Genomic DNA, 144,179 nt, shown 5'->3' with positions numbered 1-144,179 from the left:
GTCTCATATTCCACTAACTTGTGACAAAAAATAAAAACTTCCATGAACTCACTATGCCCATCACGAAATACCTGGGGGTGTCTTCTTTCCAAAATGGGGTCACTTGTGGGGTAGTTATACTGCCCTGGCATTTTAGGGGCCCTAATGTGTGGGAAGTAGATTGAAATCAAAATGTGTAAAAAATGCCCTGTGAAATCCTAAAGGTGCTCTTTGGAATATGGGCCCCTTTGCCCACCTAGGCTGCAAAAAAGTGTCACACATGTGGTATCGCCGTACTCAGGAGAAGTTTGGCAATGTGTTTTGGGGTGTCATTTTACATATACCCATGCTGGGTGAGATAAATATCTCGGTCAAATGCCAACTTTGTATAAAAAAATGGGAAAAGTTGTCTTTTGCCGAGATATTTCTCTCACCCAGCATGGGTATATGTAAAAAGACACCCCAAAACACATTGCCCTACTTCTTCTGAGTACGGCGATAGCAGATGTGTGACACTTTTTTGCAGCCTAGGTGGGCAAATGGGCCCACATTCCAAAGAGCACCTTTCGGATTTCACAGGGCATTTTTTACATATTTTGATTTCAAACTACTTCTCGCACATTAGGGCCCCTAAAATGCCAGGGCAGTATAACTACCCCACAAGTGACCCAATTTTGGAAAGAAGACACCCCAAGGTATTTCGTGATGGGCATAGTGAGTTCATGGAAGTTTTTTATTTTTTGTTACAAGTTAGTGGAATATGAGACTTTGTAATAAAAATAAAAATAAAAAAAATCATCATTTTCTGCTAACTTGTGACAAAAAATAAAAAATTCGAGGGACTCGCCATGCCCCTCACTTTTTCTCTAAATTTATTGTTCTACATGTCTTTGATAAAAAAAATATGTTTGAGTAAAAAAAAAAAATTGTTTGGGTAAAAGTTATAGCGTTTACAAACTATGGTACAAAAATGTGAATTTCCGCTTTTTGAAGCAGCTCTGACTTTCTGAACACCTGTCATGTTTCCTGAGGTTCTACAATGCCCAGACAGTAGAAAAACCCCACAAATAACCCCATTTCGGAAAGTAGACACCCTAAGGTATTCGCTGATGGGCATAGTGAGTTCGTAGAACTTTTTATTTTTTGTCACAAGTTAGCGGAAAATGATGATTTATTTATTTATTTTTTTCTTACAAAGTCTCATATTCCACTAACTTGTGACAAAAAATAAAAAAATTCTAGGAACTCGCCATGCCCCTCACGGAATACCTTGGGGTGTCTTCTTTCCAAAATGGGGGTCACTTGTGGGGTAGTTATACTGCCCTGGCATTTTAGGGGCCCTAATGCGTGAGAAGTAGTTTGAAATCAAAATGTGTAAAAAATGCCCTGTGAAATCCGAAAGGTGCTCTTTGGAATGTGGGCCCCTTTGCCCACCTAGGCTGCAAAAAAGTGTCACACATGTGGTATCGCCGTACTCAGAAGAAGTAGGGCAATGTGTTTTGGGGTGTCATTTTATATATACCCATGCTGGGTGAGAGAAATATCTCGGCAAAAGACAACTTTTCCCATTTTTTTTATACAAAGTTGGCATTTGGCCAAGATATTTATCTCACCCAGCATGGGTATATGTAAAATGACACCCCAAAACACATTCCCCAACTTCTCCTGAGTACGGCGATACCACATGTGTGACACTTTTTTGCAGCCTAGATGCGCAAAGGGGCCCAAATTCCTTTTAGGAGGGCATTTTTAGACATTTGGATTCCAGACTTCTTCTCACGCTTTAGGGCCCCTAAAATGCCAGGGCAGTATAAATACCCCACATGTGACCCCATTTTGGAAAGAAGACACCCCAAGGTATTCAATGAGGGGCATGGCGAGTTCATAGAAAAAAAAACATTTTTGGCACAAGTTAGCGGAAATTGATTTTTTTTTGTTTTTACTCACTAAGTATCCCTTTCCGCTAACTTGGGACAAAAATTTCAATCTTTCATGGACTCAATATGCCCCTCAGTGAATACCTTGGGGTGTCTTCTTTCCAAAATGGGGTCATTTGTGGGGTGTTTGTACTGCCCTGGCATTTGAGGGTCTCCGCAATCATTACATGTATGGCCAGCATTAGGAGTTTCTGCTATTCTCCTTATATTGAGCATACGGGAAATGAGATATTTTTTTTTTTGTTCAGCCTCTGGGCTGAAAGAAAAAATGAACGGCACAGATTTCTTCATTCGCATCGATCAATGTGGATGAAAAAATCTCTGCCAGGACATAGGAGCTCCGCCCAACATCCAAACCTACTTAGACCGTATGCCCTGGCAAACCCGATTTCTCCATTCACATCAATCGATGTGGATGAATAAATCATTGCCGGGATTATTATTATTTTTTTTTTATACAAAGTGTTTGCCAAAGCATATGAACACCGCCGCCCCCTCAGCTCATAAGCCTCGGCAAACGTATCCTTTACTGCAGAGGAGAAATCTCGTCTTGCAGCGCTGCATACACCGACTTTTTGTAATCTGACAGCAGCACAATGCTTCTGTCAGAATGCACATCAGTGCTGCAGCTAGTAAATCGGTTGGTCCACCTGGAAGGTAAAAAAAACAAAACAAAAAAGAAAAGAAAAAAACAGGCCGCAATGCAATAAATTTATTAACTTTATAATAACATTTGAACGGAACATATAAACTTTATTAAACTTTTTGAACAGAACGTTAACTTTTTTGCTTACCGGTGATTTTTTTTTCTTTATAGGACAAATCTCTCCTTCCCCATGGGACAATGTGCAAAGCACAAATCGCCCAAAGATGTGGCGAAGTACATTATGCACTTTGTCCCAGGTGAAAGGAGAGGTTTGCAGCAGCTGTGAGTGAAAGGGCCCTAATAGCCCTGTGTGCCTGTCCTGTGAGATGCAATCCCTATGCTAAGTGTACCTGTGTGTGGTACTTCCGGAAACACTCCCCTAAGCATAGGGCAGGGTGGTCAGGGCAGTCAGGACAGAAATAGCGGGTGTCACGCCTTATTCCACTCCTGCTACAGACACAACATCTTTTTCGGGGTGACGGTTGGGTTGAGGTACCAGCAACGACATTGGGGAAATGTCGCTCGTGTAGACGGCTCACTACACTGGTGGGTGGGGCCACGGAACCTCCTGGATACAGGAGGTTCTCGATGATCTCTTCCTGAAATTTGAGGAAGGATCGTGTTCTCCCAGCCTTACTGTAGAGAACAAAACTATTATACATCGCCAATTGAATCAAATATACAGACACCTTCTTATACCAGCATCTGGTGCGTCAGGAAACTAAATAAGGAGCCAACATCTGGTCATTGAAGTCCACCCCTCCCATGTGAAGGTTATAGTCGTGGACTGAGAGGGGCTTTTCAATGACACTGGTTGCCTGTTCTATTTGTATTGTCGTGTCTGCGTGAATAGAGGATAGCATGTAAACGTCACGCTTGTCTCTCCATTTCACCGCGAGCAGTTCTTCATTACACAAGGCAGCCCTCTCCCCCCTTGCAAGACGGGTGGTAACGAGCTGTTGGGGGAAGCCCCGGCGACTAGGTCACACGGTGCCACAGCAGCCAATCTGTTCTAGGAACAAATGCCTGAAGAGGGGCACACTTGTGTAAAAATTGTCCACATAAAGATGGTACCCCTTGTCAAATAAGGGTGACACCAAGTCCCAGACTGTCTTCCCACTGCTCCCCAGGTAGTCAGGGCAACCGACCGGCTCCAGGGTCTGATCTTAACCCTCATAGATCCAAAATTTGTGGGTATAGTCTGTGGCCCTTTCACAGAGCTTATACAATTTGACCCCATACCTTGCTTGGGATGTATTGTTTGAAGCCAAGGTGCCCGGTAAAATGTATAAGGGACTCGTCTACATGTTTTGCTCAGGGGTATTGTCATGCCCCACTCTGACGATGTGCGGAGGTCGGCCAGGATTGCAGCACGAGTTTAGTGTTTGTTTTGGAGCCGTGCTGGATCCGCCTCTCATCAGGTGCACTGGGTGGGGTCATTAGTTTAAAGGGCTCACCAGCCCAGTGCTCTGAGCGGATTATACAAATCATTGTGGTCTTGGAAGCTAGGAAGGAAGGTTCTCTGTCTGTTCCAGCTCAGAGAGATAAGTGTGATTTCTGGTTTAGTTATTTTGTGTCATCTTTTCCATCCAGGTTCTGATCGAGCAGGCTGCTCCTATTTCCCCTCTTCATCATCTCAGGGAAGTTAGGGTTTTGTCAGCCCAGGCACGGGGACACCTCATACCTACCTTAAAGGTCTGCAGGTGGGCTAAGCAGTGCAGGGAAAGAGGTCAGGGATTAGCTAGGAGGTGACCCTTCCCCTGTCTCTCGCCCAGAGCCTGGTTGGTAGGTTTTCTGTTATTCTGAGTGCACGCCCACCGTGACATTCAGGGATTAGCTAGGAGGTGACCCTTCCCCTGTCTCTCGCCCAGAGCCTGGTTGGTAGGTTTTCTGTTATTCTGAGTGCACGCCCGCCGTGACAGGTATACAAATCTGCAAATTTGGTGTTGAAGTGGTCTATGAGGGGCCGAATTTTGTGGAGCCAATCAAAAGCTGGGTGGCCTCTGGGACGAGAGGTGCTGTTGTCGCTAAAGTGCAGGAAACGCTGGATGGTCTCAAATCGTGTCCTGGACATAGCAGCAGAGAACATGGGCATGTGATGAATTGGGTTCGTGGACCAATATGACCGCAATTCATGCTTTTTGGTTAGAGCCATGTTGAGGAGAAGGCCCAGAAAAATTTTAATTTCGGAAACTTGGACGGGTTTACACCGGAAAGACTAAGCATAAAAGCTTCCCGGGTTGGCGGCTATAAATTCAGTGGCATACTGATTTGTTTCTGCCACGACTAAGTCCAAGAGCTCCGCAGTCAAGAACAGCTCAAAAAATCCCAGTGCCGAACCGATCTGAGCTGTCTCAACCCGAACTCCAGACTGGGCGGTGAAAGGGGGAACTATTGGTGCGGCTAAAATTGGAAGCTGCCAATCAGGGTTTGCCAGCACCTCAGGGACTCTAGGGGCTCTACGGGCCTGTCTGTGCGGTGGCTGCCACGGGGAAACTAATGCACGTACCACCATACCAGCTTCAACTGCCCTTCTGGTGCTCGCCACTTCACCATGTTGTACGGCAGTGCTGGTACTAGGTCCAGGATGGGCTGCGCTGCTGGTGTATGCCTCACCACGTAATCCGACAGCGCCAGCCCCACTCTGCTGCCCTTGAAGCGGATCCTGCGCAACCTATGGTCTAGCAACACGAGGCCGGGTACGCCTGGTGCTATCAGGGACTTCAACCTCCTCGTCCGAACTTTGGGTCAGACTGCCACTGCTTTCTACAGGTTCATATTCTGACCCGCTAGATTCGTCAGATGAGGGTTTCTATTCCTCATCCGACTGGGTCAGAATCCTGTAGGCCTCTTCAGATGAATACCCCTTGTTTGCCATTTGGTCAACTAAATTTAGGGGGTATTCCCTGAGACTACCCAAGAAAAAAAGCAAGCCTGTCTTACAAATGGGAGGCTAGCGAAGTACCGGAGGCCGCTGCGATTGATAAAAAATATCAAAACTGATTTTTTTTATCGCCGCAGCGCTTGTAAAGTGATTGTGCAGTGATCAAAAAAATATATATTTTTTGTCACTGCGGCGGGGCGGGCGTGGGTGAACGCACATGTGGGCGACCGATCAGGCCTGATCGGGCAAACACTGCGTTTTGGGTGGAGGGCGAACTAAGGTGACACTAATACTATTATAGATCTGACTGTGATCAGTTCTGATCACTTACAGATACTATAAAAGTACAAATGCTGATTAGCGATACACTAATCAGCGAATCAGTGACTGCGGTGCGGTGGGCTGGGCGCTAAACGATCGCTAACTACCTAAGCAAGGGGCCTAAACTATCCTAAAACTATCAGTCAATACCAGTGAAAAAAAAAAGTGACAGTTTACACTGATCACTTTTTTCCCTTTCACTAGGTGATTGACAGTGGCGATCAAGGGGTGATCAAGGGGTTAATTGGGGTGATGGGGGGTGATCTGGGGCTAAGTGAAGTGTTTGGTGGCTACTCACTGTGATGTGTGCTCCTCTGCTGGGACCAACCGACGAAAAGGACCAGCAGAGGAGCACAGAAGCCATTTAACACCTTATATTTATAAATATAAGGTGTTAGATGGCTTCTGATTCGATTTTTTGAAAATCGCCAGCCTGCCAGCGATGATCATTGGCTGGCAGGCTGGTGACGAAACGCTCCTTTAACTTTTGCAGGCCCGCAATGCGCATGCGCGGGTCGGCTGTGAGTGTAATCTTGCATGACTATTTGGACTACTTATACACTGCTCAAAAAAATTAATGGAACACTTAAACAACACAATGTAACTCCAAGTCAATCACACTTCTGTGAAATCAAACTGTCCACTTAGGAAGCAACACTGAGTGACAATCAATTTCACATGCTGTTGTGCAAATGGGATAGACAACAGGTGGAAATTATAGGCAATTAGCAAGACACCACCAATAAAGGAGTGGTTCTGCAGGTGGTGACCACAGACCACTTCTCAGTTCCTATGATTCCTGGCTGATGTTTTGGTCACTTTTGAACTCTGGCGGTGCTTTCACTCTAGTGGTAGCATGAGACAGAGTCTACAACCCACACAAGTGGCTCAGGTAGTGCAGCTTATCCAGGATGGCACATCAATGCGAGCTGTGGCAAGAAGGTTTGCTGTGTCTGTCAGCGTAGTGTCCAGAGCATGGAGGCGCTACCAGGAGACAGGCCAGTACATCAGGAGACGTGGAGGAGGTCGTAGGAGGGCAACAACCCAGCAGCAGGACTGCTACCTCCGCCTTTGTGCAAGGAGGAACAGGAGGAGCACTGCCAGAGCCCTGCAAAATGACCTCCAGCAGGCCACAAATGTGCATGTGTCTGCTCAAACGGTCAGAAACAGACTCCATGAGGGTGATATGAGGGCCCGACGTCCACAGGTGGGGGTTGTGCTTAAAGCCCAACACCGTGCAGGACGTTTGGCATTTGCCAGAGAACACCAAGATTGGTAGCCTGACTGCCATTAGGTACCGAGATGAGATCCTCAGACCCCTTGTGAGACCATATGCTGGTGCGGTTGGCCCTGGGTTCCTCCTAATGCAAGACAATGCTAGACCTCATGTGGCTGGAGTGTGTCAGCAGTTCCTGCAAGACGAAGGCATTGATGCTATGGACTGGCCCGCCCGTTCCCCAGACCTGAATCCAATTGAGCACATCTGGGACATCATGTCTCGCTCTATCCACCAACGTCACGTTGCACCACAGACTGTCCAGGAGTTGGCAGATGCTTTATTCCAGGTCTGGGAGGAGATCCCTTAGGAGACCGTCCGCCACCTCATCAGGAGCATGCACAGGCGTTGTAGGGAGGTCATACAGGCACGTGGAGGCCACACACACACACTACTGAGCCTCATATTGACTTGTTTTAAGGACATTACATCAAAGTTTCATCAGCCTGTAGTGTGTTTTTCCACTTTAATTTTGAGTGTGACTCCAAATCCAGACCTCCATGGGTTAAAAAATTTGATTTCCATTTTTACATTTTTGTGTGATTTTGTTGTCAGCACATTCAACTATGTAAAGAACAAAGTATTTCAGAAGAATATTTAATTAATTCAGATCTAGGATGTGTTATTTTTGTGTTCCCTTTATTTTTTTGAGCAGTGTAGTTTTTACCTAGTAAGAATTGGCCTAGTAAGCCAGCAGTTTTCCCTCAAGAAACAACCTCAGGATACAACATTTTCAGCTTACAGTGGTCTTTCCTTGGGCCATCATAAGATAATGTAATTAGACTCAACATTCAATTCTTCTGATACAGATCCATCACAGCAATGTGGCCATTTCTCTGGAAAAACATCTGTATAGGTTTTCCAGTAGCTCCTCTGCGGTACTAAGTTATCTGTTTATTTTTCTTAAATCTTTATTTTTTTCCTTATCTTGGGATGACATTTTGGGGCTTTGTAACTAATTGCTAATTTTCCTTAGGCCTTATGCACACGACCGTTTTTTGGGTCCGCATCCGAGCCACAGTTTTTGCGGCTCCGGTGCAGACCCATTCACTCCAGTGGGGCCGCAAAAGATGCGGACAGCACTCCGTGTGCTGTCCGCATCCATTGCTCCGTTCCGAGGTGCGGCCCAAAAAATATAGCATGTTCTATTCTTGTCCATTTTGCGGACACAAATAGGCATTTCTACAATGGGCCTTGGCAGATCCGCGATTTTTCGGACCGCAAAAAACGGCACGGTCGTGTGCATGAGGCCTTAGAGTTATGGTCTCAAGTTACAATGGTTTCAACATACAATGGTTTTCCCCTAACCAATTAATTCTGTAACTTAAGTAACCACTGTACTTAGCAATCACTTGAGATTTTTTTTATAATTTGTTTACTGCTTTATTATTTCTTCTTTATTCAATATGCCATATATGAATAATTCCTTTGGGTACAATCCCTGGCATCCCTAACTCATGAATGGGGTGTCCAATCCTGAAATGTTGCAGTCAGAGATAGAGAAATGCTCTTTTCCATGTATTTACAGTTACCATAATTTACTTAAAGGGATATTCCAATAACAGACCATGGAGGCATATTGCTAGGATATGCCCACATTTTCTGATAGAGACCAGCACCTATGCCGAAAATGGAGCGGGGAGAGTGGTAGCTGGAGGACCCCCGGGCTCGGCTATTTTCAGCGGCCCCGCGCCCTCCACCACCTTTCCCAGCTCAGTTCTCAGTGCAGGTGCAGGTCCCAGAGGTGAGACCCGCACCTATCAGACAATGGGGTCATACTATCCTAGCGATATGCCCCCATTGTCTCTGATGGGAAAACCCATTTAAGTTAATTAAGAGCCAGTATCAGATCTACATAGTCTAGTCATATTATTATGACCACCAGCTAATATCTACAGTAATTGCCATGTGCAGCATGGACAGCAGCTAGATTGGCTAGGAGTTACAATAAATTCCTGGTAGGTTGTCAAAGGTATCTGGAGACATGCTGACTGCAGTGCATCCCACAGCTGCTGAAGGGCACTTGGCGAAGGATCCAAAGAGCCAACATGATGATTTAGGTGGTCCCACAGATGCTCAATTGAGTTCAAGTCTGGGGAATTAGGGGGCCAGGGTAGTACTTCAAAGTCTTGGACATGATCTTCCAACCAATGTCAGACAAGTCTAGCTATGCGACATGTTGCACTGTCTTGCTAGAAGATCCCATCCACCCCAGGGAGGACAATCAGCATGTATGGGTGTACTGGACCTAAAAGGATGGATTCATACCCAAATTGGTTAAGAATGCCTTCCAGATGGATGAGTGGGCCCAGAGAATGCCACAAAAACATTTCCCAGACTATAACACTGCCACCTGCTTGTGTTCTTACAGCAATGGTTGCAGGGTGTTTGTTCTATGATGTTTTTCGCCTGACAGACCAACATCCATCCATCCGATGAAGCAGAAAGATGACTGATCAGAAAAGGCAACCCTTTGCCAATCAGCGGACGTCCAATTTGTATACTGTGGTGCAAATTGAAGCCTTTTCTGCCAATGCAACTATGTTAGTACAGGTGCACTGACCTGTAGAATTCACTGAACTGTTGTTTTAGACACATGTCAGTAGCCCCCTGGTTCATTTTGATGGGGATTTTACCCTATATACACACTGTATAGACTATACTTACCCTATATACGCACACTGTATAGACTACACTTACCATACAGACACACACACACACACACACACACACACACAGATATACACACTGTATAGACTAGACTTATAATATACACACACTATATAGACTACACTTACCCTATATACACACACACACCAGATATACACACTGTATAGACTACACTTACAATATACACACACTATATAGACTACACTTACCCTATATACACACACTATATAGACTATACTTGCCTGATATCCACACTGTATAGACTACACTTACCATATACACACACTGTATAGACCAGGCATGCTCAACCTGCGGCCCTCCAGCTGTTGTAAAACTACAACTCCCACAATGCCCTGCTGTAGGCTGATTGCTGTAAGCTGTCCATGCATGCTGGGAGTTGTAGTTTTGCAACAGCTGGAGGGCCACAGGTTGAGCATGCCTGGTATAGACTATACTTACAATATACATACACTATATAGACTACATTTACCCTATATACACACTATATAGACTACACTTACCTGATATCCACGCTGTATAGACTACACTTACCATATACACACACTGTATAGACTACACTTACCATATATACACACTGTATAGACTACACTTACCCGATATACACACTGTATAGACTACATTTACACTATACAAACACTGTATAAAATACATTTACCTTATACAGACACTGTATATACTACACTTACCTTATATACACACTGTATAGACTACACTTGCCATATATACACACTGCATAGACTACACTTACCATATATACATACTGCATAGACTACACTTACCAGATACACACACTGTATAAACTACACTTACCCCATATACACACTGTATAGACATAAAATGAAAAACCGCGGCACTCCAACTTCTCAAATCAAGTCCATGTTTATTTTTCACCCAGCGTGTGCAACGTTTCGATTCTACTGAGTCTTTATCAAGCATAGTGTGATACAATAAATGAACAGAATATATACACATCCCCTAAAATTAATTGGGTGGGCAGTCTATCCCTAGGGTGCCTCCCCCTCTCCCATTACGAGTTTACCCACATGTCCTGCAAAGGTGTCATCACCATCACATAATACTGACAAAACAATAACCTATGTTAAACATATAATTCACTAACTCAGGGCTGAAGGAGACCGTTCAGAGGCTCACTTGAGGGCAATGTATGGCCGCACTAGTCAGCGTCTCCCCTCCCGGTAGGAGTTTCCGGCAACAGTGCTAGAGAGGCTTCTGGCCAAAGCGCTGGAAGACTTCCGGTCACATGACCCGCAAAGCACACATATGCAATAATGTATTGGCAAACGGGAGATAATCTAGCAGCTGGCCTGAAGTCATAATTTCACTTCTGCATTCCATGGTACTACCACCCCACTTATCGATAAGGATATCATTAATCTAATCATGGAAAATGTAATACAGGACTCAATCATTAATGACGAACTGGTTGATACAACAAGGGAGTAATATAGCCATACCACTTTATGAAGTAAAGACAGTATTTTGAGGGGAACATATGGAATAACAATTAGCGTGACTGCACGTGGGTAGGTCAGGAGACCGCTGAGGGGCATTGGATATACTGTGACAACCATTCATTCATTTAGATTAATGGCCATGTTTTGGCCTAGTAGGGTATGGTGTCAGATTCTGCTGAGATAGTATTTAAGGCACCATTTGACGTGGTTATATCTAGATATATTTGGTAACACCCATGAACCAACTAAGGGCCGAAATACGGACCTATTATAAACAGGGGTGCGAATGGAGATGAACTTCTCCCCAGGGATGGGGATAGAGGCTACCCCAACCCACACCACCCTAGAGTGAATGGTGATTTATAGACTACATTTACCCTATACAAACACTGTATAGAATACAGTTACCCTATATACACTATATAACTAACACTATGCACTTATGCACAGTATGTTCAGTCCGTATCTGATTTGCAAACCGTGTGCTGTCCTTATTCGTAAGTCAGTTCCACGGCTCCACAAAAAAAGCTAGAACATGTCCTATTCTTTTCCTTTGTGACATTTCTACAGGAGTTAAAAAATAAATAGGGGTGTGCTCTCTGCCAGGAATCCATGTTTTGCGGATCGCAAAACACTTATAGTCGTGTGCATGAGCCCTAACCCTATGCACACACTACATAGGCAACACTTACCCTGTTCACACACCACATAGACTTTACTAACCCTATGCACACACTATATAGTTACACACATCTCACCTCACTCTATATAGATAATATGTACCACGCACACCACCATATAGATGGCACTTACCCCAGTCACACCAGTTTAGTCCTCCTCCTGTGCTCTGCTTGACTGGAAAACCTTGATCACGTGACTGTGACATCACGGAAGGTCCTGCAGCTGTGCCTAGAATGTACAGGCTTGTGGCCCCACCTCCTCTCCAGTCCTCTGCTCACTGTTGGATAGCTGGGGGAGTGGCAGTGGACTGGGCTGGTTGCCTACTTGATGGGGAGGAGAGAGGAGCTGTATAAGGAGCTCAAAACTATATGTAGTGCACAACACAGAAATCAGGCTGTCATGGTGAGGGAGCTGTTCATCTCTTACCTGACAGCCTGCTGTCTGCAGAAAGCACATGCGCTGTGGTGCCCCCTTCACACTAGGGTGGCCACTCAGGCCACCCTCAAAAGACAGACTGTAAAACACCACCCGCCGGCTCAGCTAAGCCACGTCCCAATCTGGTTAGGCCATGCCCCTTTCCAGTCCGCAGCCAACGGGGATTAAAAAAATTAAGGTAAAATTAACCGCAGGTCAGCAGCAGGGGTGGGAGGGAGGGTGACTTTCTCCCTGCAGCTCACACTCAGACAGCACAGTGCTGCTGTCTGAGCGTGACCTGTTCAAAAGGACATCCCTGTGTCCGTCCAGGCCCTGCACCGGACAGAGGACAGGGAGTCTGAAAGCCGGACTGTCCGCAGGGCCAGTGCAAGGATTTTTGTCAACGCAAGCAAATCTACATTTTGGCGCCCCCCCCCATCATTTCACATTTCTGCCCCTCATGATTCATGTCCATTTCTTGCCCCCCCCCCATCATTTCACATCTCTGCCCCTCATGATTCATGTCCATTTCTTGCCCCCCCATCATTTCAAATTTCTGCCCCTCATGATTCATGTCCATTTCTTGCCCCCCCATCATTTCACATCTCTGCCCCTCATGATTCATGTCCATTTCTTGCCCCCCCATCATTTCACATCTCTGCCCCTCATGATTCATGTCCATTTCTTGCCTCCCCCATCATTTCACATTTCTGCCCCTCATGATTCATGTCCATTTCTTGCCCCCCCATGTGCTAATATAATAGTGCCATCCTCTCCCCCTGCCCCCTAATGTGCCAGTATCAAGTGCCTCTCTCCTCCACCCTCCATGTGCCAGTATCATGGTGCCAATAGCCCCCCACCCCTCCCCCGTGGCAGTAAAGTCCGGTATTAAAAAAACAAAACACTTTTATACTTACCTCTATGTCAGCGATGCGATGCAGGCCTCTTCCGGCCTGTGTTCCCACCAGCCTCTAGTGTTGAAGATTTGGTGCTCGTGTTCTTATTTAGCCTGTCTTTCAGAAAAGTTTATGCTGGGATTCGAACCCATGACCTTCTGTATCAGAGGCAAAGCACTTACCCTCACAGCTATGAGAGCTGTATAGCCAGTTACTTAAAAAATATATATATAAGACTTCTACTGTAGGTAACTTTGATACCTAGTGTACATCCATACACATGACAGCTGCCCCAGTACACTGTGTATGGATGTAGCAGAGCTAGGTGTGTCGTATGGATGTACACTAGGTATCAAAGTTACCTACAGTAGAAGTCATATATATATACAGTACAGACCAAAAGTTTGGACACACCTTCTCATTCAAAGAGTTTTCTTTATTTTCATGACTATGAAAATTGTAGATTCACACTGAAGGCATCAAAACTATGAATTAACACATGTGGAATTATATACATAACAAACAAGTGTGAAACAACAGAAAATATGTCATATTCTAGGTTCTTCAAAATAGCCACCTTTTGCTTTGATTACTGCTTTGCACACTCTTGGCATTCTCTTGATGCGCTTCAAGAGGTAGTCCCCTGAAATGGTTTTCACTTCACAGGTGTGCCCTGTCAGGTTTAATAAGTGGGATTTCTTGCCTTATAAATGGGGTTGGGACCATCAGTTGCGTTGAGGAGAAGTCAAGTGGATACACAGCTGATAGTCCTACTGAATAGACTGTTAGAATTTGTATTATGGCAAGAAAAAAGCAGCTAAGTAAAGAAAAATGAGTGGCCATCATTACTTTAAGAAGTGAAGGTCAGTCAGTCAGCCGAAAAATTGGGAAAACTTTGAAAGTAAGGGCTATTTGACCATGAAGGAGAGTGATGGGGTGCTGCGCCAGATGACCTGGCTTCCACAGTCACCGGACCTGAACCCAATCGAGATGGTTTGGGGTGAGCTGGACCGCAGAGTGAAGACAAAAGGGCCAACAAGTGCTAAGCATCTCTGGGAACTCCTTCAAGACTGTTGGAAGACCATTTCAGGGGACTACCTCTTGAAGCTCATCAAGAGAATGCCAAGAGTGTGCAAAGCAGTAATCAAAGCAAAAGGTGGCTACTTTGAAGAAACTAGAATATAACATATTTTCAGTTGTTTCACACTTGTTTTGTTATGTATATAATTCAACATGTGTTAATTCATAGTTTTGATGCCTTCATAGTCATGAAAATAAAGAAAACTCTTTGAATGAGAAGGTGTGTCCAAACTTTTGGTCTGTACTGTATATATATATATATATATATATATATATATATATATATACACATACACTCACCTAAAGAATTATTAGGAACACCTGTTCTATTTCTCAGTAATGCAATTATATAGTCAACCAATCACATGGCAGTTGCTTTAATGCATTTAGGGGTGTGCTCCTTGTCAAGACAATCTCCTGAACTCCAAACTGAATGTCAGAATGGGAAAGAAAGGTGATTTAAGCAATTTTGAGCGTGGCATGGTTGTTGGTGCCAGACGGGCCGGTCTGAGTATTTCACAATCTGCTCAGTTACTGGGATTTTCATGCACAACCATTTCTAGGGTTTACAAAGAATGGTGTGAAAAGGGAAAAACATCCAGTATGCGGCAGTCCTGTGGGCAAAAATGCCTTGTGGATACTAGCGGTCAGAGGAGAATGGGCCGACTGATTCAAGCTGATAGAAGAGCAACGTTGACTGAAATAACCACTCGTTACAACCGAGGTATGCAGCAAAGCATTTGTGAAGCCACAACATGCGCAACCTTGAGGCGGATGGGCTACAACAGCAGAAGACCCCACCGGGTACCACTCATCTCCACTACAAATAGGAAAAAGAGGCTACAATTTGCACGAGCTCACCAAAATTGGACTGTTGAAGACTGGAAAAATGTTGCCTGGTCTGATGAGTCTCGATTTCTGTTGAGACATTCAAATGGTTGAGTCCGAATTTGGCGTAAACAGAATGAGAACATGTATCCATCCTCTGATGGCTACTTCCAGCAGGATAATGCACCATGTCACAAAGCTCGAATCATTTCAAATTGGTTTCTTGAACATGACAATGAGTTCACTGTACTAAAATGGCCCCCACAGTCACCAGATCTCAACCCAATAGAGCATCTTTGGGATGTGGTGGAACGGGAGCTTCGTGCCCTGGATGTGCATCTCTCAAATCTTCATCAACTGCAAGATGCTATCCTATCAATATGGGCCAACATTTCTAAAGAATGCTATCAGCACCTTGTTGAATCAATGCCACGTAGAATTAAGACAGTTCTGAAGGCAAAAGGGGGTTCAACACCGTATTAGTATGGTGTTCCTAATAATTCTTTAGGTGAGTGTATATTTATATATTTATTTATTTATTTATTTTTTAAAGTAACTAGCTATACAGCTCTCATAGCTGTGTGGGTAAGTACCTTGCCTCTGATGTGAAAGGTCACGAGTTTGAATTCTAGGAGAAACTTTTCTGAAAGACATGCTAAGTTTGTGTTGCTGCATCAGCCTGTCAGCTGCGTGCCGCTCGCTCTGTGACTGAGACAGTGGCGGCCGGGCTGCGTGGCACACAGGCTCAGCAGGGCAAGTGTAAGTTAGCAAGTTAATTGTTTTCCGCTCCGGCGACGCCCCCTTCCCCTTCTCTGCGCCCTCAAGCAGCCGCTTGGGCTGCCTTATGATAGAGCCGGCCCTGACTATCCGGCCTAAAACTGGACCTCTAGGCACCCTACTTCACAGCCAGGAGTGATGCGCGCTGTGCGATCTCACAGGTGGCACAGCCCTAAGGCCAGCCCTGTCTCTGAGTAGGCTTCACTTCTGGTTTTGGATCACAATAACTGATGGAAATAACTGACCAAATAACTGAAGTGTGAACTTGGCCTAATTCACAATGGTGCCATTTGTCCACTCATGATTCACTTTCATCACAACAGCACACAAATTCCAAAGAAAAGTTCAGCTCACCTCTGTTGCTTCACCCTATCTGCTAGCTGCACGGAAAACTATTCCTTTTCCACCAGGAATCCTAATCCACTGGAAAAAGTTATCAAATGAGGAGTTATAGAAACTGCAATACTAGCCATGTGATACACTTAGCTAACTGTACCACTTGTAAACTACAGTATGTGGCCCAAATAACCAGTTCATTAAAATCCCACATAAAGCGACATGTCAGATGCTTTGACTAAGAACACAAATATTTCCATGTTTTCACATAATTTCAGGGGAGTACATCAGGGTGATTTCTCCTCATTTACCTCTCAGGGCATAGAAAGGGTGTTCAGACCTTATAGAGGGGAAGATCATGTAAAAACATTTAACAGAGAAACATTTTGGATATTCATAAAAGCAGGGGTGCACAACCTTTTTTGGTCTGGGGGCCGCATTGTAACATTGCTCTATTTCAAGGGGCCGCAAATAAAAAAAATGTTGATCGGCGCTCATCTGCCTATTACACAAGCCAGTGGAAAGTGACTGGGGAGGAGTGATCGCTGCCACATTCATTCCGCCTTCATTTAGATTACACAGGGAGATGTGCTGCAGATAATCGGACATCTTTCATCCTGATAAAATATGCAAATCAGCCGACAAATGAGCAATTCCATGCTTATCGACTGATCAGCTGCACGATTATACCGGCCAGATATAAGATATGAGTGCTCCTATGAACACTTGTTCCCAGTAATTGTCCCAAATATCATGCTGCAGCATAACTCCTGAAACCAAAGAGTTATACTTACCTGCTCCCCACCGCTCCGGTCCTTCGCACTGCTCCCGCTGTTTCCACCTGGCAGTGCATGGACATGGTCATACACCACTCCAGCGCTTCTGTCTTCTCCTCGGTTTCCCCGCTCTCACTAATAGCCGGACACCCTTTTCCGCTCCTGCTACAGTGCAGGAGCAAAACCTGTGATCCATCTGCTGTGCGGCGCTCTGAGCAGAAACACAGCTGATTGCAGGATCAGCTGTGTTTCCGGCCAGCAGGGCGGGGGCCACAAACCATGGCTCTGCGGGCCGCAGGTTGTGCACCCCTGCATAAAAGGTACAACATCTCCCTGGGGTATGAACCACAGAATGGACCTAATCTGCTGTTATCAATAATCTTCAGGAGGATGCATGTCACTAATAATCCCCAGGAGGATGCATGTTACCAATAATCTGCATGAGGATGCATGTTACCAATAATCTGCATGAGGATGCATGTTACCAATAATCTGCATAAGGATGCATGTTACTAATAATCTGCATGAGGATGCATGTTACCAATAATCTGCATGAGGATGCATGTTACCAATAATCTGCATGAGGATGAATGTTACTAATAATCTGCATGAGGATGCATGTTACCAATAATCTGCATGAGGATGCATGTTACCAATAATCTGCATGAGGATGCATGTTAGTAACAATTCTCATGAGGATGCATGTTACTAATAATTCTCATGGTGATGCATGTTACGAATAATCCTTATAAGGATGCATGTTATTAATAATGTTTATGAGGATGCATGTTAATAACAATTCTCATAATAATGCATGTTACTAATAATTCTCATGGGCATGTATGTTACTAATAATCTTCATGAGAATACATGTTATTAATACTCTTCATGATTATGCAGTTTACTAGTAATCTTCAAAAGGGTATTTTTTATTAAGAAAGCCATGAGGATGCATGTTATTAAACATCATTATGAGGATGCATGTTCCTGTTTGGAAATGAATCTAAGTCCCTTTAGGGACCCTCGGGATATAATATGCAATTTACTGAACGGTCTGTTGGACCAACAATCCCTTTAGGGGTCTCTAACTAATGATAAAATTATATCTTTATTTGGTTCATTTAAAATGTACACTCAACAAGAAAACCCATTGTTAAAATTATCAGGGTGCAGTGAGATATCAAGTGGGCTATTAACTACTACTGGTTGCTAATAGCAACTAACAGGGCTCGTCCATTTCAGCCCTTATATATTCTATCAATGCCTATCAGGTGCATTACTTTGGGCAGGCTCGAATCAGTAAAATTGTGAGTGTATAATTGTATCACTCCGAGGGGCAATATTGATCGACCAATATATTTCTCTTTTATTTTATATTTTATTATTTTTGTCTTTTATTGGTTTTATTATTTTTTTTATTTTTATCTGTTGTGGAGCCCTATCACTATCACACATCCACCAAGCGTATCAGCCTATCAGAGTATTCATTGTGTCTAAATGTATCTATGCCTGGGAGATGTTCCAACTATGGCAACAATTCGATATCTCCTCAGGCACTTATGCTCTGTAAGCTGATAGATGACACAGGTGGATGCGTTGGTCTCCTACTAGTTCCTACTGGTTTTGTCCTCGGTGAGGATTGATGTTAGATCAATATGGAATATACAGATCGCTTCCCTCCTCAGTAGGTACTGCCTGTACCTGCTCATTCCGCTCCTAATGCTCCTGAATTATCTCACTGTCCTCTGTCTAAAACTAAGAAGTACTAAACTAGTACACCCCTCCCGACATGTTTCGACACGTGCGTGGCTTCGTCAGGGGAAATGGGGTATACCCATTTATGGTAAAAACTGGCTTTGTCTTGAAGGGGTTAAAACTGTCCAATGTTACTGCTGTGACCACGTCCTCAGGTAGACTATTCTACAGATTCACAGTTCTCACAGTGAAGAAATCTTGACGCTTCTGGAGACTGAACTTTCTCTTCTCCAGTCGGAGGCAGTGCCCCCTTGTCTTTTGAGGGCATTTTACATAGAAAAGCTTTTCAGCATATTTTTGTACGGTCCATTTATATATTTGTAGAGGTTAATCATATCCCCCCTTAGACGTCTCTTCTCAAGACTAAACAAATGTAATTCTTTTATTCTCTCCTTATAACTAAGACCCTCCAGCCCCTTATTAGTTTAGTCGCTCTCCTTCGTACTCGCTCCAGCTGCAGAGCGTCCTTTCTATGGACTGGTGTCCAGAACTGAACTGCATATTCCAGATGAGGCCGCACCAACGCTTTGTAAAGTGGTAATATTACATCCCTGTCCTGCGAGTCCATGCCTCACTTAATACATAACAATTTCCTGCTAGCCTTAGAAGCAGCTGATTAACATTGTATGCTGTTATTTAATCTATGACCCAAATTCTTCTCTACAAGTGACTTTCCCAGTGTTACACCCCCTAGGCCACGTGTTGCATGTAGATTATTACTACCCAGATGCATAACTTTACATTTATCCACATCGAACCTCATTTGCCAAGTTGATGCCCAGTCAACTTGTATTTTATGGACAACTTCCATAAACTGCACAGTACTACATACACATAGCTTGGTGTCATCTGCAAAAATAGAAATGGTGCTATTAATCCCATCCTCTATGTCATTAACAAATAAATTAAATAATAGGGGACCCAGCACTGAACCTTGGGGTACACCCCTTATAACCTGGGACCATTCTGAATAGGAATCATTGACCACAACTCTCTGGACATGGTCCTTCAGCCAGTTTTCAATCCAATTACAAACTATACTTCCAACTTTCTATAGACCTTACTTTACCTATTAAACGTCTATGAGGTACAGCATCAAAAGCCTTTGCAAAATCCAGAAACACTACATTCACAGCCGCCCCTCTGTCCAGGCTACTACTCGCCTCCTCATAAAAACAAATCAGGTTAGTCTGACAACTTCTGTCCTTGGTAAACCCATGTTGGCTATCACTTATAATATTATTAACAGTCACATACTCCTGTATATAATCCCTTAAGAGTTCTTCAAACATTTTTTGCACAACAGAAATTAAACGTACTGGTCTATAATTACCTGTAAAGGACCTAGAGCCCTTTTTGAATATGGGCACCACATTTGCCTTGCGCCAGTCACTTGGCACTGTACCAGTCCCTAGAGAATCTCCAAAAATTATAAACAGGGACACAGCAATGATTGAACTGAGCTCTTTAAGCACTCTTGGGTGTAATCCATCTGGACCCGGAGCCTTGTTCACATTTACATTATTTAACTTAGCTTGGACCATATCTATAGTTATACAGTTGAGTATATTACTGGATGTACTAACAGCCCTGTCACCACCAATATCTGCCCCTTTCGCTTCTTTTGTATATACAGAGCTAAAAAAAAAACATTTAGTAACTCTACCTTTTCCTTATCTTCAGTGACCACCCCCCCTTATCCGTTATTTATTAGGAGACCTACCTGCTCTGACCTTGTTTTTTTTAGAATTTATATATTTAAAGAATAGTTGGGGATTTGTTTTGTTCTCTTTTGCCACTTACTGTTAATTGCTGTTAATTTTGTATTTTTGCAGATGTTATCTCTTTTTTTACAGATTTAATTAAGCCCTTTGTAAATTTCAAAGGCTACAGCTGACCCCTCAGATTTGTATTTATATGCCCTTTTTTTTTTTTATCATGTATTGCCCATTTTACAGTAGCTATAAGTTATGAGGGGTTCATTTTAGCCATTTATACTTGCTACCTACAGGAATAAATTTATGCAGTGTAATTGTCACAAACTTCAGCAGTGAGATCTCCAGGAGAGACAGGCTGCTAAACTACACCCCCTGGTGATGGGTGTCATTAGCAACTACAGTGGGGAAAATAAGTATTTGATACACTGGCCAGTTTGCAAGTTTTCCCACCTACAAAAAAATTAAGAGTTCTGTAATTTTTATCATAGGTACACTTCAATTGTGAGAGACTATTGCATGAAATAAGTTTTTGCTCACCTACCAACCAGCAAGAATTCTGGCTCTCACAGATCTGTTAGTTTTTTTCAACTTTTCTTTTCACTTAATATTTTGTCCCACTTTGGGACTTGAACTTTTGGGGGTCTAATCCTTTACAATGCATTCCATAAGTTCTGTATTGGAATGCATTGGCTGTATGAGTAATACTGTGTGTATTACTCATACAGATGCCGGGGCCTGTGAGATCCAGGGGGCTGGATCTCACAGGCTCGTCACCGGAAGGCAGCGCGATGCCTTCCTTAGACATCGCGCTGCCTCCTATGCCATCGGGTCCCCCCCACAGCCGCATGGGGACCCGATGGCACCGCCCGCCGCCGCCGCAATAGATAAAAGCCGCAAACCGCAGGTACGCCCTGTGTCCTTAAGTACCAGGACATAAGGGCGTACCTGTACGACCTATGTCCTGAAGAGGTTAAACCCCTGCTGGCAATACACCTTTGCCAGTTATAGGTTTTCCTTGCTGTGCTTCAGTTGCTATTTTGTGTTTTGGACTGCTGCTATTAGATTTGACTTTGGCTTGACTTGGACCTCTCTCTCTCTGCTCTGTAATTTGGTACTGTATTGACCTCCTGGGTTTGACCTTTTCCTGCACGACTTTGCAGTCCTATGTAAAACCACAGATAACACTAGTGCTGATAATGTGGAAGTGTTACCTGCATTCCTATGTAAAACCACAGATAACACTAGTGTAGATTATGTGATAGTGATACCTACGTCCTTAGTGTGCCTCCCTGTGCCTATCCCAAGGGACTTCATGCTGGCGGCGCTGTCTCCTCTTCCGTTGAACACAAAACGAGTCAAACAGGTTATTCTCAATCTGTGGAAAGGTTGCAGTCAGTTTTATAGGCTTCTGCTTCCTTTTCATTATAAACAAGTGACGGTTTCTTAAATACAGTATGAACACATGTACTGAAAAAAATCTGGATGTACTTTGGGAATACTAGACATTAGAAAAGGTGCAGATCCAGCACGTCAGCTCTAAAAATAAGTTCTAGTCCAGGAAGGGACAAGAGAAAAGGACAAATTTAAACTCATCCAAAGGATAAAAGCCGTGAACCAGGCATAAAAGACCTTTGGGATATTTTAGGTGAAGGATACCCTAGCCTCCGGCAACCTCACCAAGATTCCACTGACATTGAAGTAACCCACTGCTCCAAAACCAAGAAACCTAAACAGCCTTAAAACAGTGGATTTGCAGAATTAACTCTGTACCATCTAGAGACTGCATAATTGTACTGCTGCAACCAAGAGACATCCAAAGTAAAAGTTGTGAGTTGCATCTTACCACTGTCTACCTCATTATTACTACCTATGGTTGTACCACCATTAACGGTACTGGCGTCACGACAAAAAACATCAAGGGACTCAGCCGCAACAAGCACACTAAGCACCCTTAACATCAAGGGCACCTCAACCACCATCTTGGCTGATGCTTCCTACCACAGAGCGTGCCCCGGAGGATTTCGTGCTGTCCACCTCAACACTGTGCTGCCAGCCCAGGGAGGCTATCTGCTAACCGTGAGTAAACTGATGAACTGTGTGTTATATGATTTGGCCCCTCATCGGTCCACCGTAAACCTCACGAGTGCCCCCTGCGACTGGCTGGCTGCAAACCACGTCCTCTCCCGGCAACAGGCGCTCCACCAGCATCACCACGACCGGGGCCACGTCCCTTATTTGACGCTCTCCTCATATTTCTCAAATGTATGGTCTTGCCCAAAATGGGTATTTTTTTAATAACAGAATAAAACAACAGTATCTAACGCGTGTATCTCACAATGACAGATGCAGCAAAGGCTGCAAAATTAAGATTTTTGCCCAAAATGGGTGTTTTTTTTAATACCAGAATAGCACAGCAGTATGTAAAGGGTGTATCTTACAATGACAGATGCAGACAAGGCCGCAATTTTGCCCTAAATGGGTGTTTTTTAAAACCCAGAAAATTATAGAAGTATTTCAAGCTTGTTTTTAACAATCACAGATGCAGGAAAGGCTGCAATATTAAGTACTTTGCCCCAAAAATGGGTGTTTTTTTTAAAAACAGAATATGACAGCAGTATATAACGCTTGAATTTCACATGTACAGATGCAGCAAGGGCTGTAAAATTCAGTATTTTGCCCAAAAAGGGTGTTTTTTAAAACCCAGAAAATTATTGCTGTATTTATAGCTTAAATTGCACACTGACAAATGCTGCACAGGCACCAGATGTAGGATATTGCCAAAAATGGGTGTTTTTTAAACCCAGATTATTATTGCAGTATTTCAAGCTTGGATTTGAATGTCACAAAAGCAAATATGCTGTGCTGGTGCACTGAGCTTGCATAAAATGGCCGCCGCCGCCCACCTAACTAACAGACTGATAAAAGTTCTTTTTCTCTGTCACAGGGCTCAGAGCAGGGTAAAAAGATTGTGCACTGCACCCTCAAAACTAAATCTATGTAGATCGCTGAGTTAAAGATTAAAGATTCTTTCCTATTCTCTCCCTCACAGCAGCAGCATCCTATCCCTACACTAAGCACAGCAGAGTGACGTGCAGCACTACGTGACTCCAGCTTATATAGAGACTGGGTCACATGCTGCACTGGCCAATCACAGCCATTAGTAGGCATGGCTGTGATGGATTCTAAGGGCACAGAGTTAAACGCTTGTTAATTGACTGCTCTGCAGCCTTTCAAAAAGTACCAATAAATCGCCGAACACCGAACCCAAACTTTTACTAAAATGTTTTGGTTCGGGTCCGGGGTCCAAAAATCCTAAAGTTCGGTACGAACCCGAACTTTACAGTTCGGGTTCGCTCAACCCTACTTGTGATATGTTGCTGCACGCTGTACCCAATATGTGTCTGACAGCAGGTTTTAAACAGCTTTTACAAGAGGTCCCCATAGTTTGCAACCACTGATCCAGCATTTGTTCTGTTGATAATTATGTTTTACTCACATGCCTTACTAAGAAAATGTCCGTATTCTAACTGCCTTCTCCCAATACAATGTTATGGGACACAGTTTTAAATGACGGTTTAAAAGGTGCTTTAAGTAGAACAATGAAAGGTGCTTTAACCTTCTCAGGACCGCCGTACGCAGGATTGCGTCTTTGCGGCGGCCCTGCTCTTCTGGGTGGACGCGCCGGCGCGTCCTCTCGCGAGACGCGAGATTTCCTGTGAACGCGCGCACACAGGCGCGCGCGCTCACAGGAACGGAAGGTAAGAGAGTGGATCTCCAGCCTGCCAGCGGCGATCGTTCGCTGGCAGGCTGGAGATGTGATTTTTTTAACCCCTAACAGGTATATTAGACGCTGTTTTGATAACAGCGTCTAATATACCTGCTACCTGGTCCTCTGGTGGTCCCCTTTGTTTGGATCGACCACCAGAGGACACAGGTAGCTCAGTAATATGTTGCACCAAGCACCACTACACTACACCCCCCCCTGTCACTTATTAACCCCTTGATCACCCTTGATCACCCCTGATCACCCCTGATCACCCGATATAGACTCCCTGATCACCCCCCTGTCATTGATTACCCCCCTGTCATTGATCACACCCCTGTAAAGCTCCATTTAGACGTCCGCATGATTTTTACGGATCCACTGATAGATGGATCGGATCCGCAAAACGCATACGGACGTCTGAATGGAGCCTTACAGGGGCGTGATCAATGACTGTGGTGATCACCCCATATAGACTCCCTCATCACCCCCCTGTCATTGATTACCCCCCTGTCATTGATCACACCCCTGTAAAGCTCCATTTAGACGTCCGCATGATTTTTACGGATCCACTGATAGATGGATCGGATCCGCAAAACGCATACGGACGTCTGAATGGAGCCTTACAGGGGCGTGATCAATGACTGTGGTGATCACCCCATATAGACTCCCTCATCACCCCCTGTCATTGATTACCCCCCTGTCATTGATCACACCCCTGTAAAGCTCCATTCAGATGTCCGCATGATTTTTACGGATCCACTGATAGATGGATCGGATCCGCAAAATGCATACGGACGTCTGAATGGAGCCTTACAGGGGCGTGATCAATTACTGTGGTGATCACCCCATATAGACTCCCTCATCACCCCCCTGTCATTGATTACCCCCCTGTCATTGATCACACCCCTGTAAAGCTCCATTCAGACATCCGCATGATCTTTACGGATCCACTGATAGATGGATCGGATCCGCAAAACGCATACGGACGTCTGAATGGAGCCTTACAGGGGCGTGATCAATGACTGTGGTGATCACCCCATATAGACTCCCTCATCACCCCCCTGTCATTGATCACACCCCTGTAAAGCTCCATTCAGATGTCCGCATGATTTTTACGGATCCACTGATAGATGGATCGGATCCGCAAAACGCATACGGACGTCTGAATGGAGCCTTACAGGGGCGTGATCAATGACTGTGGTGATCACCCCATATAGACTCCCTCATCACCCCCCTGTCATTGATTACCCCCCTGTCATTGATCACACCCCTGTAAAGCTCCATTCAGATGTCCGCATGATTTTTACGGATCCACTGATAGATGGATCGGATCCGCAAAACACATACAGGCGTCTCCCTGGAGCCTTCCAGGGGGGGTGATTACCCCATATAGACTCCCTGATCACCCCCCTGTCATTGATCACCCCCCCTGTCATTGATCACCCCCCCTGTCATTGATCACCCCCCCTGTCAGGCTGCATTCAAATGTCCGTATGATTTTTACGGATCCACGGATACATGGATCGGATCCGCAAAACACATACGGACATCTGAATGGAGCCTTACAGGGGGGTGATCAATGACAGGGGGGTGATCACCCCATATAGACTCCCTGGTCACCCCCCTGTCATTGATCACCCCCCTGTCATTGATCACCCCTCTGTAAGGCTCCATTCAGACATTTTTTTGGCCCAAGTTAGCGGAAATTATATATTTTTTTCTTACAAAGTCTCATATTCCACTAACTTGTGTCAAAAAATAAAATCTCACATGAACTTTTCCCATTTTTTTATACAAAGTTGGCATTTGACCAAGATAGTTCTCTCACCCAGCATGGGTATATGTAAAATGACACCCCAAAACACATTCCCCAACTTCTCCTGAATACAGAGATACCACATGTGTGACTTTTTTGCAGCCTAGGTGGGCAAAGGGGCCCACATTCCAAAGAGCACCTTTCGGATTTCACCGTCCATTTATTACAGAATTTGATTTCAAACTCCTTACCACACATTTGGGCCCCTAGAATGCCAGGGCAGTATAACTACCCCACAAGTGACCCCATTTTGGAAAGAAGACACCCCAAGGTATTTGCTTATGGGCATAGTGAGTTCATGGAAGTTTTTATTTTTTGTCACAAGTTAGTGGAATATGAGACTTTGTAAGAAAAAAATAAATAAATCATCATTTTCCGCTAACTTGTGACAAAAAATAAAAAGTTCTATAAACTCACTATGCCCATCAGCGAATACCTTAGGGTGTCTACTTTCCGAAATGGGGTCATTTGTGGGGTGTTTGTACTGTCTGGGCATTGTAGAACCTCAGGAAACATGACAGGTGCTCAGAAAGTCAGAGCTGCTTCAAAAAGCGGAAATTCACATTTTTGTACCATAGTTTGTAAACGCTATAACTTTTACCCAAACCATTTTTTTTTACCCAAACATTTTTTTTTTATCAAAGACATGTAGAACAATAAATTTAGAGCAAAATTTATATATGGATCTCGGTTTTTTTGCAAAATTTTACAACTGAAAGTGAAAAATGTAATTTTTTGGCAAAAAAATCTTTAAATTTCGATTAATAACAAAAAAAGTAAAAATGTCAGCAGCAATGAAATACCACCAAATGAAAGCTCTATTAGTGAGAAGAAAAGGAGGTAAAATTCATTTGGGTGGTAAGTTGCATGACCGAGCAATAAACGGTGAAAGTAGTGTAGGTCAGAAGTGTAAAAAGTGGCCTGGTCTTTCAGGGTGTTTAAGCCATGGGGGCTGAGGTGGTTAAAATATCTTTAAAATTACATTAAAATCTTCAAAAGTATATATCATGCTAACTATTGAGATTTGTAAAGAGAGATAAATAGTATTGATGGATAGGATGTCTGCTAGAAGACATCCTATTATAAAGTATTCAATGATAAAATTGGACAATACGTCTATGGTGTAATATTGACCTAATGTGTATATATATATATATTTATATATATATATATATATATATATGTTTTCTATCCAATGAATATAGTTTATTGTTATAAATGTCTGAATCTAATAAATTCAATATAATGTATAGAATTGCCAACTCTATATCCATTTCCTATCTCTTTTCTTAGAACCAACAATCTATTTCTATATGTAGAATATCACTAGAATTTTAATAGGTGCTGAAGGAATAATAGCATTTGAAATATATAGGGAGAACAAAATAATAGCAAAGACAGGTGCACTCTGCGGTCTTACTAAACCCTCAAACTGATTTTAAAATTTGGAGATTAGCCAACATGTCCTACGGTGTAGGACATGTCTGAGCCTCGCAGACTCCTCCCTCCTCCCTTTGCTAGCATGGTTACATGCTGAGGTAACTGGTGAGTTTTTTGTGAGTCGGTCTCATGCTCCTGCAATTTGCCCACTGGCTCCTGGTATTGCCCACATAGGCACAGGTAGGTGAGTGTTAGGTCCCGAGCTACTTGAGAAACCTTGGCGCGGTGCTAGGGCTCAGACATGTCCTACACCGTAGGACATGTTGGCTAATCTCTCAATTTTAAAATCAGTTTGAGGGTTTAGTAAGACCGCAGAGTGCACCTGTCTTTGCTATTATTTTGTTATATTGTTATTTTGATTATCACATCCACATAATTGCTATCTTGTGTAGGATGTCTATTGTGGTACTTGTGGTTCGCTGCGGTCATCCTCCACTGTATGCATTTTTGCTGGGGATCGTCATTAGCAACAGGCCACAAGTGCAGGATTTGCTCCCCTATATATATGCACAACTGCATGTGGGTTTGAGCACTTCCTGCTTGTTTAATACCACGCCATTTTTTTCAGTTTGTATATATAGAGATCCCTGGAGGTGTATAAACTCCAATTTAAATGTTCCTGCTTTCCATCTACAGGCTACATTTAGGTGCACCTATGAGGCCTGGGCCTTATCAGCCAGTCTTGAGTGGGACTTGCAGACTCCTCCCTCCTCCCATTGCTAGCATGGTTACATGCTGGAGGTAACTGGTGAGTTGTTTGTGAGTCAGCCTCATGCTCCTGTAATTTGCCCACTGGATCCTGGTATTGCCCACATAGGCACAGGTAGGTGAGTGCTAGGTCCCGAGCTACTTGAGAAACCTTGGCGCGGTGCTCGGGCTCAGACATGTCCCAAACCGTAGGACATGTTGGCTAATCTCTTAATTTTAAAATCAGTTTGAGGGTTTAGTAAGACCGCAGAGTGCACCTGTCTTTGCTATTATTTTGTTATATTGTTATATTGATTATCACATCCACATAATTGCTATCTTGTGTAGGATGTCTATTGTGGTACTTGTGGTTCGCTGCGGTCATCCTCCACTGTATGCATTTTTGCTGGGGATCGTCATTAGCAACGGGCCACAAGTGCAGGAATTGCTCCCCTATATATATATGCACAACTGCATGTGGGTTTGAGCACTTCCTGCTTGTTTAATACCACGCCATTCTTTTCAGTTTGTTAATATATAGGGAGAAAGTATTGTATAGATGATGTATTCTTCTCGTTATGTATCAGGATAAGTGAATCCCTTTTTTAGAATTATATATTTTTGCGATTGAGGTAGGGTGTCCTCAAGTTTAGCTAGTAGCACCTCACCATAATCAATTGGAAGTGAACCACTCCTATAATTACTGCTTACCTCATTCTATCTCCCACTGGTTTAGTGAGCTCCCCCAGTTTGAAGTATGGATCTATGGCATCATATAGAAAATAAAAAACTTAAAGCGGAATCATATAAATTAATCAATAATGAATATTTACCATCAGAGGGAGAGAAATCCATGTCAATTAGCTTCAAAGAATTAGAAGGATTACTACAAAAGCAACTACGGCAATATTGGGAAATCAGATCCCTACAACACTATATAGAACATGGTAAAATACCAAAGAGATTACAAATTAGTAAAATCTCAGCACAAGATCTCCTAAATGACAATTTTGAAAGCGAATGGAATACCCTATTATTTACTCAATCCACCGCTCTAATGAATTTAATAATTAAAAGGAGAACCGAAATGCTAGAAGAACTAAACAGAAAAATAGAAAAAAATAAAAGAACAGCTAGAAAAATTTCCTAAAAATGATGAATATTCAATGTGGCAAGAGAGAATTTGTAAAGGGTTAGATAAAACAGAGACAGATATTATTAAATAAAAAAAAAGAGAAAACATATAGATATTCAGAATATCAAACATCGAGAGAAATCTCAAAAATCCCCAAATAACAGAGAAAGTGCACAAAATAGTGATAATATCACAAATAATAGAGAGATAGGGAATACGGGAAACCTATATTCAATACCAGTAAATAATAGATATGACCAATTATCGGAACAACATTTTTTAGACCACACCCCGGCACATTTCAGAACACGGACAAGACACAGGGAACAAACATCGAGTTACCATCGATAACGATCACCGACCCATCACTACAACTTGAGACAGAAGAATCCCCCATATCAACCTCCCAGAGAGGGGAACTCATATCACACTCCCCAAACCAGGAACCGATATGCACGTCCCAACACCGATCACGGGAATACTTACAGACACCAACATCACAACCACTCAGAAGAAAGAGAAAAACGAGGAGAAGCAAAAGGAAGAGAAACACAATACAGGAAACATCACTAACTGCCGATAATGATTCAGTTATAAATCTTAGCTCTACTATTCTCACTGATTCACAGATATCATTATTAAAGGCCTCAAATATGCCCCAACTATAAAAATTTATAAGTTCTCCACATATATAGGTATACAAAAATTTATTAGAAATATATGTTTAAAGAAATATTTTATCAAAAATCAATCCACGGGCCATTTTCAACATACAACACTTAGAAATAAATCTACAGTCGTGGCCAAAAGTTTTGAGAATGACACAAATATTAGTTTTCACAAAGTTTGCTGCTAAACTGCTTTTAGATCTTTGTTTCAGTTGTTTCTGTGATGTAGTGAAATATAATTACACGCACTTTATACGTTTCAAAGGCTTTTATCGACAATTACATGACATTTATGCAAAGAGTCAGTATTTGCAGTGTTGGCCCCTCTTTTTCAGGACCTCTGCAATTTGACTGGGCATGCTCTCAATCAACTTCTGGCCAATTCCTGACTGATAGCAACCCATTCTTTCATAATCACTTCTTGGAGTTTGTCAGAATTAGTGGGTTTTTGTTTGTCCACTCGCCTCTTGAGGATTGACCACAAGTTCTCAATGGGATTAAGATCTGGGGAGTTTCCAGGCCATGGACCCAAAATGTCAAAGTTTTGGTCCCCGAGCCACTTAGTTATCACTTTTGCCTTATGGCACGGTGCTCCATCGTGCTGGAAAATGCATTGTTCTTCACCAAACTGTTGTTGGATTGTTGGAAGAAGTTGCTGTTGGAGGGTGTTTTGGTACCATTCTTTATTCATGGCTGTGTTTTTGGGCAAAATTGTGAGTGAGCCCACTCCCTTGGATGAGAAGCAACCCCACACATGAATGGTCTCAGGATGCTTTACTGTTGGCATGACACAGGACTGATGGTAGCGCTCACCTTTTCTTCTCCGGACAAGCCTTTTTCCAGATGCCCCAAACAATCAGAAAGAGGCTTCATCAGAGAATATGACTTTGCCCCAGTCCTCAGCAGTCCATTCACCAAACTTTCTGCAGAAGATCAATCTGTCCCTGATGTTTTTTTTGGAGAGAAGTGGCTTTTTTGCTGCCCTTCTTGACACCAGGCCATCTTCCAAAAGTCTTCGCCTCACTGTGCGTGCAGATGCGCTCACACCTGCCTTCTGCCATTCCTGAGCAAGCTCTGCACTGGTGGCACTCCGATCCCGCAGCTGAATCCTCTTTAGGAGACGATCCTGGCGTTTGCTGGACTTTCTTGGACGCCCTGAAGCCTTCTTAACAAGAATTGAACCTCTTTCCTTGAAGTTCTTGATGATCCTATAAATTGTTGATTGAGGTGCAATCTTAGTAGCCACAATATCCTTGCCTGTGGAGCCATTTTTATGCAACGCAATGATGGCTGCACGTGTTTCTTTGCCGGTCACCATGGTTAACAATGGAAGAACAATGATTTCAAGCATCACCCTCCTTTTAACATGTCAAGTCTGCCATTTTAACCCAATCAGCCTGACATAATGATCTCCAGCCTTGTGCTCGTCAACATTCTCACCTGAGTTAACAAGACGATTACTGAAATGATCTCAGCAGGTCCTTTAATGACAGCAATGAAATGCAGTGGAAATGTTTTTTTGGGATTAAGTTAATTTTCATGGCAAAGAAGGACTATGCAATTCATCTGATCACTCTTCATAACATTCTGGAGTATATGCAAATTGCTATTATAAAAATTTAAGCAACAACTTTTCCAATTTCCAATATTTATGTAATTCTCAAAACTTTTGGCCACGACTGTACAATGTTCCCTACGAATGAGATAAGTAAAGAAATGGCTACCTTTCAAAAATGTGTAGATGGAGATTTGAGGAAAATGAAAGATAGATCTACAACTAACAATTTGACTAAAAAAGAAACTATAACTATTAAAGAATTACAAAAATCTAAAGAAATTACTATACGCCCAGCGGCTGTGTGTGGGCTTAATTTTTTGTGGGATGACTTATAGTTTTCATTGGTATTATTTTGGGGTACATAACACTTTTTGATCACTTTTTTCCCCACAAAGCAGGAATTCTTTTTTTGTTTTTGTTTATTGCGTTCACCATACAGAATCAAGTACCAAATATGTGGAGATTGTATTTTTGCAATGCAATGGAAAAAAAGGTTTTGGGAATTTTTTAAATTTAAATACATTTTATAAATTTTTCTTTTACCATTTACAGTTGCAAGAAAAAGTATGTGAACCCTTTGGAATGATATGGATTTCTGCACAAATTGATCATAAAATGTGATCTGATCTTCATCTAAGTCACAACAATAGACAATCACAGTCTGCTTAAACTAATAACACACAAAGAATTAAATGTTTTTATTGAACACACCATGTAAGCATTCACAGTGCAGGTGGAAAAAGTATGTGAACCCTTGGATTTAATAACTGGTTGAACCTCCTTTGGCTGCAATAACTTCAACCAAACGTTGTTTTGCTTTAGTTGCAGATCAGATGTGCGCAACGATCAGGGGTAATTCTTGACCATTCCTCTTTACAGAACTGTTTCAGTTCAGCAATATTCTTGGGATGTCTGGCGTGAATCGCTTTCTTGAGGTCATGCCACAGCATCTCAATCGGGTTGAGGTCAGGACTCTGACTGGGCCACTCCAGAAGGCGTATTTTCTTCTGTTTAAGCCACTGTTGTTGATTTACTTCTATGCTTTGGGTCGTTGTCCTGTTGCAACACCCATCTTCTGTTGAGCTTCAGCTGGTGGACAGATGGCCTTAAGTTCTCCTGCAAAATGTCTTGATAAACTTGGGAATTCATTTTTCCTTTGATGATAGCAATCCGTCCAGGCCCTGATGCAGCAAAGCAGCCCCAAACCATGATGCCCCCACCACCATACTTCACAGTCGGGATGAGATTTTCATGTTGGTGTGCTGTGCCTCTTTTTATCCACACATAGTGTTGTGTGTTTCTTCCAAACAACTCAACTTTGGTTTCATCTGTCCACAGAATATTTTGCCAGTACTGCCGTGGAACATCCAGATGCTCTTGTGCAAACTGTAAAATTGCAGCATTGTTTTTTTTGGACAGCAGTGGCTTCCTCTGTGGTATACTCCCATGAAATCCATTCTTGTTTAGTGTTTTACGTATCGTAGATTCCCTAACAGGGATGTTAGCATATGCCAGAGACTTTTGTAAGTCTTTAGCTGACACTCTAGGATTCTTCTTCACCTTATTGAGCAGTCTGTGCTGTGCTTTTGCAGTGATCTTTACAGGACGGCCACTCCTTGGGGGAGTAGCAGCAGTGCTGAACTTTATCCATTTATAGACAATTTGTCTTACCGTGAACTGATGAACAGCAAGCCTTTAAGAGATACTTTTATAACCCTTTCCAGCTTTATGCAAGTCAACAATTCTTAATCGTAGGTCTTCTGAGAACTCTTTTGTTCGAGGCATGATTCACATCAGGCAATTCTTCTTGCGAAAAGAAAACCCAGAACTGGTGTGTTTTTTTTTATAGGGCAGGGCAGCTGTAACCAACACCTCCAATCTCATCTCATTGATTGGACTCCAGTTGGCTGACACCTCACTCCAATTAGCTCTTGGAGATGTCATTAGTCTAGGGGTTCACATACTTTTTCCACTTGCACTGTGAATGTTTACATGGTGTGTTCAATAAAAACATGGTAACATTTAATTGTTTGTTTTTTTATTAGTTTAAGCAGACTGTGATTGTCTATTGTTGTGACTTAGTTGAAGATCAGATCACATTTTATGACCAATTTGTGCAGAAATCCATATCATTCCAAAGGGTTCACATACTTTTTCTTGCAACTGTAATAGTCCAAAAAGGGGACTATAATAGGCAATCTTTTGATTGCTTCTTAAATACATTGCATTATTCCTGTAGTGCAATGTATTTTAATGTCATTAACCAGCAGTCTGTGCCAGAGAGGTGCAGCCTGCTGGGACACGCTAGATGCAGACCTGGGGTCTTTACTAGGCCATGGCCTGCCTGCACTGACATAGGCACACTGCAATCTCATTTGTGAGGTGCTGATGGAAGATAGAGGGAGTCAGCTCCATCTGTTTACATGCCACCAGTGCTATTGTCCGGGCTGTTAGAGAAGAAGTGTGGCTCTAATGTTACAGCGTAGGGTTGCCAACCAGAATTTTTATTTTTTCTGGATATTTTATCCAGAAATCACAGACAGCCGACACTTGTTACACACAGACCCGAAGGACATAATTAATGCTAAAGATTATAAGCAATACAGGTCTATAGCTCAATATACTGAATACACCTCATTACCAGCATATACTGAGAGCTGTAAAATAATGATAATTACCACCAAAATAATCTAGTCAAGTACTAAAAAAACACTGGAAAAAAGTCACCTATTTTCACAGACTGTCCAGAAATTTCTGGACCGTTGGCAACCCTGTTACAGCCTTGCCCCCTCTCTCCGCTGCACGAGAGACCATGCAACACTTAGACCAATGCAGCACCTTTTTACGGTGACCCAGCCTAAGTCCCCTTAGTGACCGCCTTAAAAAGGCATATTGGTGGTCTTTAAGGGGTTAAGGGTAACTTAGTTCTAGTTTTGAGGGCTAACCACACAATATATAGCTGATGTTTCCTGAGTTTCAAGAGGAAACAAGTGTTACATGAAACTATGCCTATTCACAAAACATCAAAGTGCAGCTGCTATCAGTTACAAATGCTGGTTTCTCAAAAAACAGAAATGGTGTGAAAAACAAGAAAGTGTAATGTAACAGAAGGGTGAAAAATAGACTTTGCTCTATTTTATAGTGGACCCTTTACACACATATTAGTAAATGTTAACCAATTTTATTATTAAGCATTAACCACCAACTAAAAGTGGAAATCAACACTGCAAAGTTAGGAATATATAATATATTTTATTTGTATAAGTAATGTGCATATTATTTTTTAAATGCTGTTTATTTTTTTTATTTCTTATTTTAATTATTTTTACTGTAATTGGTTAGGTCTAAACCAGTGGAAGAAGGTTCTATAAGGAATTTTGCAAACTTCACTAAAAAGTCCCTTACTGGGATATAAACTTAGGGAGTCCCCACGTCTCATACCATTAATATTCTCAGATTGCAGCTTTTGATGACTTTTTTTTTAAGCAAGGTATCAGAATTAATAAACAGAAGTGGGTCATAGAAATCTGAGGATAACACTGGAAGAATATAGACAACAAAATAAAACAGATAGGGGTCAGGGCAGGCATCGAGCCCAGGAAAAACTATAAAATAGCAAAACAGAAGCTTTCAGAGGGCTGCTTTAGCTTTAGTGCAATTGGTGGACCTTCGCTGGGGACCCCTGACTATAGATGAGCGAATTTTTCAAAAATTGAATTCGGACGCTTGGCCGAATTTCAAAGAAAGTTGCTTCATTCTGAATTAATTCATCTCGAAGCATGTTTAATCAGTTATATCCCTGCCTGCAGGGTTAGTGTATTTCAGTGTACATCACTATGCAGTGCAGCAACATGCATAGCTAGTCCTTTCTGGTAGTGAAACAGTAAGGCTACATTCACACGTCCGTGGTGTGTTGCGGACCCGCAAATTGCTGGTCCGCAACACACCAGCCCGTCACCCCCATAGAAATGCCTATTCTTGTCCGCAAGCTGCGGACAAGAATAGGACATGCTCTATCTTTTTGCGGAGCTGCGGACCCAAAATCAGGGCCGCGCTCCGCAATTGCGGCTGCAGACAGCATACTGTGTGCTGTCCGCATCTATTCCGTCCCCATAGAGAATGAATGGGTCCGCACCCATTCCGCAAAATTGCGGAAAGGATGCGGACCCATTTTGCGGACGTGTGAATGGAGCCTTACTGTGCGTCAGTATGAAAGGGAGGTCTCATACAATATGAGGACGTACGCATCATTGTGCAGGCCATCAACAGTCCTGGCTCATCTCTAGAGATCAGCGGCAGGGGCAATATTCAAATTCGCAATATTTCATTAATATTTGGGTGAATAATCGTCATAAAATCACGAATTCGAGAATTCGCCATTATTTTCTTGATTGCAAAAATCGGCAATGTAATATGCGCTTATTGCGCGTGCAATACAGGCGTGGGTCAGTTTTGCTACATTTTTCAAGCTGCTAGCTTTAAATGCAGATAGAGTGCTCCAATATATTCCCGATTGCGCAAATCGGCAATTAATGATGCGCATATTTTAGCGCAATACGTGCAACTTCACATTTTAGCAGGTCTGACTGCATATTACTGATTGGTGCACTAGGTATTGTTGTGAACTTCTGACATCACAGCACTATGTCTGTAGCATGTATGTATGGACAGCAGAACCTATCACCTACACTATATCACGATCTAACCTACACTGACTATCTCCCACTAACTATCTGTAAATATATATATATATATATATATATATATATATATGCTAACTAACTAGAGAAGAAAAGAAAAAAAGCAGCACACATTAAACGCGGGTGCAAGTCCTTATAGGGGCCTGTGACCAAGGTCCCAAGTACATATAGAAGAAAAAAGGCAGCACTCCAGATTAGTGAAAAAAAGGGGATGGTTTATTCACCCATCTAGCAGCAATGTTTCAGCTCTCTCATTGGAGCCTTTGTCTAGCTGAATAACATGTGCATAATGGCATACATAAATAGTGCAAACAATTTCATAAACACAGATCAATGATTAAGTATCAAAGTGCAAGTGCATCAAGAATATAGCAATATTAAAAGTACAATTCATCTATCATCATGAATATATCTAAATTGATTGTGAACATCGTCATATAAAGTGCATAACGTGATCCGTACAGTGGAAAAATCAATAAACATTCAGTACAGACCAAAAGTTTGGACACACCTCATTCAAAGAGTTTTCTTTATTTTCATGACTATGAAGGCATCAAAACTATGAATTAACACATGAGGAATTATATACATAACAAACAAGTGTGAAACAACTGAAAATATGTCATATTCTAGGTTCTTCAAAGTAGCCACCTTTTGCTTTGATTACTGCTTTGCACACTCTTGGCATTCTCTTGATGAGCTTCAAGAGGTAGTCCCCTGAAATGGTCTTCCAACAGTCTTGAAGGAGTTCCCAGAGATGCTTAGCACTTGTTGGCCCTTTTGCCTTCACTCTGCGGTCCAGCTCAACCCAAACCATCTCGATTGGGTTCAGGTCCGGTGACTGTGGAGGCCAGGTCATCTGGCGCAGCACCCCATCACTCTCCTTCATGGTCAAATAGCCCTTACTTTCAAAGTTTTCCCAATTTTTCGGCTGACTGACTGACCTTAATTTCTTAAAGTAATGATGGCCACTTGTTTTCCTTTACTTAGCTGCTTTTTTCTTGCCATAATACAAATTCTAACAGTCTATTCAGTAGGACTATCAGCTGTGTATCCACCTGACTTCTCCTCAATGCAACTGATGGTCCCAACCCCATTTATAAGGCAAGAAATCCCACTTATTAAACCTGACAGGGCACACCTGTGAAGTGAAAACCATTTCAGGGGACTACCTCTTGAAGCTCATCAAGAGAATGCCAAGGGTGTAAAAAGCAGTAATCAAAGCAAAAGGTGGCTACTTTGAAGAACCTAGAATATGACATATTTTCAGTTGTTTCACACTTGTTTGTTATGTATATAATTCCACATGTGTTAATTCATAGTTTTGATGCCTTCAGTGTGAATCTACAATTTTCATAGTCATGAAAATAAAGAAAACTCTTTGAATGAGAAGGTGTGTCCAAACTTTTGGTCTGTACTGTACATGATTACCAATCAACGTATAAAGTGTACACAATGCATAACAATCACAAGTTGATTAAATCCTTAAAAAACTTTGGATGAGTCACGTTAAGTCATGGAGACATAGTGGAGCCTGCTGGCGTCCGGAAGGGCAGTCTGCGCATGCGCCGCTCCATGTGCTCTCGCGAGACACGTAGTAATATAGAAGAACATGGGAACCACAACAAAGATGGCCGCTATCTAACTTTCTAGCAGGGCGCATGCTCATGCCCATACAGGCCGGCAAGTTCCCTATACAGAATTGCAAAGACACACTCAACATCTCCAAAGCTCCGCAGTTTTCAGTAGACAAAAGTTGATCCGCAAACGAAAGATCGGCGGGTAACCACCAGTCTCCGTACCAGAATGTCTGTGTCAGGGGGGCATCACGGAGTGTCAGACCGTATACACCTCACTGTCCAGACCTGTCAGCATGTCCGCTCCATGTCAAAATCCCACCGCACTAGGGATGGGCATCAGGGTATCACAGTGATGTAATCCCGATTCCCTCCCTGAGCGGGGGGAGTCACGGATAGATTGCATCGGAGCATTACATGATATAATAGAGTGTATAACTAATGGACAAACCAACCCGTCAGGAGTCAGTGTCACTCAAGTCCCATTGGGGGACTAACTAACTATCTAATGTAATGAGTGGAAAGCACAGAGCACAGCAATGACACTGCTGTCTCTCTCAGAACTGCAAAAAATTTCAGAAAGTGGCTGCTGGGGAAGTTCTTATATAGTAAGGGGTAGGCAACTTTCCTATTGGTTGCTAGGGATGTTGCTAACCTCAGACAAAGACATTGCAGCCTTCTCATTGGCCCACAAGCAAGAAGCAGAGAGGGATCATTGACGAAAGAAAATCTAGAATATTCGCAAATACGAATTGTGGAGATTCGCTCTGGTAGGCAGATTAGCGGACGCAGTACAGAGGCAAAAACAAAGTCTTTGACTTAAACAGTGAAGTGTTTATTCGCACATAAACAAAAATGACAGTTCGTCGTCTTGGTGTTCATTCACACCATGGCAAATTCACAGAACAAAAAGCATTCACACCTTGTCACCGGTTTTGGCAGTAGTAGTCCCCAACAGGTTTTAGGGCCTGCTTCCCAGCAATACGGCTCTCAGACCTTTAGTACGGCACACAATATGCAGATCCCAAACCACAGAGACTCCACAGATATTCACTGTGAAATGGAGGATAATCCACACCCAGCTGAGACTGCTAGCTGGGTTTTATATGCCTAGTCAAAACCCAGCCTGGAACATGGGGAACAGCCACCCACCCTGCACTTTGGCTGCTCCCAGTAAGAGCCGGCCCAGATCGGCTTTACAGCCACACTAAATAACCAATAGTGTCAGTCAGCAGTAGCTGCCACTGACACTTAAAATTACCGGCTCTTACCTCACCGAGGCCAGGAACCTCGGTGACACATATCTTCCGTCAATGACGGCCCCTTGCGCTTTCCTACAGAATATATAGCACTATATTCTAAATCTTTGCGAATTCTCAGTGGCGATATTCGCAATTAAAATTTGCGATTCAAATATTCGCGCACAACACTATTAATCTCTAGCTAAATCAAAAGAAAAGCATACAGCAGCCTTTCGTAAAGGAAAAAAAAACACTGTGTGCCCCTGCAGGAGCTGCGTCCCATGACTCTTTAGGATATGGAGACAGTGCCAATAAAGTAGTGGAGAAAAAAAAAAGGTTCTTTTAATCCATATAGTGGTAATGCAAACACATGCTTTTGAATCACTTCTGTTACCTGTAGAATGGCTGTGCGTCACTATTAGGCTCAGTTCACACTTTACTTAGTGTGGTCAGGTACGGGTCAAATACACAGAACAGGTGCAGATATTATCATGATACCTTATCTGAGAGTAGGATTGGCTCCTGATTTTGGCTCACCATATAACTGCTAGAATTAACTGACCAAATTACTGAAGTGTGAGCCTTACAAGTCAATGTTAGCAGCAGGTATAATGTACTTAACTGTGAGGTGACCAAGATTCTACTATAGAGGAACAGAGCTGTAACATTTCGCTGTTTGTGGGGTGTCCACATTGATTGATAACCTGTTTTGTTAGCCACTGATTCTACTACAATGGGAAAGAGCGGTCTCATTTACCATCTTCTGCTGTTTCCACATAGATTTATAGATAACATCAGTGGCGTAACTAGAAATGACTGGGCCCCACAGCAATTTTTGAATACCCCCCTTCCAGCAACTTCTTCTCAACCTCCTCCTCCCATGCAACATACACTAACGTGGCTAGTCAGGATCGCTCTCTCAGATGAGGCCCGGAAGCTGCTCTATCCATTTCCTACAGTGTCACTGTATATAATGTCATGGTATAATACTGTTGAAGGGTTCCTGACAATAAAATCTTTTACTACTCCTCCTAGGTGGGCCACTTCTGAGTTTGGGCCCCAAAGCAGCTGCTTCCCTTTCTTCCCATATTGATACACCCCTCAATATCCTATTTTGTTAGCCACTGATACAAGTAGTGGCCCAATGACAGAGTGGGGAGGGTGTAGGTATCCAGAAAAAAAAAAAAATGGAGACAGCACGTCCAAAAGGTGCAGAAAGTGGAATTTATTTCAGATGCAACGTTTCGGCTGTGTGTTAGCCTTTTTCAAACAGAGTGGGGAGGGTGTCAGCAGTAAGTTTGTGTTGATGTCACTGTTTATTTTTCCCTTCTTCTGATCCCTCAGAAGAACAACGCCCCCAAAAAAGGTGATACTCTCTTTTGAGCATCCACCTTCACACGGTCAGTATTTGGGTCAGTAATTGATCAGTATTTGTAAGGCAAAAACAGGAGTGGGTCCAAAACAGAGATGACATGTGATGGAAATATTTGCATGTCTTCTGTGTTTTGGATCCACTTGTCACAAATCAGCCGGTGTGAACCCACTGTGCCACGTGTCCTACTTCTTTTAAGGGCTTCGTCTAAGTGAACCCCTCGATTCTTCACAGTACCCCTGATGGTGGGGATAGACTTTGCCAAGGGGAACACCAGGTCGCTACCTCTTGAGGAGCATAGGCACACGAGGCAGCTGGTTCAGGCGGACAAGGAAGTACCAGGGAAAGGTACTAGAAGTACAGGCGTAGTCAGGCAGGCAGAGTCATTACCAGGAGCAACAGTGCAGGACCGAAGGATGAGGCAGAGGCGTAATCAAACAGGCAAAAGGTCAGGTCAGGCGGCACAGGTACAGGTCAGGCAATCCGGGTCGGCAACAGGAGAGTCAAAGCTAGCAGACAGGAATCAGATGGGTAGCAGAATCCAATAACACAAATACAAGTCAGGAACACAGGAACACAAGTGGTTATCAGGAGCCTTAGCAGAGCACAAGGACCTTGACTCTGAGGCATCTGGAAAGGGGACTGAGACACTTATATATGCACAGGAGGGATAGGATAGGTCAGCGAGGTCACATGACCTAAGCCACAAAGCCCAGGAAGCGATGCATGCCGGGCCCTTAAGGAAGTGCAGCAGGAACTAACAGCAAGCATGCTGTGGCCAGGGCTGAGAGAAAACTGTGGAGCGGATCCAGAACAACAGCACCCACACAGACAGAGCCCAGGACTGCAGCGGTGAAAAGGGTGGCAACAGCATGAGGAGTCAACATAGTGCCATAGTCACAGAGTGGTGAGGGTGGCAACAGCATGAGGAGTTAACATAGTGGCCCATTCACAGAGTGGTGAGGATGGCACAGCATGAGGAGTCAACATACTGGCCCAGTCACAGAGTGGGTAGGTGGGGCACAAAAGCAGTTGCAGTAACAGCGCATGATGGTGGCAGTAGGAGAAGATGGCAGCAGAGGCAGCAGGTGTGTGGCATCAGGCAGGTGGCAGCATCAGAATAGTGGCTGAAGCACGTGGCCAGAAGTAATGGGCTATATTTCACAATATTCTGCTGTGGCAGCAAACTGCAGTCAGAATAATCTAGTCTAATGCATTAAACACCGATGTGTGGAAATCCTGGCTGATCCATGCTTGATTCATCTTTATAAAGGTTAATCTCTCAACAATTTGTGTTGAAAGGCGAGTTCTCTTTGGGGGAACTATGCTCCCTGCCGCACTAAACACCCGCTCTGATGCCACACTACTAGGTGGGCAGGAAAGTTTGCCCTGTGAAAACTTGGCCAGTTGCGGCCACAATTCTAGTTTGGCCGTCCAATAGTTCAAGGGATCTTGGATCTGGGGTGACAGAAGTATGCCACCACCTCCTGGTTCAGGTTCTGCTCAATGTCCTGCTGCTGCTAGCTGGTTTGTTCTGTTGGCAGGTGAAGAAACATGTTCATCAGAGACTCCAGATTCAAGGTACTGCTGACAGAGCTACTGCTGTTCCTGCCCTCCACCTCCATTCCCCCTCCTCCAGCAGCCATGGCAGTGGAACATAAGCTCAGAGGGTCCCCCCGGTCAGATCTTCGTGAGGATAGACGATGGCGCACATAGGCAGTGGCCACCCAACTACATAGGATGTCTCCAGTTGAGAAGGATAGTTTATCATCCCTCTCAGCAGGTGTAAAAAAGGCCCCCATTTTGGCCCAGTAGCGAGGGTCTAACATCGTGGACAGCCAGTAGTCATCCCTCTGCCAAGTGCTTATAATGCGGCTGTCATTACGCAAGGAACTCAGCATGCATCTGGCCATTTGCACAAGGGAACTGGAGGGACTCCCTGCCTCCATCTCCACTGCATACTGCCATGGTCTGTCGTCGTCATCTGCCTGGTCTTCCTCATCACCCTCCAGCTCATCATGCTCCTCCTGCTCCTCTTCTGTCACTTGGGTAAATAAACTACCTATTTCTGTATACAATTCCTGGGCGTTAATGTCCTCCTCCTCCTCCTGTGCCAGTTCAGCCCCCACAGGGCTCAGGTGGCCATGAGATATAGGTGCCACTTCTCCTGTCCCCTGTCCCCTGGCCAGTCAGATTTATCAGCATCTATTCCAGGACATGAAGGAGTGTAATGACATCATTCATTCCGTAGTCCTGGTGACTGACTAAAAAAGTGGCCTCCTCAAAGGGCCTGAGCAACCGGCAGGTGTCACGCATGAGCTGCCACTGGCTAATGTCGAAGTTACACAGTGCTCCTGTCATACAGTATAGTCAGTCCAACATGTGGAGGGTGGAGTTCCAATGTGTGGAAACATCACATATGAGAGGATGTTGGGGAATACCATTCTGCCTTTGCAGGTCAAGGAGGGCGTGTTTTTCATAGTAAGAATGGCTGAAAGGCAGGCACAGTTCTCTGGCCATTTTCAAGACATCTTGCAGTTGGGTGGAAGACTTCAGGAACTGGGTTACAAACAGATTAACCCCTTAGAGACCAAGCATATTTTTAAAAAAATTGCATTCCAAGAGCTATAACTTATTTTTTTTCATCAATGTACTTGTATGAGGTCTTATTTTTTGCAGGACAAGTTATAGTTTTTAATGCACCATTTTAAGTACATGTAATGATTGATTAAAGCAAGCTGTTTAGCTAAAACCCCTTCGTTTACGTCAGTAAAAAGTCGTATTAGTGGTCACTAAGGTTTTCAAAGACGAGCACCATGCAGAGCTCATGGGTCCGCCCTCCTTGATGCACTGCCAACAGAATGTTCTTCCCGTTATTGGTGACCATAGTTCATATCTTCAGTTCGCAAGAAGACAACCAGGTTTAGATTTTTTGATGAAGGTCACAGAGCTGTTCCTCACCGGTGTGACTCCATTCGCCCAGACTGGCCAGGTGCAGAATAGCGTGACACCGTCATTGTAACGGGGTGCCGAAGGCGCACTCGGTCTCCCATCAGTCGCAGACCTGCTGCTTAGCTTCGGGAGCGAGAATCTGTGTTTGACCTTGTTCCCAGGGCAGCTTTGCTATCTGGGAGGCTCCCTGCTCCTAGGTCTGCCTTGAGCGCCAAGCTGATCGCTCGGTGCTCGACTGGTCGGTCTGTCGGTCATGTGATGCTGGCCACGTCACATGACCCTCACTCCCCACTATAAATACAGGCAGCCTGATGGCCACAGGTTGCCTGTTAATTTTAGGTATCTGGTGATTGTTTTGTTCCTGCATACTTACCTGATCCTGTGTTCCCTGACAATTCTCTGCCTGCTCCTCCTGTACTGCGCATCTCTCCTGGTATCCTGACCCCGGCTTCCACCTGACGATTCTTTGCGGACTCCTGTTGTACTTTGTTTCTCTCCTGGTATTTGACCTCGGCTTTTCCTGACTATTCTCTGCTCATTCCTTAGTACTGCGTAGCTCTCTAGGTATTGACCCGGTCCGTTCACGTTCCGTTATTTGTCTTGTCTGTCTTCCCAGCACGTATCCTAAGTTAGGGACTGCCGTCTAGTTGTCCCCTGTCATTAGGACTTGCGAGGCAAGTAGGCAGGGCTAGGGGTGAGGGTGGAGCGCAGTGGTCACTATCTCCCCCCTGTGTGTAGTGTACGTTACTGTCACAGTCATGCTCTGCATAGGTTGTCAGAACTATTGGATATAAAAAGAGTCCATAGTATAAGGCCTATACAGATATATGGAAATGAACATTAGGAGAAGCCATCTGATTTTGTCAAAAGGGCAATATGAGTTCAAACCCTTTGGACTGAGAATCCCTAACTCCGAGATAAAGGATTTGTGCAGAAATGTTTGTATAAGTATTCTCTTGAGAGGAGGGTGTTTAACACATATCATAAAAGTCTTTATGCCTTTGCAGAGACGTATCATAAAATGCTGTCTATAGTTACACAGATAGTTAACCAAAAAGGGAATATGCTGAATTTTGAGTTATTCCCAGTGAGTAAAAAGAATATAATTTAGTATTCATTGTAATGTTTATATTAATCCTCATATGAATGGATTTTGGGTTTTTATGATATGGGCTGGCGCCACCCATAAGCAAGGTAGGCCACCGTGTAAAGGCGCACTCTTGCTGGGGGCGCCGCTCTGGCCGCAATAGAAGTCACAGCGCTCTCCGCTCTGACTCTTCTGCGCTATTCTACACCGCCCCGCCGCTCACAGGAGTATACATTTATAAACTGTAATCCGTATCCTGCAGTAACTTTAAGTTTAAATGTTGTCTTCGCTTATGAAAGAATAAAGCCTTGAAGTTTTATTAGCAACTTGGTGAGTGCCGCATTTATCCTTTCTCTTATCACTGCCTGTATTCTTACCGGTTGTCCTGGTATGCTGTGCACCACAGAAGATGTTGCTTGAATGCTGAATGATCAGGGTCTTACAGTCTATTGGGGTTGTCTCAGCTAATCGAAGTAGTGCCGCCGTTTTCCACTGTGCTCTTTATTCATTGATTCATTGTAATGTTTATATTAATCCTCATATGAATGGATATGTTATAAAATTGGGTGTTTTTTATAACTAGAAGTTTGATAAAGCGATATTTATTTAATGTTAGAATTGGTGGAAATTCCAATGTAGTTTCAGAGTGCTATGTCAGAGAGTGAAACTGGTGTGAAGTTAATTATCTGTTTCTCAGAAGATCTCGGGAAGGGGGGATTGTAAATACAGATTTCCATAAGCAAACAATGTCTTCATCAAGACAAAGGACAAAGTATCACTTGAATCCTGTTTTATCACAATGGGGGGGGGGGGGCATTTTGGGTGTAGAATTTGCTTTGGAATAAGGCTAGTTTGTGACTGCAGTATCATTCTAATTTTTTCCAATACAGGGAGATTTATACATACTGTTGAAAATTATTCCTATATCACGGTATCATCTCCAAGGAACTGAGTTCGGTTCTATGCATGTATGGTTGTAGGGTTTTATCACAATAAGGAATTGTAAATTATATAAAACACCCAATTTTATAACATATCATATACAGGACTGGTGCAAGGATCTTTGCCACCCTAGGCGAAAGCTAATTTTGCCGCCCACGCCTTTTGACCCGCCCCTTTTTCCAGCCACCTATTTAATAATTATTGCTTGCAACATTTGACTTGACCAGCTAATTTTAGATATTCTAGATATTCTTGGTGGTCATCTGTGCCATTTTGGCCTTAAAACATTACATGACCCCCTACACTACATTGCATTATTGACAACTGTAAGTTTTTACCTGGTGGTGGCCTAGGTGTGTTTATCAGCAGGTCTGCTCCAGTCACTGTTATGGGGGATCTGTGGATGGCACTGTTATGGGGGATCTGTGGATGGCACTGTTATGGGAGATCTGTGGATGGCACTGTTATGGGGGATCTGTGGATGGCACTTATGGGGGATCTGTGAATGACACTTATGGGGGATCTGTGGATGACACTTATGGGGGATCTGTGGATGACACTTATGGGGGATCTGTGGATGACACTTATGGGGGATCTGTGGATGACACTTATGGGGGATCTGTGGATGGCACTGTTATGGGGGATCTGTGGATGGCACTGTTATGGGGGATCTGTGGATGGCACTGTTATGGGGATCTGTGGATGGCACTGTTATGGGGGATCTGTGGATGGCACTGTTATGGGGGATCTGTGGATGGCACTGTTATGGGGGATCTGTGGATGGCACTGTTATGGGGGATCTGTGGATGACGTTATGGAGGGGGATCTGTGGATGACACTGTTATGGAGGGGGATCTGTGGATGACACTGTTATGGAGGGGGATCTGTGGATGACACTGTTATGGAGGGGGATCTGTGGATGACACTTATGGGGGGATCTGTGGAGGACACATACCGTATATAGCATCTTATGCTTTATGTGTCATCCACAGATCCACCCCATGACAGTGTCATCCACAGATCGCCCTCCCTATAACAGTGTCATCCACAGATCCCCCTCCCCATAACAGTGCCATCCACAGATCCTCCTCCCCGCCGCTCACAGGAGTATACATTTATAAACTGTAATCCGTATGCTGCAGTAACTTTAAATCAACACTCATCTCTTTACTATCTTACACTTAGCTCCAGTAACAGGCAGTGCGGACGGCAATGCTCACTCAATGACGTCACGCGCCTGCGCCGCCTAGTTGGAGGAGCAGGCGCGTGACATCAGTGAGTGAGCGCCGCCCGCACTGCCTGTTACCGGAGCAGAGTGTAAGGTAGTAAAGAGATAAGCGCTGATTTAAAGTTAAAGTTACTGCAGGATACGGATTAGAGTTTATAAATGTATACTCCTGTGAGCGGCGGGGCGGTGTAGAGTAGCGCAGAAGAGTCAGAGCGGAGAGCGCTGTGACTTCTATTGTGGCCTCTCAAGAGAATACTTATACAAACATTTCTGCACAAATCCTTTATCTCAGAGTTAGGGATTCTAAGTCCAAAGGGTTTGAACTCATATTGCCCTTTTGACAAAATCAGACAAGATGGCTTCTCCTAATGTTCATTTCCATATGTCTGTATAGGCCTTATACCATGGACTCTTTTTATATCCAATAGTTCTGACAAGGTGGTATGCTGGAGGACCACTCTGAACTGTGCCTACAGTGGAGGCTGAGGACAAGGTGGAGGATGAAGAGGCAGAGGAGGACATGGGTGTAGGAATCAAAGCATGAGAACGCAGAGGTGACATTGCCATCACCTGGTCAAGTTGTTGGTGTGCCTGGGCAGGAACCACATTTACCCAGTGGGCCGTAAAGGACATGTATTGTCCGTGATCATAGTTACAGCTCCACACGTTGGCACTGCCATGAACTGTTCCAGACACCAACAGGCTCAAGATGGACACCGACAGGCTCAAGGACTGGCCCACCTTTTGCTGTACGTACATATGCAGGGCTCTTTTTTAGAGAAGTAGCTATGGCTTCAGAATCTCCATCAGCTCAAGCCATAAGTTCTCTGAAATGTGCAGAGTCAACCACATGAAAAGGGAGGAACTGTACTAACAGCATCTTGGCAAGCAGCATGTTCAGCTTCTGCACCGTTGGATGAGTACACACATACTGTTGTTTCTTTGCAATCGCTTTGGTGATCAATTGCTGGTGAAATGTGTGACGAGGAGCAGGAGGGGTAGCATCAGGACCAGTAGACAATGGGAAGGAAACAGCTCCGTTCTGCTGAGGTGGTAGAGTCTTGACTACTGAAGTAGGGGTGTGGGTCGCTGGGAGATATGTCAGGCTGTACCATTACATTAGTGCCACGGTTTTCCCAGGCCACTTCATGGTGATGCTCCATGTGTTGACACAGGTCCGTGATGCCAACATTGGAACCCTGGCCTCGCTTCACCTTCTGCCCACAGATCCTACATACGGCCACGCTGACGTCCTCCAGTGACTTGATGAAAAATTTCCACACTGACGAGTATGGCATTTTAGCCCCACCACTGCCTCTATGAACTCGTTATTATAACCAAAACAATCATCAAAAAGATGAGGGATTATGTGTGAGCAAATACTCAATATACCCAACAGACAAGAGCACACATATATATTAATAATACATTTTTATTAGATATCATCATAAAAGACAACAAAATAGACAATAGTTAATGTATTATAAATAGCAGTAATGCAGTAGCGCTGAGAATCAGCGGCACACCAAGTATACACCGGATAAATGTTCCCCCTTCATACACCCCTCCTAATGGCTTGACAATACTGTTAATGCGGAGATAAAAAATCTCCTCAGCAGGCCAGAGGAGAGCGTGTATTTATAATAATAATACATGTGATATCTTACAAAGCGAGTTACAGTACAACAGTTATTGAAAATGATAATATATCAGTATAAATATATAAAAACACCTACATACACTAATCCATCTGGAGCCCATGTAACAACAACCCGCATGTAACCACCAGTTAAACATGTAATGGGGAACAAACCTTAGAGCCCTGGTGAGCGCACCCCTTGGTGTGCCGCTGATTCGCAGCGCTACTGCATTACTGCTATTTATACTACATTAACTATTGTCTATTTTGTTGTCTTTTATGATGATATCTAATAAAAATGTATTATTAATATATATGTGTGTTCTTGTCTGTTGGCTCTATGAACTCGTGCACCGCTAGTTGTTTCCGGACAGGTAGGCTCCTGAGCATTTTTGGCTCCAGATCTCACACTGCTGCCACCTTTCTGGCTCACGGCTACGCTTGCACCCTGCTGGCTCATCAGCACGCTGCCATCCTGCCTCTGTCTCATGGGCAAGCTGCCACCCTCACCCCCTGATGATGATGAGGAGGCCCCCTCTTCACCCAACTCCCACGTGCGATCGGCTGCACCGTCATCCACTACTGTCTGCCCGTCACTTATGCCACCAGTGACATGGCCACATCCCTGACCACTCGCAACACCTGCTGCCATGCAACTGTTATCATGGCAACTTGCAGGCATACAGGAGAAAGCAGCAGCCCTCTCCTCCAAATCTGGGCTGGCCAGTAGACTGTTCTCAATAATCTCATCCTCGCTGAAGAGCGGGGCAGAGTCAGTGGCATACATTATTTGCCTGGCAGAAGGAGCAGCAAAGGATAGGGGAAGGTTCAGGATAGATGAGGGCACAAGCTTGTTCCTGGGCCATGCCAACTAAGTGTAGTGTCAGAGCAACATAAGGGGGCATTTTTGTACTGGTGCTCATTTTAAGGGGGCATTTTTCTACTGGAGAATTATTGTTTATTACACCATAATTACTGGGGGCATTATGATAGACTTTATTACTGCTGGGGAACTAGGGGAAACATGATTACTAGTATGGGCACTATGGGAGCATTATTACTTCTGTGGCACAGTGGGGACATGTTGGGGGCCCTGTAGGAGCACTATTACTACCAAGTGCGCTCTGGCTCTGGAGCACCATAACTGTAGGGGCAACCTGGCACAGTATCAGCTTAGCACAGTTATTTTTGGGGGACATTATGTTTACAACACTGTTAGCGTCAGGGACACTATTTTCTGGGCGCAGGTGTTTTAGGACACTGCATGCCAATAATTATTGAAGGGCACTATCAGCATGGTACTAGTATTATCAGGGGGTTTATCTTTTTCTGCAGTATAATATTGGGGAGCACAGCAGGCACAGTATTAGAGGTGGACGGATAATTTATCCAGAAGGTGGGAGGATGATGAAAAAAGTAGGAAACTAAGATGTCTGTTTGTCAAACTGCAGAGATGGGAGATGGGTGAAAAATCATCATGGTTTTCTGGTGGAGTGGAGAAGATGGAGAGACAGAAAGTCTACATCAGACGAGACATAGAAACATAGAATGTGTCGGCAGATAAGAACCATTTGGCCCATCTAGTCTGCCCAATATATCTGAATCCTATTAATAGTCCCTGGCCCTATCTTATATGAAGGATAGCCTTATGCCTATCCCATGCATGCTTAAAATCCTTCACTGTGTTTGCAGCTACCACTTCTGCAGGAAGGCTATTCCATGCATCCACTACTCTCTCAGTAAAGTAATACTTCCTTATATTACTTTTAAACCTTTGCCCCTCTAATTTAAAACTGTGTCCTCTTGTGGTAGTTTTTCTTCTTTTAAATATGCTCTCCTCCTTTACCGATTTGATTCCCTTTATGTATTTAAAAGTTTCTATCATATCCCCTCTGTCTCTTCTTTCTTCCAAGCTATGCATATTAAGGTCCTTTAACCTTTCCTGGTAAGTTTTATCCTGCAATCCATGTACTAGTTTAGTAGCTCTTCTCTGAACTCTCTCTAGAGTATCTATATCCTTCTGGAGATATGGCCTCCAGTACTGCGCACAATACTCAAAGTGAGGTCTCAACAGTGTTCTGTACAGCGGCATAAGCACTTCACTCTTTCTACTGCTTATACCTCTCCCTATACATCCAAGCATTCTGCTGGCATTTCGTGCTGCCCTATTACACTGTCTTCCCACCTTTAAGTCTTCTGAAATAATTACTCCTAAATCCCTTTCCTCAGATACTGAGGTCAGGACTGTGTCAAATATTCTATATTCTGCCCTTGGGTTTTTACGCCCCAGGTGCATTATCTTGCACTTATCCACATTAAATTTCAGCTGCCAGAGTTCTGACCATTCTTCTAGTTTTCCTAAATCATTTTCCATTTGGCGTTTCCCTCGAGGAACATCAACCCTGTTACATATCTTTGTGTCATCAGCAAAAAGACAAACCTTACCTTCGAGGCCTTTTGCAATATCACTTATGAAGATATTAAACAAAATTGGTCCCAGTACAGATCCCTGTGGAACCTCACTGGTAACATGACCTTGTTTTGAATGTTCTCCATTGACTACAACCCTCTGCTGTCTGTCACTCAGCCACTGCCTAATCCACTCAACAATATGGGAGTCCATGCTCAATGACTGCAGTTTATTGATAAGTCTTCTATGTGGGACAGTGTCAAAAGCCTTACTAAAATCTAGATATGCGATGTCTACTGCACCTCCACCGTCTATTATTTTAGTCACCCAGTCAAAAAAATCTATAAGATTTGTTTGACATGATCTCCCTGAAGTAAACCCATGTTGTTTTTCATCTTGCAATCCATGGATTTTAGATGTTCCACAATCCTATCCTTTAATAGGGTTTCCATTAATTTGCCTACTATTGATGTCAGACTCACTGGTCTATAGTTGCTCGATTCCTCCCTACTACCTTTCTTGTGAATGGGCACGACATTTGCCAATTTCCAATCTTCCGCGACGACTCCTGTTACTAATGATTTGTTAAATAAATCTGTTAACGGTTTTGCCAGCTCACCACTAAGCTCTTTTAATAATTTTGGGTGTATCTCATCAGGCCCCTGTGACTTATTTGTCTTCACTTTAGACAGCAAACTTAGAACATCTTCCTCTGAATGTAAGAGGCATGGGGCACTGTATTACTCTATGTTTTGTAGTGATATTTGTAATGTTAGGAGAGAAGGGGTTAGGTAAAGAATTTGGTATAGGGATTGGGGGAGCAGGGGGCGCTGTTTCAATTTTTGCCTCAGGCAGCTGAATGTGAAAAAGTGCAATATAGTGTTCAGCTTCTGACCTGGAAGGACTGTGTCTGACAGTTTCTGCCAAAAAAAGATTATAGACGCAAGCCACTAATGTAGTGTGATAGGGACACTATAAAGAAAGATAGAGAAATATAATTGTGTAGGAGAATTTGAATTTAGAGAATTTGGTCAGGGAACATTTTGAGGGAGTGATGGGCTGGTCATACTGTGCTTAATACAGATCTTTGCTGCAGCAGAAGCTCAGCCTGCCAGTTCTGCATTACAAACCATAGCTATATATGTTAGTGTTGGATTTGCTATTGCTATCATTGTGTTCAAGAAGGGAAGAAACAGCAAACATTCACAAAAATTAACAGAGACAAGATCTTTTCATAAAAAATCCTAGGAGACATCAGAGTGTCATATGCCAATTTTCAGGCCAGTTGGAGCAACATTGATTTATGTAGAATCGGTTCAGACCAAATCAAATTTGTTTAAAATAATTTGCTGAATCATGCACAAAATTTTTTCAAGAAGTTCGCTCATCTTTCAGCTATATTACAAGTTAGATTCCTAAATAATAAAATGACAACACCAAGAAGTACAAGCTGTAAGTTATGCAAGTCAAGGAAGTAGTAGGTGTCACTAAGATATACATATGATCACATTTTTAACCACCTAGCGCTAATCTGTGGCTTATGGGAGGGGCATGAATGCCAGATTAAAAGCAAAGTTTTTAGCCACAGGCAACCTCAAAAATTGAATCAAGTCATATGGGATAATTGTGTGATGCCTGGTGTTCGCCGACTTGCCAGTTATCAACACTTGTTGCAAACTGAGAGGGACAGTATCCATGAACTGAGAGACTTTGTTTAATCACTCCGGCAGATTGCTATGCACCAGGGCCGAGATGTCAGCACTGTTCAACTTTGCGTGTCCTGGTGGTTGGGTGGTTGGTGGTTGGGAACACAGCGACAAACTGGAATGACAGCAAGAGGTGAACAGAGGGGAACCTCTGCACAGAAAGACCGTTTGATTAGAAAAATGGCGCATAGTGATCCATTCTGTACTGTAAGTGAAATTGGATGTCACATCCCAAGCCTAGAGGGGCAAACAGTGTCTACACACTGGTGTTTGCACAAGATTTGGCTATGAGCCACGCCCAGATACTTGTGTTCCATTGATCTCACGCCACCACTTTCAAAAGCTAATATGGTGCACAGCAAAATGGAAATGGAGGCTGGAATGGAGGTCTCAGCTCTTCAGCAATCAGTCCCGCTTTTGTCTTAGGTGCAATGATAACTGGAGATTGGTCTAGAGACCACATAGTCAATGCCATGAAGAGGCCTTTACAAGAGTATGAACAATAGTGGTAAAGGCAGCTCTCACCTCGTCCTCTGCTAGACGAGCAAGGATACCGCACCTGGTTGCAGTTGAACAAATATTGGAAGAAAAATCCAGCTCCACGTCTAAGCAGGAAACATTTTTATTGATGCAGTTAAAATCTTTATACAGGACAGTTTCGTCAACGCGTTTCAGACCATATGACAATTTTGGTCCTTCCTCATGACATGTGAAACTTGCAATGGATTGTGCCTTATGTGCTCCCCAAGCACCTGGCCATGCAATCAGCAGGTCACATGGCCCAGAGAGAACACACCTGGCACAATCACTGTTAACACTTAAAAAGCCAAACTCAGTATAATAGATTAATACAAATGGATACAAAATCATGCACAGAAAATTGTGATATCTAGAAAAAATAAATAGACATATAGCCACATGGCCCTACTATCCAACAATACAAAAATAAGAATAAAAGTAAATACATACACAAGAAGAAAAAAAAAAAATAATAATAATAATTCTCTCCATACTGCAAAATGAGATCGTGCCTTTTATTTAAACCTCTTGGTTGCCATGAATCTAATTGAAAGATCCAAAATGCTTCTCTGTTTAGTCATTTTCTTTTGTGGTCCCCCCCTCTCACCGGAAAACCAACCCTTTCAATCCCCTGTACTACTAAGTGAGATGTATCGCCTCCATGTACTATTGCAAAGTGTAGACTCGCCGCTGAAATGTTGCGGCTTTTGTAATGGGGAATATCAGATATATGTCTGCGAACTCTGGTCTTTATTTCATTACTGGTACATCCCACATATTGTAGATTACAAAGGTTGCAAGTGATCAAATATATCGCAAATTTAGTATTGCAATTTAAATACGATTTTATATCATATTCCTTGTTATTTGCAGTAGATCTGAACCTTTTGCTGACCCTGGTATGTTCACAGCAAATGCACCTATGGTAGCCACACCTATAGCTGCCCTTGTCCACAAGCCATGTCTGAGGTGCGTTTTTTTTTGCTTTTATTTTGAAAAAGACTAGGACTGATGATATTGCCCAAGGAGGATGCCCTGCGAGCTGTACATCTAACGCCATTAGCCATTATATTCGTCCATTGTTTGTCAGAAGCCAGTAACGGTAAATATTTCTTAATAATCCGGCAAATTTCTGAATATTCCTGGCTGTATTGAGTGACAAAAACCGTCGCTCGATTACGGGAAACAGATGGACAGGCACAATGGTCAGGCAATTTTTTCTGGGGAAAAACTAATGACTGTCTGTCCATAGCCATCACGGAATTCCTAGCAGTACATATATACTTTTTTGGATAAGATCTGGACAGCAGTCTATCAGTTACATTGTTGGCCTCCTGGGAGAACTTTTTTAAATCAGAACAATTTCGGCGCGCCCCAAGTAGTTCTCCCTTAGAAATATTGAATAAGGTGTGTGGGGGATGACATGAAGTAGCATGTAAAATGGTATTGCCGGCTTATTCCTTTCTGAAGGTAGAGGTATCCACTCTGGAAGTTTTGGAATTCCCACTAAGGCACAAGTCTAAATAATTGACTATGCAGATTTCATGTTGGAGACTGAATGATAAATATTTTTATGGCATGGTGGGAGGGACACTTTCTCCTCATCGACACTCACCCTTTTTATGATCGGATACAGTGGTACGGTCGTTACATCGACGACCTGCTTATGGTTTGGTCTGGCGATGTGGCGGCCATACCACTGTTTGCCGATTATTTTAATTCATGTTTGGAGGCTATATCATTCAGTCTCCAACATGAAACCTGCATAGTCAATTATTTAGACTTGTGCCTTAGTGGGAATTCCTCAGTGGATACCTCTTCCATTTTTTTCATTTTTCCTTTTTTTCCTTTTGTGTATGTATTTACTTTTATTCTTATTTTTGTATTGTTGTTTAGTAGGAACATGTGCCTATATGTCTATTTTTTTTTTTCTAGATATAATTTTCTGTGCATATTTTTGTATCCATTTGTATTAATCTATTACACTGAGTTTGGCTTTTTAAGTGTTAACAGTGATTGTGCCGGGTGTATTCTCTCTGGGCCATGTGACCTGCTGATTGCATGGCCAGGTGCTTGGGGAGCACATAAGGCACAATCCATTGCAAGTTTAACATGTCATGAGGGTGGACCAAAATTGTCATATGGTCTGAAACGTGTTGACGATACTGTCCTGTATGAAGATTTTAACCGGATCAATTTTAAGTATTTCCTGCTTAGACGTGGAGCTGGATTTTTCTTCCAATATTTACAAGAGAATGTCACATCTGTCCTACTCCCAGGATTATGTGGGGAGTCAAAATAAAGTCAAACCAGTTTCATAAATCAAGACCTGTTTGCAATTTCTTTTATCATTTACATATTATTAACATGTCTATGGATACTGGAGATGGGATGTTGATCTATTTGGTTTGGCATACAGTGTCTGAATTAGGAAGACATTTTTACTCTAATATGGAGCAATTGGTGACCGCATCATAGGGGTTTTTGCCTTACCATGGATCAACAGAGTAGTATTATAGATTGGACTAGATGTACCTGTGTCTTTTTCTCAGCCTTCTAAACTATGTAACTAAGTACTTATTCTTAAAAATATGAACTACTGCAAAACCCTGAGTAGCCTGAGCAAGTCATTGCATTTGATCTCAACACTGCAATTCTGTCTGTGGCTGCAGAGAATGCATGATTTTCTTAAGGGCCCTTTTACATGGGCTGATGATCTGGACCAAACAATGCTTTTTCCAGATCTTTGACCCAACACTCATCACCCAACAAACAAGCAATTGCTCATTTGTCGGGTGACTGCATCTAATACATCATTGTTGGCAGCACATTGCCTCGTGTAAACAGATAATGTGTCACAACTCAGGCTCAAAGTGAGCCAACTGATAGGTGGTCTTAAAAGGGTTGTCCAAGTTATTTTTTGATCTTTGTATGCTTCTAACTAATCAAATGTAACAGCTTTACCATGCACTTACTGCATCTACAGTTGCTGCTTTCTCAGATATCACTGAGGGTCACCTGATCTGTGATGTCAGCCTCTCTCCCTTCTCTGATGATGTTTCGTGCACAAGCCTGAGAGAGCAGATATGTGTCTGTACACAAGACGTCACTGTGCTGGCCACGCCCCCCTGCACTGCCATCTGCTGCTCTCTCCCTGGATTCTTCAGAAAAAACTTTAACCCCTTCAGTAGCACAGACTCAGGGCTGAAGGCTTTACTGAGTAGCTGTAGGCAGTGAGGAGACAAATGCTGGGCACAGGAGCTCACAGACTAGAGGAGTTCTGCACAAGAACAGGTAAGTGGAAGATCCTGTGTGTATCAGCAGTGTCATTGTACAGCTGTGACTTGTAGTCCTACACATACAACATGCTGCTGAGTCTCCCAGCAGGCAGACATGGGGCTTATACTTTGAGGGTTCCGTTACCGCTGTACACTTTGGTTTGTGGAATAAACACAGTCAAGCAAGAAATACAATGTGCTAGATTTTCTTTTCCTTCAAGTTCATTTGTTTGGGTCTCATCCCATCCGTGCACTTTTGAAACTGCTGATGCAGGTGAGCTGGACTTTTACTATTATTCACTCAGGGCAGACTTATTCACTCCCTTTGCAGAGCAGGGTGAGGGGCAGAGATTGTTGTTGTGTGTAGTTCAACTTCAGTAACTCAATGGAACAGAGGTAGTGGGGTGTGTTGGACCCCCACTGATCAGATAGTGATGGCTTATCCTGAGGATAGGCAATCACTTGTAAAAAACAATTAACAATCCTTTTATATTTGTACACACTGATATTATACCATCCACTTTGGTACTGATCAGGGGTTAGGAGATGCATAGTATTGTAGCCAGTACATATGGTCACAAATCAAGACTCATATACAGTCAGGTCCATAAATATTGGGACATCAACACAATGCTAAGATTTTTGGCTCTATACACCAGGGCCGGTACAAGGCAGGGGCCGAAGGAGCGGGTGCCCTGGGCGCTACCATTTGCGGACAGGAGGGGGGCGCAGGTGAAGTGCCAGCAGTGTACAGCTTCACTGTCATAGGCGTGCGCACGGGGTGTGCCGGGTGTGCCTGGGCACACCCTAATCACACCCCTGTGCTCCGCCTCCTGCACTGCCGCCCTGCACTAGTGTCCGTCCGACCGCACAGCTTCATGTCATGTATGAGAGTGACATACATACATACTGCGTGCTGGTCTGTAGTTTAATCCAGACTCCACCCCCACTGCTCCGCTGTGCTGCTTGTCTCAGTCTCCTGGCAGGCGTAACGTCACTCACTCCGACGTCACGTGCCGGCTCCGCCTGCTTCATTAATAAAGTGGGAGGAGCATGCGCGTGCGGCGTGACGGAGTGAGTGACGTCACGTTACGCTGCCGCCGGCTGCCAGTGCCTATTTTGAATGTTTGAAGAGCGGGAGCCTGCCTGCCCGCGCCCAGTGTGCCTAACTGCCCCAGTGAATGGATTCTGATCTTGTCCCAGTAAGTTAGTGAAGTGATAGATAAGGATTATTAGATAGTAGTAATACTAGTACATACTTTGCACAAGTTTATTATTTACAACTTAAGCTCACATAGTGTCAGGGACACTGTTATGGGGGGGGGGTAGATATCTGTGGATGATCATGACACATATAGCACAAGATGCTGGCGCTGCTATATATGTGTGTCATCCACAGATCCCCCCGGCCCCCCATAACAGTGTCATCCACAGACCCCCCCCCCCCCGCATCTGTGTCAGATTCCACACAAATGATCATGCCCTCATAACAGTGCCATCCACAGATATCCCCTTAACAGTCTATTAAGGGGATATCTGTGGATCACTGTTATGGGGGGATCTGTGGATGACGCACTGTTAATAACAATGCATCATCCACAGATGCCCCCATAACCGTGTGTCATCCACTGATGCCCATAACCGTGTGTCATCCACTGATGCCCATAACAGTGTGTCATCCACTGATGCCCATAACAGTGCGTCATCACAGATGCCCCCATAACAGTGCGTCATCCACAGATGCCCCCATAACAGTTCGTCATCCACAGATGCCCCCTAACAGTTCGTCATCCACAGATGCCCATAACAGTTCGTCATCCACAGATGCCCCATAATAGTGTCATCCACAGATGCCCCCATAACAGTGCGTCATCCATAGATGCCCCCATAATAGTGTCATCCACAGATGCCCATAACAGTGCATCATCCACAGATGCCCCCATAATAGTGTCATCCACAGATGCCCATAACAGTGCATCATCCACAGATGCCCCCATAATAGTGTCATCCACAGATGCCCCATAATAGTGTCATCCACAGATGCCCATAACAGTGCATCATCCACAGATGCCCCCATAATAGTGTCATCCACTGATGCCCATAACAGTGCGTCATCCACAGATGCCCCCATAATAGTGTCATCCACTGATGCCCATAACAGTGCGTAATCCACAGATGCCCATATGTCACGCCCTGCCCTGTGGGTGTTCTGAGACGATCTGTCAGAGTTGCTGACTCGATCTGACTGTTTTGGGTTTGAACAGAATCCCACCTCCCATCAGGTGTGGTTCGTTTGGTAATTGGTGAGGCAATTTATTCCTCCCGCTCCCTGTAGCCTTTGCGGGTTATAGTGCTGGCGGTTTTGGTGGAGTGTCTGTGCCAGCTCATCTAAAGATAAGTCCTTTTTCCTTTTGTGTCTGTTTTTACTAGGCCCCCAGAGTGATGCTAGCTCCTTTGGTTGAAGGAGCTGGTAGTCTTTTTCCCTTTTCCCTACTGAGGGTTTGGTCCAGTGTGTTTCAGCTTAGGTATGTGGGCATGTACAGTATATGTGTATATATACATATATATATAAATCAAGGAATGTGGGCAGCACCACTGTCTGAAGGGTACAGACGGAGTGCCAGCGGCTGAGTCGGCGATCCACCTCCAAATAATATAAAATAAATTAAATCCGCAGCACATCCAGGTAGTGAACAAGTGAAAGAAGCTTTAATCACCAAGCATGCGACGTTTCAATCCTCTCAATGGGATTTTTCTCAAGCAGTGACACTGCTTGAGAAAAATCCCATTGAGAGGATTGAAACGTCGCATGCTTGGTGATTAAAGCTTCTTTCACTTGTTCACTACCTGGATGTGCTGCGGATTTAATTTATTTTACATACATATATATATATATTTATTTACACACGCGTGGCGTGTGTTAGTGCTTTAGGGTGCACACCCTAATGCAATAGGCTGTGCACGCCTATGTTCACTGTACCACATTAGCCAAGCGCCACTTGCTGTGCTTGCTGTGCTGAGTGCGCTCCTGCACCCGCCTACACCGTCCACACCAGCCATGTCAGCGCTGCTCCTTCTCTCCCCCTATGAATTTTGTGCCGACTGCGCTCCTGGCTCGGGCTCCCTTTCCTCCTCTGCGTTTCCTCGCCCCCCCTGCCATGGTGGATTCATTTGGTTGATACCACCGGCGTGCGCCGTGTGACGTCACGCGGCTCACGCCGGAGGCGAGGTGTGAGGTGAGAGAGGGAGGACTCGCGCAGCCTACAGGGAGCTGTGTCGGCGCGTGAAGAACAAGCCACGAGGAGCCTGCCTTCACTAGCTGCTACTCACACACAGACTGTAAAAAGTAAGAAAATAATGTAATACAAATAACAAACTAATTTTTCTAAGTCCCACAGTCCTTTGTTCTATTGCTTTAAGTATATTCTTGTTTTGAAACAACATTGATTCTTTCTTAAAAACAGGGGGGGGGGGGCGCAGTTTGCCATCTTCGCCCTGGGCACCAAATGGCCTTGTCCCAGCCCTGCTATACACCACCACAATGGATTTGAAATGAAACGAATAATTTGAAGGTATTTACATCCAAATCAGGTGAACGGTGTAGGAATTACAACAGTTTGCATATGTGCCTCTCACTTGTTAAGGAACCAAAAGTAATGGGACAGAATAATCATAAATTACATTTTCACTTTTTAATACTTGGTTGCAAATCCTTTGCAGTCAAATACAGCCTGAAGTCTGGAACGCATAGACATCACCAGACGCTGGGTTTCATCCCTGGTGATGCTCTGCCAGGCCTCTACTGCAACTGTCTTAGAATTGTGTCGATGTTCCAATATTTATGGGCCTGACTGTAGCCCTATATAGCTAGGGTTAAGAACAACTGATTTGGGACTATTACCCTAATTTAACCCTGAAGTGCCCCAAACGTTAGAGTCAGTAAGAGCTAGACGGTGGAGAGTCATTAACATCTAGATTGTTAATTTTTTGGGGCTGTTAGAGTTGGCTGCTGGATTAATATATGAATGACCAAATATACCACATTTTACACTGCAATAGGATTGTTTTCAAAGTTGAAGTAAAAAACATAGAAAATTCTCTAATCCTTTACTCCTAAGAAGCAGTGTTGCAATCGTCATAGATGTGTCCAATTTCACAATTATTTCTCCTCCCCCAAGTAATACTTCCTTTTCCTGGCTTCACACAAACAGGTGTAACCAGGTTACAGAATGTGAAGAGGACGGAGAATGTTGGGTGAGGCATATGACACAGGAAGCTTTAGCTATTCACGTTCTCAGATGTAAATGAAACAGAACAATTCCAGTGAAAAGAGAGGACATTACGGCTGGGAATATACATGTTCCACATACAAGTGGCATGGTCTTCTGAATCTGAGGGCTGAAACAAGTTACTCACATGGGGCGAAGTATAAGTTCTTCAACCTACCTGAATGCCACCTGAATTCTGCGCCAGAACCATGCATATGACATGCGGCCAATTACAGTAGCAGAATGCTGCTTCGTCTTTTGCTCCTTTTACTACTACCACAGAAGAATAATTCAGGTAATCACTGAGATCAGGAGTAAACTGTGAGAACTACCTGAATGCCTACTGCAACTCCTATGGTGACTACTGTCTTTAATATTGTGTGACTTGAAACAGGTTCAGCTTTAGACTGGGTGTTAAGCAAAAAACAAGTCTGCAAAGACTTTCTAAACATAGGGCATATGTGAGTGAAAATGGGCATTTACTATAGAAGTCTAAGCCGATTGTCTACAAGAGGCTGTAGTGTAAATTGTTAAAAAAAAAAATGCAAATATTGACTGTTGAAAGCTGGATTTTTATAAATGATTGTCAGTTTAAAAAATTCTATGAGAATTAGCCAGACATGTCCCTCATTATCTACATATGCAACTACTTTTGAACATAAATTAATTGCATTGTATTTCAATGTTACTTATTTATTGCTTGTAGGCAATTGCTTATATTTTTTATCTTAAGGCACAATCTGTCTGCCCACATACCATTAATGTCAGAGCAGAACAGCAGTGGAGTCACTTGGTAACGCTGCCTCCACTACTGTAAAAGCATGGTACATAACCAGGACATCATAAACACATGGACATGAGCCCTGATTTGCATGGTAGACACCATAAATTGTGAGGGAAAGTCTGACATAGAATTGCCAATCTTTATGAAATTCTATCAAGACCTGGACTGTGGTTTTAGGAAGAGGGGACTTTGCTAGCTCCGAAGTACATTATGTACATCTAACAAAAATATTGTATAAAAATATTTTGAAACTTACATATGTCATTTTGACAGCACTTTATAGTCTGATAGCTTACAGTTCCATACATGCTTACATGGGTTAAATAAAGACACATGCCCATCAAGTTCAACCTTTCACAGACCTTTGTAAGCCAAAGGATTGCAATATAAAACTAAATAATGTACCATAGTCCATTGCATAGTTCTTGGAATGAATCATTAATGTAAGTGTCACAGTGTGGTTCACTGTGACACGGGTTGCCGTGTTTGCACACATTGGTTTCTCTGGCGTACTGACTACAGTGGATGCCACGTAGGCTGGTTGCCATGGGTGGTGTCACTGTGTGGTTCACTGTGACACGGGTTGCTGTGTTTGCTCACATTGGTTTCTCTGGCGTACTGACTACAGTGGATGCCACGTAGGCTGGTTGCCATGGGTGGTGTCACTGTGTGGTTCACTGTGACACGGGTTGCCGTGTTTGCTCACATTGGTTTCTCTGGCGTACTGACTACAGAGGATGCCACGTAAGCTGGTTGCCATGGGTGGTGTCACAGTGTGGTTCACTGTGACACCGGTTGCCGTGTTTGCTCACATTGGTTTCTCTGGCGTACTGACTACAGTGGATGCCACGTAGGCTGGTTGCCATGGGTGGTGTCACTGTGTGGTTCACTGTGACACGGGTGTCACGAGGGTGTCGAGGACCACGCCTGACTCCGTTATACCCGGGGTCAGGAAGTCGCAGCGGTTGGCTGCACGCTCTATTTAAGATAGGGCTGTTTTCCTTTTGGTAGCTTTCTGGGTTTGCTTAGCAAACCCTTTTGGCTCACTCAGGGATCCGTAGCTCCTTCTCCTCAGCTGTTCCTTGTCCAGCACTCCCAGACCTCCTTATATTTCTCTCTCACACTTCTCTGGTTGCCAGAGATAGAGCTTCCTGCCTGGACATCTATTCTGACCTTCTGGAGCTGTGTTGCTGCGTTCGCTGGTAGTTGGTCCAGTACGCTACCCTCCAGATCCCTGTTGGACCTTTTTGGTTTATTGTGGTCGCCCACCTGGGTGTATGTGTTTGTATGTTTTGTCTGTCCTCTCCCTGGTGTTTCCCTCTTAGTGATAGTGGTGTGGACTAGCGATCCCACCGGCCTGTTCACTATCCAGGGCTCATATTAGGGAAAGCCAGGGTTTAGGCACGCGATCGCCGCACGGGTGAGGAACCCGTCTAGGGACGTCAGGGCAGTCAGGTGCCAGCCGCAAGGTGAGTTAGGGGTCACCACCTTTCCCTCTCCCTTGGGCAGGGCTTTCCCTGTTTTCCTCCCTGTGCGTGTCGTCGATCATTACAACGGGTTGCCGTGTTTGCTCACATTGGTTTCTCTGGCGTACTGACTACAGTGGATGCCACGTAGGCTGGTTGCCATGGGTGGTGTCACTGTGTGGTTCACTGTGACATGGGTTGCCGTGTTTGCTCACATTGGTTTCTCTGGCGTACTGACTACAGTGGATGCCACGTAGGCTGGTTGCCATGGGTGGTGTCACTGTGTGGTTCACTGTGACACCGGTTGCCGTGTTTGCTCACATTGGTTTCTCTGGCGTACTGACTACAGTGGATGCCACGTAGGCTGGTTGCCATGGGTGGTGTCACTGTGTGGTTCACTGTGACATGGGTTGCCGTGTTTGCTCACATTGGTTTCTCTGGCGTACTGACTACAGTGGATGCCACGTAGACTGGTTGCCATGGGTGGTGTCACTGTGTGGTTCACTGTGACACGGGTTGCCGTGTTTGCTCACATTGGTTTCTCTGGCGTACTGACTACAGTGGATGCCACGTAGGCTGGTTGCCATGGGTGGTGTCACTGTGTGGTTCACTGTGACACGGGTTGTCCTGTTTGCTCACATTCGTTGTTCTGGCGTACTGGCTACGGTGGATGCCGTGTAGGCTGGTTGCCATGGGCAATGGTTAATTTCGGCAGCCTGTGTGTGTGTACTGTTCTTCTTGTATGTTCTTTCTCCCCTCCCTGTTGTCTGGTTCTTGTGGGGTTAATGTCTTGGTCTGGGTGTGGTTACTAGGTGCTATATATTCCTGTTAGGCCCAGTTCACACTTCAGTTAGGCCTCTTTCACACGAACGTAACGGATTGGCTCAGTATGCGTTCAGGGTGCGTTCAGTGAAACAAGCTCCATTTTGCAAGCAAGTTCAGTTGTTCAGTTTTTTCCACGCGAGTGCAATGTGTTTTGATGCGTTTTTTTACGCGCGTGATAAAAAACTGGTTTACAAACAACATCTCCTAGCAATCATCAGTGAAAAACCCATTGCATCCGCACTTGCTTCCTGGTGCAATGTGTTTTTGCCTGAAGCCCCATTCACTTCTATGGGACCAGGGCTGCGTGAAAAACGCAGAATATAGAACATGGTAAGGCCCCTTTCACACGAGCGAGTTTTCCGCGCGGGTTCAATGCGTGACGTGAACGCATTGCACCCGCACTGAATCCGGACCCATTCATTTCTATGGGGCTGTGCACACGAGCGGTGATTTTCACGCATCACTTGTGCATTGCGTAAAAATCGCAGCATGTTCTATATTCAGCGTTTTTCACGCAACGCCGGCCCCATAGAAGTGAATGGGGCTGCGTGAAAGTCGCAAGCATCCGCAAGCAAGTGCGGAAGCGGTGCGATTTTCACGCACGGTTGCTAGGAGACGATCGGGATGGGGACCCGATCTTTATTATTTTCCCTTATAACATGGTTATAAGGAAAAATAATAGCATTCTTAATACAGAATGCTTAGTACAATAGGGGTGGAGGGGTTAAAAAAAATAAAAAAATAATATAACTCACCTTAATCCACTTGATCGCGCAGCCCGGCTTCTCTTCTGTCTTCTTCTTTGCTGTGCACAGGAATAGGACCTTTGATGACGTCACTGCGCTCATCACATGGTCCGTCACATGATCCATCACCATGGTAAAAGATCATGTGACGGACCATGTGATGAGCGCAGTGACGTCATCAAAGGTCCTATTCCTCAAAGAAAAAGACAGAAGAGATGCCGGCTGCACGAACAAGTGGATTAAGGTGAGTTAAATTATTATTATATTTTTTTTAACTCATCCAGCCCTATTGTACTATGCATTCTGTATTCAGAATGCTATTATTTTCCCTTATAACCATGTTATAAGGGGAAATAATACAATCTACACAACCTTGAACTCAAACCTGAACTTCTGTGGAGAAGTTCGGGTCTGAGTACCACATTCAGTTTTTTAACACACGTGTGCAAAACACATTGCACCCGTGCGATAAAAACGGAACGCAATCGCAGTCAAAACTGACTGCAATAGGGTACCTACTCGCGCGGGTTTGCCGCAACGCTCCAGGACCTTATCCGGACAGGCTCGTCTGCAAGGGGCCTAAGTCTTTCATGCAACGCAGAACTGATACGTGAAAAAAACGCTCATGTACACAGACCCATTGAAATGAATGGGTCAGGATTCAGTGCGGGTGCTATGCGTTCATTTCACGCATTGCACCCGTGCTGAAAACTCGCTCGTGTGAAAGGGTCCTTATTTGGCCAGTTATTTCCATCAGTTATTGAGAGGCAAAACTAGTAGTGAAACCTACACAGGCATTGGGTGTAATGGAACAATCTGCACCTTTTCCGTGTTTTTGAACCGCACCTGGTTTTGTCTCATAATAACTGATGGAAATAACTGATCACATAACTGAAGTGTGAACTAGGCCTTATCTGTGGGCCTGGAGGTCAGTCTGTCTCCAGCCTTGCTGGGTGCAGGTTCTATGCACCTGACCTGGGATTATTCCATCTGCCCTCTCTGTGTGGTCACCTAGTGAGACAAACTGTCAAGTTCCAGCAAGAGAACTACCGACCCCTAGAACATATCTCAGGCAAGCAACACAAGACAAGCAATAAGACATAGCAGGGACCAAAACTAATGCTTTATTTACAGAGATACATACATGGCAGGAAACTGGACCAGCAGGTAAGGGACTAGTGGCAAGTAATACCACTGGGCCAAGTGCACCGGTTTGACTTGGAGCCAAACCCGGAGGGCGGAAATTCAGTGAGCCCCATTCTTCACAGAGCCCCTGATGGTGGGGATGAACTTAGCCGAGGGCTCACTGGTTGCACCTCTAGGATGGTCCCGGTGCTCTTGGCCACTTACCTGCGGAGACAGATGTTGGTACAGGCACCAGCGGTCCAGACAGACAAGGGACGAGCTGGAACCCAGGCATACAAACAGGAACCCAAACAAACTCAGGAGACTGTTCAGTCAGGACATAACGGGAACCAGAAAACAAGACAGATGCCTGGACCCCATGTGGAATGGATGCAGGGTGTATCTCTCATGAGAACAAAAGACTGAATATGTTGAAATCAGGCATGTTGAAAACCATTCCTTACGCCATAGTACCCACATGTATATCTTCCCCCAAACTATAGTGCCCACAGGGCCCAAATTAACAATCTGCTCTACTCTTCAGATATCTGGTAGGACACTCATCTAGGTCACACAGTAGTTTGCTCGATGCATGTTTAATATGTTTTTAATACTGCAGTATATTATTATTTCTAAATAATGCATATCCAGTCCAACAAATATGATTTACTGGTCCTCACTTGTAGGTCCTTTCAACTGTAGTGCTAAGGTGAAGAGGGCACAGAAGCAAGGAGAAATCATTGACAAATTGGCTGAAAAATCAAGTGTACTGTACATCTATCCCTGACAATTTATTTACAGTATGTGTTTCTCTGTTCCATTTGTTTTTCCCTCTTGTGTTCATTAGATGGTTTACATATTAAAGGGAGTGGAAAGGGATGTGGCAAAGTAAAGCATAATTTGCTGCAGCACACATTGCACACTACTATTTTACTGCAATGCGGGGGTGTGATATTGTGTATAGGCTGGTGTAGTGCTAGGGCTGCTTTCTGGTCTAAGTCCATTCCTGGTGCCCACATACAGTATATACTGCAAACTATGCTCACAAATAATAGTACTTTAGCCATGGTTTAGATCAGGCATGCTCAACCTGCGGCCCTCCAGCTGTTGCAAAACTACAACTCCCAGCATGCCCGAACAGCCTGCAGCTATCAGCCTACAGCAGGGCATTGTGGGAGTTGTAGTTTTACAACAGCTGGAGGGCTGCAGGTTAAGCATGCCTGGTTTAGATTCTAGAAGATTTTGTACATTGCTGGACTTTATTCTACAACTCTAATCTACACATTGACCATGTATTGCTATGTACAGCAGTTGTGTTTTTTTTTATTTCACTAGATATCTAATGACCACACAAGTTAAATGGGTTTTTGATATGTGTAGTACAGACATCCCAACCTGCAAAAACTCATTTCAGGGAGGTGTACTTCTCATTTCAGGGAGGTTTTCATTTTTTTTTCTTTCACAAACTTTTTATTACATTTTCCAAACATATGCAGTATCTGCACACTTTGCTCTATGGTGTGGAGGACGGGGCTCATTACCCTGCCCCAAATTATCATATTTATGTATATGATTAAAGGGATTCTGTCACCCCCTATAAGCCCTGTGAGCTAAACATCTGCTCATGTCCAGGGTGGCATTCTGATTTCTAAGGTGGCCTTATAAAAGCTATTTGTGGCTTTATTCTGCGGAAAAACGGTTTTACTAACCTGTCAATCATTGAATTAAGGTGCCCAAGCAGGGGAGGTCTGCGGATGCATGGTGCCCGGCTGCACGCATCGCCGTTCGTGCCCAGCGCCGCCTTCTACTCCTCAGTTCTCCTTCTCCCTCCCTCCTCCCGCTTTGAGATCCCGCGCGTGCGCACAGGTTCAGCCTGATGCGCCGTTGCGGACTGCTGGCATCGGCTTCTTCTTGCACTGTGCGCACGCGCCGAAAACGGGACACTGCTACAGGTTGCCGGAAAGGTTTACTGCGAGTAAACTAGAGATGGGAAGTTCGGATCTTTCACATGAATCGGTTCATTCGCTGAGCTGACAAGAAACAAGTGAACCGAAGCTTAGGTTGCGCAATGCGCATGCGCTGATGCTTGGATTCACTTGCTGACTCGCTGAGTCGGCTCTTGGTCTGAGTCAGGAAGTTTATTCTTTAAAACCCTGTGTGTAATTATCTACCCCACTGTAGGGAAAAAATCAAGCATCCAGGGGGGGGTGAATTTAACACTGAGGTAAATAATATAATAAAAATGGAGGGTTAAATGTGTAAATGTATTTAAAAAAAATACTCTCAATAGTTATATAGCTACTGAATGAGACAGAAGAAGGGATGCCTTTAACATATATATCTCCTTGAGAAGCCAATTTGACCCTAAAGGGTTAATTCAACCTGTAATCTAAACTCTGTGTCCTGTCACTTCTCTTATCTCTCTGCTCTGCTATCAGTAAACCTTTCCGGGATATATTGTCTCACATGGGGGCGTCAGGGAGCCGCTATCTAATAGCGGGAGACTCCCTGAACGTCCGGGAGACTTGAGATCCCTGTGTAGTATAAGGTATCAGTAGTAATGTAGTGTCTGTAGCTGAGTCTCTGTATCCCAGTCTCATATGCACATGACCATGCTCCTAAATATCACACATTACATGCCTCTTGTCTTCACTGGTCCCCAGCCCCTCCCCTGTATCTGGAGTCAGTGGGTATGTGTCACTGTATTTGCTGGGTACCAGATTGTGCTGTGCAGGGGCATTGTTAGGTCAAAACATTCGGGGCTGGAGGCCCAGATGTTTTGTCCAGTCCCCTGAATGCAGGGCCGGCGGGGGCCCGCGGCGCCGCCTCCTAGCTAATTTATTCACTTCACTTCCTCTGTCATCCACAGATCCCCTCCCCGCCCTGCGCCGCCTCCTAGCTAATTTATTCACTTCACTTGCCTCTGTGTAATCTCGCACAGGCGCACTGGCAGAGGCATCGTCTAGCAAAGTGCGCATGCGCTGTCTTCCAGCGCACCTCGTTCGACGATGCCTCTGCCAGTGCGCCTGTGCGAGATTAGAGGCAAGTGAAGTGAATAAATTACCTAGGAGGCGGCGCTGGGTCGGGGAGGGGATCTGTGGATGACACTTATGGGGGATCTGTGGATGCCCTGGCAGCATTAAACCAAAGGTGAAGCAAAGAGCTAGGCAACATAATAATAAAAATGAGAAAAAAATACAGTTTAAACTATTGTGGCATCACTTGGTGAGCATTCAGACACATATGCACTGTTTTATATATTTATAAGCTCAGAAAACCTCATTAAATCACTGAGGATGCTGTATAAAGTAGGTAGGCTATAACAGAGCTAAAATGCACTGGTGTCAGAAGACACAATAAAACCAATGTTTCCTTTGGCCGCACCTGGATTTCACATTAGTACCTTTGCTCTAACTGATACCTTTAGTCATGAAAACCCTGAGGGAAAATTGAACTTTCAAAGCCATATTTTCCAAGTAATGATTAGACAAGTGTTTACTGTAGCACCTCAAGGTGGATCAAGTAATGCAGTTTTCAGTACTAAACGAGACACTGGCAGAAGCAGTTTTTTGCATTAGATTAGTAACTGATATGTTATATATGAAAAAAATGTCTATGACTAGCCAATCACACGGCACCTAAAATGTAAATCAAATCTCTCAAAATTAATGCTTAACTCCAATTGCTCTATAAAGCATACAATAATGTGTGTTCTATTCTTGCCAGGAAAAATATCAGAAATAGCCTAAGTCAGTGGTCTGCATGATGATTCATTGGGTGATTCGGTTAATGTCATGGTTCCATTATGAACAAAAATTGATCTCGCTGGCAGAAGAAGACTACATTTGTTGTCAGGCTACAGCTGGTTATTTGTCCTATTGTTGCCCTCATGTCTAATGCAGATGCATGTGCAGAAGTAGGTTACTGGAGCACAGTACAGCAGTGAGGCACATGGCTATGTGCACCATTTTTTTTCCTTATTGCTCCTTTGTTTATAGTCTACTCTGTAACCATGGAGAGACATAGATCTGCATAGGTGCTGTAGACACAAAATGGGATATATTTAATCACCATTTTTGCAAAAGCTCATTCATTTTATTATCTAAAGTTATATCCTCATTAAAGTCATTAATGGCTGAGATTGGAATGCAGTGGCCAGAGATTGCATTAAAGTGCAAAGGTACTTTCAAAAAGCTTTCATCTATCATACCGATATGCCAAATATTTTGATTGGTGGGGGTCTGAGTGCTGAGACCCGTGTCAATTGCTAAAAAACAAGGCGCTAGAAGTGCTGTCCTTGCTCACTGCTGAAGTTGGAGTCCGTCTCCAGTCTGTCTTCAGTAGTGAGGAGAGACAGTGCTCTATGAAAAGCGTTGAAAGTACTGTTACACCTTAGGCCTCTTTCAGACGGGTGTTGCGGGTAAATGTGCGGGTGCGTTGCGGGAACACGCGCGATTTTTCCGCGCGAGTGCAAAACATTGTATTGCGTTTTGCACGCACGTGAGAAAAATCGCGCATGTTTGGTACCCAAACCCGAACTTCTTCACAGAAGTTCGGACTTGGGATAGGTGTTCTGTAGATTGTATTATTTTCCCTTATAACATGGTTATAAGGGAAAATAATAGCATTCTGAATACAGAATGCATAGTAAAATAGCGCTGGAGGGGTTAAAAAAATAAAAAATAATTTAACTCACCTTAATCCACTTGATCGTGCTGCCGGCATCTTCTTCTGTCTTCATTTTAGCTCTGTGGAGCAACAGGACCTGTGGTGACGTCACTCCGGTCATCACATGATCAATCACATGATGCATCACCATGGTAAAAGATCATGTGATGGATCATGTGATGACCGGAGTGATGTCACCACAGGTCCTGTTGCTCCACACAGCTAAGATGAAGACAGGAGGAGATGCCGGGAAGCGCGATCAAGTGGATTAAGGTGAGTTAAATTATTATTTATTTATTTTTAACCCCTCCAGCACTATTTTAGTATGCATTCTGTATTCAGAATGCTATTATTTTCCCTTATAACCATGTTATAAGGGAAAATAATAATGATCGGGTCTCCATCCCGATAGTCTCCTAGCAACCGTGCGTGAAAGTCGCACCGCATCCGCACTTGCTTGCGGATGCTTGCGATTTTCACGCAACCCCATTCATTTCTATGGGGCCTGCGTTACGTGAAAAACTTACAAAATAGAGCATGCTGCGATTTTCACGCAATGCACAAGTGATGCGTGAAAATCACCGCTCATGTTAATAGCCCCATAGAAATGAATGAGTCGGTATTCAGTGCGGGTGCAATGCATTCAACTCACACATCGTATCCGTGCGGAATACTCGCCCGTGTGAAAGGGGCCTTAAGGATCTATTGACACAAATGTATCTTTTTTGCGGTCTGCAAAATGTAAATCCGCAAAACAAGGATACCGGCCGCTTGCATTCCACATTTGGCAGTCTCGCACATTCTGCGCTATATTAGATGTGCCAATTCTTGCCCACAAAATGAAGAATAGGACAACCAAGAATAGGACATGTTTTGTCTTTTTTGCTAAGCTCTGGAACAGACATACAGATGTGGACAGCATGTGGTTGTGAATGGGTCTGATCCACAAAAATGAATGGATCCTAGAAAACAGTCATGTTTCCATAGCTCCCATTTACTTATACAGCAGTAACGGAAACAGTACAACAGCGTACTGGGGTGTTTTCAAATGCCTGGCCGCTGCAGATCACATATATAAATGGCTGAGATGGGAATACCCCTTTAAGGCCTCTTTCACACTACAGTATGTCCATTTCAGTGTTTTGCGTTCCGTTTTTCACGGATCCGTTTTTCAGTTTTTTTGTTTCCGTTGTGTTTCGGTTCCGTTTTTCCGTTCCGTTTTTCCGTATGGCATATACAGTATACAGTAATTACATAGAAAAAATTGGGCTGGCCATAACATTTCCAATAGATGGTTCAGAAAAAAACGGAACGGAAACATTGACTTGAATGGAGCCACGGACCGTGATTTGCGGGCAATAATAGGACATGTTCTATCTTTCCACGGAACGGAAAAACGGAAATACGGAAACGGAATGCATACGGAACACATTCCATTTTTTTTGCGGAACCATTGAAATGAATGGTTCCGTATACGGACCGTATACGGAACGCAAAAAACGGACAGCAAAACGGAAAAAAAAAACGGTACTGTGAAAGAGGCCTAAGATGCATTGGAGCAATATGAAAAACTGATTGCAGAGGAAACTTTCCCTTTAAATTACTTATGGAGAAGGGAAACCTTACCATTGTTAATGAGGACTAGAAGTGATATACTGTACACAACAATAAGCCAAAAGTGATATACCATGTATACTGACTACATGATTTTTGTGAATAGAGCTGGATTAGGACTAGGCAAACTGAAGATCTTTGCCTAAGGGCTCATGTGCACTACCATTCTTGGTCCAGGAACCACGGCCCACATCATCCACATGCTGCATAGTAAATCTGTTTGGAATCTGCTTGGAAGTTGACATGCAGTGAGGATTTTAAATCGGCAGCAGGCTAACATATTTAGCAGATTTCTACTCCATATGTCACTCTTAGCAATGCGTAGGATCAAATCCACAGCAAAATCCACTGCAAATTTTCTGTAGCAAAAAAAAGTCCTATGTGGATATACCGTAACTATTAAGTTGAATGCATTGGTCACGCAGAGCTCCATACCCCGTCCCGTTTCCGTTATGCAGGAGAGAACTCCCCTGCATAACGGAAACGGGATGGATCCGTTTTTCAGCCCATAGACTTCTATTATGATGGAATGAATAACAGAATGCCTCTAAGGGCATTCCGTTATGCATTCTGTCATAGAATTGCGTTAGTCCGTGGTAATTGAATCCATAACGCAATTCACCTTTTACCACCAAACGAATTGTGAACGAATTTCAAAATATGAAATTCGCTTATCTTTAGTTGTGAGATATGCAACCTCGCACTCGTGTTCTCCAAAATCAGAGAATGTAAGCAAACAGGTAGACATATAATCACACAATGCGCGAGACATATAATCATACAATGTCTGCAGCGTTTTGCTGTCTGCCTGACGAAGCGGAGCCAAACGGATCCATCCTGGAACACAATGTAAGTCAATGGGGACCAATCCATTTTCTCTGACACAATCTGGCACAATAGAAAATGGATCCGTCTCCCGTTGACTTTCAATGGTGTTCAAGACGGATCCGTCATGGCTCTAGAAGACATAATACAACCGGATCCATTCATGAAGGATGCATGCAGTTGTAATATTGTAATGGAAGCGTTTTTGCAGATCCATGACGGATCCGCAAAAAACTAGTGTAAAAGTAGCATTATAAACCCTTGAGATGTTCCACAAGAATCAAAGGAAAATGAAGGTGAAATTTCAAAATTTCACTTTTTTTGTAGATTTTTTTTCTTAATCAATTTTTCCTTGCAACACAGCAAGGGTTAACAGCAAAACAAACCTCAATATACATTACTCTGATTCAGCAGTTTACAGAAATACCCCATATGTGGTAGTAAACTGCTCTATGGGTACGTGGCAGTGGTCGGAAGGAAAGGAGCGCCTTATGGATTTTGGAGGCAGATTTTGTTAGAATGGTTTTTACGCACCATTATGTATTTGAAGAGACCCTGACGTACCCCTACAGTGGAAACCCTCAAAAAGTGACCCCATTTTGCAAACTACACCCCTTAAAGAATATATTAAGGGGGGTACTAAGCACTTTGACCCCCTAAGCATTTTACGGAATTTGGAAACACTTGGCTGTGAGAATGAAAATTTTCCAATAAAATGTTGCTTTACCCCCAAATTTTTCATTTTCACAAGGGGTAACAGGAGAAAAAGCACGTCATAATTTGTTACCCATTTTCTCCTGAATAAGACAACACCCCATATGTGGTGGTAAACTGCTGTGGGGACACATGGCAGGATTCAGAACCAAAGGAGCACAATATGACTTTTACAGAGCATATTTTGATGGATTGGTTTGCGGGTGCCATTGGTTCTTATTCTTTGAGTGATTGTCTTATCTGGGAGCTCATTTTTTGCGGGAGGAAGTGACATTTTCATTGCTACCATTTTGGGGTACATAAGACTTTGGTATTACACATTCTGTGAGGCAAGGTGAAAAAAAAGGCTGTTTTGGCATAGTTTTTTTATTATTTTTTTACAGCATTCACCTGAGGGGGCTCTCGTGTGTTATTTATATAGAACAGGTTGTTACGGATGCGGCGATACCCAATGTGTGTATTTATATTTTTGTTAAGTTTTACACAGTAAAAGCATTTTGGAATTTTTAATTTTGAACTTTTTTTTATTTTTTGGGCGATTGTCTTAGGTAGGGTCTCATTTTTTGTGGGATGAGATGACGGTTTGATTGGTACCATTTTGGGGTACATAAGACTTTTTGATCGCTTGGTCTTACACTTTTTGTGAAGTAAGGTGACAAAAAATTGATGTTTTGGCATATTTTTTTTTTTTACAACATTTACCTGAGGGTGCATCTCATGTGATATTTTTATAGAGCAGGTTGTTATCAGTGAGTGACGGACCCTTGCAGCTGATTGGGCAGGCGCAGCTCCTGTGCCCGCCTGATCAGCGCACTGTAGCTGTACGGCACTGGGATTTCAGACACACTGCCCAGCGCCGTACATATATGGCGCTGGTATACTACGGGTTAAATTATGTGTCTACCTGTTTGCTTACATGCTCTGATTTTGGGGAACAGTGAGTGAGAGGTTGCATATCTAACAAACCCCAGTGTTTTTGGCTATACACGGTGTTTGGTGTTCATACGATTTTTTGCCTAGTACCTACACTTGTGTGTTTGGTATCTCATCTGCTGCTGGGGAGAGCAGGATGTGCTACATTCATTGGGGGAATGGGGCTAGGTGAGGATTCCTTTTTTTAATTTTATTAATTTATTAATACTATAAGGGCAGTGCTACTGTAAGGGGGCACTAATTGGGCAGCGTTATTGTAGAGGGCAGCACTACTATATGGGAGTTACTAAGAGGGCAGCACTACTGTAAGAAGGGCACTAAGGGGCCAGCACTTCTGTGTGGGCATATTAGTCAGGCATAATTACTATGTGGGGGCACAAGGGGAGCTGGACAGGATTGGGCATGTATAGACAGGCTTGGGCAGAGTTAGGGCTAATGCACACAAACTTATTTTCTTTCCATGTCCATTCAGGTTTTTTGTGGACCATATGCAGAACCATTCACTTCAATGGGTCCGCAAAAAATCTGAAGTTACTTTGTGTGCATTCCATTTCCGTATGTCCGTATTTCCAATCCACCAAAAAATTGAATATGTCCTATTATTATCCGCATTACGGACAAGGATAGTACTATTCTATTAGGGAAGAAAACATATAAAAATAAAATAATGTGGTTGCATAAGTGTGCACACCCTCTTATAACTGGGGATGTAGCTGTGTTCAGAATTAAATTCAAAATCATGTTAAATAGGAGTCAGCATACACCTGCCATCATTTAAAGTGCCTCTGATTAACCCCAATTTAATTTGACTCCTATTTAACATGATTTTGAATGTGATTGCTTAATTCTGAACACAGCTACATCCCCAGTTATAAGAGGGTGTGCACACTTATGCAACCACATTATTTTATTTTTATATTTTTTCTTCCCTCCACCTAAAAGATTTCAGTTTGTTTTTCAATTGAGTGGTACAGTTTATAGGTCACATTAAAGGTGGAAAAAGTTCTGAAATGATTTATCTTTGTCTCATATTTTTACATCACAGAAACCTGACATTTTAACAGGGGCGTGTAGACTTTTTATATCCACTGTATGTAATAAAAGCAGCCCGTAAATCAAACATTTAAAAAAGCTACAAGCAGAAAACAAGTAGTAAGTGGTTCTTCTGTCCCACCTAATACAGAATTCATCTTTGCTTTGTCAGAAGATGGACATGAAGTAGGCTTAAAGCCCTTGTTGGGTCATATATTTTTAATAATTTAAGAGTTTGACATATATTTTATGGATGCAATTTGTTAGAAATATTTTAGTATCTTGGGAGTGAACATTAAGAAACTCATTGCTTTATACATCCCATTTTAAAGGATATATCAACCTTTTCAACCATTTTTTTCTCCATTGCATCTTAAAAGGATTGTTTGGGCTACAGATATTTATAACCTATCCTTAGAATAGGTCATTAATATCAGCTAATCAGCTGTTTTGGGCAGCCAAGGCGCCAGTAACTATACAGTGTGCAGGGTGGAAACGTAAAGCTCCATACACTGTGTAGTTGCTGATGCTGATGTACTGCAGTTCCCATTCACTTGAATGGGAGCTGAGCTGCAGTAGGCCAGCACAACCACCACACCATGTACAGTCTGGGTTGTAAACAATAAACAAGGAGATTTTAAACTTATTTTTTTATTCAAGATGCATTGAAAGAATAAAACAGATTGCAAGGGTGGATATAGCCGTTAATGTTAATGGAACTTTGAGATTAAGGTCTGTATGCATTTAGTAACCCTCACATAAAATGCAATGTACAAATAATATCACATCATACGGTATTTAATGATTCAATCTCCTTGATCTTGCTAGCAGGGCCCTTTTCTCTAGCATTTGAATTGTGTTTCAGTGTGCAACTTTGTGGTGTCTAATTAGTTTTTTACATGCACTTTTTACATGACGAGCACTGTGCCAATTTCTGGATCCCTGCTAATCACCCAGTAGTTGCCTATCCTGAGGATAGGCCATCAGATAGAAAAGGCTGGACAACCCCTTTTTTTATATATATATATATATATATATATATATATATATTTTTTTATTTTTTATTTTTTTTATTTTCCAAAAGATAGAAATCTACAATCTTCCATTTCAATATCACAGAACAATAGTAACATCATCTCATCTTATACTAAGTTTCCCTCTTATTTATTAACCCCCCCATCCCTCCCTCCCCCTTTTTTCCGCGGAGCTGCCGTATCTACACCAAATGTCATTGTTTCCAGTTGCCCCAAATCCGCAACCAGGCTGCCTTTTTCCCCGCTGTTTGAGCAAGAATGTATTCATACTGGACAACCCCTTTAATTTTATGACCCTCGTACATGCTTCGTGTTTCCTTGCAGCAAATGATTCCTGTGACTTAAAAGTTGAATTCTCATCCAAGAACTTTAAAAATATCCTAACCTGGACAACAAATAAAAAAGAAGGAATTCGCTACAATGTAATGTACAAAAAGTAAGTTATACCTTATCTTCATTTAATAGTACTTAAATTAGTGATGCAGGGCAGGGCGACTCTACTTATCTTGCTTCTTGTCTGTTGGAGATGGGTATCTATGACATACTCTATGAGCCTGCTTGACACAACAAGGATGTTTCACATGAGCACTCTACTAGCATATACTGCATTCTCTTAAGGAGCTACATAAGTGCTAAGATGGATGACATATCTGATATCTGAAAAAATACTGCTTCTCCTCAATCAAGGAAGTGTAAACAAAACAAAGTGCTCATCTCATGGAGAGTGCAACCTCTGGTGCTGCAGAATCCATTACACACATAGGAGCTGCTGCAATTCTAACCTTTATTTAACTTTCAATTACAATAGTGTTCTGTCAATTAATAAGCCAAAAGATTCACCTTGCGTATGGCTCAGCTCTAAATGAATTACCTGCCAGCCAGACTCTTTTGGCAGTGGCTTCTCTAGTCTAAGAGTAATAGGATTGAGCATGTTGAAATTCCACAGCTTGATCCTTCTTTCCAACATATGCCATTAGGGAAAAATTGGGACACCCTCTTACATATTAGATGGTTCGCAATTCCCACTGAAAATAACTATGTATTACCAGCTTAAAGGAGTTGGACAGCAGAATAAAAGGGTCTTAACTGCTGCTATTTAAACATTAACTACCCACCACTTCTGTACCGATACTGCCCAGTTCCCCAGTCACTTTCTCCTTCCTGGTCCAGCGATGACTTTCTGAGACAAGAGCATGTGACCACAGCCACCAATCCCTGGCTGCAGAGGTGACCTGTTACACTTGGTGATTGACTGCAGCGGTCACATACCTCTGTATCAGAAAGTGATCAATGGATCAGGAAGTAGGGAGTGGCGGAGGACCAGGCAGCATTGGTATGAGAGTGCTGGTGAATCTGTAAGGTGAGTATTGCTTTTTAAATGTTTGAAAAACACCCACAACTGTTAAGATCATATTTTTTATGACAGAAAACCCCTTTAAATGACAGGAATGTTACTTGAATATTTTTGGAACTCTGCAGATTTCTTTTCATCAACATGATTTTTTATTTTTTTTGCTTTGGTGTTTTCATATTTTATTTCCTTGATTCATAGATATGGGAAAGACCTCTGGTGGAAGAAAGCAGAATGCACAAATATCACTCAGAACTGGTGTGACCTAACAAAAGAAACAAGCCATCTTACATCTAAATATTATGGCATGGTAGTTATCAGTGACCAAAACTGTAGCATACAAACAGATCGATTTAAACCATTATTTGACAGTGAGTATGCACATCTTATCTATGTAACCTGTGACAGGAGTGAACGCAGACAATAGGAGCACCTGTGGAAGCACAATATAGCGGCCCCTTGGTTTCCATCTAAATTGTGTGGGATTCTGGTTATGGGCAACATTCTTCTTGGTTCTCCAAGAAATCCCTCACTAGTATAGTAGTTCAACAAATTTTGTAGGCCATTGGGGGAATCATGCCTGCAACCTCTTATTGTAGTTATGTGATTCCTTTTGTGTTGGCTGGATAGATTACAGATGCCAACTTTCAAGGCAGTTTAGGTCTCTTCTGCAATAACTGAAGATGAGACCTAAGCTGTTTTGAAAACTTGTTTGTGTACAGTCGTGGCCAAAAGTTTTGAGAATTACATAAATATTGGACATTGGAAAAGTTGCTGCTTAAGTTTTTATAATAGCAATTTGCATATACTCCAGAATGTTATGAAGAGTGATCAGATGAATTGCATAGTCCTTCTTTGCCATGAAAATTAACTTAATCCCCAAAAAACCTTTCCACTGCATTTCATTGCTGTCATTAAAGGACCTGCTGAGATCATTTCAGTAATCGTCTTGTTAACTCAGATGAGAATGTTGACGAGCACAAGGCTGGAGATCATTATGTCAGGCTGATTGGGTTAAAATGGCAGACTTGACATGTTAAAAGGAGGGTGATGCTTGAAGTCATTGTTCTTCCATTGTTAACCATGGTGACCTGCAAAGAAACGCGTGCAGCCATCATTGCGTTGCATAAAAATGGCTTCACAGGCAAGGATATTGTGGCTACTAAGATTGCACCTCAATCAACAATTTATAGGATCATCAAGAACTTCAAGGAAAGAGGTTAAATTCTTGTTAAGAAGGCTTCAGGGCGTCCAAGAAAGTCCAGCAAGCGCCAGGATCGTCTCCTAAAGAGGATTCAGCTGTGGGATCGGAGTGCCACCAGTGCAGAGCTTGCTCAGGAATGGCAGCAGGCAGGTGTGAGCGCATCTGCACGCACAGTGAGGCGAAGACTTTTGGAAGATGGCCTGGTGTCAAGAAGGGCAGCAAAGAAGCCACTTCTCTCCAAAAAAACATCAGGGACAGATTTATCTTCTGCAGAAAGTATGGCGAATGGACTGCTGAGGACTGGGGCAAAGTCATATTCTCCGATGAAGCCTCTTTCCGATTGTTTGGGGCATCTGGAAAAAGGCTTGTCTGGAGAAGAAAAGGTGAGCGCTACCATCAGTCCTGTGTCATGCCAACAGTAAAGCATCCTGAGACCATTCATGTGTGGGGTTGCTTCTCATTCAAGGGAGTGGGCTCACTCACAATTTTGCCCAAAAACACAGCCATGAATAAAGAATGGTACCAAAACACCCTCCAACAGCAACTTCTTCCAACAATCCAACAACAGTTTGGTGAAGAACAATGCATTTTCCAGCACGATGGAGCACCGTGCCATAAGGCAAAAGTGATAACTAAGTGGCTCGGAGACCAAAACGTTGACATTTTGGGTCCATGGCCTGGAAACTCCCCAGATCTTAATCCCATTGAGAACTTTTGGTCAATCTTCAAGAGGCGGGTGGACAAACAAAAACCCACTAATTCTGACAAACTCCAAGAAGTGATTATGAAAGAATGGGTTGCTATCTGTCAGGAATTGGCCCAGAAGTTGATTGAGAGCATGCCCAGTCGAATTGCAGAGGTCCTGAAAAAGAAGGGCCAACACTGCAAATACTGACTCTTTGCATAAATGTCATGTAATTGTCGATAAAAGCCTTTGAAACGTATGAAGTGCGTGTAATTATATTTCACTACATCACAGAAACAAACGGATACAAAGATCTAAAAGCAGTTTAGCAGCAAACTTTGTGAAAACTAATATTTGTGTCATTCTCAAAACTTTTGGCCACGACTGTATACCACTTAGCCAATAAAAAAGGTGTAATAGGACTGCACTTATTGCCTTTATGGATGGCTAACACTGTATAAAACTGTACTACTGCAGTTTCTTATGTTCATTATATGAGTAAATAGACTGCTCTATTATTTTTAAGACTGGATTCACACAGAGCACATTGGTGGTGTATATCTTGGGGGCAGTTTTCAAAGACAAAACAGAGATGTTTGTCTATATGGAATGTATCTCTCTGCACATATAGTAGCAGATTCTAATCCTATAGATGGTGTAAACTTACAGATAGAGTTGAGCGGACACCTGGATGTTCGGGTTCGGCCGAACTTGACCCCCGAACCCAAACCCCATTGAAGTCAATGGGGACCCGAACTTTTGGGCACTAAAATGGCTCTAAAATAGTCCTGGAAAGGGCTAGAGGGCTGCAAAAGGCATACAAATGTGCTTAAGAGCATGACAACTGTTCTGCAAACAAATGTGGATGGGGAAATGACTTAAAATAACATAAAATACAGAAAAAATAAAAATAGTCTGGATCTGACTAGGAGTAGGAGGTTGAGGAGGCGGTGGATGGGTGGATGTGGCGGTGTAGGTGGAAGCGGCGGTGAAGGAGGAATAGGTAGCCAACACTGATTTGTGTTATTTTTAAATTGAGGTATCCCCCAAAATATTGGGACATATAACAAAATAAAACAGAGAATAAGTGCACTTGAGTACAAGAATGGATGGTTGAGGCTGGTATAAATGTATATTCTGCACAAGGTACGGACAAGTCCTGTGGGATCCATGCCTGGTTCATTTTAATAAACGTAAGCTTGTCCACATTGGCTGCGGCCTGTGATAATGCTCTCTGCCGTGCTAAACACACGTTCACACTATACACTGGCTGCAGGGCAGGTCAGCACCTCCAAGGCTGACAAAGCTTTTCCACATTTTGGCCATGCTAACCCTGCCTTCTCAGGTGCTGGTGGTGCCCCAGCTGCGTTGGCGACCTCTTCCTCCTCCTCTGCCTTCTCCTTGTGCTTCCACTGTGCCCCCGCTGTCAGGTGGGAATGCCATCATCACCGTGCGCTTGTAGTCACGCATCTTCCGATCAGTAACAGACGATTTTGAAAGATTTAGGCCCCTGTCACCCAGGCACAGCAGGGGTTCATTCACGGTAAAAGGGGGTTCATGTCACCCAGCAATAGAACAGAGGATTTTGAGAGATTTAGGCCCCTGTCACCCAGGCACAGCAGGGGTTCATTCACGGCAAAAGGGGGTTCTTGTCACCCAGCAATACAACAGTGGATTTTGAGAGATTTAGGCCCCTGTCACCCAGGCACAGCAGGGGTTCATTCACAGCAAAAGGGGGTTCATGTCACCCAGCAATAGAACAGAGGATTTCGAGAGATTTAGGCACCTGTCACCCAGCACAGCAGGGGTTTGTATACGCAAAAAATGGTAAAATGGCACCCGACAATTAAAAATAAGAATTTTTTCAATTTAGGGCACTAAAATTGGCACTTAAAATAGTCCTTGAAAAGGCTAGAGGGATGTAAAAGGCAGCAAAATGTGCTTAAGAGCATGGCAACTGCTCTGCAAACAAATGTGGATAGGGAAATAACTTAAAATGAAATAAAATAACAAAAAATTACAAATTATTAACCTACAACTCAGATAAGGAGGTGGATATTGAGTCGGAGGTTGAGGAGGCGGTGAATGTGGTGTTGTAGAGGAGGTAGCCAACAATGTTTTTTTATTTTTATTATTGGGTAGGTAGCCCCCAAAATATTGGGACAAATTAAAAAAAAAGAAAACAAAGAATCATTGCACTTGACTTGAGTACAAGAATGTATGTTTGATGGTGGTATAAATGTCTATTCTGCACAAGGTACAGACAAGTCTTGTGAGATCCAAGCCAGGTTCATTTTAATGAACGTGAGCTTGTCCACGTTGGCTGTGGACAGGCGGCTGCATCTGTCTGTAATGACGCCTCCTGCTGTGCTAAATACACGTTCAGAGTACACTGGCTGCAGGGCAGGCCAGCACCTCCAAGGCATACAGGGCAAGCTCTGGCCATGTGGACAATTTGGAGACCCAGAAGTTGAATGGGGCAGAACCATCAGTCAGTACGTGTAGTCGTGTGCACAGGTACTGTTCCACCATGTTGTTCAAATGCTGCCTCCTGCTAACACGCTCCATATCCGCAGTTGGGGCTGGTTGTTGCGGCGAGGTGACAAAGGTTTTCCACATGTCGGCCGTGCTAACCCTGCCTTCTGAGGTGCTGGCGCTGACACAGCTGCGTTGGCGACCTCTTCCTCCTCCCCTGCCTTCACCTTGTGCTTCCACTTGTCCCCCGGCATCAGTCGGGAATGCTCTCAGGAGCTCGTCTACCAGCGTGCACCTGTAGTCGCGCATCTTCCGATCACGCTCCAGTAAGGGAATTAAGGACGGCACATGGTCTTTGTAACGGGGATCCAGCAGGGTGGCCACCCAGTAGTCAGCACACATTAAAATGTGGGCAACTCTGCAGTCGTTGCGCAGGCACAGCAGCATGTAGTCGCTCATGTGTGCCAGGCTGCCCAGAGGTAAGGACAAGCTGTCCTCTGTGGGAGGCGTATCGTCTGCGTCCTCCGTTTCCCCCCAGCCACGCACCAGTGATGGGCCCGAGCTGCGCTGGGTGCCACCCCGCTGTGAACATGCTTCATCCTCATCCTCCTCCACCTCCTCCTCATCCTCGTCCTCCAGTTGTGGGCCCTGTCTGGCCACATTTGTACCTGGCCTCTGCTGTTGCAAAAAAACTCCCTCTGAGTCACTTCTAAGAGACTGGCCTGAAAGTGCTAAAAATGACCCCTCTTCCTCCTCCTCCTCCTCCTGGGCCACCTCCTCTTCCATCATCGCCCTAAGTGTTTTCTCAAGGAGACATAGAAATGGTATTGTAACGCTGATAACGGCGTCATCGCCACTGGCCATGTTGGTGGAGTACTCGAAACAGCACAACAGGGCACACAGGTCTCGCATGGAGGCCCAGTCATTGGTGGTGAAGTGGTGCTGTTCCGCAGTGTTACTGACCCGTGCGTGCTGCAGCTGAAACTCCACTATGGCCTGCTGCTTCTCACACAGTCTGTCCAGCATGTGCAAGGTGGAGTTCCACCTGGTGGGCACGACGCATATTAGGCAGTGAGCGGGAAGGCCGAAGCTACGCTGTAGCGCAGACAGGCCAGCAGCAGCAGGATGTGAACGCCGTAAGCGCGCACAGACGGCCCGCACTTTATGCAGCAGCTCTGACATGTCGGGGTAGTTGTGAATGAACTTCTGCACCACCAAATTCAGCACATGGGCCAGACAAGGGATGTGTGTCAAACCGGCTAGTCCCAGAGCTGCGACGAGATTTCGCCCATTATCGCACACCACCAGGCCGGGCTTGAGGCTCACTGGCAGCAACCACTCGTCGGTCTGTTGTTCAATACCCCGCCACAACTCCTGCGCGGTGTGGGGCCTGTCCCCCAAACATATGAGTTTCAGAATGGCCTGCTGACGTTTACCCTGGGCTGTGCTGAAGTTGGTGGTGAAGGTGTGTGGCTGACTGGATGAGTAGGTGGAAGAAGAGGAAGAGGAAGCGGAGGAGGAGGCTACAGCAGGCAACGAATGATGCCCTGCGATCCTTGGCTGCGGAAGGACGTGCGCCAAAGAGCTCTCCGCTTGGGGCCCAGCCGCCACTACATTTACCCAGTGTGCAGTTAGGGAGATATAGCGTCCCTGGCCATACTTACTGGTCCACGTATCTGTGGTTAGGTGGACCTTGCCACAGATGGCGTTCCGCAGTGCACACTTGATTTTTTTGGATACTTGGTTGTGCAGGGAAGGCACGGCTCTCTTGGAGAAGTAGTGGCGGCTGGGAACAACATACTGTGGGACAGCAAGCGACATGAGCTGTTTGAAGCTGTCTGTGTCCACCAGCCTGAATGACAGCATTTCATAGGCCAGTAGTTTAGAAATGCTGGCATTCAGGGCCAGGGATCGAGGGTGGCTAGGTGGTAATTTACGCTTTCTCTCAAATGTTTGTGAGATGGAGAGCTGAACGCTGCCGTGTGACATGGTGGAGATGCTTTGTGACGGAGGTGGTGGTGTTGGTGGTACGTCCTCTGTTTGCTGGGCGGCAGGTGCCAACGTTCCTCCAGAGGCGGAGGAAGAGGCCGAGGCTGCAGCATAAGAGGTAGTGAGTGAGTTCCTTGTTTTTAAGGTGTTTACTCCACTGTTCTGAACCTTAGCACAACATGCATGACCAGGCATCTGCATGCAAAGCATGAACTATGCTTTGCATGCAGATGCCTGGTCATGCAGGTTGTGCTAAGGTTCAGAACGTTAATGCCTCACTTCAGGCTCTGATGGCACAGCGTGCAAACCACTCGGGTCTTGTCGTCAGCACATTGTTTGAAGAACTGCCACGCCAGGGAACTCCTTGAAGCTGCCTTTGGGGTGCTCTGTCCCAGGTGGTGTTGGCCAGTAGCAGGCGAACTCTCTTGGCAGCGGGTGTTCTGCTTTTGCCCACTGCTCCCTCTTTTGCTACACTGTTGGCTCGGTCTCACCACTGCCTCTTCCTCCGAACTCTGAAAGTCAGTGGCATGACCTTCATTACATGTGGGGTCTAGGACCTCATTGTCCCCTGCATCGTCTTCCACCCAGTGTTCCTCCCTGACCTCCTGTTCGGTCTGCACACTGAAGAAAGACGCAGCAGTTGGCACCTGTGTTTCATCATCAGAGACGTGCTGAGGTGGTATTCCCATGTCCTCATCATCAGGAAACATAAGTGGTTGTGCTTCAGTGCATTCTATGTCTTCCACCGCTGGGGAAGGGCTAGGTGGATGCCCTTGACAAACCCTGCTAGCAGAGTCTTCAAACAGCATAAGAGACTGCTGCATAAGTTGAGGCTCAGACAGTTTCCCTGATATGCATGGGGGTGATGTGACAGACGTATGGGCTTGGTTTTCAGGTGCCATCTGTAGAAGACTGGGTGGGAGATAATGTGAACGTGCTGGATCCACTGTCGGCCACCCAATTGACTAATGCCTGTACCTGCTCAGGCCTTACCATCCTTAGAACGGCATTGGGCCCCACCAAATATCGCTGTAAATTCTGGCGTCTACTGTGACCTGAGGTAGTTGGTACACTAGGACGTGTGGCTGTGGCAGAATGGCCACGTCCTCTCCCAGCACCAGAGGGTCCACTAACACCACCACGACCATGTCCGCGTCCCTTACTAGATGTTTTCCTCATTGTTACCGTTCACCACAATAAGAAAAAAATTATTTAGACCAATGTATTGAATTCAAATTCAGGCCTTTTTTTACAGGCACCTAACACTTTCTGGCTATCTATTTAGGTACCGTATTACACTAATAGAGACACAGCAGAAACCACTGATTTAGGGAATTGCTAATTTGGGAATTGTATTTCAACCAAGAACAAAAACTGTGCTTTGACGGACACTAATTAACTTGACCAGCCACAGCAGTAACCTCGGATTTAGCTGAATATAAATTTTAGGCCTAGTATTTAGGCCCTAGATGGATGACAGGTATCCCTTTATGGACAGAATTACACTTGGAGATGCACGGTAGCGTGTGAAGTTATTGAGAATGACCCTATCAGCACCTTCAATGTAATATACCCTTTTATGGATAGATTTAAACTTGGCCTGCTACAGCAAAAACCACTGATTTAGGGAATTGCTAATTTGGGAATTGTATTTCAACCCAGAAAAAAATATATCCTTTGCCAGACAGCAGACAGTATTACAATTGGCTAGCCACAGCTGAAACACCAGATTTAAGGTACTGCTATTTTGGCAATTGTATTTCACCCCTCAGTAAAATAGCAAGCACAGCCAAGCCCCTGATGTAGGATATAGCAAAAAAAAACACACTATTGATGGTTAAATGGACTTGGTGGCAGCTTGTGCTGGCGCACCACAAGACACAAAATGTCCGCCAATTACCCCAGAAAAAAATTACTGAAAAACGCTCTGGGCAGCCTAAAAACAGTGACCAATTAACTAGCAGAAGTTGAATGATGCACAGCTGTAGATCGATAACTTCAGTAAGTGTTTTTGATGAGTAAATCCCTGCCTAATCTGGCCCTAACAGCAGCAGCTGCATCCTATCCCTACACTGATCAGAGCAGAGTGACGTGCTGCGCTACGTGACTCCAGCTTAAATAGAGGCTGGGTCACATGCTGCACTGGCCAATCACAGCCATGCCAATAGTAGGCATGGCTGTGATAGCCTCTTGGGGCAAGTAGTATGACGCTTGTTGATTGGCTGCTTTGCAGCCTTTCAAAAAGCGCCGAACACCGAACCTGGACCCGGACTTTTACGTAAATGTTCGGGTTCGGGTCCGTGTCACGAACACCCCAAAATTCGGTACGAACCCGAAATATACAGTTCGGGTTCGCTCATCCCTACTTGTCTAATCCCAGATGTGCAGTATATTAGAGGGTTTTTTCACCCTAACCAAAAAGCTATATTTCTGTCCTAAATGTGATAGTCACTCATGCTTGTCTAATCCCAGATATGCAGTATATTAGAGGGTTTTTTCACCCTAACCAAAAAGCTGTATTTCTGTCCTAAATTTGAGTCACTTATGCTTGTCTAATCCCAGATGTGCAGTATATTAGAGGTTTTTTTCACCCTAACCAAAAAGCTGTATTTCTGTCCTAAATGTGACAGTCACTTATGCTTGTCTAATCCCAGATGTGCAGTATATTAGAGGGTTTTTTCACCCTAACCAAAAAGCTGTATTTCTGTCCTAAATGTGACAGTCACTTATGCTTGTCTAATCCCAGATGTGCAGTATGAGAGTTTTTTTTTCACCCCAGTATGCCAAAGCCGTATTTATGGCCTAAATGTGACAGTCACTTATGCACTTGTAATCCCAGATGTGCAATATATTAGAGGCTTTTTTCACCCCAGTAACCAAAAAGCTGTATTTCTGGCCTAAATGTGACAGTCACCTATGCTTGTCTAATCCCAGATGTGCAGTATATTAGAGGGTTTTTTCACCCTAACCAAAAAGCTGTATTTCTGTCCTAAATGTGACAGTCACTTATGCTTGTCTAATCCCAGATGTGCAGTATGTCAGTCTTTTTTCACCCCAGTATGCCAAAGCTGTATTTCTGGACTTGCAGACATGCAGATAGCCTGTGCTGGTGCACTATCGTTGCATAAAATGGCTGCCGATCATGTATTGATATTGACTAACTGAAGAAAAAAAAGTTTGTTTTCAGCAGTAGTTGGCTCAGTGCAGGCTTAAAAAAATTGTGCACTGCACCCACAAAACACTTTTTCTGTAGATCGCTGAGTACATAAACCAGTTCTTGATCATATTTCTCCCTCACAGCAGCTGCAGCCTCTCCCTACACTAATCCGAGCAGAGTGATGAGCGGCGCTACGTGACTCCAGCTTAAATAGAGGCTGGGTCACATGCTGCAGTTGGCCAATCACAGCCATGCCAATAGTAGGCATGGCTGTGATGGCCTTTTGGGTCAAGTAGTATGACGCTTGTTGATTGGCTGCTGTGCAGCCTTTCAAAAAGTGCCATAAAAATCGGCGAACACCGAACTTTTACATAAATGTTCGGGTTCGGATCTGGGTGCCGAAAACCCAAAAGTTCGGTACGAACCCGAACTTTACAGTTCGGGTTCGCTTAACTCTACTTAGACATGCACCAACCTTATTACAGTGACTCATACTGGAAGATAAATTTGGGCATAGCTAGATATTTTTGTCTACTTATATACCAAGTATTGGTTTACTTCATTTGCAACAGAATTTTAGGCAAGAATTGTCATGCAAAATTGGTCTAAAAGAAAAACTTTAGCAACTAGGAGCCCACTCCATACTTGGCAGAACCTAGCTCTGTTACACAGCTGACACCCACCTGCAGTGACTGCAATAGTAAACTTCTGTAGTAAAAGGTAAAAAATTGGTTATAAAAAAATATAAAAGTACTAAAATGAATTCTGTATATAGAATTAATAAACAAATAACATAATGTTATTGCTGCATCTGAAACATCTGAACTATTAAAATATAAAAGTATTAATCCGTTCTAATAAATGCATTTGGAAAAAACTATCAAAATGCCTGAATGACTTTTTTTGGTCACCTTGTCTCCCCCCAAAAAATTTAATGAAAAGTGATTGAAAATACAAAGTGCAAATTCTCACACAGTTCTGCAGATGGAAAGTTATTGGTGTCAGAATATGGTGACAAATAAACAATGTTTTAACAAAGTAAATTTTTTTAAAACTATTAGAGCATAAGAAAAACTCAACAATTTGGTTTTGCTGTAATGATACTGCCCCACAATTAAAGGTACAGTAGCATGTCAGTTTCAGAGCACAGCTATCACAGTAAAAACAAAAGCCCCAAAACAACAATAGTAGAATTGCATTTCTTTTTACAATTTCACATCACATTCACATTTACATTTTCCCATTTTCCAATATGTGATATGGTAGATTATATTGTACAATTAATAAAATATAACTTGTCCTACAAAAAAACAAGACCTCATATGGATATGGGACTTGAACATGCAATTTTCTGATCATCCATATAATCCACTTCAATACCAGTGTATTGCAGTATATTATGTCAGTTAGTGACTTTATAAACTGCCATAATGCCTATTAGGTCCTGGCAATAGTATGGCCTAATAGGCATCTATACATGGAGGGCCATTGTTAGCCCCAAGATGCCATGGTGATTAAGTGAGCAAGGAGCTTCCTTACCCCCTCTAACCACTAATGAACTGTGGCATTTTGCCGATCTGATTACCGTATTTTCTTCAGGTCCTTCCCCAACATTTCCATTGGATTAAGGTGAGGACTTGACTATTCCAAAACGTTAACTTTATTATTCTTTAACCATTCTTTGGCAGAACGGCTTGTGTGTTTAAGGTTTGTTGTCTTGCTGCATGACCATGTTCTTTTGTGATTCAGCTCCTTTACAGATATCGTGACATTTTCCTTTAGAATTTGTTGGTATAATTCAGAATTCATTGTTTCATCAACAATGGCAAGCCATCTTAGCCCAGATGCAACAAAACAGGCCCAAACCACAATACTACGTAGGCCCAAACCACAATACCACCATGTTTCACAGATGGAATGAGGTTTTTATGCTGGAATGCAGAGTTTTTTCTATGCGCTGGTGATCATCTATCCCAGTTTCTGGTGTAAAATATAGTAAATCCATCTGGTTGCATAGTCTACACCCCCTCAAACTAAACCCCACATACTTTTCTTGTCACTTTTAAAAAGTGGTAAGAGAAGTGAAAAGCTTTAATTTTTTTTTACGCTGGAAACGCTTTGATAAATGCCTGTAACTGTATCAGACTGTGTATTGGTGTAGTCCGAACTCTTTAAAGATGGATTTGTCTGACTTTCTTCAGCCCAATCATCAACAACTCTTCTTCTGAAGTTCTCAGAAATCTCCTATGTTTATGCCATGATACACTTCCAAGCATGTGGTTGTGAAGATCAGACTTTGATAGATCTCAGTTATTTAACCCCTTAGTGACCAGCCTGTTTTGGGTCTTAACGACTTTTTAAAATGTTTTCATCTTTGCCTTCCAAGAGCTATAACTTTTTTATTTTTCCATCTACGTAGCCATATGAGGGCTTGTTTTTTGGTGCAAGCTGTAGTTTTTTAATAGTGCCATTTTGAGGCACACATAAATTACTGACTTTAACTTTTATTAAATTTTTTTTATATACTTTCTACTGAGTTGTGTGAGGGCTTGATTTTTAAAGGACAACTTGTAATTTTCATTGTTATCATTTTATTGTACATAACACTTTTTGATCTCTTTTCTGGTGGCCAAAAAGCAGCAATTCTGGCATTTTTTTTACAGCATTCACCGTAAATTACATGATAATTGTGTAGTGCAGGTAGTTACGGACATGGTGATTCCAAATATGTGGAAGAGATTTTATTTTTTCAATTTTTTTCAATTGAGAAGCATTTTTTCAATGGAAAATATGTGTATTTCTTTACTTGGAATTTTGTTTTATCAAAAATTATTTTTTTACTTTATTTAATAGTCCCACACAGGGACTATAAATAGGCCATCTTTTGATCACTTCTAAAATACACTGCACTATTCCTGTAGTGCAATGCATTTTAATGTCAGTGCTATACTGACATTCACCAGCAGAAAGGCACTGCCTGCTGGGACACTCTAGAGCAGTGATGGCGAACCTTTTAGAGACTGAGTGCCCAAGCTGTAACCCAAAACCCACTTATTTATCGTGAAGTGCCAACACGGCAATTTAACCTGAATCCTACAGTCCAGTGTAGTATATCTTCCATGTACTTTATCATTTAGCTATAATATCCTGCCTACATTCAATGCGCTGCTTGTGCTGTTCATAGTGCGCCCTGTGCTGATGAATGGCAGGAAAAGGCATATTGGTACACCATAGACTATTTCAAGGGTGCAGGTGCCCACAGAGAGGGCTCTGAGTGCCTCCTCTGTCACCCGTGCCATAGGTTTGCCATCACTGCTCTAGAGGCAGGCCTGAGTGCATACACATTGGCACCCCATGATATCATTTGTGTGGTGCCAATGGGGTACAGACAGAGTCTGCTCCCTCTGTAACCGCTTACATGCCACAAAATTCAAACAGTCTCTATTCTCTGTGGTTACTTATCGGCGCTGCAGATCCACCAAGAAACGTGGGTAAAGTTCGCTTCACAGTCAAAAGTTCCAAAAGATGATGATTGCGCTGCCTATGAGTGTAGGATTCCACTCCCAGATTATTTTCCCAAATGCGCAGTTGTTTCACCTTGTAGCCAAACAATCGGATTCCAGAGGCTGGTGCACTCACGTACACCTGCACCCTAGAAAGAAGTTTTTACACAATAGTGAAGTTCCACCAGGTAATTCCGCTAAAATCTATTTATTGTACTTACAAAATAGACATAAAAATTCAGCCTTCTAAAATCAGAATGTCCTTATCTTGAGATAAGGACATTCTGATTTTAGGTGGTGGTGGAACTTCACTATTGTGTAAAAACTTCTTTCTAGGGTGCGGGTGTACGTGAGGGCACCAGCCTCTGGAATCCGATTGTTTGGCTACAAGGTGAAACAACTGCGCATTTGGGAAAAGAATCTGGGAGTGGAATCCTACACTCATAGGCAGCGCGATCATCATCTTTTGGAGCTTACATGCCACAGGTGCCATTGTTTGTGCATGTAATGGGTTAAACGGACCCAAAATGGCACTCCTGCCAGTCCGGGTCGTTACAGCAGGAGTGCAGCTCTCATGGGCTTAGACTGGGCCCTCTGTAAAAAGGTGTATTGGTGGTCACTAAAGGGTTAAATAAAGCTGATTGCCCACTTACACCAAATTGTCACCCCGTTGATTAAAAACACCTGACTTTTATTGCAGCTTCAAATTATCTTCTAATCCTAAAGGTTCACATACTTTTGCCCCTCACAGAAGTGTGATATTGGACCAAGTATTAGATGTTGGAATCATTTGTTTGATTTGGTTATCTTTATTCACTTTTAGGACTTGTGTAAAAATTCAATGTAGTCCTAGCTCAAATTAATGCAGAAATATAGAAAATTCTGAAAGATTCACAACCTTTCAAGCACCACTGTATATAGTTTTTCTATGTTTTTCAACTTCTGCCAATGTAAATTCTCTTGCTTAACCCCTTCCCGACATCCACCATACATGAGACTTTAAACATAGCTGCCCGGTGCCTGCTGTTTTACACAGCAGACACCCAGAGGCAGAGTCCTTGATCAGCGATAACATCGATCATGGACTTTTAACCTCTCAGATGCCATGGTCAATTGTGACCACTGCATCTGAGCAGTAAACTACTGGGAGCTCTACGCTCCTGGGGTCCAAAAGGCTCCCATACAGCAAAATTTTGGTTGCCATGGCAAACTTGGACTTTCTGACAGCTCTGAGACCTGTCATAGTGAAGTTCCTATCAGGCCCTGCCTGTGGCAGAACTTGATAGGAAGGTAGCAATTCTGATTTACCATTGCAGTCTAAGGGAGAAGCTATCAGAAAAAGGGAGAAATGATTGCATGTTAGGTTCCTTAGGGAGAATAAGTGTAAAAAAAAGTAAGAAATTGTTTTTAAAATTATAAAAAAAATATATAATTATCGCCCTCTCCCTTTCCCCATTTTACAAAGAAAAATAAATATAAAATAAAAATAATAAACATTCGTATCCCACATCCCAAAATGCCCAAACTATTAAGCGGAATAGAGGAAAAGAAAAATCAATATGGCGAATTGTTTTAGTTTTAGGAGTTGTTTTACCTCCCAAAATAATTGTCATACACATTCCGAAATAGGAGTCCTAACAGACAAAATTATTATTAAAACACAAGAAAAACAATAAAAATATGGTATCATTGTAATTGTACTGACCCTTAGAATCAATATAACATGTCCCTTCTTGGCGCAGCTGCAGCTATAAGCCTCCGCTCGGGAGGCGGAAAGGATGCAGCTGGCAGCGCATTTTCAGTGGAATTTCGGCGCAGTCGTCCACCCCAAAATTCAACTGTAAAAGCCGTTGTGTGAACGGTTCCTTAGCCTCAAGCCACCATGGTGATGGGTTGAGAGAGGGAGCCCCCTTAAGTACCTTGCAGACGAGCGTTTGTCACGCTGACTCCTGACATAATGCTGCCAGTGTTATCCAATAAATTCCAGAACTGTAAGCGTTATATAGCGTCATGAATCAATATAATGCTATGTGACGCACGTCAGTGCAGGGAGGTCAGGCCAGGAGCTGCGCTGCGGACTCGCAGCATGAAAAACGCTCCTCTGCAAGGAGCCTTACTCTCTCTAACCACCTTACTGACTATGGCACCTTTGGGGGCTAAATGATCAGGACTGGAGAGTGCAGCCGACATCCACAAGTGATGACAGAGGCACAGCTCTTGTACCTTAATATTTTGGTTTCATGTATTAGAGAAAATCTAAATCGCACATCCTCATTCCTATACTTCTGATATGACAACTGTTTTCAATTTTCAGCATGATAAAACATGGCTATACAGCACTATTATCAATCATTTGCTGTGCACTATTAGGAGGCATTAGTATACCGTTTGATCAAAGAGCATAGGCCCACTTACCGCATGTGAACTGGTGCAAAGAGCTCAGCTGTCCACAGCCTACCAGCCTGTCCACGGCCTACGGTGGCCGTCGCTGCGTTTGTGCCATGCTGGTGGAGTGATGGGGCCCAGGGCGTAGGTGGCTCTGCCGCACGGTGAGGGCACCGTGCGGCTGCTGGGTCCCATTGCCTGCTGGAGCGGTGTGGGGGCGTGACGGTCGCCGCACAGTGCCGCGCCAAAGTTAGAGTAGGTCCCCACTTTAAAGAGGCAACCTTGTCATGGTAAGTGGGCCTATGCTCTTTGATCAAACTGTGTATACTAGTGCACAGCAATAGATTGACAATAGCGCTGTATAGCCACGCTGTATCATGCTGTAATGTTAAACAGTTCTTTATATCAAAAGCATAGTATTGAGGATGTGCGATTTAGATTTGCTCTCATATTGAATATACCTTAATATTTTGGTACTGAGAGTTAACTGCCTTCCCAGTGCAATGTATTAGCACAGTAGTTACAGTGGCTGTCTTTAGTGCAAAACAGCTCATCGGCAAAGTTGCAGGGAGTCAAACCTCCGCCAATGTGATATTGATAACCTATCCTAAGGATATCAATACTAAAGTTCCAGACAGCCCATTTAAGATCTATTATTAAGATATTATCTGTTATAGCTCCTGTAATAAGAAAAGCAATGTAGCCCATGTGAACTAGATTTCATTTCCTTTTCAATTTTTATTTTCCAGCTATACTTGATCCTCCAGAAGTCAACCTATTTTTTTATGATACCACAATAGAAATACATTTAGCGCATGTTGTGGAAAATCTCAGTAGTATTCATAAGGATTTAACATATGAAATAAATATTTCTGGATTTAATACAGTTACAACCCGGGTAAGTCATTATTCAAAACTGTTGTTTAAAAAAATGTAGAGAAAAACTCCTGGAAATCCATTGATGTCAGCCCGCTGCTGTATAATTTTGCCAAGAATCATATCTGCTGTGTGGTCAAAAACATGCACAGAATCGCTGCATAAGTACCCTCATTGGGACTCGCTGTGTAAGGGGCTTTGTAGCCACAGACTAGTCAGAGTGCCCAATGGAAACCTTGGTTTTGGACATTCATGTCGATGTTACTTGGTCAAATATTGCTTCAGACCAAGTACACCCTGTTATGGCAATGATGTTCCCTATGCGCAGCAACTTCTTTAAGCAGGATAATGTGCCCTGCTAAACTGCAAACATTGTTCAGAAATGGTTTGAGAAGAAATGACCAGGTCCAGGTTACTGACTCTCTAAATCTCAGTCTCATTGAGGAATCTTTGATGTGTTGGAAAAAGACATCTAATCCAATGAGGGCCCCAACACACAACTTAAAGGGGTTGTCTGGGTTAAGAGTTGAACCCGGACATCCCTCCATTTTCACCCCGGCAGCCCCCCTAACAGGAGCATCGGAGCAGTTTATATTCCGATGCTCTCCTTTGCCCTGCGCTAAATTGCGCAGGGCAAAGGCATTTTTTGGAGATCAGGTGACGTACCGGCACTCTATGGAGCTGCCAGGAACCCGGTGACGTCACCGGCACAGGTGGGCGGGATTTAGCTCTGCCCTAGCCAGTAAAACGGCTAGGGCAGAGCTAAAGCCCGCCTCTCAGAGCCCGTGACGTCACCGAACACACTGCCGGGCGGAAGTTATCGCCCGGCAGTGTGTTATTAAAAACAAAAGAGCCCATGCCCTGCGCGATTTAGCACAGGGCAAGGGAGCGCATCGGAGCATGAGATGCTCCGATGCTAGCCTCAGGGGGGCTGTCTTGGTGAAAATAAGGGTATGTCCGGGTTCAGCTCTAAACCCGGACAACCCCTTTAAGGACCTAAAGAATCTGCTGCTAATGTCTTTGTATCAGATACCACAAAACACCCTCAGAGGTCTTGTGGACTCCGTGCATCAGAGCTGTTTTGGTGGCATGAGGGAGACCTACAAAATATTAGTTTTTAATGTTATGGCTCATCAATGAATATGTTATAAACACATGCAAATTAATGGACCACATGCCTCCTTTTATTCCACAAACTCAAAAATCATTCTGGGATTCCGATAGGTTGGAATGTGGGTTATGCATCAGTGGGTTTAAAAAAAATACTCACCTGCCTTCTGTTCAACCATGGCTTCCCTTCTGGGGCTGCTTCAGAATTAGAAAAAAGAAATATGCATTTTTCAAACTAGCAGCTGGATCTGAATGGCCACTGAATTAATCAAGAAAATATATAGCACCAATTGCTGTTTGTTATTTTCATTATTTCTCTTTCTACCTGATTGCTAACATTGCTGACGTGGATGCACTTGCTCAGTTCCATCTTTTATCTGCCACTAGCCATGTCTACTGTTACAGCTTCAGCAGAAAAAAAACACCCCTGAAGGACATGCCCCCTGTGGCATCTTCTAACATTTGATTGGTGGAGGCCCTGGGAGTTTGACCCCTGTCAATCTGATACTGCTGACCTATCCTGAGGGCAGATCATCAGTATAAAATTCTAGGATAACCCCTTTAATGGTTTCATCTACTGGGTAGTAGATGTATATTAGTAAATTACTCATATGTAATTAATAAAATACCTCTAAAGTTATGGCGTATCATAGTAATACATAGAATAAAAGTGTCATGTTTCATCTCTTCTTAGATACCTTACTATAAGATAGAAAATTTAGACTTACAAACATCATACTGTGTATCTGCACGATTGTCATGCTTCAGATGCCGTACGTCACTTTCCAACCAAAAATGTACAACACCTAAAACAGGTAAGGCGTTGAAATGTTACATGCTTAATTAACCACTTCAGCCCCCAGTGCTTAAACACCCTGAAAGACCAGGCCACTTTTTACACTTCTGACCTACACTACTTTCACCGTTTATTGCTCGGTCATGCAACTTACCACCCAAATGAATTTTACCTCCTTTTCTTCTCACTAATAGAGCTTTCATTTGGTGGTATTTCATTGCTGCTGACATTTTTACTTTTTTTGTTATTAATCGAAATTTTACGATTTTTTTGCAAAAAAATGACATTTTTCACTTTCAGTTGTAAAATTTTGCAAAAAAAACTACATCCATATATAAATTTTGCTCTAAATTTATTGTTCTACATGTCTTTGATAAAAAAAAATGTTTGGGTAAAAAAAAAATGGTTTGGGTAAAAGTTATAGCGTTTACAAACTATGGTACAAAAATGTGAATTTCCGCTTTTTGAAGCAGCTCTGACTTTCTGAGCACCTGCCATGTTTCCGGAGGTTCTACAATGCCCAGACAGTACAAATACCCCACAAATGACCCCATTTCGGAAAGTACACACCCTAAGGTATTCGCTGATGGGCATAGTGAGTTCATAGAACTTTTTATTTTTTGTCACAAGTTAGCGGAAAATGATGATTTTTTTATTTTATTTTTTTCTTACAAAGTCTCATATTCCACTAACTTGTGACAAAAAATAAAAAGTTCTATGAACTCACTATGCCCATCAGCGAATACCTTGGGGTCTCTTCTTTCCAAAATGGGGTCACTTGTGGGGTAGTTATACTGCCCTGGCATTCTAGGGGCCCAAATGTGTGGTAAGGAGTTTGAAATCAAATTCTGTAAAAAATGACGAGTGAAATCCGAAAGGTGCTCTTTGGAATATGGGCCCCTTTGCCCACCTAGGCTGCAAAAAAGTGTCACACATCTGGTATCTCCGTATTCAGTAGAAGTTGGGGAATGTGTTTTGGGGTGTCTTTTTTTACATATACCCATGCTGGGTGAGAGAAATATCTTGGCAAAAGACAACTTTTCCCATTTTTTTATACAAAGTTGGCATTTGACCAAGATATTTATCTCACCCAGCATGGGTATATGTAAAATGACACCCGAAAACACATTCCCCAACTTCTACTGAATACGGAGATACCAGATGTGTGACACTTTTTTGCAGCCTAGGTGGGCAAAGGGGCCCATATTCCAAAGAGCACCTTTCGGATTTCACTCGTCATTTTTTACAGAATTTGATTTCAAACTCCTTACCACACATTTGGGCCCCTAGAATGCCAGGGCAGTATAACTACCCCACAAGTGACCCCATTTTGGAAAGAAGACACCCCAAGGTATTCCGTGAGGGGCATGGCAAGTTCCTAGAATTTTTTATTTTTTGTCACAAGTTAGTGGAAAATGAAGATTTTTATTTTTTTTATTTTTTTTTTTTTCATACAAAGTCTCATATTCCACTAACTTGTGACAAAAAATAAAAACTTCCATGAACTCGCCATGCCCATCAGCGAATACCTTGGTCTCTTCTTTCCATAATGTTGATTGGCGCTCATTTGCATAGGCCTATTACAAAGGCCAATGTAAAGTGACTGGGGCAGAATGATCGCTATCACAGTCATTCCTCCTTAATTTAGTTATATTGATTAGGGTGCATTCACACGCCCTTAAGTGTTTTGCGGTCCGCAAATTGCGGATCCGCAATACACGGATACCGGCCGTGTGCGTTCCGCATTTTGCAGACCGCACATGGCCGGCGCTATATAGAGAAGCCCATTCAAGAATAGGACATGCTCCATATTTTTTGCAGGGCCGCGGAACGGAACAACGGATGCGGACAGCACACGGTGTGCTGTCCGCATCTTTTGTGGCCCTATTGGAATTAATGGGTCCGCACCCATTCCGCAAATTTGTGGAATGGATGCGGATATATTTATACGGTCGTGTGAATGCACCCTTACACAGAGAGATGTGCAGCATGATCATACAGACCAGTTATCATGAATGAGCGTTCCTATGAACACTTGTTCCCAGTAATTGACCTGAATATCTCATAGTGTATTAGGGGCTTAAAGTGATTTCCCAGTAAAAATAAATTTTTTACATGTTCCTGCAGCATGGCCCCTGAAATAGAAGATTCTTACTTACATGCTCCCTGCCGCTTCGGTCTTCCGCACTGCCCCCACTGCCTCCATCTTCTGGTCCCCGCACTGTTTTCACCTGGCAGTGCATGGCCATGGTCACATGCACCTCTCCATCCAAGCAGCATGTCACCACTGAAGCCAGTCATTGGCTGGAGCGGTGTATGTGACTATGCCCATGCACTGCCAGGTGTAAACAGCGCAGGAACCATAAGATGGAGGCAGACAGTGGCAACATTTCCTTCCATCCTGCCTCCTATTCATAAATCAGTGCTTTCCTTCATTGCAGAAGATGGCGCTCCCTGGTTATTACAGCCTACTGTCCCCCAGTTACAGGCGTCATGTGATAACCAGTAAGCACTTTACCTTACTAGCGGGGAATGTGCTTATTGGTTAACACTTTAATAACCAGGGCTGAACAGACACTTTTTTGTGATTTAGCACACGTGGTGGTTCAAACAGCTGGAACTTTATTCAACAATTTTTTACTTGACACATAGGGCCTTATAATTTATTTTTTAGTTTTATTTGGGGGAAAAACTGTACAAAACATTTTTATAAAGTATTATTTTTTCAAACTATAGCTCCTTAGGGTCCATTCACACGTCCGTAGAGCATTGCGGATCTGCAAATTGCGGATCCGCAATACACCCAGCCGGCACCCGCATAGAAATGCCTATTCTTGTCTGCAATTGCAAGATCGGTGGTGCCCTCCGGAAATGCGGACAGCACACTGTGTGCTGTCCGCATCCATTCCTGCCCCGTAGAGAATGAATAGGTTCGCACCCGTTCCGCAATTTGCGGAACGGATGCGTACCCATTATTACGGACGTGTGAATGGAGCCTTATTCTTTAAATATGCAAACTGTCACCAAAATAAATTATTATAATTAGTTCCCTGTTCTGTGCCAGTCATTTTGTTATATAATATGTGTGGTTTCACGTGAATGGGGTGATAATAGAAACATAGAAACATAGAATGTGTCGGCAGATAAATATTCTCTCCTCTTTTACCTTGTTGATTCCCTTTATGTATTTAAAAGTTTCTATCATATCCCCTCTGTCTCGTCTTTCTTCCGAGCTATACATGTTAAGGTCCTTTAATCTTTCCTGGTAAGTTTTATCCTGAAATCCATGTACCAGTTTAGTAACTCTTCTCTGAACTCTCTCCAAAGTATTAATATCCTTCTGGAGATATGGTCTCCAGTACTGAGCACAATACTCCAAATGAGGTCTCACTAGTGCTCTGTAGAGCGGCATGAGCACCTTGTCTGCCTACCTTTAAGTCTTCTGAAATAATGACCCCTAAATCCCTTTCTTCAGATACTGAGGTTAGGACTGTATCACTGATTTTATATTCTGCTCTTGGGTTTTTACGCCCCAGGTGCATTATCTTGCACTTATCAACATTAAATTTTAGTTACCAGATTTTTGACCATTCCTCTAGTTTTCCTAAATCCTTTTCCATTTGGTGTATCCCTCCAGGAACATCAACCCTGTTACAAATCTTTGTGTCATCAGCAAAAAGACACACCTTACCATTGAGGCCTTCTGCAATTTCGCTGATAAAGATATTAAACAATATGGGTCCCAGAACAGATCCCTGAGGTACCCCACTGGTAACAAGACCTTGGTCTGAATATACTCCATTGACTACAACCTTCTGTTGCCTGTCCCTCAGCCACTGCCTAATCCATTCAACAATATGGGAGTCCAAGCCCAAAGACTGCAATTTATTGATAAGCCTTCTATGTGGGACAGTATCAAAAGCCTTACTAAAGTCTAGATGTCTACTGCACCTCCTCAATCTATTATTTTAGTCACCCAATCAAAAAAATCAATAAGATTAGTTTGACATGATCTCCCTGAAGTAAACCCATGCTGTTTATCATCTTTCAATCCATGGGATTTTAGATGTTCCAAAACCCTCTCCGTAAGTATGGTTTCAATTAATTTCCCCACTATTGATGTCAGGCTTACTGGCCTATAGTTGCCCGATTCCTCCCTACTACCTTTCTTGTGAATGGGCACAACATTTGCCCATTTCCAATCTTCTGGGACGACTCCTGTTGCCAGTGATTGGTTAAATAAATCTGTTAATGGTTTTGCTAGTTCACCGCTGAGCTCTTTTAATAGCTTTGGGATTATCCCATCAGGCCCCTGTGACTTATTTGTATTAATTTTAGACAGCTGACTTAGAACCTCTTCCTCTGTAAAGACACATGCATCAAAAGATTCATTAGTCTTCTTTCCTAACTGAGGTCCTTTTCCTTTCTTTTCCTTTGTAAAAACTGAACAGAAGTATTCATTGAGGCAGTCAGCTAGTTCTTTATCTTCTTCCATATACCTTCCTTCTTTTGTTTTTAATTTGGTAATTCCTTGTTTTAGTTTCCTTTTTTCATTTATGTATCTGAAGAATGCCTTATTGCCTTTTTTCCCTGACTGAGCAAATTTCTCTTCTGCCTGTGCTTTAGAAGCTCTTATAACTTGCTTGGCCTCTCTCTGCCTAATCTTATAAATTTGCCTGTCATCCTCGTTTAGTTTTTTGTATAATTCCTAAATGCTATCTTTTTGTTTTTAATGATTTTGGCCACTTCTGCTGAGTACCACAGTGGTCTCTTCCTTTTTTTGCTTTTACTGACAAGCCTGATGCAATTTTCTGTTGCCTTCAATAGTGCCACTTTTAAGTAGTCCCATTTCTCCTGGACTCCAATGAAACTGTTCCAATCTGATAGGGAATCGTATACCACTAATCTACTTTTAGAAAAGTCAGTTTTTCTAAAATCTGAAACTTTTGTTTTTGTGTGGTGTGACTCAGTCACTGTACTTATAGTAAACCACACTGACTGGTGATCACTAGATCCCAAGTTTTCCCCTACAGTAATATCATATACCAAATTCCCATTTGTGAATACTAAATCTAAAATGGCCTCCTTCTGGGTTGGCTCCTCAACTACTTGCTGTAAAGATAATCCCAGTAGGGAATTTAGAATATCTGTACTCCTGGCAGAACTAGCTATTTTGGTTTTCCAGTTTACATCAGGAAGATTGAAGTCTCCCATAATAATAACTTCCCCCTTCAATGTCATTTTAGCTATTTCCTCAACTAGCAGATCATCTAATTCTTTGACTTGGCTAGGTGGTCTATATATCACACCTACACGAGTTACCTTATGATTATCAAGCTGCAAGGTAACCCAAACTGACTCTAAATTGTTCTCGCTAACTTGTATCAAATTAGATTTTATGCTATCTTTCACATACAGGGCCACCCCTCCCCCTTCTTGCCTTCTCTGTCTTTCCTGTATAGAGAGAACCCTGTTATTGTTATATCCCAGTCATTACTCCCCTTGAACCACGTCTCAGTAACAGCCACTACATCTATATTCTCAGATGCCATTATAGCCTCAAGTTCATTGATCTTATTCCCTAAACTGCGAGCATTTGTAGACAAGAATCTGAGCTTGTCATTTCTTAACCTTTGTGCTACTGGCATCTTCTGGCATTGTTCCGGGGGGCAGTTGGACTGCTGGATTATCACTCTTTTGCCCCCCTTTCCTAGTTTAAATGCTCCTTAGCAAATACTTGGAACTGTTCACCGAGGACATTCGTTCCCTTGAGAGAAAGATGCAAACCATCTTTCTTGTACAGTTCTTTTCCATTCCAACAAGAGCTAACATTAGACACAAAGCCAAACCCTTGGTTCAGACACCATTCACCAAGCCATACATTGAATTCCTTAACGCATCTTCTTGTCATGCTGAAGGTTATGCACAGGCAAAACTGCAGAGAATGAAACAGTTGATGCAACCTCCCGTATATCCTTTCCAAGTGTGTGAAAAGCTTCTTTCACCTTTGAAACCTCATTGCAAGCCAGATCGTTTGTCCCAAAATGGACAATAACATCCACTTCCCTTTCCTGCTTTGCTTGCCTAACAATATTAAGGATCCGTCGTCTATCCATGCTAGCGGTAGCACCATGGAGACATCTCACAACACCATTCTCCTCAAACTTCACACCTCTTATGATGGAATCGCCCACCTACAGCTGCTTACTATCAATCCTCACCTTCTCCTTTTTGTCTTTGGCTGCAGTCTTGCATACTTTAGCCATGGGAGATAATTGTTTCTCACCCACTGTGCTTGAGCCATCCTCCATGTTGCTCTTGCACTCTGAAAGTGCTGCAAATGAATTATGGAGAGCCACAGACTGTGGGACATGTCTTCTATCCACAACTCTCAGTCTACCAGAACCTACAGTAACCCATCTTCCATTTCTAGGGGGCCTCTGTGGCAGTGGCATTGCAATGTTCTCAGCCTGAGTTTGTTTAATGGTTAATTTACAAATCTCATATTTCAGAAAGGTATTTCCTGCTGCATTATGGAGAGCTGTCTACAGATCAGACAGTATCCAAACCTCTGAAGAGTGGAACCTGAAATAAAAGCACAACAATTCCTGCATGGTGATGGTTTTGTTGGTGTGGGTCCTTTTTGGGACATTTCACTGTGAAAAACAATATGGGGGTTTACGTTCAACACTAATATCTTATCACTGCCAAAAAGAACGTTTAAAATGTAAAAGTCTTAATCCTTTCTAAATATCCACTTAAAATAAATAACGGACAGGTAGGATTGATCCTCAATCAATCAGAAAGTGGATAAAAATATTGATGACAACTGGGATGTTGCTGGAGGTATTCCCTACTATCGAGGTGTGTGATGACCCATACACTCCCATGGAAAGTTCACTCTGTATTTTTGAAACCAGCCCCCGTTGTCATAAATTAATTCCCACAGTTGATGTGCATGGTGATGTAGCAAACTGTTAATTTTCCATACTCCAGCAGCACCCACGGTTGAGGTGATGTCACACAGTAGCAACTAGGTAGATACCAGTTAATGAGCTCTACAGCATACTGGCAATCTCAAGCACTCCCTAGTTTGCTACATCATACTAAGTCCATGCACATCAACTGTGGGAAGTAATTTATGACAACGGGGGCTGGTTTCAAAAATACGGAGTGAACTTTCTGTGGGAGTGTATGGGTCATCACACACCCCGATGGTAGCGAATATCTCCAGCAACATCCCAGTTGTCATCAATATTTGTATCCATTTTCTGATTGATTGAGGATCAATCCTTTATGTCCGTTATTTATTTTAAGTGGATATTTAATAAATAAACCAAAGACTGTTGGGGGACAATGAACACTCTATTGTTTTGCACTTTTTTAAAAAAAAATTATGATTTTCTATTATTCTTTTTATATATTTTTGCCACACAATATGTCCCCCAAGGGATCATAAAAAGCCTGTTGGGAGACAGTGAATGCTCTTTATAATTTTCTATTTTTTTGCCACATCATATTTTATTTCTTTTTTTCTTTCATTTGTGTTCTATTATATTTTTTGTTTATTTTTCAAATAATTTTTAAACTTTTTTTTTTTATATATATTTTTTCCACATAATTTGTCCCCAAGAAGTCACTGAAACACCTTTGGGAGACAATAGGAGATATATATTTTTTTTGCAGTATTTTTAACAGAAAAAGTCAATGTGCATAACTATTCACCCCCCTAAAGTCAATACTTTGTAGAGCCACCTTTTGTGGCAATCACAGCTCCAAGTCGCTTTGGATAAGTCTCTATGAGCTTGCCACATCTTACCACTGGGATTTTTGCCCATTCCTTCTTGCAAAACTGCTCCAGCTGCTTCAAGTTGGATGGTTTGCGCTTGTGAACAGCAATCTTTAATTCTGACCACGGATTTTCTATTGTATTGAGATCTGGGCTTTGACTAGTGCAGCGTACTCAAGTTGTGTGTAATAGAGTTTCTGGGTGTAGTAGTGCAATGACACTAACCTGTGACGGCTGACTCTCTGCATAGGCAGGTGATGATAGAAATTGTTCGTGACGCCAGTTATTTATTTTAAGTGGATATTTAATAAAGATTAAGACTTTTCCTTTTGGGGACACTGACACTTTTTGTTAATTTTTCACTTTTTCCTACTTTTATTTGTATTTTTATTAATATTTTATTGAATTATTATTTTTTTTATAATTGGTTTATTACTTATTTTTTAAATATATTTTTGCCACATAATATGTCCCCTAAGAGATCATAAAAAGACTGTTGGGGGACAATGAACACTCTATTGTTTTGCACTTTTTTTAAAAAAATTTATGATTTTCTATTATTCTTTTTATATATTTTTGCCACACAATATGTCCCCCAAGGGATCATAAAAAGCCTGTTGGGAGACAGTGAATGCTCTTTATAATTTTCTATTTTTTTGCCACATCATATTTTATTTCTTTTTTTCTTTCATTTGTGTTCTATTATATTTTTTGTTTATTTTTCAAATAATTTTTAAACTTTTTTTTTTATATATATTTTTTCCACATAATTTGTCCCCAAGAAGTCACTGAAACACCTTTGGGAGACAATAGGAGATATATATTTTTTTTGCAGTATTTCCACTGTAACTGGGGCAGCCAAATGAACCCCAGTTACAGGGTACCAGCCTGCTGTGGGAGCTTTGTACAAGGCATTGCTGAGCAGGATCTCCTGACCCTGCATCTCTGTGCTCCTCTGCCCCCAAGTCGGGTCCACCCTTCATAGCGCTCACCTATCTAAGAAGGCAGAAGCACTAATACACTGTGCTTCTGCCTTCTCCTTGGCTCCCCCGCTGTCACTGACAGCCGGGGACCTGTCCTGCTCCTGCTACAGTGCGGGAGCAGGAACTGTAATGTTGTGTCGTCCGGCACTCATGGAAGAAACACAGCTGATCACAGTCATCTGAGTTTCTGTCCAGGAGGATGGGGGCTGCAAACCTTGGCTCTGGGAGCTGCATGCGGCCCGCAGGCCATGGGTTGTGCACCCCTGGTTTACACAGACTGATATTTCAGGCAGTTATCGGGAGCAAACTAAACATTCCCAATGATTGCCTGATTGTCGGCCAAGATGAGAGCAACATTTGCATGCTACAATCACCTCAGCTATATGGAGACAAGCAATCGCTACAGAAATTGCTTGTATCCATAGAAAATCATTGTTCTTGGGCAGCAGATTGTTGTTTACACAGCTTGATCTGCTCCACAGACATGATAATTTTAGGTGAAACACAAGATGACCAAATTAACCTAAAAGAGTTTTAGGTTCTGTATTCAGAATACACAACTTTTTTCCAGCAAAATACAGTGGCCTGCATTTACTAATGTGTCTGCACTAAACATCTGTCTGAAACGTAGTGCATAGTGGCACCATTTTGGCATAATTGCTGCAAACAGGGTTGCCTGAAAAGAGGTGGGGCTTAATTAAAGGGCGGGGCTTCACAGGCAAGGGCTGTGATCTAAGATGCGCCACTTTGCGTCAAAATTGCTCCACGATTCTGGCATAAAATTCTGTCTCAAAATAAGCCAACCGATAGTGTATAGCTAGACAAAAGTGTCTATCCCTGCACAACATTTATCATCCATCCTGAGCCCCTGTGATAAATCTGGTGCAGGTCCAGACAGCCTGTCTCATGGGTTTTTAGATGCACTTTGATTGCTGCACAGTTTTTATGTGGCAGTAGAGGGCGCTGGATCCATTAACATCACATTCATGCTCTTCAGGCATACACATTTTAACACTGCAGCTGAACATACGCCCCAGACATATGCAACTTTGGCCAAAACAGTCACATATTTCAACCATTTACTTCCACAAAGAATAAAAACACATTTCCTTGTGTATATGTAACACCCCAAAGGTGCATTATCACCTTTTACACCCCTCTACTATCTCTGGTTTATTTTATGCCATCATGTGTATTTATTGCAGGTTCAAACACTGTGCATTTACATGTAATTTTTATGTTCAAATGAAATGTGCCTGGTTCACCGGTAGGTGGCAGCAAGCTTGGCAGAGCTAGTTTGCCTAGAGTGGAACCTTCTGTCCAGTCTAGCCCTCTCTAGAGAGGGAGGAGTTTAGTTAGTGAAAGTCAGTTCAGAGGATCGCCTGCTTGGGGAAGGCAGCAGGCCCTCGTCCCTGCTGGACGAGACCTGCAGAAGCGAGTCTAGTTTTTTACCCCTCCAAGGGGAAAGCTGAGTTCTAGCCAGCAGAGCACCATCAGCTCTGCTGGAACATGAGCAAAGAGCCTCAGAAGCCTGGAGGAGAAAGTTCCCTGGAGAAAGATAAAGACCGAGACAGAGACAGACTACAGAAAGCTAAGTTCAGCAGAAAGGAAAAGTTTATATTTAATCCTGATAGCACAGTAGAGCCAAAGAGCACTAGATGTAGCAGAGCCCAATTGTCATGTGAACAAAGCCTGAGCTCTTTAGTCTGAATATATAGCTGGTATATATGCTCATGGATAGCAAGGCAATGGAAATGTTTATTCTTTTTGTGTTTTGAGTGTAACTTGCGGTTATTTTGTTACAGATCACAGTTCTGAAGAGAGGACGAAAATTATGCTATATATTTTGGCCTCAGTGCTGGTTATATTTGCAGTCTTTAGTGCAGGATACGGTGTTCATAAATATATTTATGTTGACAACCCTAAGCAACCAAAAATTCTTGTAAGTATTATAGGACTATTGCTGTATTACAGTCTATATTAGATTGTTTTCAGTTACTTTTCACATTCTTGTATAGTTGTGTTTTACCATATTTTCATTTGAATTCACTGTGAAATTCTATGTGTGGGCTCTGTTGCATAAAATATTACCCTATTACTGTTGTTGGAATTATTATTATTATTATTACCATGAGTATTAATAATATTATTACTGAAAAGCTCTGAAGATAGAATGCTCACAAGGAGAAATAGACCTCAGACGCCTTAATTACATTCCGAACAGAACATATGGATAGGTGCTGTCTAGGGCAGGTAACCCCTTTGTCTCTGGTCCGATCAATGAAATACATTTACTAGCGGGAAAAAGACTAAGGGAATACTTATTATCTCCTTGCCCCTGTTTTTTTGGCATAAAAAGTCTCACATCTTGTGACTTTTTAAGCATCACTTAAACAGCAAACTTTGTTGCAAGTCGCGTTTCTGTGCTGCGCTTCCCACTTTCTAAAAAGCGGGTGAGGGCAGGAGTAGGTGGGGCCAGCGGGTCTGCCAAATTTATCTTCATTTAAGCCTGTTTTGAGGCACAAATGAAGACAGAAATATTCCATAGTTGTCATAGATTTCATTCTTGCGCATGGACAGCAGGAGGCCTGTGTCTAGTCATAAATACAGTGCCTTGCAAAAGTATTCACCCCCTTGACTTTTTTCGTATTTTGGTGTCTCACAACCTGGAATTAACATGGATTGTTTAAGGATTTGTATCATTTAATTTACAGAACATGCCCACAACTTTGAAGATGTTTTTTTTATTTTTATTGTGAAGCAAATAACAAATAGGACAAAATAACAGAAAAAGTCAATGTGCATAACTATTCACCCCCCTAAAGTCAATACTTTGTAGAGCCACCTTTTGTGGCAATCACAGCTCCAAGTCGCTTTGGATAAGTCTCTATGAGCTTGCCACATCTTACCACTGGGATTTTTGCCCATTCCTTCTTGCAAAACTGCTCCAGCTGCTTCAAGTTGGATGGTTTGCGCTTGTGAACAGCAATCTTTAATTCTGACCACAGATTTTCTATTGTATTGAGATCTGGGCTTTGACTAGTGCAGCGTACTCAAGTTGTGTGTAATAGAGTTTCTGGGTGTAGTAGTGCAATGACACTAACCTGTGACGGCTGACTCTCTGCATAGGCAGGTGATGATAGAAATTGTTCGTGACGCCAGTGCCAATTAAACGGTGGCACGCCGTTTGCGGATAGCAGGAATAAATTGAAGAACACGTGGTATTAAAACAGAACTCCAACTTTAGTAGTTTTCATGCAGAGACAATATTGGAATCGCAGTTCCTTGGCATACAGTCGATTTTGCAATACGGTTGATGCAGGCAATTACAGATTTAGCAAGGTGATTACAGAGTGTTGAACACAGGACTTGCAGTACAGGAGCTTGCACTCTATTTCTGTCTGATCCTGGAATATAGCAATTCTTCACCAAGGCCCAATAACCTAGTTCTGGCTTTATATCCTTGGCTATAGCTTTAGAAAGTACCTCCTCTGTTATTTTGAGTACCTCTTGCTTCTCTGCAGTTTGCCTCTGTCTCTCTCTCTGCTTCCTGAGGCTCTAGAAACTTCTGAGCTCTTCACTAGACTGACTTTTACTTCCCTGTCTGGGCCTTATATAAACTAGGGCTCTCTAGCTCCCTCTAGCGACTAGAAGCTGGAATGACACCCCTGCAGGCCTGTACATGCAAGTTTCAGTAACAGGAAAATACATACATTACATGGCATTTTATAAAACTGACATATACCAACTTCCCATAATTAGGAGGGACGACAGCACACCAAGTGACACTTTGGTAGTGACGGGTATTACAGTTCCCGTACACTACATACCCCACTGCTTTAAGCTGAGTACGACCTCGTACTCCATCATGGGTCGCCCAACTGGAATCTCTACCTGAAATAGAAAATAGAGACATGCAGGCATACATACATGTAATTCATCTGCATTTACATTTACATCAGGTCCAATTGGCAAAGGTGAAGGGTAGTGACAAGGGGCGTCGTTCTCTTCTCTCAGGATAATGAATGGAACGGGGGCGCTGACCTGGCACAGCGTAACATTATAACCAGGATAGTCCATGACAATGAATAAGTCCATAATAGAACAGTAAAATAACGGAACTACCCAGGAGTTCCCCGTGGGTGTATCACAGGCAAGGGCTCACGTGGAGGAGTCCATTCTTGCGCACAAATGTCAAGTAAGGTATTGCCCGTGGCAACTGTTTGGGAGGAGACACCACCAGAATAGTCAAAGTCTCCTAAACGGACTGGTGGGCGTCCCCTGGTCATCCGGGTAGACCTTCTCAATACAGGGGTCTCCTCTTCCCTTAGCAACGAGGTAGAAGGGAGAGGAGCAACAGGAGGGTCTCCATCCGTGAGACCTCGGTCAGGAACAACTGGAACAACAGGAACAACTGGAACAACAGGAACAACAATATCCACTACAGGGGGAACTGGATCCAGGGCATCTTGAACCGGCTCTTCTGGAGGTGAAACTACAGTAGGTGCCGGAGCAGGCACCAGCAAGTTCAACCACGGTGTCAGAAGCCAATGCATGGGATCAGCGTCATACCTGAGATTACTGACAGCCTGCATAGGATCCTCGGGCGGTATTGCTGACTCTGACACAGGATATTCAGATCCGGAACTCTCGGCACTAGGTTCTGGTGTCAGGCAGAGCTTCAACCGGTTTCGGTGTACAATTTGGGATCCCTTGTCTTCCCGGGTGATCTCATAAGTGTGAGTTCCAACATTTGGGATTGCAGTGACAACATAGGGACTTCGCTCCCACTTACTGTCCAATTTGCTGGTACGACGGTTATTCTTTAACCATACCACGGCCCCTATGGTCAAGGGTTCTGCATGGGCTGCCTGATCATAGTCTCTCTGCTGTCGGTCTCTAGCAAAGTCCATACGTTCCTGAACAATGGCTTTGGCTGCGTCCAATCGCCTTTGGTGCTCAGCAACCCAGTCGGTGTTAGATAATGGGTTAATGCAATCAGGTACATGTATGTCCAATGAATGATCAGCAGGCAATGTCCCTTGGCGCCCAAACATCAAGTAAAAAGGGGTATACCCGGTGGAACAATGTATGGTATGATTGTATGTGAACATGAGCTGTGGCAACAGACTGGGCCAATCTCCTCTGTTCTCAGGAGGCACGGCCCTCAGCATCTCTATCAAGGTCTGATTCATTTTTTCACATAATCCGTTACCTTGAGGATGGTAGGCCGTTGTCCGGATCTTCTTACAGTTGTGTAAGCGGCACAGTTCATGGAACAGATGGGACTCAAAAGCAGGTCCTTGGTCGGGGAGGATCTTTTCTGGACATCCATAGGGCAGGAGGAAGTGCTTCCAGAACATTTCGGCTGTAGTCTTGGCTGTTTGGTCTCTCACAGGCACTGCTACAACAAACTTTGTGAAATGATCAATAATAGTCATGGCATAAGCATACCCTGAGCGACTAGGCTCCAGTTTTACATGGTCGATGGCGACAAGTTCAAGAGGACGGGTACTTACAATGGGTCTCAGTGGTGCCCTCTGATCATGGTGCTCGCTTCGTTTCAAGGCACAGGCTACACACTCTCGACACCACTTCTCCATGTCTTCTCTCATGCCTACCCAGTAAAACCGCTGGCGGATAGTAGCCTCAGTCTTTTGGACCCCAAAGTGACCGGATTGATTGTGGTACATCTCCAACACCATACCTGCATCTCGTCGGGGTATGAGAATCTGGTGTACTCTTTCGTTGGACACTGGGTCTAGGCTTCTCCGTAGCAATAGGCCCTTTTGTATGAAGAGTTGATGGCGCTGTCTCCACAGTTTGATGAGCTCAGGATCTGCACTCTTACGCCGAATCCTCTCAGGGGCTCTGCCACTAGTAATGAAGTCCAACAACTCACCCAGCACTCTACTTTCAGACTGTAGTTTCACCCACCTTTCTTCTTTAGGATCAGGCCTACTGGAGGGTGAAGGAACTGCAGCTCTGTTATTGGTAGCTCGAGCCTGGTCCTGTTGAGCAAACTTGTTATAGAAAGCCGGCATCTCTACATCTTCCCAAGCATCTCGTACATCATCAGGAGCTGTCTCTGTGGGAAGTCTGGATAAAGCATCAGCATTATCATTAGTGCGTCCAGCACGATACTTTACAGAGAAATTATAATTGGCAAGGCGAGAGGCCCATCTCTGCTCCAAGGCCCCCAATCTAGCTGTATTGAGATGTGCCAGAGGGTTATTGTCAGTGAATGCAATGAACGGGGTGGCGGCTAGATAATCCTTGAATTTTTCTGTCACCGCCCACACTAATGCCAGGAACTCTAGTTTGAAGGAACTATAATTCTAGTCATTTTTCTCCGCTCCTTTCAGGGAGCGGCTTGCATATGCTATCACTCTCTCTTTTCCCTCTTGGATCTGGGCTAACACAGCTCCCAGGCCTCGCTTGCTAGCATCAGTATAGAGATGGAAGGGCTTGCTATAATCTGGATAACCTAACACTGGAGGCTCGGTCAGTTTCTTTTTTAGCAATTGGAACGCTATCTCTCTTTTCTCATTCCACTCAATGGGCACAGGAGTTCTAGGACTCTTTTTGGGTTGTCCCCTCAAGAGTTCCTGGATAGGATCAGCTATTTGAGCAAAATGGGGGATAAAACGTCTATAGTAGCCGGCAAAACCAAGAAAACTCCTCACCTCTTTGACGGTAGTAGGAACCGGCCAATTACGGACAGCTGCTAATTTATCAGGGTCAGGTTGCACTCCCTCTCCGCTTACTACATGCCCCAGGTATCTTACTGCAGGTTTGAGCAGGTGACACTTGGATGGCTTTACCTTCAAGCCATATTTGATAAGGATTTCAAATACTTCTGCCAAATGTTTCAGATGGTCTTCATATGTTTTTGAATACACAATGACGTCATCTAGATACAGCAGCACTGTCTCGAAGTTTTTGTGACCCAAACACCGTTCCATTAGTCTCTGGAAAGTTCCTGGAGCATTACATAGCCCGAACGGCATACAATTGAATTCGAACAGGCCCATGGGAGTAGTGAAGGCAGTCTTTTCTCTATCTGCAGGGGCCATGGGTACTTGCCAGTAGCCACTGGTCAAGTCCAAGGTGGAGAAATAGGCAGAGGAGCCCAGAGCAGTTAGTGACTCCTCAATGCGGGGCAGTGGGTATGCATCTTTGTGGGTTATTTGATTAATTTTCCTATAATCCACACAGAAACGGATACCACCATCCTTTTTCTTTACAAGGACCAGGGGTGCAGCCCACGGACTACGGCTGTCCCGGATTACATTAGAGTCTTTCATCTCTTGGATCATTTCTTTTACAGTCTGATATGAAGTAGGTGGCAAAGGTCTGTATCTCTCCTTGATAGGAGGATGAGAGCCAGTAGGTATGGTGTGTTGTATGGCACTCACCTCTCCATAATCAGTGGCATGCTTACTGAAGGCCTGGTGGTGCTCCTTGACAAGCTGTATAATCCCTTCTTGTTGCCGTTGGGGGGTATTCTCGTCCCCCACATGGAGCTCTTCCCACCAGGGCACTTGTGGCTGGGTCACCGGTGAACATCTGCTGTCTGCAGTTGGCGGCTTTTCTGTCACTGGAAGACGAATGATGTCTTGGAAGGACACCTGGGACAGCTGGGCAACAGGGCAATGCTTAGTAAGCGCAACAGGATGATTACTCAGATTAATCAGACGGACAGGTACTTTACCTTGGGAGACGTTCACCAGGCACTTGGCAGCTCTCACATAAGGGTAATCCTCCATCTGGATTGGTTCCACCAGGGCTGGATAATCTCGGCCTTCGACTCCCAGGACAGCACGACACCACAAAAGAGTTTGAGAATTAGGAGGCAAAGTCACAGGCTTAATATCACGGATCCTAGCAGTACAAATTTCTCCTTTCCCATTAGCAAACCTCTGCTGGGCACTTAACACAGTGATAGTCTTTTGAATCACCCTCCTGGATGCAGAGGAAGCAGTGGGCAAAGTCTGATGTAATACAGCAAGTATTTCTGAATAACAGTTTTTGAAGACATTGGTGCCTAGAATGACAGGATGTCCTCCTCTGTCACCGGCCTGTACTACGATCACTCCCTGTTGAGGCAGGGTTACTTCTCCCACCTGCAGGGTGGGTTCCCAGTATCCATGAACCTTTACTGGTTTGCCATTGCTGGCGATAATTTCCACCCAGGATTCAGGCGGTTGGGTCAACTGGTTGGTGTCCCAGAACTTTTCAAATGCAGGCAGCTGAATAGTAGTGACCTGAGACCCAGTATCTAATAGGGCTTCAAAGGGGACCCCGTTGATCTCTATATTGATTTTAGGATGGGATCCTACATAACGTGGCATCCAATTTGGATCCTCTGGACCTAGTGTTCTACCTCCCGAGGGGTGGTCCTCAGCCTCAGGGGTTGCCCGTTTTAACTGCCAGCACGTGGATTCTGTGTGTCCCAGCTTTTTGCAGTATGTACACACGGGCCCCTTGCGATCTCTATTACGCCTCCCAGGATCCCTGGGGTGAGTCTCTTGGTAAGGAGGTGGGAACGGCCTAGGAGATGACAGGAACTCTTCTTCTGTCATTATGGGTTTTTCCCATTCCTCTATTTTTCTGCACACTTTCTCTAGACTTTTAGTGAGGTGATTTACTTGCTCTGTCAGCATGGCAATAGTATCGGTAGCTGACACTTGAACAGCTTGGCCGGCCTCAGCTCGGTTAGTGATAAGCGGTTTTGGCCTGCAGGCTGATGACTCAGATAGGGCGCTCAACTCAGGAGATACTGTGGACCCCAGGATCTTTAAAGTCTAGAAAGGCACTGTTAGGGTGCTGGGCGGACAGCATCTTTAATTGGGTCCTTATTTGTTCACTAGACACCCCGTTGATAAATTGTTCCCTCAGGGTCTGGTCCTGGTTATCAGCCTCTTTGGGATCTATCTGAATTACAGCCCCTAAAGCCTCCTGAAGTGATAGGGCATAGTCACGGAGGGACTCACCGGACTTCTGTTTCTTGCCAAAGAAGTGCATCTTTATCTCTGAGGCAGTCCTAGTTTCAAAAGTGGCTCTAAGGCGGGTGAATATCTGCTCTAGAGTACTCCGCTCAGCAGCAGGCCAGGATAACACTTCTCTACGGGCAGCTCCCTCCAGTTGTGCCAGCAGGATTTCCATTTGCTGGTCGGCATTTATAGGGTACAATCAGAATAGTGCCAGCAACTTTTCTTTAAAGTCCCTTAGGGTATGGGTCTCTCCCCTGTAGCGAGGGAACCATGGGGCCCCGAAATAGTAAGGCATGGTAAAGGGCATCATGCTGGGAGCTGTAGGATGATTAGGAGCCGCAAGCTCTCCCGGGGCCGGCTGCTCAGGCACTCCTGGCTCTGACATGGTAGTCTATTTAGAGGTGGCCGCTGGCGACTAAAGGGGCCGGTACACTCCCCTTCCCTCCGGTTACAAGTGCTTACCGGTATCGCCGGGCTTGCGCAGGCCAAGTCTCGCGAGGTTCCAGACGTCCTGAGCACCCGATGACGCAGAAGAAGCAGGGCCGCGGCGGTGCGATGATGAAGAGGGGCGGGAAACTTTACTCTAGGCAGCTGGTGGCCATCTTTAGCAAAACGCTATCCATTCACTGACAGCAAGCAGGAATGTAAAAAGTCCACAAAACCACACTCCAATGTGGCGATTTTCTTCCTCTTGGTAGCGCAACACTGCACAGCGCTTTTTAGAAGTTTTGGGTACACTTTGGGTACGATTTTCAGTCCACAAAGTCCACTTTCAATAAACAGGTACTTTGTCACTTTGGTCACAGGCAACTGTATAAGGCACAAAGTTCACGCTTCTTGCACTGGAAAGCGTGCGCATCCTGTTCGTGACACCAAAAGAGAGGTGCAGCGTACTCAAGTTGTGTGTAATAGAGTTTCTGGGTGTAGTAGTGCAATGACACTAACCTGTGACGGCTGACTCTCTGCATAGGCAGGTGATGATAGAAATTGTTCGTGACGCCAGTGCCAATTAAACGGTGGCACGCCGTTTGCGGATAGCAGGAATAAATTGAAGAACACGTGGTATTAAAACAGAACTCCAACTTTAGTAGTTTTCATGCAGAGACAATATTGGAATCGCAGTTCCTTGGCATACAGTCGATTTTGCAATACGGTTGATGCAGGCAATTACAGATTTAGCAAGGTGATTACAGAGTGTTGAACACAGGACTTGCAGTACAGGAGCTTGCACTCTATTTCTGTCTGATCCTGGAATATAGCAATTCTTCACCAAGGCCCAATAACCTAGTTCTGGCTTTATATCCTTGGCTATAGCTTTAGAAAGTACCTCCTCTGTTATTTTGAGTACCTCTTGCTTCTCTGCAGTTTGCCTCTGTCTCTCTCTCTGCTTCCTGAGGCTCTAGAAACTTCTGAGCTCTTCACTAGACTGACTTTTACTTCCCTGTCTGGGCCTTATATAAACTAGGGCTCTCTAGCTCCCTCTAGCGACTAGAAGCTGGAATGACACCCCTGCAGGCCTGTACATGCAAGTTTCAGTAACAGGAAAATACATACATTACATGGCATTTTATAAAACTGACATATACCAACTTCCCATAATTAGGAGGGACGACAGCACACCAAGTGACACTTTGGTAGTGACGGGTATTACAGTTCCCATACACTACACTAGGCCATTCCAACACATTTAAATGTTTCCCCTTAAACCACTCAAGTGTTGCTTTAGAAATGTGTTTGGGGTCATTGTCCTGCTAGAAGGTGAACCTCCTTCCAAGCCTTAAATCACGCACAGACTGGTACAGGATTTGCTCAAGAATATCCCTTTATTTAGCACCATCCATCTTTCCCTCAACTCTGACCAGTTTCCCAGTGCCAGCTGCGGAAAAGCATCTCCACAGCATGATGCTGCCACCACCATGTTTCACTGTGGGGATGGTGTTCTTTGGGTGATGTGATGTGTTGGGTTTGTGCCAGACATAGCGTTTTCTTTGATGGACGAAAAGTTCAATTTTAGTCTCATCAGACCAGAGCACCTTTCTCCATACATTTTGGGAGTCTCCCACATGCCTTTTTTCGCAAACTCATAATGTGCCTTTTTGTTTTTTGCTGAAAGTAATGGCTTTCTTCTGGCCACTCTGCCATAAAGCCCAACTCTATGGAGCGTACGGCTTATTGTCATCCTATGTACAGATACTCCAGTCTCTGCTGTGGAACTCTGCAGCTCCTCCAGGTTTACCTTAGGTCTCTGTGCTGCCTCTCAGATAAATGCCCTCCTTGCCTGGTCCATGAGTTTTGGTGGGCAGCCATCTCTTGGCAGGTTTGCTGTTGTGCCATATTCTTTCCATTTGGTTATGATAGATTTGATGGTGCTCCTGGGGATCATCAAAGATTTGGATATTTTTTTATAACCTAATCCGGACTTGTACTCTTACAACATTGTCCCTTACTTGTTTGGAGAGTTCTTTGGTCTTCATGGCAGTAAGTGTTTGGTTAGTGATGCCTCTTGCTTAAGTGTTGCAGCCTCTGGGGTCTTTCAAAAAAGGTGTGTATATGTCATTTTACTAATTATGTGACTTCTGAAGGTAATTGGTTGCACCAGAGCTTTTTATGGGCTTCCTAACAAAGGGGATGAATACATACGCACAGGACAATTTTCTGTTTTCTATTTCTAGACAATAGTTTTATTTATATATTTTTCTCATTTTACTTCACCAACTATTGTGTTCTGGTCCATCACATACAATTCAGATTATCAAAACATTGAACTTAAGTCTGGAATGTAACAAAATACAAAACAGTCAAGGGGGTGAATACTTTTGCAAGGCACTGTACGTCTGATACTCATACGTCTCATACTTTCAAAGAACGGCATCGAATGCTGGTTTTTGATCAATTTCTTCTGAAAAGCTATATAAGAAACCATTGTAAGATTTACTATATCTATTTTTTATGTTTCAGAATATAAAATCCAACAATAAGAACAATGTAGTCTTATTGGATGCACATAACGTAACAATAAACATCATCAAAATTGAGTCTGGCAAGTCACTTGAGCAAAACACAATGATGGCTGACAAGGAAGATAAAACACAGGTCAAGACAGATCTGTACTTCACAGATGGTGGGTATGATGCAAGACATGGCTCTCAAGTTGCAGAAGGTGATGACCATGGCTATGTTAGCCTTCTGGAACAGGTGCCAGCTACTAGACCTCAGGTGTCACCATATGATATGCCACATAATCTTGTAAAAATACCTGTTAAACCATTAATGGTACCATCAGTTACAAACACAGAAGAAGATCTATATGGACGTATCAAATGTAATTCGAATATTGCATCTATTGAAGTAAAAAGTACAGTAGAAGAATATCAAAAGGCAAATATCTCTGAAAAAACCTTTACGTACCTCCCAAAAAATGATCAACATATTCCCAAACTGCATGATTTACATCGTGAACTGTCTAAAACCAGAGAATCTTCTATAGGACAAGATGCACATAGCATAGATGTGAAAGATGATGCAGACTTTAGCGAATGCGATACTCTCTTTGTAGACTGGAGTCCTACCAGTCATCACCTCTATATACCAAACTTCCCTAATAAAACAGAAGATGAAGTTGGTACAGAGGAGTGCCAGCAAGTGGAAGGACTTTTATCTCATCTTTACAAACCTATTCAAATAGAGGAAACCTCTGAGGAACTGGCTTGTCTAGAAGAAAGATGGCAACTCCATGTCAAGGCAGAGTAAAATAAACCATAAAAATTATCTGAAGGTCCAAGTAGATTTTCCTTATATTGCACAAAATATTTTTACATCTGCCCATTATTACTATAGGTGGAATGAGTCTATACACACCAGATAGTCTTATACAGTATTACTATATGTTTAATCCACAATTCCTGTAGCTTGGTGCCTCTGTGGTCATTGATGGAAGACATTCATGTTGCATGCATATAAACATGGAAGGCTGTGATTCTATTGCATTTATTGTATACAGTCTGCATATATTTTGAAAAGCTTGGACTTTTATGTGTCAGCATAATTTTTAACAGAGATTTTCTGTTCAGAGTAATACTCCAAATAAATGTTATGCCTGTACAGTGTCCTATGTCAGAGACTTCCATCAGAGGTATATGTTGAAAAATCGTCTGACAATTGTCTCCATCGGAAGACTCAAACACAGAGCCTACGATTTACATTCTGCAGCATTCCAGCTTCACTTTCCAGGACCTTGTGCAGAAACCTGCAGTGGGAGAGTTAGGCCTCCTGCACACGAATGTGTGCTGCCCGTTGCCGTTTTGCAGACCGCATTTGCGGATCCACAATACACGGGCGCTGTTCCGTGGGCATTCCGCATCACGGATGCAGACCCATTCACTTGAATGGGTTCGCAAATCTGGAGATGCGGAATGATGCGGAACGGAATCATGGAACGGAACCCTACGGAAGCACTACGGAGTGCTTCTGTGGGGTTTCGTCCCGTACTTCCGTTCCGCAAAAAGATAGAACATGTCCTATCTTTTTGCGGAACGGCCGGATCGCGGAACCATTAAAGTAAATGTGTCCGCGATCCGCTGCGGCTGTTCCAGGGTTGGTGTTTGTGCATTGCGGCCCGCATTTTGCGGGCCGCAGCATGGCCACGGGGCACACTCGTGTGCAGGAGGCCTTAGGAAGAGGGTGGTGGTATTTGTGGCACTGATAGGAGTTGTAGTGGCTCATGTTGGCTGTATATAGTTTACACACTGTTTCCAAGGTTGTACATAGGAAAGCAGGCTATATAGGTTCTCTGTTAAACTTCCCAAGTTGTCTAAACGGTTGCACATTCAAAATATGTACTACAGTTCACATAGTGTGGTGTAGATCCTCCAATCGGTAGCTAATCTGCTGCAAAAGTGGGGTGGGTGCCAGAGCCAATTAACCATTTCCACAAGCAGCAAAGTCCAAAATCATAGATGTGTGTTAACTTTTCCATAAAGCACTGCCTCTTACTCCTAGGGGTCTGGCACCTCTATCTCAGCATGTAGTAATGGATAACCCCTTGTTGTAGACCTAATACTGCACAGGCACATGCAACTCCTACCTCCCAGACTGCTTGAACCAACTACCAAGCTCCTGACCAAGAAGAGAAGAGCCACATTCTCCCACTGAGCAGGACAACACAACTAATGAGTGTTCCCATGTTAGCTCTTGGATTACAAACATCACATAGAAAAAGTGCATTAACATTAACTTTGGAAAATAACCCATTAAGTAGCAAATTAACCTATTTGCAGTAGTCCTCTGGGGTAATGCACTTGTCTCTGTTTGCAGCTTCTTTGTAAATATCCAGAGACCAGTTACCAAAAATCCACCTGGTGTGAAATTGGAAATACTATATAGAGAATAGGGGGTGGAGAGTTATGTAACTGCAGAGACATGTAACATTAGCCCTTCATTTGCTGTGGTTATTAAAGCCTCTGTCAAACATTTCACTTGTCTATAGTGTATTATATCCTACTCAATAAATAACAATAAAGGCTTTCATGAGATGTGTTATAGCTAAACTACAGCTCTGTTTGGTATAATACAAATTTGTGAAAATATGCAATAATTACTACAGTGTGAGAGAAAGGATTTAACACAAACAGTTTTGTTTGGGTCAAAGTTAAATATTTTCTCTGACAAACTGCTTGCAACCCGTTTATTTTATAAAAGCATTATCTAAAAGATAGCCAGTCATCCTTATACACCTCATTTTGCAGCAGAATTTTTAAAATTGCTGTTAATTCAGCATGCACATATCTCAACAATGCATGAATATTTTAGTGATGTGTGAATACATTAAACCATTCCTGACTGCTTTACGAATATATACATGGGTGGTCGTAACTTTAACCCGTACAGTACCAACGCCGTACATGTACAGTCGTGGCCAAAAGTTTTGAGAATGACAAAAATATTGGAAATTGGAAAAGTTGCTGCTTAAGTTTTTATAATAGCAATTTGCATATACTCCAGAATGTTATGAAGAGTGATCAGATGAATTGCATAGTCCTTCTTTGCCATGAAAATTAACTTAATCCCCAAAAAAACTTTCCACTGCATTTCATTGCTGTCATTAAAGGACCTGCTGAGATCATTTCAGTAATCCTCTTGTTAACTCAGGTGAGAATGTTGACGAGCACAAGGGTGGAGATCATTATGTCAGGCTGATTAGGTTAAAATGGCAGACTTGACATGTTAAAAGGAGGGTGATGCTTGAAATCATTGTTCTTCCATTGTTAACCATGGTGACCTGCAAAGAAACTCGTGCAGCCATCATTGCGTTGCATAAAAATGGCTTCACAGGCAAGGATATTGTGGCTACTAAGATTGCACTTCAATCAACAATTTATAGGATCATCAAGAACTTCAAGGAAAGAGGTTCAATTCTTGTTAAGAAGGCTTCAGGGAATCCAAGAAAGTCCAGCAAGCGCCAGGATCGTCTCCTAAAGAGGATTCAGCTGCGGGATCGGAGTGCCACCAGTACAGAGCTTGCTCAGGAATGGCAGCAGACACGTGTGAGCCCATCTGCACGCACAGTGAGGTTAAGACTTTTGGAAGATGGCCTGGTGTCAAGAAGGGTAGCAAAGAAGCCACTTCTCTCCAAAAAAAACCCATCAGGGACAAATTGATCTTCTGCAGAAAGTATGGTGAATGGACTGCTGAGGACTGGGGCAAAGTCATATTCTCCAATGAAGCCTCTTTCCGATTGTTTGGGGCATCTGGAAAAAGGCTTGTCCGGAGAAGAAAAGGTGAGCGCTACCATCAGTCCTGTGTCATGCCAACAGTAAAGCATCCTGAGACCATTCATGTGTGGGGTTGCTTCTCATCCAAGGGAGTGGGCTCACTCACAATTTTGCCCAAAAACTCAGCCATGAATAAAGAATGGTACCAAAACACCCTCCAACAGCAACTTCTTCCAACAATCCAACAACAGTTTGGTGAAGAACAATGCATTTTCCAGCACAATGGAGCACCGTGCCATAAGGCAAAAGTGATAACTAAGTGGCTCGGGGACCAAAACGTTGACATTTTGGGTCCATGGCCTGGAAACTCCCCAGATCTTAATCCCATTGAGAACTTGTGGTCAATCCTCACGAGGCGGGTGGACAAACAAAAACCCACTAATTCTGACAAACTCCAAGAAGTGATTATGAAAGAATGGGTTGCTATCAGTCAGGAATTGGCCCAGAAGTTGATTGAGAGCATGCCCAGTCGAATTGCAGAGGTCCTGAAAAAGAAGGGCCAACACTGCAAATACTGACTCTTTGCATAAATGTCATGTAATTGTCGATAAAAGCCTTTGAAACGTATGAAGTGTGTGTAATTATATTTCACTACATCACAGAAACAACTGAAACAAAGATCTAAAAGCAGTTTAGCAGCAAACTTTGTGAAAACTAATATTTTTGTCATTCTCAAAACTTTTGGCCACGACTGTATAGCGCTGGCTACTGTTTTTAAAATACCAGCTCCGTAGTACTATGGTGAGCTGATCGTCCGGGTGCAGGAGCTGCGCCCACCCGATCAGCTGCAGGGGTCCGGCAATCACTGATAGCCAGAACCCTGCTGTATACCCCGGCATCGGTGGAAGCACAGATGCAGGCGCATTAACCCTAGATGTGCCGCGGTCAGCGCTGACCGCGGCATGTGCAATGTATAGGGGGGGGAGGGAGCTGCCATCGGGTCCCCCCGCTGCTGTGCATCGGGCTGCCTTCTTGTAAACCTGTGAGATCCAGCCCCCTGGATCTCACAGGAAGCAGGCTGTAAGTGTATTACACTGTGTAATACACTTACAGCCAATGCATTACAATACAGATGTATTGTAATGCATTGTACAGGGGATCAGACCCCTAAAAGTTAAAGTCCCAGAGTGGGACAAAAAATATATAAATATAATAAAAATATAAATAAAGTCAAAAAAATAAAGCTTTACGCAATAAAAAATTAAGCTTCAACAAGAAAAAACCAAAACGTCCTTTTCCCAAAATTAATTAATTATTTTTTTTAAATACCATATTTTTCGCCCCATAAGACGCACTTTTTCCCCCCCAAAAGTCGGGGGGGGAAATGCCCCTGCGTCTTATGGAGCGAATGCTTCCATTTTACATTGCAGTCTGCGACGCTGGAGCATCACAGACTGCGCTGTATGAGCCGGGAGAGAGGAGGGGCTGGAGTCCGTAACTAGGGGCGGGGCCCGGTGCAGTCACTGGACTCTTACACCGGGCCCCGCCGCTCACCGCAGTATTTACAAACATGATTCCTTATCCTGTTATTAAGTTTAACTAACGCCGCGCTCTCCCCTGTTCCCATGTCGCCCATGTATCCCCACAGCACTTACGAACACACTTCCATAGCAGGCAGAGCGGACGGCACCAGTAACGTCACTCACTGACGTCGCGCGCCTGCTCCTCCCACTTTATGAATGAAGCAGGCGGAGCAGGATCGCGACGTCAGTGAGTGACGTTACTGGTGCCGTCCACTCTGCCTGCTATGGAAGTGTGTTCGTAAGTGCTGTGGGGATACACTGGACAGGGGAGAGCGCAGCATTAGTTAAACTTAATAACAGGATAAGGAATCATGTTTATAGATAATTTGGTGAGCAGAGGGCCGGTGTATTTTGGGGGACACTGTTATGAGGGGGATCTGTGGATGACATATAGCAGTGTCATCCACAGATCCCCCCCATAACAGTGCCATCCACAGATCCCCCACCCCATAGCAGTACCATCTACAGATCCCCCCACCCCATAACAGTGCCATCCACAGATCCCCCCACCCCATAACAATGCCATCCACAGATCTCCCACCCCATAGTAGTGCCATCCACAGATCCCCCCACCCCATAACAGTGCCATCCACAGATCCCCCCACCCCATAACAATGCCATCCACAGATCTCCCACCCCATAGCAGTGCCATCCACAGATCCCCCATAACAGTGCCATCCACAGATCCCCCATAACAGTGCCATCCACAGATCCCTCATAACAGTGCCATCCACAGATCCCCCATAACAGTGCCATCCACAGATCCCCCATAACAGTGCCATCCACAGATCCCCCATAACAGTGCCATCCACAGATCCCCCACATGACAGTGCGTCATCCACAGATCCCCCATAATAGTGTCATGCAAAATATTTTTTTCTTATTTTCCTCCTCAAAAACCTAGGTGCGTCTTAAAGGCCGGTGCGTCTTATAGGGCGAAAAATACGGTAGTAGACATATTAGGTTTCGCCGGGTCTGACCAGCTCTATAAAAATATCACATGAGATGCCTCCTCAGGTGAATGCTGTAAAAAAAATATATAATAAAAATGTCAAAACCGCCATTTTTTTCACCTTGCCTCGCAAAATGCGTAATTCCAAATGATAAAAAAGTCTTATGCACCCCAAAATGGTACCGATGGAAGCATCACCTCATCCCGCAAAAATTTGAAATTTCACCTCCATTTTACTTTAATTCTTGTGAAACAGCTCAAGGGTTAACAAAGTTTTTAACATCAGTTTTGAATAATTTGAGGGGTGTAGTTTCTAAAATGGGGTCATTTATGAGTGGTTTTCATTACGAAAGCCCCTCAAAATCACTTTTTGATGCTTAAAAAATGGTTTAGGAAATTCTGTTGAAAATTTTAAATATTGCTTCTAAAATTCTAAGCCCTCTAACGTCCTAAAGAAATAAAATTACATTTACAAAATTATGCCAAAATAAAGCAGACATATGGGGAATGTTCATTGATAACTATTTCAAGAGGTATTACTATTTGTCTTAGACCTTTTGCATACGAACGTTGTGTGCCCATGGCCGTATTGTGGCCCGCATATGGTCCGTAATACATGGGCACCGACCCGTGTGCACTCCGCATCACGGATGCGGACCCATTTACTTTACATGCGGAATGGAAGCACGAATCGGAACCCCACGGAACATGAAAAGTGGCTTGCCTCTATACTGTGTCCGCTAATCCTGTCTACCAGAACGAGCCCCCTAACATGAAAAGTGGCTTGGTAGTGAAGGGGTTAAAGATGGCGCATGCTCGTGAGTGCAGCAGGCGCTATAGCCGCCAGGTGCTGCTGTTTTAAACAGCGGGCACCTGGTGGTAATGTATGCAATTTATGTTAACATAGATTTTACACATTTAACCCCTTTAGATGCTGTGGTCAAATGTGACCACGGCATCTGTGAGGATAAAATCCTTGTGAGGATCTGGGCAGCCGGATGTGGTGTGTGGCAGCCTCGGTTCTCCTGAGTGATATGAGGCTGCCGCTCACTAGTTCCTATGGAGAGCCTATGAGTGTAATTCTCATAGACTCCAATACTAATGCATTGGAGTCTATGAGAGAACAATTGCTTGTTATAGCTCCCTTAAGAAACTATTAAAAAGTGTTTAAAAAAGTTTTAAAGAGTTTTAAAGTTTTAAAAATATTATTTAAAAAATATATAAAAATTTAATTCACCCCCCCTTACCCCAAAATTAAAATAACATGCAAAAACGCCCGTACTATTAAAAAATAAAAATATTTCTTCCTTATGGCAAATGGCGAAACAGAAAAAAAGTCAAAATGGCCAAAACAAACTCATTAAAAAGTCATACACAAAAATGGTACCGATGAAAAGTACAGATTGCTTGCAAAAAATGAGCCCTCACACAGCAACATACACATATAAATAAAAGAGTTATAGAGATAACAATAATCAATATTAAAACATAAAAAAACTATACATATGTGGTATCGTTGTAATTAAACTGACCTAGGGAATGAAAGTAACATGTCAGTTTTACTGCATAGAAAATTCTGTAAAACCAAAACCCATAAAACTGTGGCTTTTTTTTTTTATAATTCCCTCCCATTTGGAATTTTTTCCCGCTTGTATGCAACTGTAAATTGTGCCATTAGAAAGTACAAATTGTCCCACAAAAATCAAGTTCTCATATGGCTATGTGAAGGCCTCTGGGAAGGCTGGAAAAAAGGAAAATGAAAAAAAAAAATGGAAAATTGCTTGGTCATTGCCTTAATGACCAAGCAATTTTCATTTTTTTTTTCATTTTCATTTTTTCCCAGCCTTCACAGAGCCATAACTTTTTTATTTTTCCATTCACTCGGGTGAGAATTCGACGTGGGTGCAATGCACGAGGTGAACGCATTGCACCCGCACTAAATCCGGACCCATTTACTTCAATAGGGCTGTTCAGATGAGCAGTGATTTTCACGCATCACTTGTGCGTTGTGTGAAAATTGCAGCTTGTTCTATATTCTGCGTTTTTCACGCAACGCAGGCCCCATAGAAATGAATGGGTATGTGTGAAAATCGCAAGCATCCGCAAGCAAGTACGGATGCAATGCGATTTTCACGCATGGTTGCTAGGAGATGATGTTAGTAAATTGATAAAAGTCAATTTACTGTATTATTTTCCCTTATAACATGGTTATAAAGGAAAATAATAGCATTCTTAATACAGAATGCTTACTAAAATGTTGCTTGAGGGGTTAAAAAATAAAAATAAATTAACTCACCTCATCCTGTGGTTCGTGCAGCCGGCATCGTCTTTTTTCTTCATCTTTCAGGACCTGAAAAAGGACCGTTGATGACGTAATCACACTCACCACGTGGTGAGCGCAGTGACGTCAGTGCAGGTCCTGCTGAATGAAGATAGAAGATAGAGATCTTCTATCTTCATTCAGCAGGACCTGCGCTGACGTCACCTGAGTGCAATTACATCATCAAAGGTCCTTTTGCAGGTCCTGAAAGATTAAGAAAGAAGATGATGCCGGCTGCGAGAACAACAGGATGAGGTGAGTTAATTTTTTCATATTTTTTAACCCATCGAGCAACATTTTACTAAGCATTCTGTATTAACCCTTTAAGGACCCATGAGGTACATGTATGTAATTTCTTTGCGGGACTTAAAGACCCGCTACGTACATGTTCTTCATGGGGATCGGGCGGGTGCAGGAGCTGTTCCCGCCCGATCCGCAGCAGGGGTCCGACAGTCACTGATAGCCAGACCCCTGCTGCATGCGCCGGCATTGGTGAAATCACCGATGCCGGGGCATTAACCCTTCATGTGCCGCAGTCAGCGCTGAACGCGGCACATGTGATGTCCGGCGGGGACCCGATGGCATGAATGGCAGCACGATGCCTTCCTTAGGCATCAAGGCTGCCTTCTGGTGGAGAGCCTGTGAGATCCAGCCCCCTGGATCTCACAGGCAGGAAGCTGTATAAGTAATACACACTGTATTACTCATACAGCCAATGCATTCCAATACAGAAGTATTGGAATGCATTGTAAAGGGGATCGGACCCCCAAAAGTTGAAGTCCCAAAGTGGGACAAAAAATAAAGTTTAATTTTTCTAAAAAAAATTGAGTTTTCCCCCCAAAAATTTAAAGTTTAAAGTAAAAAAAAACAAAAAACGTCATTTTCCCCAAATAAAGTTAAATTTTTTTTTGTAAAGAATAGGGAAAAAAAGAAAAGTATGCATATTAGGTATCTCAGCGTCTGTATCGACCGGCTCTATAAACATATCACATGACCTAACCCCTCAGATTAACACCGTAAAAGAAAAAAAAAAACTGTGCTAAATAAACCATTTTTTTGTCACCTTACATCACTAAAAGTACAACACCAAGCGATCAAAAAGGCGTAGGCCCGCCAAAATAGTACCAATCTAACCGTCACCTCATCCCGCAAAAAATTAGCCTCTACCTAAGACAATCGCCCAAAAAATAAAAAAAACTATGGCTCAGAATATGGAAACACTAAAACAGAATTTGTTTTTGTTCTAAAAATGCTGTTATTGTGTAAAAATTAACATAGTAACATAGTACATAAGGCCGAAAAAAGACATTTGTCCATCCAGTTCGGCCTGTTATCCTGCAAGTTGATCCAGAGGAAGGCAAAAAAAAAACTGTGAGGTAGAAGCCAATTTTCCTCACTTTAGGGGATTAAAAATTCCTTCCCAACTCCAATCAGGCAATCAGAATATATCCCTGGATCAACGACCCCTCTCTAGTAGCTATAGCCTGTAATATTATTACGCTCTAGAAATACATCCAGGCCCCTCTTGAATTCCTTTATTGTACTCACCATCACCACCTCCTCAGGCAGAGAGTTCCATAGTCTCACTGCTCTTACCGTAAAGAATCCTTTTCTATGTTTGTGTACAAACCTTCTTTCCTCCAGACGCAGAGGATGTCCCCTCGTCACAGTTACAGTCCTGGGGATAAATAGATGATGGGATAGATCTCTGTACTGACCCCTGATATATTTATACATAGTAATTAGATCTCCCCTCAGTCGTCTTTTTTCTAACGTGAATAACCCTAATTTTGATAATCTTTCAGGGTACTGTAGTTGCCCCATTCCAGTTATTACTTTAGTTGCCCTCCTCTGGACCCTCTCCAGCTCTGCTATGTCTGCCTTGTTTACAGGAGCCCAGAACTGTACACAGTACTCCATGTGTGGTCTGACTAATGATTTGTAAAGTAGTAGGAATATGTTCTCATCACGGGCATCTATGCCCCTTCTGATGCAACCCATTATCCTATTGGCCTTGGCAGCAGCTGCCTGACACTGTTTTTTGCAGCTTAGTTTGCTGTTTATTAAAATTCCTAGATCCTTTTCCATGTCAGTATTACCAAGTGTTTTACCATTTAGTATGTACGGGTGACTTGCATTATTTCTTCCCATGTGCATAACCTTACATTTGTTAGTGTTAAACCTCATCTGCCACTTATCTGCCCAAGCATCCAATCTATCAAGATCCCTCTGTAGTAGTATACTGTCCTCTTCAGTGTTAATTACTTTACACAGTTTAGTGTCATCTGCGAAAATTGATATTTTACTATGCAAGCCTTCTACAAGATCATTAATAAATATATTGAAGAGAATAGGGCCCAATACTGACCCCTGAGGTACTCCACTAGTGACAGTGACCCAATCTGAGTATGTACCGTTAACCACCTCAGCCCCCAGTGCTTAAACACCCTGAAAGACCAGGCCACTTTTTACACTTCTGACCTACACTACTTTCACCGTTTATTGCTCGGTCATGCAACTTACCACCCAAATGAATTTTACCTCCTTTTCTTCTCACTAATAGAGCTTTCATTTGGTGGTATTTCATTGCTGCTGACATTTTTACTTTTTTTGTTATTAATCGAAATTTAACGATTTTTTTGCAAAAAAATGACATTTTTCACTTTCAGTTGTAAAATTTTGCAAAAAAAAACGAGATCCATATATAAATTTTGCTCTAAATTTATTGTTCAACATGTCTTTGATAAAAAAAAAATGTTTGGGTAAAAAAAAAATGGTTTGGGTAAAAGTTATAGCGTTTACAAACTATGGTACAAAAATGTGAATTTCCGCTTTTTGAAGCAGCTCTGACTTTCTGAGCACCTGTCATGTTTCCTGAGGTTCTACAATGCCCAGACAGTACAAACCCCCCACAAATGACCCCATTTCGGAAAGTAGACACCCTAAGGTATTCGTTGATGGGCATAGTGAGTTCATAGAACTTTTTATTTTTTGTCACAAGTTAGCGGAAAATGATGATTTTTTTTTTTTTTTTTTTCTTACAAAGTCTCATATTCCACTAACTTGTGACAAAAAATAAAAAGTTCTATGAACTCACTATGCCCATCAGCGAATACCTTGGGGTGTCTTCTTTCCAAAATGGGGTCACTTGTGGGGTAGTTATACTGCCCTGGCATTCTAGGGGCCCAAATGTGTGGTAAGGAGTTTGAAATCAAATTCTGTAAAAAATGACCTGTGAAATCCGAAAGGTGCTCTTTGGAATATGGGCCCCTTTGCCCACCTAGGCTGCAAAAAAGTGTCACACATCTGGTATCTCCGTACTCAGGAGAAGGTGGGGAATGTGTTTTGTGGTGTCATTTTACATATACCCATGCTGGGTGAGAGAAATATCTTGGCAAAAGACAACTTTTCCCATTTTTTTATACAAAGTTGGCATTTGACCAAGATATTTATCTCACCCAGCATGGGTATATGTAAAAAGACACCCCAAAACACATTCCTCAACTTCTCCTGAATACAGAGATACCAGATGTGTGACACTTTTTTGCAGCCTAGGTGGGCAAAGGGGCCCAAATTCCTTTTAGGAGGGCATTTTTAGACATTTGAATACCAGACTTCTTCTCACGCTTTGGGGCCCCTAAAATGCCAGGGCAGTATAAATACCCCACATGTGACCCCATTTTGGAAAGAAGACACCCCAAGGTATTCAATGAGGGGCATGGCGAGTTCATTGAAAAAAAAAAAATTTGGCACAAGTTAGCGGAAATTGATTTTTTTGATTTTGTTCTCACAAAGTCTCCCTTTCCGCTAACTTGGGACAAAAATTTCAATCTTTCATGGACTCAATATGCCCCTCAGCGAATACCTTGGGGTGTCTTCTTTCCAAAATGGTGTTATTTGTGGGGTGTTTGTACTGCCCTGGCATTTGAGGGTCTCCGCAATCATTACATGTATGCCCAGCATTAGGAGTTTCTGCTATTCTCCTTATATTGAGCATACGGGTAATGAGATTTTTTTTTCCGTTCAGCCTCTGGGCTGAAAGAAAAAAATGAACGGCACAGATTTCTTTATTCGCATCGATCAATGTGGATGAAAAAATCTCTGCCAAAAAAAGAAAAAGGAGGGGAAAGGCGTCTGCCAGGACATGGGAGCTCCGCCCAACATCTATACCCACTTCAGCTCGTATGCCCTGGCAAACCAGATTTCTCCATTCACATCAATCGATGTGGATGAATAAATCATTGCCGGGATTTTTTTTTTATATATACAAAGTGTTTGCCAAAGTATATGAACACCGCCACCTCCTCAGCTCATATGCCTCGGCAAACATATCTTTTACTGCAGAGGATAAATCTCGTCTTGCAGCGCCGCATACACCGACTTGCGTGTAATCTGACAGCAGCGCAATGCTTCTGTCCGAATGCACATCAGTACTGCAGCTGGTCGATCGGTTGGTCCACCTGGAAGGTAAAAAAAACAAAACAAAAAAGAAAAAACCAGGCCGCAAAGCAATAACTTTATTAACTTTAGAACAGAACATATTAACTTTTTTTAACTTTTTTACTTACCGGTAATTTTTTTTTTGTTTAGTTTTTTTTACCTTTATAGAACAAACCTCTCCTTCCCCATGGGACAATGTGCAAAGCGCAAATCGCCCAAAGATGTGGCGAAGTACGTTATGCACTTTATCCCAGGTGAAAGGAGAGGTTTGCAGCAGCTGTGAGTAAAAGGGCCCTAATAGCCCTGTGTGCCTGTCCTGTGAGATGCAATCCCTATGCTAGGTGTACCTGTGTGTGGTACTTCCTGAAACACTCACCAAAGCATAGGGCAGGGTGGTCAGGACAGAAATAGCGGGTGTCACGCCTTATTCCACTCCTGCTACAGACACGACATCTTTTTCGGGGTGACGGTTGGGTTGAGGTACCAGGAACGACACTGGGGAAATGTCGCTCGTGTAGACGGCTAACTACACTGGTGGATGGGGCCACGGAACCTCCTGGGTAAAGGAGGTTCTCGATGATCTCTTCCTGGAATTTTAGGAAAGATCGTGTTCTCCCAGCCTTACTGTAGAGAACAAAACTATTGTACAGCGCCAATTGAATTAAATATACAGACACCTTCTTATACCAGCGTCTGGTTCTGCGGGAAACTAAATACGGAGACAACATCTGGTCATTGAAGTCCACCCCTCCCATGAGCGCATTATAGTCGTGGACACAGAGGGGCTTTTCAATGACACGGGTTGCTCGCTCAATTTGGATTGTCGTGTCTGCGTGAATGGAGGAGAGCATGTAAACGTCACGCTTGTCTCTCCATTTCACCGCGAGCAGTTCTTCGTTACACAAGGCAGCCCTCTCCCCCCTTGCAAGACGGGTGGTTACAAGCCGTTGGGGGAAGCCCACGCGACTAGTTCGCGCGGTGCCACAGGCGCAAATCCGTTCTAGAAACAAATGCCTAAAGAGGGCCACACTTGTGTAAAAATTGTCCACATAAAGATGGTACCCCTTGCCGAATAAGGGTGACACCAAGTCCCAGACTGTCTTCCCACTGCTCCCCAGGTAGTCAGGGCAACCGACCGGCTCCAGGGTCTGATCTTTTCCCTCATAGATCCGAAATTTGTGGGTATAGCCTGTGGCCCTTTCACAAAGCTTATACAATTTGACCCCATACCGGGCACGCTTGCTTGGGATGTACTGTTTGAAGCCAAGGTGCCCGGTAAAATGTATTAGGGACTCGTCTACGCAGATGTTTTGCTCGGGGGTATACAAATCTGCAAATTTCTGGTTGAAATGGTCTATGAGGGGCCGAATTTTGTGGAGCCGGTCAAAAGCTGGGTGGCCTCTGGGACGGGAGGTGGTGTTGTCGCTAAAATGCAGGAAACGGAGGATGGCCTCAAATCGTGCCCTGGACATAGCAGCAGAGAACATGGGCATGTGATGAATCGGGTGCGTTGACCAATATGACCGCAATTCATGCTTTTTTGTCAGGCCCATGTTGAGGAGAAGGCCCAAAAAAAATTTAAGTTCGGAAACTTGGACTGGTTTCCACCGGAAAGGCTGGGCATAAAAGCTTCCCGGGTTGGCGGATATAAATTGTGTGGCATACTGGTTGGTCTCTGCCACGACTAAGTCCAAGAGCTCCGCAGTCAAGAACAGCTCAAAAAATCCCAGGGCCGAACCGATTTGAGCCGTCTCAACCCGAACTCCAGACAGGGGGCGGTGAAAGGGGGAACTACAGGTGCGGCTGAAGTTGGTGACTGCCAATCAGGGTTTGCCAGCACCTCAGGGATTCTAGGGGCTCTACGGGCCTGTCTGTGCGGTGGCTGCGACGGGGTAACTAGTGCACGTGCCACCGTACCAGCTTCAACTGCCTTTCTGGTGCTCGCCACGTCACCATGTTGTACGGCAGTGCTGGTACTAGGTCCAGGGAGGGCTGCGCTGCTGGTGTATGCCTCACCACGTGATCCGGCAGCGACAGCCCCACTCTGCTGCTCTTGAAGCGGATCCTGCATAACCTGTGGTCTAGCGACACGGGGCCGGGTACGCCTGGTGCTGCCAGGGACCTCCACCTCCTCGTCCGAACTTTGGGTCAGAGAGCCACTGCTTTCCACAGGTTCATATTCTGACCCGCTAGATTCATCAGATGAGGGTTCCCACTCCTCATCCGACTGGGTCAGTATCCTGTAGGCCTCTTCAGAAGAATACCCCCTGTTTGACATTTTGGACTACTAAATTTAGGGGTATTCCCTGAGACTACCCAAGAAAAAAAGCAAGCCTGTCTTACAAAGGGGAGGCTAGCGAAGTACCGGAGGCCGCTGCGGTTGATAAAAAATATCAAAACTGATTTTTTTATCGCTGCAGTGCGTGTAAAATGAATGTGCAGTGATAAAAAAATATATATTTTTTGTCACTGCAGTGGGGCGGGCGTGGGTGAACGCACGTGTGGGCGACCGATCAGGCCTGATCAGGCAAACACTGCGTTTTGGGTGGAGGGCGAACTAAAGTGACACTAATACTATTATAGATCTGACCGTGATCAGTTTTGATCACTTACAGATACTATAAAAGTACAAATGCTGATTAGCGATACGCTATTCAGCGAATAAAAGTGACTGCAGTGCGGTGGGGTGGGCGCTAACTGATGCTAACTACCTAACCAAGGGGCCTAAACTATCCCTAAAACCTAACAGCCAATACCAGTGAAAAAAAAAAAGTGACAGTTTACACTGATCACTTTTTTTCCTTTCACTAGTGATTGACAGGGGCGATCAAAGGGGTGATCAAAGGGTTAATTGGGGTGCAGGGGGGTGATCAGGGGCTAAGGTGTAGTGTTGGTGTACTCACAGTTCAGTCTGCTTCTCTGCTGGATCCAACCGACGAAAAGGACCAGCAGAGAAGCAGAGAAGCCATATAACAGATCATATTTACTAATATGATCTGTTATATGACTTTTGATTGGATTTTTTGAAAATCGCCAGCCTGCCAGCCAATGATCGTTGCTGGCAGGCTGGTGACGAACTTCTTCTTTGAATTTTGCCGGCCCGCGATGCGCATGCGCGGGCCGGCTTTGAGCGAAATCTCGCGTCTCGCGAGATGACGCGTATATACGTGATTGTGCGCAGCGCTGCCACCTCCGGAACGTGAATCTGCGTACAGCGGTCCGGAGGTGGTTAATAACCACCCTCTGTTTTCCATCATTGAGCCAGTTACTTACCCACTTACAGACGTTTTCTCCCAGTCCGAGCATTCTCATTTTATATACTAACCTTTTATGTGGTACAGTGTCAAATGCTTTGGAGAAGTCCAGATACACGACATCCATTGATTCGCCGCTGTCAAGTCTAGAACTTACCTCCTCATAGAAACTGATTAAATTAGTTTGACATGACCGATCCCTCACGAAGCCATGCTGATATGGCGTTATTTGCTTATTTCCGTTAAGATGCTCTAAGATAGCATCTCTCAGAAAACCTTCAAACAGTTTACCCACAACAGATGTTAAACTTACCGGCCTATAGTTTCCAGGCTCTGTTTTTGGACCCTTTTTGAATATTGGCACCACATTTGCCATGCGCCAATCCTGTGGAACATTCCCTGTCAGTATAGAGTAAATAAAAAAAGTATACATATTAAGTATCACCGCGTCCGTAATAACCTGCTCTATAAAAATATCACATGACTTAACCCCCTCAGGTGAACACTGTAAAAAAAAAAAAACACATCACAAAAAGTGTAATAGCAAGCAATCAAAAAGTCATATGCACCCCAAAATAGTGCCAATAAAATCGTCATGTCATCCTGAAAAAATGTTACCCTACCAAAGACAATCGCCCAAAAACTGAAAAAACTATGGCTCTCAGAATATGGAGACACTAAAACATGATTTTTTTTTTGTTTCAAAAATGATATTATTGTGTAAAACTTAAATAAATAAAAAAAAGTATACATATTAGGTATCGCCCCGTCCATAACGACAGGCTCTATAAAAATACCACTTGACCTAACCCCTCAGGTGAACACCGTAAAAAAAACGAAAAAAAAACGGTGTTAAAAAAAGAAATTTTTTGTCACCTTACATCACAAAAAGTGTAATAGCAAGCGATCAAAAAGTCATACTCACCCCAAAATAGTGCCAATCAAACCGTCATCTCATCCCGCAAAAATCATACCTACCTAAGATAATCGCCCAAAAACTGAAAAAACTATGGCTCTCAGACACTAAAACATGATTTTTTTTATTTAAAATCATTGTGTAAAACTTACATAAATAAAAAAAAGTAGACATATTAGGTATTTTCGCATCCGTGACAACCTGCTCTATGAAAATACCACATGGTCTAACCTGTCAGATGAATGTTGTAAATAACAAGAAATAAAAATGGTGCCAAAACAGCTATTTCTTGTTACCTTGCCTCACAAAAAGTGTAATATAGAGCAACCAAAAATCATATGTACCCTAAAATAGTAACATCAAAACTGCCACCTTATCCCGTAGTTTCCAAAATGGGGTCACTTTTTGGGAGTTTCTACTCTAGGGGTGCATCAGGGGGGCTTCAAAAGGGACATGGTGTCAAAAAAACAGTCCAGCAAAATCTGCCTTCCAAAAACCGTATGGCGTTCCTTTCCTTATGCGCAATGCTGTGTGCCTGTACAGCAGTTTACGACCACATATGGGGTGTTTCTGTAAACTACAGAATCAGGGCCATAAATATTGATTTTTGTTTGGCTGTTAACCCTTGCTTTGTAACTGGAAAAAATTGATTAAAATGGAAAATCTTCCAAAAAGTGAAATTCTGAAATTTGATCTCTATTTTCCATTAATTCTTGTGGAACACCTAAAGGGTTAACAAAGTTTGTAAAATCAGTTTTGTATACCTTGAAGGGTGTAGTTTCTAAAATGGGGTCATTTTTTGGGAATTTCTACTGTAGAGGTGCATCAGGGGGGCTTCAAATGGGACATGGTGTCAAAAAACCAGTCCAGCAAAATCTGCCTTCCAAAAACCGTATGGCATTATTTTCCTTCTGCGTCCTGCCGTGTGCCCGTACAGCAGTTTACGACCACATATGGGGTGTTTCTGTAAACTACAGAATCAGGGCCATAAATATTAAGTTTTGTTTGGCTGTTAACCCTTGCTTTGTAACTGGAAAAATGGATTTAACCCCTTAAGGACTCAGCCCTATTTCACCTTAAGGACTTGGCCATTTTTTGCAAATCTGACCAGTGTCACTTTAAGTGCTCATAACTTTAAAACGCTTTGACTTACCCAGGCCGTTCTGAGATTGTTTTTTCGTCACATATTGTACTTCATGACACTGCTAAAATTGGGTCAAAAAAGTTAATTTTTTGCATAAAAAAAATAAAATTTTTACCAAAAATTTTGAAAAATTAGCAAATTTCAAAGTTTCAGTTTCTCTACCTCTGTAATACATAGTAATACCCCCAAAAATTGTGATGACTTTACATTCCCCATATGTCTACTTCATGTTTGTAGCATTTTGGGAATGATATTTTATTTTTTGGGGATGTTACAAGGCTTAGAAGTTTAGAAGCAAATTTTTAAATTTTTCAGAAATCTTCAAAATCCCACTTTTTATGGACCAGTTCAGGTTTGAAGTCATATTGTGAGGCTTCGATAATAGAAACCTCCCAAAAATGACCCCATTCTAGAAACTACACCCCTTAAGGTATTCAAAACTGTTTTTTCAAACTGTATTAACCCTTTAGGTCTTCCACAAGAGTTAATGGCAGATTGAGAAACAATTTAGAAATTTCTATTTTTTGGAAATTTTTCCAATATAATCAATTTTTTCCAGGAGTAAAACAAGGGTTAACTGCCAAACAAAACTCAAAATGGGTTGCCCTGATTCTGTAGTTTGCAGAAACACCCCATATGTGGTCGTAAACTACTGTTTGGCCAAACGGGAGCACATAGAAGGAGGGGAACACCATATGGGTTTTGGAAGGCAGATTTTGCAGGACTGGTTTTGTTTATACCATGTCCCATTTGAAGCCCCCTGTTGCACCCCTAGAATAGAAATTTCAAAAAAGTGACTCCATCTAAGAAAGTACACCCCTCAAGGTATTCAAAACTGGGTTTACAAACTTTGTTAACCCTTTAGGTGCTCCACAAGAGTTATTGACAGATGGAGAAACAATTTAGAAATTTCTATTTTTTGGAAAATTTTCCAATATAATCAATTTTTTCCAGGAGTAAAACAGGGGTTAACTGCCAAACAAAACTCAAAATGGGTTGCCCTGATTCTGTAGTTTGCAGAAACACCCCATATGTGGTCATAAACTACTATTTGGCTAAACGGCAGGACATAGAAGAAGGGGAACGTCATATGGGTTTTGGAAGGCAGATTTTGCTGGACTGGTTTATTTACACCATGTACCCTTTCAAGCCCCCTGATGCACCCCTAGAGTAGAAACTCCATAAAAGTGACCCCATCTAGGAAACTACGGGATAAGGTGGTTGTTGTTTTGGGACTATTTTAGGGGTAAATATGATTTTTGGTTGCTCTATATTACTCTTTTTTGAGGCAATGTAACAAAAAAAAATCTAAAATTGTTTCTACATTCGCTATTTAGTTTTGTGGAACACCTAAAGGGTTAACATAGTTTGTAAAGTAACTTTTGAATACCTTGAGGGGTGTAGTGGTGGGGGGCTGGTGGGGGGCTGGTGGGGGGGGGGGGGGGGCAATGGCAGGGGGAGTCTGGGGTCTGATAGATGGATCAGAAAGAAAGAAAAGAAAGTTTAGTGTAAAAGTTTTTTTTTTCCCCTAACTTTTCCCTTCTTTCCCTTCCTAACGGTGCCTCTCCCTCACTGACCCTAACCTACCTGGGTGGCGATGGGTGCAGGAGGGTGATGGATTACGATTAGGGGGACTCAGGAGCTGGACGCTGGACGGTGCTGCACGGTCAGGGTGCTGGACAGGAAGAGGAGGGGAGAGAGGAGCGCAGGAAGTTTGAATCTCGCGCCTCTCTCCCCTGCACCAATCAGCACCCTGGACAGCAGTGTTCAGCACCAGGGCCAGCACCGCCTCTCCAAATCCTCGGACTGCGATAGGTGGTGTATAATTACGCCACCGATCGCAGTCTTTTTCCGGTTCATCGGGTCACAGGACACCCGAATGGACCGGAAACGCAGAAAACCGCAGGTCTGAATTGACCTGCGGTTTTCTGCGATCGTCGATACGGGGGGGTCAAATGACCCCCCCCCTGCATTGTTACGGGATGCCGGCTGAATGATTTCAGCCGAAATCCCGTTCCGATTAACCCCCGCGGCGCCGAAATAGCAAATTAAAGCCATGATAGTGAATTTTAGCATCAATTAGATTTGATTTAATATATGGGGGATTTCAAATGAATTAGATTTGATTTAAAATATGAGGGATTTCAAATCAGAAGTGTAGGATGAAACTACTGGACCCTAGTGCAAATCTATACCAGGGGTCATGACCTACAGTGTGCCATTTATTATACTAGTATCTTCCATGTGACCAGCTTTTGGGTCCCCTCACACTCCAGGGCTGGAGCTCCTTTTACAGACATGTACGGTAGTATGTTCTTATAAAATTGAGAGTTATTATGCTTTCCTTTCCCAAATCAACTGTGTTCTAGAATTGCTTAGTTACGAAGCAGGAAGGAGCAGCCATCTAAACGTAAACTTCAACATACCATGTAACATCAGTTGTCCATTTAGATTTATGCTTCACTTTAATAGCAGGCGAACCTGAAAAACCTTCAGGTCATATTTTCAGCCACCAAATACTTACTAGAAGTGCACAAATAGTCCCACAACATGGACAGTGACATACTAGATGGGGATCAATGGCAAAAATTCCCACAAAAAATATGTATTTTAATCAGGGGCCATTTTTATGCGTCTTAAAGGTAAATTCTCAAAAATGTGCCCTGCTGGAGCCTAGAAAATTTATATGATAGGCCACGGGAGTACAGTTCCCAAAAATTAGGCATTCACCGGACAGAAAAGAACTTGTGATTATGTGGCTGGAGGCAGAGCCGACTCCAGGTTTATGTGGGCCCTTGGGCGATAAATCCCAGTGGATTTTTGTACATTTACATGTCCCTCTGTGGCTCCCACACGGTATAATGACCACCAGTGGCCCCTTATACAGTATAATGACCACTAGTGGCCCTTCACACAGTATAATGACCCCCCAATGCCCCCAAACACAGTATAATGACCCCCAGTGGCCCCTCACACAGTATAATGACCCCACAGTGGCCCTCCATTCTGAAAAATAACCCCCAGTCACTCCCCATTCAAAATAATGACCCCCAGTGGCCCCCACACTGGGTGTTATACTGTATGGAGGGGGCACTGGCAGTCATTATACTGTATGGTGGTCACTGGGGGTCATTATATTGAATGGGGACTCTGGTGGTCATCATACTGAATGGAGGGTCATTGGGGATCATTATGCTAAATGGGGGCACTGGGGGTCATCATACTGTGTAAGTGGCCCTCACAGTGTAATGACCCCCCCCAGTGGCCCCCTCACATACCTATCATTGCTGGAGCGCAGAGGAGCCAGCAGTCCTGTCATTCACTAACCGCAGCTCCCTGCGCTCCTTCTCTACTCAGGCCCGCTGCAGCAGTGAGACACACGTCATGACGTCACCCCTGAGCTGGCCTGGAGGAGAGAAGGAGATGTGCAGTGATGTAGCTAGAACTGACTAGGCCCACAGAAAATTTTAGTACGCCCCCCGCCCCCCAGTGGGTTCACATCACGTTTTTCCTATCGGTCTGATGTACACAAATGTGCAGCACTCCACATTTTTGTCCAGTAAAAAAATTCATACGCTAACGTACAGTCAGGTCCATAAATATTGGGACATCGACACAAATCTAACATTTTTGGCTCTACACACCACCACAATGGATTTGAAATGAAACGAACAAGATGTGCTTTAACTGCAGACTGTCAGCTTTAATTTGAGGGTATTTACATCCAAATCAGGTGAACGGTGTAAGAATTACAACAGTTTGCATATGTGCCTCCCACTTGTTAAGGGACCAAAAGTAATGGGACCGAATAATAATCATAAATCAAACTTTTACTTTTTAATACTTGGTTGCAAATCCTTTGCAGTCAATTACAGCCTGAAATCTGGAACGCATATACATCACCAGACACTGGGTTTCATCCCTGGTGATGCCCTGCCAGGCATCTACTGCAACTGTCTTCAGTTCCTGCTTGTTCTTGGGGCATTTTCCCTACAGTTTTGTCTTCAGCAAGTGAAATGCATGCTCAAACGGATTCAGGTCAGGTGATTGACTTGGCCATTGCATAACATTCCACTTCTTTCCCTTAAAAAAACTCTTTGGTTGCTTTTGCAGTATGCTTTGGGTCATTGTCCATATGCACTGTGAAGCGCCGTCCAATGAGTTCTGAAGCATTTGGCTGAATATGAGCAGATAATATTGCCCGAATCACTTCAGAATTCATCCTGCTGCTTTTGTCAGCAGTCGCATCATCAATAAATACAAGAGAACCAGTTCCATTGGCAGCCATACATGCCCACGCCATGACACTACCACCACCATGCTTCACTGATGAGGTAGTATGCTTAGGATCATGAGCAGTTCCTTTCCTTCTCCATACTCTTCTCTTTCCATTACTCTGGTATAAGTTGATCTTGGTCTCATCTGTCCATAGGATGTTGTTCTAGAACTGTGAAGGCTTTTTTAGATGTTGTTTGGCAAACTCTAATCTGGCCTTCCTGTTTTGGAGGCTCACCAATGGTTTACATCTTGTGGTGAACCCTTTGCATTCACTCTGGTGAAGTCTTCTCTTGATTGTTGACTTTGACACACATACACCTACATCCTGGAGAGTTTTATTGATCTGGCCAACTGTTGTGAAGAGTGTTTTCTTCACCAGGGGAAGAATTCTTCGGTCATCTACCACAGTTGTTTTCCGTGGTCTTCCGGGTCTTTTGGTGTTGCTGAGCTCACCGGTGTGTTCCTTCTTTTTAAGAATGTTCCAAACAGTTGTTTTGGCCAGGCCTAATGTTTTGGCTATCTCTCTGATGGGTTTGTTTTGTTTATTCAGCCTAATGATGGCTTGCTTCAATGATAGTGACAGCAATTTGGATCTCATCTTGAGAGTTGACAGCAACAGATTCCAAATGCAAATAGCACACTTGAAATGAACTCTGGACCTTTTATCTGCTCATTGTAATTGGGATAATGAGGGAATAACACACACCTGGTCATGGAACAGCTGAGAAGCCAATTGTCCCATTACTTTTGGTCCCTTAACAAGTGGGAGGCACATATGCAAACTGTTGTAATTCCTACACCGTTCGCCTGATTTGGATGTAAATACCCTCAAATTAAAGCTGACAGTCTGCAGTTAAAGCACATCTTGTGCGTTTCATTTCCAATCCATTGTGGTGGTGTATAGAGTCAAAAATGTTAGAATTGTTTCGATGTCCCAATATTTATGGACCTGACTGTATATGTTTTTTTTACAATGGAACTGTATGGTGAACGGACGCCACTAAACGGCATCAGTCTGAGGCATCCGTTAACGTATACATTTTTGGTATACATTAAATGGATGGGAAAAATTGGATGTGAACCCAGCCTCAGTGTCAGAATAAGCACCAGTACACAGCGGAGCAGCGGGGCGGAGAGGGGAGGCTGCCATGTACTGACAGAGTGCTACCTGGTCCTGGTGGTCAGGGGTGAGGACTGTGTTTCCCAAGGATCATTTATCTACTGGGAAATACAGGGCACAGTATAATACACTACAATCTATATACAGTGATACCTCGGTTCACGAACGCTTCTGTTCACGAACAACTCGGTTCACGAACAGAAAAGTTCATAAAAATATGCTCCGGTTCACGAACTCCCCCTCGGTTCACGAACAGGAGCCGCAGCCTTTTTAATGCTATTTCCAGGCTGTCACATGGTCGTGACTTCCTGTAGGAAGACCGTGGAGAGAAGAAGAGACACAGAAAGAAGTACTGTGAGTACTCTGCAAACATTTTAAGTGATTTTTTGATTTTTGGTGTGCTTTTTAGCACATACAGTACTGTACAGTTCACTGGACACCCAATATGGCTCCCAAGAAGCATAGTGGAAAGAAGAAAGTGCGGAGCAGCAATGAAGGTGACAAGAACAGCAATGCAGGTGACAATGTGCAAAGTGGGAATGCAAGTGACAATGTGCAAAGTGGAAATGCAAGTGACAATGTGCAAAGTGGAAATGCAAGTGACAATGTGCAAAGTGGAAATGCAGGTGACAAGAATGTGCAGCGCAAGCATAGTGGCAAAAAGAAAGTGCAGAGCAGTAGTAAAGGTGACAGCAAGGTTGTGAAGAAAATAACCATTGAGCTATACTATACTGTACTAATGTGTATTGTAATTTGTTTCATATTTTTGTGCTTCAAAAACCCCCAAAAAAAGGTCAGCACGGATTAACCGGATTTACATTGAACCCTATGGGAAAATGTGCCTCGGTTCACAACCAATTCGGTTCGCGACCAGAGTCAGTTCACGAATTAAGTTCCTGAACCGAGGTATCACTGTACTATAAAGATATTAGCCATACCCCCAAATAATAATACATGTAACGGTACCCCGGGCATAAAAGGGGTTAAAACCGTTTAGGCTATCTTCCCCTTCAAGAGCTACAGGCACAGCTACTTACAGAACACCAACTTCCCGAACGACATACAAGGGAATGCTCCAAACTCCCGAACGAAATGCAGCATAGCACTCCAAACTCCCGAACGGAACCTCACGAATAGCTGCTAGCAGACGAATAGGAAACGCACCCAAGTGGCTTACACTCCTAGCAATCTGTCTCTAACAGCATACAGTGAATCCCCCCAAGAATGAGACGAGGCTCTGTGTTGAGGGTCAAGCAGTGGTCAGCCAGAGCTGTGTGTTTATTGTTCTTATATACACATTCTTACACATTAGTACCACCCACAGGGTTTTGTAAAACAACCAGTAACCACGTACAATACACTCAGACACTCCCACACAAAATCCTCCCCTCTGCCTGTGATACAATTACCTTACACAATGGGTTAATGTAATTATCACAGGCAGGAGAATACACAGTTTTACACAATGTCTTCTGTCCTGGAGATAAAAGGGCAGAGGCAAAACTTCATTATCCACATGGTAGCAAAAGACAATAAAAGACATAAGAATATTTAACTGTGCAGCTATTGCATAAAACATAGACATTTAACATATCCCCAAATAGCTCAGGTCTGAGTGCATTCATTTATTAGGTGAATGGCACTCAGACTACACGAATACAGTTCAATTGCCATGGAGCCAAATTCTTTCACATAGTCTTTGCAGGGGAAAATCAAGCGTTTCAACATTTGGCCATAGTCTAAAGGAAGCAGGCGGGCAACCAGGCTTCTCCAGTACCCAGTGGCGAGGTTGGTTTCGCCACATTTCTCCCCTTTTCCAAACAGACTAACAGGGTATCTGACCTTCTGCCGGTCAGTGCCCTTGTTAGTCCAGCAGCCCACCCACAAAATAGAAACAGCAGTACAGCCCACCCACAATAAATGGTTACTACACCTGAGCAAGGGATAAACTTGTCCATGTCCAGGTGCCTCACCACAGCTGTGTGGGGGACTGGTAGACTGCCTTGGTGGGTTGCTGAGTGGGCAGAAACCAGCGGTACTCTGCCCTGGTGCCAGCGCTACCACGGAAGTAGCCTGGTTGAAGCCTGGTTGTTGGAGGGGGAGACCGACTGTCTCCCCTTTAGATACACAGCTCTGCTGTTGTAGGGAGAGACTGACTGTCTCCCCTTTGGCTAGACAGCCCTGTTGCTGGGGAACAGGACCGACTGTCCCTACCCCCTGTGCTGTAAGTGCAGAGAACACGGTAACCATCTGCACTGTTGTGGGGCTTACTGTCTCCCCCTGGTACGTTAAGCTGCCGCTGGGGAGAGGGGGTAATAATCTCCTCTCCCATACATACTTCCAGCCGCTGGGAGGGAGACCGACTGTCTCCGCTCCCAATACAGTGTCCTGTTGCTGGGGAAAGGAGACTGGGCTCTCTATTCCCTGTAGGACACTTTGCCGCTGGGGGACAGGACCGACTGTCTCTGCACCCTGTAACTCAGCCTGCCACTGGGGAATGGAGACTGGGCTCCCAACTCCCAATAAATCACATTGCCACTGGGGAGAGGGGGTAGCAAGCTCCTCTCCCATACATACTTCCAGCCTCTGGGGAGGGAGACCGACTGTCTCCGCTCCCAATACAGTGTCCTGTTGCTGGGGAAAGGAGACTGGGCTCTCTATTCCCTGTAGGACACTCTGCCGCTGGGGGACAGGACCGACTGTCTCTGCCCCCTGTAACTCAGCCTGCCGCTGGGGAATGGAGACTGGGCTCCCAATTCTCTGCAGGACCGGTGGAGAGACCTCGGTCCCACCTCCACCAGCCACCTGGGGTTCTTCCCAGTAAAACTCCACAATATCCTCCCAGCTGAAGGGCTCTGGATCTGACACTCTGCTCTCTCGCTGAGCCCTCTCACTGGAGTGGAACAGCTGCTGGTAGTTCATGTTCCAGCTCCATCTCCTGGGTCACCAGGTGGACCAGGTCTTGCTCAATTTTGTGAGTGTCTTTCCAGTCATACCTGCTCTCCCGCCACTCAAAAAGGAGCCTGAACCGGGCTTGTGTAGGGCTCCCAAACTCCGGCTCTGAAAAAGTCTCCAATAACAAGCCAGGACCATCCAACTCCTCTCCCTCTGGCTTGTCATGCTTGGCTGTCCAGGGCAGGTACTGTGCACCATACCACCAGAGCGCCTGGTAGGCATCTTCCAGCCACATCTCCTGCCATACTAAGTGTTCCAGTTCCTTCACCCATTCCTCCAGGGGCTGCTCTCCCAGGAAGTGCATCCGCAGGGCTACTTGCTTCCGCAACCGCTGGTCTTCCTTGGGGAACCTCCTGACCTGCTGGTACTCCTCCATACCCAGTGCCTGGTACCAGATGCCTTTGCTTATTGCATCTCGGTCATCCATGACACCCTCATCGTACTCCACTGCTGGTTCCATTCTGGTGCTGTCAGGGTCGCTGTACTAGGACATGCGTTGCCCTCAAATAGTAAAATCCATGGAATGGTGTCTCCTGTAGCTGTCCTTCTGGCTGTGGGAACGATCCCACTGCTGCCACCAATTGTAACGGCACCCCCGGCATAAAAGGGGTTAAAACCGTTTAGGCGATCTTCCCCTTCCAGAGCTACAGGCACAGCTACTTACAGAACACCAACTTCCCGAACGACATACAAGGGAATGCTCCATACTCCCGAACGGAACCTCACGAATAGCTGCTAGCAGACGAATAGGAAATGCACCCAAGTGGCTTACACTCCTAGCAATCAGTCTCTAACAGCATACAGTGAATCCCCCCAAGAACGAGACAAGGCTCTGTGTTGAGGGTCAAGCAGTGGTCAGCCAGAGCTGTGTGTTTATTGTTCTTATATACACATTCTTACACATTAGTACCACCCACAGGGTTTTGTAAAACAACCAGTAACCACGTACAATACACTCAGACACTCCCACACAAAATCCTCCC

General features: G+C 43.5%; 1 protein-coding gene across 1 annotated transcript; it reads left to right on the top strand.

The window, feature by feature from the left end:
• Window positions 1-60,403: 60,403 nt before the first annotated feature.
• On the top strand, window positions 60,404-117,908 carry LOC120998526 (interleukin-20 receptor subunit alpha-like). Its single transcript, XM_040429203.1, has 7 exons — window positions 60,404-60,754; window positions 76,550-76,661; window positions 77,778-77,947; window positions 93,724-93,872; window positions 95,655-95,775; window positions 106,334-106,470; window positions 116,483-117,908. The coding sequence occupies exons 1-7, from the start codon at window positions 60,703-60,705 to the stop codon at window positions 117,272-117,274; spliced, it is 1,533 nt and encodes a 510-aa protein (XP_040285137.1). The 5' UTR covers window positions 60,404-60,702; the 3' UTR covers window positions 117,275-117,908.
• Window positions 117,909-144,179: the final 26,271 nt, after the last annotated feature.

Source organism: Bufo bufo, chromosome 4, assembly GCF_905171765.1.
Source record: "Bufo bufo chromosome 4, aBufBuf1.1, whole genome shotgun sequence".
In the NCBI taxonomy this organism is placed as follows: Eukaryota; Metazoa; Chordata; class Amphibia; order Anura; family Bufonidae; genus Bufo; species Bufo bufo.
Note: the sequence above shows the minus strand (reverse complement) of the source record. Positions and strands in the feature narration are given on the sequence as shown.

Bases quoted from the DNA above. Each gene is read 5' to 3' on its own strand.
- LOC120998526 (XM_040429203.1), top strand. From the start codon at position 60,703: ATGCTGCTTCGTCTTTTGCTCCTTTTACTACTACCACAGAAGAATAAT. The intron at 77,948-93,723 runs GTGAGTATGCAC...TTTATTTTCCAG, and splicing joins ATTTAAACCATTATTTGACA to CTATACTTGATCCTCCAGAA. The intron at 95,776-106,333 runs GTAAGGCGTTGA...ATTTTGTTACAG, and splicing joins ATGTACAACACCTAAAACAG to ATCACAGTTCTGAAGAGAGG.